Here is a 144,179-nt window from a genome sequence, read left to right as displayed (position 1 = left end):
AGGCATTTGATACTGTACCACATAACAGCCTTATACTTGAAGTGCTAGAAACTGGAACTTGGAGACAATATATATACAGTACAGACCAAAAGTTTGGACACACCTTCTCATTTAAAGATTTTTCTGTATTTTCATGACTATGAAAATTGTGCATTCACACTGAAGGCATCAAAACTATGAATTAACACATGTGGAATTATATACTTAACAAAAAAGTGTGAAACAACTGAAAATATGTCTTATATTCTAGGTTCTTCAAAGCAGCCACCTTTTGCTTTGATGACTGCTTTACACACTCTTGGCATTCTCTTGATGAGCTTCAAGTGGTAGTCACCGGAAATGGTTTTCACTTCACAGGTGTGCCCTGTCAGGTTTAATAAGTGGGATTTCTTGCCTTATAAATGGGGTTGGGACCATCAGTTGTGTTGTGCAGAAGTCAGGTGGATACACAGCTGATAGTCCTACTGAATAGACTGTTAGAATTTGTATTATGGCAAGAAAAAATCAGCTAAGTAAAGAAAAACGAGTGGCCATCATTACTTTAAGAAATGAAGGTCAGTCAGTCTGAATAATTGGGAAAACTTTGAAAGTGTCCCCAAGTGCAGTTGCAAAAACCATCAAGCGCTACAAAGAAACAGGCTAACATGAGGACCGCCCCAGGAAAGGAAGACCAAGAGTCACCTCTGCTTCTGAGGATAAGTTTATCCGAGTCACCAGCCTCAGAAATCGCATGTTAACAGCAGCTCAGATTAGAGACCAGGTCAATGCCACACAGAGTTCTAGCAGCAGACACATCTCTTCAACAACTGTTAAGAGGAGACTTTGTGCAGCAGGCCTTCATGGTAAAATAGCTGCTAGGAAACCACTGCTAAGGACAGGCAACCAGCAGAAGAGACTTGTTTGGGCTAAATAACACAAGGAATGGACATTAGACCAGTGGAAATCTGTGATTAGGTCTGATAAGTCCAAATTTGAGATCTTTGGTTCCAACCACCGTGTCTTTGTGCGACACAGAAAAGGTGAACGGATGGACTCTACATGCCTGGTTCCCACCGTGAAGCATGAAGGAGGAGGTGTGATGGTGTGGGGGTGCTTTGCTGGTGACACTGTTGGGGATTTATTCAAAATTGAAGGCATAATGAACCAGCGTGGCTACCACAGCATCTTGCAGCGGCATTCTATTCCATCCGGTTTGCGTTTAGTTGGACCATCATTTATTTTTCAACAGGACAATGACCCCAAACACACCTCCAGGCTGTGTAATGGCTATTTGACCAAGAAGGAGAGTGATGCGGTGCTACGCTAGATGACCTGGCCTCCACAGTCACCAGACCTGAACCCAATCGAGATGGTTTGGGGTGAGCTGGACCGCAGAGTGAAGGCAAAAGGGCCAACAAGTGCTAAGCATCTCTGGGAACTCTTTCAAGATTGTTGGAAGACCATTTCCGGTGACTACCACTTGAAGCTCATCAAGAGAATGCCAAGAGTGTGGAAAGCAGTCATCAAAGCAAAAGATGGCTACTTTGAAGAACCTAGAATATAAGACATATTTTCAGTTGTTTCACACTTTTTTGCTAAGTATATAATTCCACATGTGTTAATCCATAGTTTAGATGCCTTCAGTGTGAATGTACAATTTTCATAGTCATGAAAATACAGAAAAATCTTTAAATGAGTAGGTGTGTCCAAACTTTTGGTCTGTACTGTATATGGGTAAAAAACTTGTTAACTCCTTAATGACCGGAGCATTTTCCGTTTTTGCATTTTCGTTTTTTGCTCCCCTTCTTCCCAGTGCCATAACTTTTTTTATTTTTGTGTCAATATGGCCATGTGAGGGCTTATTTTTTGCGGGACAAGTTGTACTTTTGAACGACATCGCTGTTTTTACCATATCTTGTACTGGAAAACGGGAAAAAATTCAAAGTGCTGTGAAATTGCAAAAAAAGTGCAATTCCACAGTTGTTTGTTTTTTTGTTTTTTTACCACATTCACTGAATGCTAAAACTGACCTGCCATTCTTATTCTCCAGGTCATTACGAGTTCGTAGACACCAAACACGTATAGGTTCTTTATTTAAGTAGTGAAAAAAAAATCCAAAGTTTGCTAAAAAAAAAAAAATGGCGCCATTTTTCGAGACCCGTGGCATCTCCATTTTTTGCGGTCTGGGTCCAGATGAGGGCTTATTTTTTGCGCGCCGAGCTGACGTTTTTATTGATACCATTTTGGGGTAGATCTGATGTTTTGATCGCCTGTTATTGCATTTTATTGCAATGTTGCGGCGACCAAAAAACGTAATTCTGGCATTTAGAATTTTTTTCTCGTTACGCCGTTTACTGATCGAATTAATTAATTTTTTATATTGATAGATTGGGCGATTTTCAATGCAGTGATACCAAATATGTGTATGTGGGGTTTTTTTTAATTGTTTTATTTTGAATGGGGCGAAAGGGGGGTGATTTAAACATTTATTTTTTTTTTTATATTTTTAAAAACATTTTTTTTTTTACTTTTTGCATGCTTCAATAGTCTCCATGGGAGACTAGAAGCAGCACTTGCCTGATCGGCTCCTCTACATACAGGCGATGAGCAGATTTGCTCACTTGCTATGAGCGCCGTCCACTGGGCGGCGCTCATAGCAGTCTGGACATGACAACCACAGGGGTCTGCTGCAGACCGCGGGTTGTCATGCCAACCCATCGGTGACCCGTGATCATGTGAGTGCCGGAGCCCGCGCTGAACTAGGGGTCACCACATGGTGCGTACTATTACGTACCACGTCATAAAGGGGTTAAAGGAGAAGAAATTACAAGAGGTTGTAAATTATACATTCTGGTTACAAATAAGCTGAGTAGCAGCACTTCATGTCAGCCAGCAGCTGCAAAAGCAAACAAGATTTTAGGGTGTATATAAAGAGAGAGAAAATCCTGTGATCCCAATGAATTGTTACCCCTTTATATATCACTGGTGAGGCCACATCTAGAATTTAGGATCCAGTTTTGGGCTCCACATTTTAAGAAGGCTATTTGGAAATTACAATCAATTCAACTAGATTATTACAAGGGATGGAGGCCTCTCCTATAATGAGAGGTTAGAAAATTTGGCCTTGTTTAGCCTAGAAAAAAGACGCCTCAGAGGGGATGTCATTTACATGTATAAATATATGTGTGGTCAGTACAAAGGTCTAGACCATGACTTATTCCTTCCAAAGACCATACTAAGGACCAGGGGACATTACTACATGTGGAGAAAAGGTGATTCCGACATTCTCTGTTACCACCCCGACTATGGCTGTGTATTTGTTCAATAGCGTAAACCAGGGCCGGACTAGGATTAAAATACAGCCTTGGCGCACAAACCTCACCAGCCACATACAATATTGCTTAAAGGGAATCTGTCACCCCCTGGGAGATATCAGACCTCTACTATGGGCATACAGGGTACATAAATGTAAATCTATACATACCTGTATGGCCCATAGTAGAGGTTTGATTGCAGAGAAAAGCGCTTTAATCAATTCTATTTTGTACAGGCTTGGCGACCGGGGGACGCCAAGCAATCCCCACCTTTGTGCTTATTATTACCCCAAATCCTCGCCTAGATGCTTAATTATCATATTCCCCCCTCCCCTGCACGTCACAGGGCCCTGTGATGTGCTCTGTGCTCCCTGACTCCCCTGCAGTGCACAGGCAGACGGGGCCGGTATGAAGCAAAGTGCGCTCTATGTGAGCATGCCCGGGAAGTCAGTGACCACAGTCCCTGTGACCTGCAGGGGAGGGGGGGAATATGATAATTAAGCATATAGACGGGGATTTGGGACCATTTTAGGACTAGTGTTGAGCAAACGTGCTTGGATAACATGTTACTGGAGCATGCTCGGTCTTATCTGAATATCTTCAGCGTCCTCTGCTAATATGTTTGTCTCCCTGCGGCTGCATGTTTACAGACACAACAGGGGATTGAGTCATTGAGCTGAAATCTCGATTTGCACATGTGTTGCGGCGCTATTTTCTTGAAGATTGGCCATAGATCTGTAAAGAAACACAAGAAGAAGATACCCGTAAAGAAACAAAAGAAGAACCAGCAGATGATTATTCAGCAACCACAGATCAGATTCCTAAACATCAGGTATCAGATTAATCAGCATCACAGCACCATTATGGCCTTGACCTTACTTTATAGTGCTAAATCCTGTTTAAGGATAGCACATGCCTCTTTTGACGTCTGTTTTTTTTTTGCAGACTGACGGTTTGCAAAAAGTCACAGAATCAAGATTTGTCTGATTTGTACACCAAACTCACATTTCCGTGAATAGGTCTGTAATTTAAATAAATCACATCAATACTAGACAGCTAGAATTTTTTTATTGGAGGGCCCTATGAATTTGGAGGTCCATTGAGGGGCAGTAATAAAATAGTATTGTTGGAGCCTATAACCATCCTTGCGTCCCTTTCACATGCCCAATATTATTCTATGTATTCTCTGTTGTCTAACGGGTAGAATATGTTCCGTTATATAGACTATGGACAGGTTTACATCTTTATTTTTTGTGGACGATCGATCTGCAAATGAAAACTGAGACAGGTCCGATTTTCATCTTATTTGTAGATAAAGATCACCTATTGGAGTCAATGAGTCCATTAAGAAAATGGTCAGAACCAACCATGTTGCTAGTACTGCCTGTTTTCCAGTGTCTAAAAATAGGGCAGGCTAGGCTAGGAAACCTTTAGCTTTTTACTTTGCATATGAGAAAAAACATGCCACACTGAAGAGAAAAACTGACACACTGACCAAAATCAGATGAAAATTAGATTAAGACCTGACATGTCAACAGACGTTAGGCCCTAATCAGATGACAGTGACTTTCATGTAAGCAAAAGAATGTCAGATTTTGGTCAGTGTTTACCAAGAGTTTCATCAAATTTTCTCGTAGGCAAAATAAATACACATATTGAAAAGCTTATCGTATGATAACAGTGTTTAAAACAGACAGCACACGGATGACAATGGGTGTTGTCAGTGATTTCATGCACCCATAGACTTGATTGGAGAAATTTGAGCCATAACTAGGATAAAAAACGGACTCCACACAGTCCTCAAAAAAATAGGACATGTGAACCGCCACACAGATTATATTGGGTATGTGTTCTATCCGTGAGAAATATGGATAGGAAACAAACTCCATACTGGTTGTCAATTTTCTGCATGGAAAATTCATAATCTTATCTGTTTGGTTAGTGTTATAGTACGGTGCTGGAAATCTGCAGCAACTATGGAAAGCATGCATTTATCTAACTAATGCACATTTCTTATTGAAATTATTAGAATCCTGATTTCACACAGACTTTGGTGTAGAATCCATGCTAGAACTGCATGAAAATAGAATGAACATACCTGGCAAATTATTTAGACAATGTCAGCACAATATACACTGCTCAGCATAAATGAGTACACCCCCTTTGAAAAGTAAGATTTTAATCAATCCGTCACTGAACAATGTCCAAAATTTTGACAAGAATGAGTTTCACAGAAAAATGTTTAATTTCTAACACGAAACTAAGGTTAATAATATAACTCTCATTACAAAATCTTGATATGTGCTCAAATTAGTTGATGCAAAAATGAATACATCCCACATCAAAAACTACTACATCTAGTATTTTGTATGACTCCCCTGATTTTTAAAGGACAGCGCCAAGTCTTCTAGCCCTGGAATAAACAAGTTGGTGACATATTGCAACATCTAGCTTTTTCCATTCTTCAAGAATGACCTCTTTTAGTGCCTGGATGAGGCATGAAGAGTGATGCTTAACCTGTCGCTTCAGAATTCCCCATAGGTGTTCAACTGGGTTCAGATCAGGAGACATATTTGGCAACTGAATCACTCACACCCTGTTCTTCACAAATGCAGCAGTGGCCTTAGGTGCGTATCTTGGATCATTGTTTTGTTGGAAAAGTGCACATCTACCAAGGGCACAGAGTGATGGTAGCATCTTCGCTTTCAATATAGAGCAGTACATCTGTGAAGTCATGATACCATCAAGGAAATGTAGTTTCCTGATACCCACAGCACTCTTGCAACCCCATATAAGGACACTGCAACCACCATGTTTCACTGTAGGCAGCATGCATTTTTCTTTGTAAGCCTCACTTTTGTGATGCCATACAGTTTTGAAGCCACAATTTCCAAGAACACTTACTTTGGTCTCATCACTCCAGAGAATAGAGTCCCTGCCGTCTTCATATTTTTCAGCATGGGCCCTGGTAACTTGGAAGTGGACTTTTTGTGCCTTGGCTTTAGGAGAGGCTTCCTTTGTGGATGACACCCATGCATGCCATTCCTCTGCAGTGTACGCTGTATTGTGTCATGGGAAACACTCACCCTGGTTTGGCTTTCTACTTCTTTAACTGCATTGACCTCCATATCATTCATTCTCTATGGGACTGCTCTGTACTCCAATACATCACAAGTATTTTGTTGCACCACCTCTGGCTTTAATAACAGCTTGCAGTCTCTGAGGCATGGACTTAATGAGTGACAAACAGTATTCTTCATCAATCTGGCTCCAACTTTCTCTGTTTGCTGTTGCCAGATCAGTTTTGCAGGTTGGAGCCTTGTCATGGACCATTTTCTTCAACTTCCACCAAAGATTTTCAATTGGATTGAGATCCGGACTATTTGCAGGCCATGACATTGCCCTTATGTGTCTTCTTTCAAGAAATGTTTTCACAGTTTTTGCTCTATGGCAGGATGCATTATCATCTTGAAAAATTATGTCATCATCCCCAAACATCCTTTCAATTGATGGGATAAGAAAACTGTCCAAAATATCAATGTAAACTTGGGCATTTATTGAAGATGTAATGACAGCTATCTCCCCAGTGCCTTTACCTGACATGCAGCCCCATATCATCAATGACTGTGGAAAATTGCATGTTCTCTTCATGCAGTCATCTTTATAAATCTCATTGGAACGGCACCAAACAAAAGTTCCAGCATCATCACCTTGCCCAATGCAGATTCGCGATTCATCACTGAATATGACTTTCATCCAGTCATCCACAGTCCACGATTGCTTTTCCTTAGCCCATTGTAACCTTGTTTTTTTCTGTTTAGGTGTTAATGATGGCTTATGTTTAGCTTTTCTGTATGTAAATCCCATTTCCTTTAGGCGGTTTCTTACAGTTCGGTCACAGACATTGACTCCAGTTTCCTCACATTCGTTCCTCATTTGTTTTGTTGTGCATTTTCTGTTTTGGAGACATATTGCTTTAAGTTTCCGGTCTTGACGCTTTGATGTCTTCCTTGGTCTAGCAGTATATTTGCCTTTAACAACCTTCCCATGTTATTTGTATTTGGACCAGATTTTAGACACAGCTGACTGTGAACAACCAACATCTTTTGCAACATTGCATGATGATTTACCTTCTTTTAAGAGTTTGATAATCCTCTCCTTTGTTTCAATTGACATCTCTCGTGTTGGAGCCATGATTCATGTCAGTCCACTTGATGCAACAGCTCTCCTTTTTAGATGCAGACTAACAAGCAGATCTAATTTGATGTAGGTGTTAGTTTTGGAAATGAAAATTTACAGGGTGATTCCATAATTTTTTCCTCAGAATTGAATGATTCCATAATTTTTTCCCTCTGCTTGGTCTGTAAAAAATTACCTTTACTGAGTACCACATTTTTAATCTTGATTTCTTTTAGTGTTTCTTAAAGCCCTAAAGTTGCCATTTGAAATGACTTTAGTTTTGTGCCATGTCCGTGATCTGCTTTTTTTTCCCAACAACATTAAACAACTGAATGAACATCCTCCGAACCCGGTGATTCCATAAATTTTATCCAGGGGTTGTATGAATGGTAACAAAAGAGCCCAGGATAACTTCTAAAGAGATTAAAGGTGAATGTCAAGCTCAAGGAACATCAGTGTGAGATCGCACCATTCGTCGTTGTTTGATCCAAAGTGGATTTCATGGGAGACAACCAAGGAGAATACCATTGTTGAAAAAAAATCATAAAAGAGCCAGACTGGAATTTGCCAAACTACATGTTGACAAACCACATGTCAGGGTGTCTTGAATCTGTGCAGAGTACAATGAAATCTCAACACTATCAAGGGATTCTAGAGAGAAATGTGCTGCCCAGTGTCAGAAAGCTTGGTCTCAGTCGCAGGTCATGGGTCTTGCAACAGGATAATGACCCAAAACACACAGTTAAAAGCACCCAAGAATGGCTAAGAGGAAAAAATTGGACTATTCTGAAGTGGCCTTCTATGAGCCCTGACCTAAATTCTATTGAGCATCTTTGGAAAGAGCTGAAACATGCCGTCTGGAAAAGGCAACCTTCAAACTCGAGACAAGTGAAGCAGTTTGCTCATGAGGAGTGGGCCAAAATACCTGTCGAGAGGTGCAGAAGTCTCATTGACAGTTAGTTACAGGAATCATTTGATTGCAGTGATCGCCTCAAAAGGTTGTTCAACAAAATATTAAGTTAAGAGTACCATCATTTCTGTCCAGACCTACTTCATGAGTTTAATTTTTTTTTTAATTCTGTGGAAGCTGGGTTGAAAAGCAATTACTGACTTTCATTTGTTCATTTTCATAGATTTTTAATTTATTATTACTTTTGTCAGATTCAAGTTATTTCTGTGACCATTGTGGGTTTTTCTTTCATTAAACGAGGGGTACCAACAATTTTGACCACGTGTGTATGGGAATTATTTTCCTTGTTACATATCAAATCTGGAGATGCGCTCACTAATTAGACTTTGGTTAGGGAACCTTTAAAATATAATAATGATAATGGTCCTACCTAGTGAAAAGATTATTTTACAGTCTTCTGGAGAAAGGCATAATGCTAGTCATTCAAGGGTTAATTCTTTGGAACACTGAAAGGGAACGGCAACTGTGCTGATGTAATAAACACACACATCTATGATATGAAAGAAGATTCCGGAACCACAGGTCATTCAGCCATATAAGGCGCCGTACTTGATGTGTCTGGAGACCTGGAGCTTCATCACTCCACAATCTATAAGGGAGGAAGGGGATATCACCTAGCCAGCCAGATCAGCCATACCGCCCAGCCAGCCAGATCAGCCATACCCCCCAGCCAGATCAGCTATACCGCCCAGCCAACCAGATCAGCCATACTGCCTAGCTAGCCAGATCAGCCATACCGCCTAGCCAGCCAGATCAGCCATACCGCCTAGCCAGCCAGATCAAACTAACCCTAGCGATCAATGGGGTTACAGATGTTGCAGCCAGATCTCGCTCGCGTCCAGTACTAGCCATCTTCACCTTTATGTATAAGGCCTGGAGAGGTCGCATTAGGCTTCTCCATATGGCGCTCGCACAGGGCACCTGCTTTGACCTCCTCCATTACTGTCTGCTTTTTGATTATGTAATGTGTAACTTGTGTGATTATACGATATCACTATCATATCTATAATGGATGTATATTATGTCTCACTGTAAAGATGATACAATGTACAAATTCTGGTACAATTTGATGTTACGTATTGGCATTAACCTTCTAAGCCCAAGGGAAGGACAGTCCTCCAGCCATGGTTCCCTAGAGGTTTCCTCCACAGGGGGTTTTCCTCTCCTGAGTGCTGAAGGATGATTCTTCGTGAGTCGGAGGTTTGCCATTTTCAGTGTCTTTTTCATAGCAATTGGCTGATTCTAAATTTCAGACACTGAATAAAAAAAATATGATTTATAATAAAATTTGGTCGATTTAACATCCAATAAAAGTGTTTTGTGTGTTTCTTTCATAATCTTGGGTTGGTGGGATTTTCTTGGGAATCAGGATCCAGAATCTATGATCAAGCCATGAAGCCAGATATGGAGTCGGAGAATTTTTAACCCTGTGCTGGAAGACAGGACGGAGCAGAGATGACAAAGTGTTACTGCACAATTAGCACAAGTTCACACGCTTCCTTGCATTCAGATAATGGGGCTGATAACTATGTTGTTCTGTGCATGTGCAGTGAAGTTATTGCGGAAGGGTCGTTGCACATGCTCAAAAGGAAGGTGACTATGGGCAGCAGGACAGAAATACGTCTAAACAGCTCTCAGAGTAGAGACGCAGCCTCGACTAGCTAGGTCCATCTGCATATGCCAAGGATGGCATGAAAACTTGATTTTTGTGACAATAACAACTATTGTTTTGGTTATCATGGGTATTATCATTGGGATGTTGGATTATTGTTTTAAATGGTACTGAGGACTAGTTTGTGACATCTGACAGGTTCTCAATAATCCTCTATGTCAAGTGCAGATGTAAAGAGTGTGCTCAGCTCAGGGGACTGAGGGAAAGCATTGACAGAAGGTGCCAAGCTGCCTTATATGGCCATCATCTGCCTCTAAAAGAACCTCCCCCCACCTCCCAAAGGGCCCAAACTTCCGGATTGTGAGATCCTGGCATACAGAGCGGGATCTCAGAACCCTCTGTGGCTCTTCTTGTTGTCAAGAGCCTAGTAAAGTACAATGCAGGCCTGGGGTACTGCAAAATGCAATTTTTCACAGCGGAGAACGCTAAAAGGGGTTATAGAATCCCACTCTGGGGGCACTCAGGAGCACTTTTGTAAGTAGGTGATGTTTAGCAACTAAAAACAAATCACCAGTCTTGGGCTGCCGTATCATTTGTTGAATAAAAAGGCCAGCCCTAGATTAGCGGAAGGTTTTCTTTCAGGGTACATGTCCACAATCAGTAATACTCGTGTATTGGACACGGTCTATTTTCACTGCATCCAAAACGCTGCTATTCCTTATCATGGGCACATAGCCTAAGAGGTTGCAATTTCAAAGTATTAAAATGTTTTTAAAATATTCCAAAAATGGAAGAAAAAAAAAGGTTTAAATCACGCCCGCTTTCCTCAATACAGAAATATGTATAGATTTCATTTGCTGCACCGACACTCAAAGACCTAACAGAAACATCACATGTTCTACTAAATGGCACCAATAAAAACTACAGCTTACCATGCAAAAACAAGGAAAAATAAAGTCATGGAGAATTGTGACACCAGTCTTTTTTTATTACAAAATTTTTGTTTTTTTCTTCCCCATTTTTCTGGTATCGCTGTAACCGTACTGGTCATGCAACCACGTCATTATTACAATGAAAACCAATTAGACAAAACCCCAAAACAATGGCGCAATTGGGGTTTTTTTCACTACACTTGGATTTTTTTTCCATTTTTCACTCTTATTATATGGTAAAGCAAACGGCGTCATTCAAAACCACAACTTGTCCTGCAAAAATACCAGCGCTCATACGCAGCGTGGCCAACTTGATTTTACATTTTTTCTGGATAACTTCATAAAAAAAATCACCGACAAACAACAATCTTCAAAAAAAAATCATGGACAAAAACTTTTTTTTTTTTTTTTTTTTACAAACAGGGAAAAAAATCTGTCCTGTTTTTACGGTCTGTCTGGGAATTTCTGGACGGTTCGCAACGTCTGCCTGCGGAATAATGAAGGAAAAGCTTGTGGCTCTGGGAAGGAAAAATGAAAACCTGCCCAGTCAGGAGGGGGTTAATAGTGGTAAGTGTGGGAGGTATGGGCTCACTGCTCCTGTTTGGGGTACTATGTGCACCTCGCACACACGCTCAGCAGTTGGAGGACGTGTCTGTGACTACTTCGGGGAGACAACTAGCCCTTGGCTACTACTTTCCTCCTGCTAGTCTGGCAGCAGCTGCGACCCCTCCGCTCTCTGCAGGACTGAACTGAGTCTGACAATCTCTTACTACACGGAACTTGCTCTCGAGCGCCAAGCCCTCGCTACAACCAATCACAGATCGTGTCTTATGCTAGTGGTGTGACGTCACGATCCACAACCCGCAGCAATTTGTCAGTGGATTACTGATTTGCTGGGCTACTTCCGGAGGCGGGATCCCGTCTCTCCATCTGCTGTGGCGTTTACTTCCGGGTTGATTTGGCGGATGTATTCGGGGTAGACTGTTGCTAGAAGCCTGACACATAGCTCTGAGGTAAGCGGCAACGAGTCAGAGCACCGCATTGACAGTCGGTTTCCTTTCTGTGGCTGCTGAACAGAGCAGGTCCACCTAACAATGTAGAATCCGGCGGAGTGTCATGTTAAAGGGGAGCTCCATACAGAGAGCTGTCAGTAACGTGTCACCTGTCTCTGATCTGTTCCCTCCCCCACCATAATGGTTGTGCAGGAAGCAGCCTCCTTACAGCCTGCACCCATAGCCTGGGTGACTGTTGTATGCTGTAAGCAGCATCCATGGGCCTGATCATACACTGACTCCATGCTCACTGATTAGTGATGCAGAGCTGTGTTTTGGGTGGGGGATGTCTGAAATATGGTTAATAGGACTGACCAGCTTGGGGGAAATCTTTTTTTTTCTTCTTTAATTGATATATTTAGGGATAAAATTGGGTTTCGATACTTTTATTGCCTTCTGTGGACTCTGTGTTACCTGTCTGTTACTGGCTGCACAAAGGGTTAACTGAGCATCCATCACCCATGAGCGCACACTGACAGGAGGGTTTGTGACACTTGTCTCTCTTCATCTGAGCTCCTCTCAGCTGATTTAGGACCACAGACGACATCCAATGTGAAGGGAAGCGAAATGACGCAGACCTTCTAATGAAACGCAATTGCTAAAATAAATTTTGCTCCAAAATACCTGCATTTATGTAAGAAAAAAATAAAACTCATCTCCTAAGGTGGGAAACCCCTTGTACAATAAGAGTATATTAATAGGATGCACCACTGCTTTTTCTTATATCGATGACTTATCCCAAGGAATGGCTGTGAATATCAAATCGATGGGAATCTAGCACCCACTTCTCATCTTTTCTCAGTGGTGGCCAGAACAGACGGCTCTGTCAACTGTGTAGTGGCCCCCGACTTGCTACGTCACATTCAGTCCAGTCTATATTTTATGAAGAGGCCATCAATATATCCTGACCAGAAAACCCCTCCAAAGAAGGAATCTGCCCCAAGGTTTTTGCTCCCCCACATGATATAGGAGCAAAGATTATGATTCCAGCGATGTGTCAATTACTGAGCTGCTTGCTGCAGATTTGATAAATTCGCTGTTGTATCAGCTATACACCTAGCAGTTCTTTGAATGCTGAGCTCTGTATAATGCCACCCACACCACTGACCACTTTATGTGTACATTGCGCATAGGCAGAAAGTTGGGCGGCGTTATACAGAACACCTGAATATGGAGGACTACAAGGCTGCAGGTTTACTAGTCCTCTAGTGAGAATTGTCTCATGATAAAAAAATTTATTTTTTCAAACTACATACAGCAGTGCAGTAAGGGACACATCGCTGGAATCAGGATCTCTGCCTACATTATGCTGCGCATAGATTAGGTGGCAAAAATCTGGTGACAGGTTCCTTTTAACCACTTCATGATTTTGCAATTTTCCGTTTTTGCTCTTTCGTTTTTTCCTCCCCTTATTCCAAGAGCAATAACTTTTTTTTATTTTTCCGTCCCCATAGCCATATGAGGGCTTTTTTTTTTGCGGGATGAATTGCACTTTTGAATGACTCCATTCATTTTATCATGTGATAAACTGGAAAGCAGGGAATAAATTCCAAGTGCGTTGAAATTGCAAAAAAAGTGCAATTCCACTATTATTTCTTGGATTTTTGTTTACCATATTCAGTATATGGTAAAACTGACCTGGCAATTTTATTTTCCAAGTCAGTATGAGTTCGCATATACCAAATATAAATATATTTTTTATAAATATAAAAAACTGGCACTTATGTCACCATTTTCTGAGACCCGTAGCGTCTCCATTTTTCAGGATCTGGGGCCGGGTGAGGGCTTACTTTTTGCACCCTGAGCTGACGTTTTTATTAATACCATTTTGGGGTAGATACGATGTTTTGATCGCCCGTTATTGCATTTTATTGCAGTGTTGTGACGACCAAAAAAATATAATTCTGACGTTTTGATTTTTTTTTTATCGTTACGCCGTTTACCGATCAGATTAATTTACTTTATATTTTGATAGATCTGACATTGCTGAACACAGCGTTAGCCAATGTGTATTTTTTATTTTTATTTTTTTAATGGGGGGAAAAGGAGGGTAAGTTGAACTTTTGTTGTTTTTTTTTTTTTTTTATAAATTTCATATTTTTAAAAACTTTTTGTTCCTCACCTTTTTACTGACTTTAATAGTCCCCATAGGAGACTTGTGTCCGATTGCCTGTGCTTGAGCACTGCTATGTATAGCAAAGATCACAATCTCCTATGAATGCGGACCACAGGCCAGGGTTTACAAGAGGATCGTAATGACAGGCATGGGGGGTCTTCTGACCCCTGGCCGTCGTGACAACCCATCGGCTCCCCGTGATCACGTGACAGGCACCAATGGGCAGGATGTATGACGTGCTTCCTGCCTGCGCGTTAAATTCTGTTGTCAGTGATTGACAGCGGGATTTAACTGATTACCAGCTGCAGACAGAGCACCGCTCCACTCACGGCTGTTAAAGGCACATGATGACTGATTAAATCAGTCGTCATGTGCGAGTAAAGATGTGTGCTTGGCAGGAACACAACCTTTGACATAAATACTTCAAAGGTCGTGAAGGGGTTAAGGAAGTAAATAGAGAAAAAATAGCTAAAGGAAATGCCTTTATAAATAAATCCCTAAATACCTTTTTAATTGAGAAATCATGATTTTTTTTTATCTAGGGAAGTAATATCTATAGTGCATCAAAATGTCTTGCTACACTGACAAACTTGTCCTAATGGACAGCAGTGTTTGCAGCCTCTTCTTGCCGCAGCACTCCTGGTATCTCCAGCCTTAGGCTAAGTGCCCATGATGCAGAAATGCTTCTTATTTTTTCTGCTTCTCCCTGGCAGGAAAAACGCATGCGGATTTTCCATGCGGTTTTCCTGCCAGGTAGAAGCGTTTGTCAAGCGTTTTTGCATGCATTTCTGCATGCGGGTTATCAAGCGCTTTTCCAAGCGATTTTAGCATCACTTGGAAAAGTGCTTGACAACTTGGTCACACTATATAAATCCATGCAACCGGCATAGATTTATATACTGTGATCAAGTAATAGTTTAATAAAAGAAAAAAAATAAAGATTATACTTAGCTTCCGATGGCCCCCAGTATTTTCTCCGCTCCGTCTGGTCTCTTGTATGGGTCGTAGCGGTGTGAAAGGACCTGCAATGACATCACTGAGTCATGTGACAGGTCACGTGACCGCCGACGTCAGCGGTCGCGTGACTTGTCACATGACTAAATTACATCATGGCAGAGCCTCACACCACCGCGACCCATACAACAGACCGGACGCATCGCTGAGGAGACCGGGGGCCATCGGAAGGCAAGTATAATCTTTATTTTTTATTTTAAATTCTTTTTTTTAACAGGTGATATGGTCTCCTCTTCTCCAGACCTGGGTACCATCCGCACATAGGATCGCATAATATCCGTGTGTGCAAATGTGCTGACACGGATATTAAGCGTTTCAATGCAAGTCAATGGCAATTACGCTGCGTGTCCGCAAAATTAATGGACATGCTGCCTATTTTTCCGCAATGATAATCCGCAGTGGAAATTTCCGCAGCATGTGCACAGCACATGCGGGTTATCATTGGGAACCATGGGGCACGTATTACCAAGCGTTTTCGCTGCGGAAATTCCACTGCAGAAACGCTTGAAAAACGCATAGTGGGCACGCAGCCAAAAGGGTATGTGTACACAGCATTTCTTTCAGGAAGATTCTGCCTGGAAACTGCCTGAAAAAGTGCTACAAACATGGCACAAAAAATTAAGCTATTGAACAGCAATGTAAAAACTGTGTATCCGCAAAAATACGGACTTGTCTCCGTGTAGAGCACATGGTCTGTGAATAAACACTGAGGTGTGCACAAACCCATTCATTTGAATGAGTCTGCGTATTTCAGTGTCTCTGGTACGTGTGGAAATGGTCACCACTCGTAAGGGAGATACTGACATGTGAAAGATTCCTAAAGATGACCCATCACCAGTTTGAGCCTGTTAAACTGTCGTTACATGTCTCACACTGAGAAACCTGCTGTAAGATATTGTGGGGGGTGGGCTCTTTTTTTTCTCACTATGTTACTGTGTGTTTATGATTGGTCAATGTTATGCAGGAGAGGAAGTACACGCCTCCAGAAAAAAATCTCTGGTAACGCTCAGTTGAGTTTATCATAAATTATATTCTACACTTTACAAGCTAATATCTCTGAAATAGATATAATAAATTCAGCTTTGTTATACTCATCTCTGCAGCCCCTATGTCATGTTGTTGCTAGTTTAACATGTTCAAACTGATGAAAGGTCCTTTTTAAGGCCCATACCAGGCTGGTCATTAAGGGTCAGCTCTCATACTGAGCAGCTAGCACAGGACTGTTGGTACATTTCTGTGGGAGTTACAGAAACAACGTAGCTTAGCCGCTGTCCGCTATTTCTGTTTCCTCACCTCCAATAGTCATAGTCTAGACAGATTTATTATGAAAGGCGTAGATGAGAATAACTCCTTAAATGATGCTCTCCAAACAGCTGTACAATTAGCCAGGAAGCATAGGTTCCTATGTATGCTGAGCCGATATGAACTAAAGCTGTCCAGCAGAAGTTCTTGTAGAAACCTAAATCACAGGCACTCCCTACCTACCACCAGCAGTCTGTGTCCTAATGCTCTAATTCATGAAGGTTAAGGCCGCTACACATATTAGAGAAAAGTTTGTTGAAGCCATTGCTATCAGAGGCGTTCCGACTCCCTAAAGGATCCGGTATGTCCAATTTCGGACTGATAATCCATTTGTTCCCTACGTGATAAGCCACTGCCAGAAGAGCCTGTAGCGACTCTCATGGAGAACAATGGGCTAAGCTGAGCACTCCTGTGTATGGAGGAGTCTGGAGAGAGAGCTGTTAACTGAACGGTTGGCCGAACCATCGTTCGCCCGACAGCTGTCTATAGTTTATGGGCTCTTTATTGACAAATCCTCTTCCCCAAATGTTATGGTGATATGGCTCTCAATCCTAGTGCATTATTTACACTGCATCCATCAAGAGTCCTATTATTCTGTTGCAGATTTCTGCTGCACCATTACTGCCATGTACGAATTTGGGAAATGCTTCAAAATGCCTTTCAATGCAACTTTTGATGTGTAAAAGCATAACACATACACAGTGGTGAGCAAAACGTGGACTCAAGAAACCATTTACAACACATGTTGCATCATAGTGGATTTTTTTGCTTGGGTAGTAAATACTACTGCCCCTAACTCTTTCTGAGAACTTTACTCCTGAATTTCAGCCTGTTTTCTGGTCCTCAGCCTTACTATGTGACATGAACCTGACTTCCTGGATCACACAGCATCTCCTGTGAGGACCAGAAGTCCGTTACTATATGCATTTCTATGACACTTGTTTGGGGCTCCTACGTCTGCATAGAGACAGACTTTTATTTGTACTTTTACATTATATATATTTAGTAGTGCAGCAGAAAACTGCAATAGAATAACATGACCCACTCAGTGCAGAGTAAACACTGTAGTCAGTGTGTATGCATTTGTAGGATACCCGCACAAGGCTCTCGCAGGATGCATAGAGCGACTGACTTCTCATCCATACTGATGGAGCTGTATGATCTGAGACGTCAGAGAGGGTCAGGTGGTTCAGCTGAGGATTGAAAGGGCTCTGAAATCATGGCGAAAAGTAAGCATTAAAATTAACAAGGGCAGTATTACTTATTTTGTTCATTACGTTCAGACAAGAAGAAAATTCCAGACTGCTTCTTTAACGGGAATTTGTCTTCAGAAAATGTCTTATTTTAAATTAGGTTTTTGTTAAATGCAGTAATTCTTGATATTTTTTTTTTTTTTCATATATCTATTAAAAGCATAGTGGTCCCCCATTCATCAAAGTATTTTGAACAGAAATCTGGCGTAAAACACTTTGATAAGTTGCAAAACATTTTTTTGCAACTTAATGTTGCGCAAAAATGTTGTAACTTTGGGTGTTTTCACACCAGTTTCACCCAGCTGTTCCACCATGGGCACAGGTGGGACGTGAAAGGAATGGTGGTGTGACCAGTGCTGGTCTTGGTGAATTGGGGACAAAGTCTATTCAAATAAAACTGTACATTTTGCATGGTGATCTTTCAAGCATTATTTCTTTTCTACAGGTCATGGACTCCCGCTTTAGCCGAGGAAAGTCTACTATTTTAGAGCGTTCACTTGCTAGACCAAAGACAGAGGTGAGCCTTAGTGCATTTGCACTTCTGTTCTCTGAAATAGTCCAGTACTGCCAAAATCGTGTTTATTCTGTTTCTGAGCTCCAAGCGAAACTGTCTGAACTTGGCCAGCAAGTTGGATGTCGCATCCTTGATCCGCTAGTGATGAGAGAGAAGAATGGAAAACGAGAGACCAAAGTTATTAGTGCACTCCTTTTCATAAAAGTTGTCGCGTGGAAAGCTCTATTTGGTAAAGAAGCAGACAAGCTAGAGCAAGCAAATGATGACGACAAAACTTACTACATTATCGAAAAGGATCCTCTCATCAATTCGTACATTTCTGTACCAAAGGAGAACAGTACTCTAAACTGTGCATCTTTCACCGCTGGCATTGTAGAGTCACTGTTGACTTGCAGTGGATTTCCAGCCAAAGTAACTGCGCATTGGCACAAAGGAACCACTCTCATGATTAAATTTGATGAGTCTGTGATTGCACGGGATAAAGCACTGGATGGACGCTAGATATCAATGGCATTCTCAGATTTCTTTTGTGTAAATGTTTTGTTTCAGTTCATCCTCCATTTATTTGTAATGTTTTCCATCAGTATGACACCTACATTGTGTAACTTATTGTATAGATTAAGTTGCAAGATCTCTAATCCTTTCACTGTTTGCATTTATTAAATGTGACTATTTAAACATGTTTATAATCTGGAATTTATGTAGTCATCAATACTGAAATAAAAAAAAATCACTTCTCTACACTGTATCTGATTTTCTACTACCCATAAATAAGTTATAATGTAGTAATATATATATCTCCATACATACATTGAGGAAAATAAGTATTTGATACACTGCCAATTTTGCAAGTTTTCCAGCCTACAAAGACTGGAGAGATCTGTGATTTTTATCATAGGTACCCTTCACATGTGAGAGACAGAATCTAAAAAAAAAAAAACCGAAAATCACATTGTGTGATTTTTTTTTTTTTTTTAATAATTAATTTGCATTTTATTGCGTTGAACAAGTATTTGATCACCTACCAACCAACAAGAATTCTCTCACAGACCTGTTAGTTTTTCTTTAAGAAGCCCTCCTAATCTGCACTCATTACCTGTATTAATTGCACCTGTTTTAACCCGTTACCTGTATAAAACACACCTGTCCACACACTCAATCAATCACACTCCAACCTCTCCACCATATAATACCTACAAAGCACAGATTTAGAGTCACAAAAAGATCCAATTATAATTTTAGAAAAAAAAACATGATTTTTATTAAGCATTAATCATATAAACATGATAAAAGACTGTTCATTTGAACAACAGAGAAAGAGAGAAAAATTCCTCATAAAGTTAGAACAAGGTCCAGATATAGGCTCACACATAGTGCAATGCAAAACACATATAAACAGAGAAGAGGGGGCAGAAACGGATCACATATCCGTGTATGCCTAACGCAAATCATGAGTCACAGGTGTGCATGAAGGATATAAGTCATGCACATATTATGCTATGGTCAGTCTATATTGTCAGGCAAATTTTTATCATACTAAAAATAATTAATAATTAACCCCATGACTCTGAAGATCATGTGCCCAAGTCTCTATTCTGACCTTAATACGTATACATGATTGTGTAATTGCAATAGTAGCAAATCATAATGTAAGCACGTCAGTATAATAGTTACCTGCCTTGTGTGTTTGCACCGCTTGGTAAAATGCCCCTACGTACGTTTCGGTGCTCACAGCACCTTCTTCAAGGGAAATAACGCTGCCATCCCCAGTGTTTTCCTGTCCCTATGGGATGAAGAGGTCACCTAGGGTGGCTGCGGCCAGCGAGCAGGGCCCTATTAAATTTACCTGTGCCGAGCTGCAGGGAGCGATCGCCTCCGGCCTTCCTTCCCTGGCAGCTCCCGTTCCCTCTGGAGCGGGACCTCCTCACTCGCCTGCTCCTACGGGTAAAGCTGAGTGGGGTTGGGGCTGGGGGTCTCCTGTAGCTCCCCAGCCCAGAGTCTCCTCTGTCCTCCATGGCAGCGTTCTGGCGCACATGCAGGATGCGGCGGAAGTCGGGTATTCGGCCTGCGGGACGTCACTTCCGGTTGCGTTCCACCGTGGAACGCATGGGACCGCGGCAGGAAATTCAAATTGGAAACCGCTGTTTTTGCACAGGAATGGAGGATCTTTCACCTGATAGGTGGAAATTTGGCGCTGGATCTTGGTCTCTTCTATAAAAGACCCAGATGTGAAGACACCATTAAGGTAGGACAGAATATTCTGCTGCTATGGAGGGCAGGGGTGGATTAAGAGTAGCCAGGGCCCTGGGCAGTTTAGAAGGCTTGGGCCCCCCAGATACCGGATGTATCACGTGACATGTCACATGATCCCATTTGATAGATCAAGTGATAGGTCATGTTAGTAACACACGCAAACTTTTCTCTTATGTACAGCGCCATACCTAACAGAGCAGGGGTGAGAGACCGTGACTGTTCTGGAGGCCGAACCAATAGGCTGAAATGAATTCTGCTCAATATTACCATAGTATCTATAATCTACTTACCTTGTAATGTCTTCACATCCTGTTCCATCCAGATGTGTCCGGATCCCAGAATTCCAAGCGGTGGAAGTTTGTCGACCGCCATTTTGGGACACCCAAGTGATGGGTGTCTCAATATGGAAACCTCTTGTACGGCACCACCAGCGGAACACCGTCGCAGCACACACACTGTATACACCGTATGCACAACACACACACACACTGTATACGCCGTGCAAGAGGCTGCGTACGGTACCACCAGCGGAATACCGTCGCGTTCACGCCGCCTCCGGGATCAGCTGAATGATTCGCTGACCGCCGCCATCTTTGTACAGGAGGAACACATGCGCAATTTTAATGTCACCGCCGCTATCTGCCTGCACAAAGATGGCGACGGTCTGATTTACTGCGCGGGGAGCCAGCTCAAACGAGAGAACACATGAGGGGGAAGAAGACAGCACAGGGGTGGAGAGAGAGAGCAGACAAGGGGGAGAGCACATGGGGTACACAGGTCAAAGAAGAGATCACATGAGAGGAGAAGACAGCAGATAGGGGAGAGAGAAAGCGCAAGGGGGAGAGGGACAGCACATGAGGGGAGAACACAGCACAGGAAGGAGAGAGAGAGCAGACAAGAAGGATAGTACATGGGGTAGACAGGTCAAAGGAGAGAGCACAGACGGGAGAAGTCAGCACATGGGGGGGGGGGGGGAGAGTGGATAGGTGGGTGAGCACATGGGGGGAGAGATTCTCAACGCTGCAAAGCCTGCCCCCTCATGATATTACCGCCCTCCCAATGCCATAGCATCGGGCCTCCATCTAGTAAAAAATTATTATTCATAATTGTATGACTTAATATTGAGCAGAATTAAGTATCCTGACATCCCCCTATATACAATATGAGCCCCCTCAATCAACAACCGAAGTGATCAACCTATGGGGCCCTTATACATGTAAGCCCTAACTTAAAAAAAAACTTGAAAAATTCTCTCTTTATTTAGTTTAAAAAACCCAAAACATACAGACATAAATACACACACATAGCACAGAAAAAGTGATCTAAAAAAAGAGCAGAAATGTGGGGAGTTGGGGACTAGTTTTGCCCTTCACAATTCCCTTCTTGACAGCGGAGGTTGGCACCCTAAGTTTACACGGTATGGCGCCCCCACTCCTCATAGACTGCCCCTCTGTAGCCCGACTACTACTCTAACTGACCAGGCATTCTCAATAGGTGATCAGATAATATTTAATAAATATTTATAAAATATAGATACTAGTAACCCTTCAGATTAAATGGCCAGTTAGTGACAGTGTAATTAAGTCACAAAACATCCATATACCTCATAGACACGTGAGGTATATAGCCCCTACATACAGTATGAGCCCCCACACAGCCCCATACATACTGGTTGAGCCTCCACAAAGCTCCCTATGTACAGTATGAGTTCCCAGATAGCTACCTAGATTCAGTATGAGAACTCATTTAACTACCTATATACAGTATAAGCCCCACATAGCTCCCTGCACAGCTCCAGCATGCATCCCCACACAAGTAACATCACCCCCTTCTCCACACAGGCACTCAGCATGCAGCCCTACATGAGTGACATTATCCCCTTCACTATGCAGCCCCATGTGAGTAGCATCACTCCCTTCACAACACATCCCACAGCCCCACGCAGCCACAATGCATGCAGCCTCACAAGAGTGACATTACCCATTTTCCCTTGCAGCCGCCATCCAGCATCAACCACCGTTCCCCGCACAGCTCCACAGCCCCCTTCTCCACAATGCCCCTCATCATCATCATCCCCCCTCCTCACAACCCTCATCATCATCCCCCCTCCTCACAGCCCCCATCATCCTCATCATCCCCTCTCTTCACAGCCCCCATCATCATCACCATTTCCCCCCTCCTCACAGCCCCCATCATTTCCCCCCTCCTCACAGCCCCCATCATCATTCCCCCCATCATCATCATTCCCCCCCTCCTCACAGCCCCCATCATCATCATCCCCCCCTCTCCACACAGCCCCCATCATCATCATCCCCCCCTCTCCACACAGACCCTCATCATCACCCTCTTCTCTATACAGCCCATCATCACCTTCTCCATGCAGCCTCACGCATATAACATAAGCCCTTTTCCTGTGAAAGCCCCCCCATAAGCAGCCTTATACAAGTAGCAGTGCCTTTTTCCCATGCAACCCTCCATCATGCAGTCCCCATACAATACCATCATCCACACTTCTTTGCACCCAAAATTCATCCTCATCCCTCTCACACTGAGTCCTGTGTCCTCATTCCCACCTGCACACAGCTCCATCATGCAGCCACAGCTCCAGCTCCACGCTGCCTCCTGCTATTGGGTCGTCACTGGATTGAAAGAAGCCCCGCCCCTTCCGGTGACATCATCCCCTCAAAAAATCAACTCCACTCTAGACGCTACCGAGCTGCAGCTGTCGGTGCACAAAGGATTATATGAGGGCAGTCTGGGTATGGGACCCCCGGAGCCTTGGGGCCCCGGGCTGTAGCCCAGATTGCCCTCATTATAATCCACCTATGATGGAGGGTGTTATTTCAAAGCCTGCGTCTGCAGAGCCCAGCGCTAACCCGGCCCCAGTAAGTACTTAGGGGCAAGGTTGTTTCCCACTCTCTTTTGAGCAGGATCCCAAATTGTATTTTAAAATCTCTCCTTTCTAATTTTAGACAAGGATCTTGCACTGAGAGTGGGAGAAAGCGCTACCATTTGCAAATGTGACATTTGTAGGAAAAAGCTTGCTTCAGGGCATAAGAAACCCCTATGCCAGAAATGCACTAACAGCATTGTGAAGGAGGAACAGCCTTCCCTTATGGAAGAAGTCAGGGGAATGGTTTGGCAGGAAATACAATCTTCCCTAGCCTCCTTCTCGCAGTCATTTTTGCAAGCCAGAGCTGAGGGTCCATCTCCACCGAAAAGGAGAAAGTATACGGTTAGGGATACCTCTGATTCAGAAGAATTGGGATCCATGGAGGAACCTGAGGAAGGGGTTCTAAGTGAAGAACATGAGGAGGATAAGAAGTATTACTTTTCTGCCGAAAATATGGAAGAATTGTTATTGCAGGTGAAAGACACTATGCAGGTGGAAGAAAAGACGACCCGTACAGTTCAGGACGAGATGTTTGGGGGTCTGAAATCCAAGAAGAAGTTAGTGTTCCCGGTGCATGACAACATTCGGAGTCTGATAATGGATGAATGGGAGTCACCTGAAAAAAGACTTAGTGATACCGGAGAAATGAAGGATAGATTCCCTCTGGATGAAAATACGGCTAAACTATGGACGGAAATTCCGAAAGTGGATGTACAAGTGGCAAGGGTAGCGAAGAAAACAACCCTTCCCTTTGAAGACTCGTCCCAGCTGAAGGAAGTTGGACAGTCTGCTAAGGAAGACATGGGAAACATCAGCGGCTTCACTGAAGACTAATATCGCTTCAACTTGTGTAGCACGTTCCATGTTCCTCTGGCTACAACAACTAGAGGGACATCTCTGGAAAGGTACTCCTTGGGAGGACCTCCTTGCATCTCTTCCTTTGCTACAGAAGGCCACTGGATTCCTAGCTGATGCTTTAGCCGAGTCTGTCAAGATTGCGGCAAGATCGGCAGCCTTCTCTAATTCCACAAGAAGAGCTCTATGGTTGAAGATGCGGAGTGGGGACAACCCATCAAAGTCTAAGCTTTGTTCCATCCCGTTTAAAGGAGAGTATATGTTTGGAGCAGTCTTGGACGAGCTGTTGGAGAAAGCATCCGACAAGAGGTCTCTGCCAGAGCCGAAGATTTCAAGGAACTTCAGGAAGAGACAATTTCTCCCCCCTCAGCAGCAACAGCAGCAAGCATTTCAGTATAGAGGCAAGGGTAAAACCGGTCGCTGGAGTTACCCAAAAGGGGGAAGAGGAAAGAATATCTTTCAAAGTTCAAGGCAAGATGGACAATGACACCAAGAAGGTAGGAGGCAGGATTGCAAGCTTCCTTCCACAATGGCAGCTAATATCTTCGGACAGAAAGATCCTGGACATGGTTGCGGTAGGAGCCGAAATAGACTTTGCTACCTACCCTCCAAGAAGGGTAGAAGTAACGTCCTTACCTTCTGCAAGATTACAAAAGATCCTAATGACAGGTCTTCAGAATCTTCAAACTCGGGAGTTATATCACCAATGCCTCGCATGGAACAAGGAGAAGGTCATTATTCTCGAGTGTTTCTGTTGAAAAAGGTTTCAGGTTCCTACAGGATAACCCTCAATCTAAAACATCTCAACCAATATGTGAAATACAGAAGGTTCAAGATGGAGTCTATAAGGTCCACGATTCCATTGATTGGGAAAGGATTTGTTATGGCAACAATAGACCTGTAAGAGGCATACTACCATGTGCCAATTCACCCGGCCTACAGGAAATTCCTCAGATTTGCCGTAAGTCAGAACCAAAAGGTACTCCATTTTCAATTCAATGTACTCTGCTTTGGAATTTCGTCGGCACCCCGTTTATTTACAAAGATCATGGCAGAGATGGTAGCTTGTCTAAGAAGGCAGAATATCAGCATCGTCCCCTATTAAGACGATTTTTTAGTGATGGCTCCCTCAGTTTCAAGTTTGGAAAGAGACCTTCAGATGACCCTCCAGATTATGGAATCATTGGGATGGCTGATAAATTACAAGAAGTCAGATCTGATTCCCTCCACCAGGAAGACTTTCTTGGGAATTCTCCTGGACTCTCAGCAGCAAGCCTCTTTTCTGCCAAAAGAGAAACACAAATTCAGTTAAGGTCGAAAGTTTATGCACTGAAGAACCGGAGCGGAGTTTCAATAAGATTCGCCATGTCCGTCCTCGGGACCATGACCTCATCTATTCAAGTGGTACCTTGGGCTCAAGCGCACTCAAGGGTCCTTCAAAACTACATCCTTTCCCGTTGGGACAGATCTCACCAGCAGGATTCATCTGCCAGAGAAGGAGAAAGCATCATTAAGGTGGTGGCTCTGTCCAGGAAATCTGGAGAAAGGTTCAACCTAGATTCAACTTCTTATCGGTCAAAACAAACGCAAGCAAAAGGGGATGGGGAGCAGCAGTCTCCCACGTGGCCTTTCAAGGAGTCTGGTCACAAGAAATCTGACATGGCCAGAATCTTGGACTTCCTGCAGAACGGTCTGTCTAAAGGATTGAGACCAAGCATACTTAAGGTCCAATTCTCGGCTTTAAGCTCCTATTTTGATACTGATTTGGCCCAGAACAGATGAATTAGGAGATTCATGACAGCTGCTTCTTGGATAAATCCAACAAGAGCTAAAATAGTTCCACCTTGGGATCTCAACACAGTTCTTAGAGGCCAAGCTATTCATCCTTTCGAGCCAATAGCCGAAGCACACATAAACAAATTGTCTTGGAAAGCGGCATTACTTATAGTTCTGACTACAGCCAGGAGAGTGGGTGAAATCCAAGCCCTGTCCATCAGAGAACCTTATTGTCGTATTTTGTAGGACAGGATCATCCTCCAGTTGGAACCTTCTTTTCTTCCCAAGGTGTCGTCTGATTTTCATATGTCTCAGCCCATAATTCTCCCGTCCTTCTGTCAAAATCCATCAAATAGCAAGGAAGAAGAATTCCACGCATTGAACGTAAGAAGGACTATAATCCACTACTTGAGTCAGACTGAAACTTGGAGGAAGGATCAGAACTTATTTGTTCAATATGGAGGCCCCAATAAAGGGAATACGTTAGCAAATTGGATTAAAAAAGCAATTTGTGAAACATACATAGTTCAAGATTTGCCTCCTCTGGAATCCTTGAAAGCTCATTCTACTAGAGCTACGTCGGTCTCTTGGGCTGAAAAGGCTAGTGCATCCATCGAACAGATTTGCAGGGCAGCTACGTGGTCGTCTGTCCATACCTATGCTAAACATTATAGATTAGATGTAATGTCAAATAAAGCTTTAGCATTTGGAAGGAAAGTCCTTCAGGCTGTTGTCCATCCCTAAGATTCATTCTTTGGTATTACTCCAGGTGTGCTATCGTGGAGGGGATTGGAGAAAATAGAATTAGAAAGGGCGGGAATTACCCGTGCTGTCGTGGAGGGTCTTAGAAACCGAATTACCGGTAAGTCTAATTCTATTATTCAGTAGCTTGGGAAATATATATCAGCGCTTTTACAGTTACATAGAGCAATAAACAAAACAATAAAATCTGCATGCAAATCTGTACAATACAAGAACTCCTACCCACTAGGCCACCAAACCAGTTGGCTGGACTTAAAAAGGGGAATGCATTCCCCCACCAGGAGTCTTTGTTTGCACTGTGTTGTTTTAACCAATTGTCTCTAAGTTCACTTGGTTTATTTATATTTGCTTTGATCTGAAGATTACCATTTGCATGTATAAGCCTGATGAAGGAACTATATCAGCTCAGAAATGCCTAGCATTTTAATAAATAAATATTTTTTTACGTTACTAATTTCCAATTTTTGAATCCTTGGCAGCGCTATTTTGAGCCCCCAGTTTTGTCTTAATTCTTTGCTTCTAATCATCTGGATAATGGTCTGGATTCAGCGTGCGGAGCTGCAGCCACTGGAGAGCCGTTTCTGTCATTCCCAGAGTTTTGCCTGGAGCCGCATAACTCATCCAGGTGAGTAACGTTACTCACTGTGATTTGTCCAACGCTGTTGACGTGCACAAGCAGCGCTTTCCTTTTTCTTCTATTTTCAACGCTTTAGAAATAGCGTTATAACCTTTTTCAGACTGAAAGATTTCAATTACTTTGCTTCTCATTTGTTCCTGAATTTCTTTGGATCACAGCATGATGTCTATCTTTTGAGGATCTTTTGGTTTACTTCACTTTGTCAGGTAGGTCCTATTTAAGTGATTTCTTGATGGCGTGGCAGTAATCAGGCCTGTATGTGGCTAGGAAAATTGAACTCAGCTTCCCTAAGGTGTGATAAACCACAGTTAATTTATGCTTTAACCCTTTCGCGCCAGAGCCTGTTTTCGCCTTCGTGACCAGGCCAATTTTTTCAATTCTGACCAGTGTCACTTTGAGGTAATAACTATGGAACGCTTCAACAGATCCCCCTGATTCTGAGATTGTTTTTTCGTGACATATTGTACTTCATGATAGTGGTAAAATTTCTTCGATATGACTTGTGTTCATTTGTGAAAAAATCGGGAATTTGGTGAAAATTTTGAAAACTTCACACAACTTTGAATTTTCATGCCCTTAAATCAGAGAGATATGTCACACAAAATAGTTAATAAATAACATTTCCCACATGTCTTACTTTACATCAGCACAATTTTGGAACCAAAATGTTTTTTCGTTAGGAAGTCATAAAGGTTAAAAGTTGACCAGCGATTTCTAATTTTTCCAACAAAATTTACAAAACCATTTTTTTATGGACCACATCACACTTGAAGTGACTTTGAGGGGCCTTTATGACAGAAAATACCCAAAAGTGACACCACTCTAAAAACTGCACCCCTCAAGGTGCTCAAAACCACATTCAATAAGTTTATTAACCCTTCAGGTGCTTCACAGGAATTTTTGGAATGTGGAAGAAAAAAATGAACATTTAACTTTTTTCACACAAATGTTACTTTAGACCCCAATTTTTTTATTTTCACAAGGGTAGGAAGAGAAAATGGACGCCAAAAACTGTTATGCAATTTCTCCTGATTACGCCTCTACCCCATATGTGGGGAAATACACTGTTTGGGCGGATGGCAGGGTCCAGAAGGGAAGGAGCACTGTGTGACTTTTTGAACGCAAAATTGTCTGGAATCAAGAGCTGACGCCGTGTCGCGTTTGGGGAGCCCCTGATGTGCCTAAACAGGAAACCCCCCCACAATTGACCCCATTTTGGAAACTAGCCCCCTCAAGGATTTTATCAAGGGGTATAGTGAACATTTTGAACCCAGATTTACAACACAGAATTTGATAACATTAGGTCATCATATTGAATAAGTTGTCATTAGTCTTGAGTGCAAGTGCTCACTTCTTGAGTTTGCATTGGGTACTCGGGTATGCACCATGTATTGCGGGTGCTCGAGTGGTATGCTCGAGGCCCCGCTTGTTTCACGGTTGTTAGACACACAAAATGTGCATGTCAAGCAATCCCCGCAAGGTCCCATTTTCAGGCACGTGACATTTTTTGATCGCTTTCTATTCCGATTTTTGGGAGGCAGAATAAACAAAAAACAACAATTCAGGAATTTTTTTTGAGGGTTTTTTTTTTTATGCCGTTCCATGTTCAGGTCAGTACGTTTACAGCCGTACCACATTATCGTTTTTTTTATGTTTTGGCGCTTTTACACAATAAAAACTATTTTCTAGAAAAAATAATATCGCTTTATTCTGAGAGCTATAACTTTTTTATTTTTCAGCTGATGGAGCTGTATGGCTTGTTTTTTGTGGGACAAGATGACGTTTTCTTCGGTACCATTTTTATATACATTTGTCTTTTTGATCGCATTTTATTTCATTTTTTGTTTGGCGTATGATGATAAAGCATCATTTTTTGCTCCATTTTTTTATTTTTTTTGTGACGTGCATAGAAGGGGTTAATTGGTGTGACAGTTTTATACATCCGGTTGTTCTGGACGCAGCTATAACAAATATGTGTACTTTTTTTGTTTTTGCATAAATATACGGATTTATTGGTTTAATTTTTTTTATTTAATTACTTTGATTTATTTTTTTTTAATAGTTTGAAAACATTTTTAAACTTTTATTTTTCTGATCACTGGTCTCATGCAATGCAATAGAAATGTATTGCATTGCACGAGATCTGACAGTTTTACACTGTCTGATGTCCTGCTAGACTCAGCTGCTGGCTGAGCCTAGCCGGCCACTGTACATGGCTGACCGGGAGGTCATCAAGTGATCTCCGGCTGCTATGACAACGGCAGATCTCAGCATGGGGGCGCCGGAGAGTGGATGACCCCCTCTCCTCCCACTATCTTCTAAATGCTGCGATCACTATGGATCACGGCATCTAGAGGATAGCAAAGAGTTAACATCATTGGATCAGGTCCCGATGATGTTACCTGTCAAAGCTGTCGCTCTGTACCGCAGTCACCGCGCTTGCAGGACCTTGGGGGTCCTTAGCGCTGCTAGACCGCAGACCGTTTATAAGCATCTGCGCTGCACAGAGCCCAGAGAGCGCTGACGTTTATATACAGTGGGTGGTTGGGAAGCAGTTAAGGGAGAAGGGTGGTTCACACAGGGCCCTGTAGGTTTGGATTTCTTTTCCCTAAATAATAAAGACCTTCATTTGCAAACTGCATTTTCTGTTATCTTTGTCTAATATTTACATTTGTTTTGTGATCTGAAAGATTTAAGTGTGACAAACATGCAAAAGAATAAGAAATCAGGAAAGGGGCAAACACTTTTTCACACCACTGTATGTAAGCAAATGTAACAATCGGTGGCCAATGGTCTTATTTTATAACATTGATGTATCTGCCTACAATGCATTTGTTTTATGGCGAAACCCAGATTGGAACGCCAATAAACTATATAAACGAAGACTCTTTCTGGAAGAATTAGGAAAGTCACTTGTTGTGCCATCTATTTTAGGAAGAAACATAAAACCTCAAAGTGAAGGAGCAGCAGCCATAGTAAACCGTATCCAGCAGCATGCTCCACAACGCAAAGCTGCGGCCTCCACCAGCACTCGAAAAAGTCTAAAAAGGAAAAAATGCAGCATTTGTCCATCTTCATGTGATAAAACAAATATTACATGTTCTAGTGGTAGTAAATATTTATGCAAAGCAAAGTTTTGATTTTCATTTATTTTTGACCAACCATGTTCACATACCGTTAAATGATGCAACTGGTATTCAAATAATACATTTAGAGTAGATAAATGTCGAAATTAGCAGACTTTAATAGGAACAGTACAAGTGTATAGCCAAATACAAACAGAACAGCAGGGTTAAACAAGCCAAAACACTGATGCAGGGGTCGCTGATACACACTAGAACTAATACTGCGGTGTCTGAACAAGTGTATTCTTGCAGCTTCATTACACAACACAACTCAGCACATAATGACATTAAGAAGATCCTCAATAAACATTGGACAATATTAAAAAGACACATTTTTGAGAAAACAACTCATTCCCCACCCGAGAGTCATATTTAGGAGGTAACAAAATCTAAAATCGATCACAGTCCAATTGCATCATATGTAATGATTAAGGACAGCAGTCTGAAACGCGTTTGCTTGTAATCCAGTTGGTTACAGACTTTTTTATTTTTTTTCTACAATAAAGAGTGATTTTATGAAGATTTGGATGCTGGAATTTTTCCTATTTCTACATTTGGCAGCACTGCGAGTTTACCCTGCATTGATCTTCATTACGTTGGTGAGCTGACCTCACTCTCTATTTTTGTATACCGTGTGGAATATTCCACACCGTTTATCTACCTTCTGATCTTTAGTTTTGACCCATAATCTTTTTTTCCAAAACCAAAAATGTGCTTTCTCTGGCTGTATGAAGCCAAAGCTGTCAATCAAATAAGGGGAGAGTGTGGAGATTGAGGGAAAACAAGCAGGTGCGCAGGTGTATATAAATGATTTTCCCTGCGAGGCTTAGTTTGAACGGTCATTCTGTGCTGACAGAGTCCTTTTAAAAGATCTGGTGAGCTCAGGCATATGGCAGACCCAAAGGCAATTGTTAAGCCTCCGATTGCCTTCGCAACCCATTGGCATACCGCGATCAGACTGCAGGGGTGGCGATGGGTTGACAGATGGAGCGCTCGTCCCCTGTCAAACTCTTCATGTGCCACCTTAACCATTGACAGAGACATATGTAAGGGGTTAAAGTTCTGGAATCGGTGAGAAAACTGATCATAGCAGTTACAGCAAAAGCCTGGCTGTCATTATCTGCAGCTGAAATGAGCACTACAGAAGCTATACTGTGCGATCAGCATGACATACATATCCGTATAGAGATGGAGCACTAAATGACATGTGCTTGTGATGGATAAGTACGTCAAATAGCATTAAGGGGTTAAACGGCCAGGATAACTGCCAGCTTCAGTCTCAGAAGTTGAAACTGGAAGGCTGTGCAGTCAAGCAAGTTGTTGCTGTTGATTTTGTAGGTGGATTTTCAGCACATGAGAGATCAACCTTACAAAATTGTACGTCATGATGCTAGAACCAGAACCCTAATATAATTTCTATTTTTATCATAGGTCAGGTAGTGGTTAAAGAGGTCTTCCACCTAAATTTTCATTAGATCTTTATAGCTGTGAAAACTAAAAATAAGTGTGGGTCGAGTGTTGTCACATTCTCTACTTGCTGACCAGTGCCAATTCAGTGTTCAGATGAAGATCGGAGAATGTAAATGACTCATAACTGTACTGGAACTGAGCCGACTTTAAGGAATGATGAAACACAGCAGTGCTTCCAACCTGCATTAGTAATCAGATTATTTAACAAGTGGAAGCCCCTCTAAGTACACTGCTTACATATTTCTTTTTTTCTGAGCAACAATAATGTAATGACCTGCGAAATCTGCCTTGTCCTCTAGGGAATCTTCCTTCTTCATAGACACTTGAAATTTTTCAATAGCATATCCAGCACCAGTAATAGCCTCTCTGAGAAATTCCTCATTAAGAGTTAGGCCTGAGAACCTCACCTCTCCGACCATGTAGTAAGAATTTCCTAGATCACCTGTGAGAACTAAGTATCCACCCGGTTTTAATAATGTTGTCATGTTTTTAAGACCAGTGACATATGATTCAAAATCTTTACATGCTCCCTCCAGACATAGGCAACTCAGAACACAATCGACTTGGGGAATAGTAACCGGATCTAAGGGATTAGCATTGAAGACATCACACTTTAAGACTTGTTTTATAGCTTTTCTTAGTCGTTCTTCCTTTGCTTGGCAAGTTATTCTGTAACAGAAGAAAAATTGTTACGTAAAAATGTTACCCATTGGTTTATCTAGAATTTAGAAACTTAGGTTACGATTCTTCAAAGTGTCAATGCCAGAAAACTTTTGTCACTTTCACACCACTATGAACAAACTTCGGCAAAATGAGTGGAGCTGGAGAGGAGGAGAGATGGAGTATGGCTACCGCCAGCCATCGAATTCAGTAAAAAAGCTGGTTTGATGTATTACATCAGAAATGCTGCTCCAGTCTCAGATTGGAGTAGAATTTCTGGCTAGGTGCACAGAGATTGATGCCATTGAGAAGATGCGTGGAATACTCCAGTAAGCCCTTCATTAAATCTAGCGTGCACAACACCAGTCTAAGAAGAATCGACCTGAAAAAGACATTGTATGCATGTACCACATATTAGGCACTGTTCAATCAAAAGGCAAAAAAACTCTTCCAAAACCGCTTCAAAATCACTTTAGGAAAAGAAAAAAAAACAAAACAGGAGCGTTTCCTGAAGCGGTTTCTACTTATAAGGCTGTGTGCCAACGATGAGTTTTTGGTGAGTTTTTTACACTGCGTTCTTTGCTGGAACTGTAAGATGCTGCCTGTTTTGCGCAGCAAAAAGGGATGGGTTTTATAGAAACCTCCTGCCCATCATGCTTTTTTGTACTCGGTGTAAGTGAGGTGTGTGTTTCAAATCTGTAACATGTCAATTTCTGTTGCGGGTACGCTGAGTTTTATGAGCAGATTGTCCCCGTAGAACTGCATTAGATGTGGAATATCCACAGGTAAAAACGCATATGCGTTTTTAGAGCATTTTCATTGCACAAACAGTAAAAACGCATGTAAACTACACTTGTTTTTTTGTCACAGCCAAACACCTGGAAGAATTAAAAACAAAGCAGCTTTAATTAAATCATGGCATACCAAAAATAGACATAAACCACAGCGTCAAAAATGTGATAAAAATGCATGTAAAAACAAGACCTCAAAAATGTTATGAAAAAACGCAAACAACTTAATTTACATAATAGGTGTAGAAATGTTGCAGAAATTTTGCAACAACAATAATTCACCAAAAGTTCATCGAGGAAATGTAGCCTAAGGTCACGTTCACACGTTGAGTATTTGGTGAGTTTTTTACCTCAGTATTGTAAGCCAAAACCAGGAGTGGGTGATAAATACAGAAGTGGTGACGTGTTTCTATTATACTTTTCCTCTGACTGTTCTACTGACTGTTTGGCTTACAATTATAGATGGAAAATACTGACCAAATACTGAACATGTGAATGTAGCCTAAACTCTCTAACCCTCCTCAAAACTTGGAGTTTCCACTCTGTCGTATGCACATAGCTAATTTCTCCTCTAAATGCTCTACAAAAAGACTATAGCCTTTTGGTATGTGCAGATATCTATTCCAGGTCGATTCCACATGGGAAAACACCTGAAAAACTTATCACACAATGCTCCATAGAGAATTATAAATATTATTAAAATGATCAATACCTCAAAGCTTTCTGCAATCTTCCTTACCCTTGACGCCGAAAAGGCTTTTGACAGACTGAACTGGAACTATTTAAATTCAACACTCCTTAACCCCTTAAGCCCTGAAGGTGGTTTGCACGTTAATGACCGGGCCAATTTTTACAATTCTGACCACTGTCAATTTATAAGGTAATTACTCTGGAACGCTTCAACGGATCCCCCTGATTCTGAGAATGTTTTTTCGTGACATATTGAACTTCATGATTGTGGTAAAATTTCTTCGATATCACTTGCGTTTATTTGTGAAAAAAACGGAAATTTGGCGAAAATTTTGCAATTTTCAAAATTTTCATTTTTATGCCCTTAAATCAGAGAGATATGTCACACAAAATAGTTAATAAATAACATTTCCCACATGTCTACTTTACATCAGCACAATTTTGGAACCAAAAAAAAAAATGAAAAAGTGTTTTTTTTTTCATTTTTACAAATCAATTTGTGAAGCACCTGGGGTTCCAAGTGCTCACTATGCATCTAGATAGGTGCCTTGGGGGGTCTAGTTTCCAAAATGGGGTCACTTGTGGGGGAGCTCCAATGTTTGGGCACGCAGGGACTCTCCAAATGCAACATGATATCCGCTAACAAATTGTCGGTTCACGTTGTTAGCGGACACCATGTTGCGTTTGGAAAGCCCCTGTGTGCCCAAACATTGGAGCTCCCCCACAAGTGACCCCATTTTGGAAACTAGACCCCCCAAGGCACCTATCTAGATGCATAGTGAGCACTTGGAACCCCCTAGGTGCTTCACAAATTGATTCGTAAAAATGAAAAAGTGTTTTTTTTTTCATTTTTACGAATCAATTTGTGAAGCACCTGGGGTTCCAAGTGCTCACTATGCATCTAGATAGGTGCCTTGGGGGGTCTAGTTTCCAAAATGGGGTCACTTGTGGGGGAGCTCCAATGTTTGTGCACGCAGGGGCTCTCTAAACGCAACATGGCGTCCGCTAACAATTTGAGACGATTTTCCATTCAATTTGTTAGCGGACACCATGTCGCGTTTGGAGAGCCCGTGATGTGCCTAAACAGTGGAGCTCCCCCACAAGTGACCCCATTTTGGAAACTATACCCCCCAAGGATTTTATTAAGGTGTATAGTGAACATTTTGAACCCAGAGGTACGACACAGAATTTGTTTACATTAGGTCATCATATTGAATAAGTTGTCATTAGTCTTGAGCGCAAGTGCTCACTACTTGAGTTTGCATCGGGTACTCAGGTATGCACCATGTACAGCGTGTGCTCGAGTGACATGCTCGAGTCCCTGCTCCGCATGTTTCACGGTTATTAGACACCCAAAAAAAAACATGCGGGGATCGCTCGTGCATGGCAGGCAATCCCCCGTAAAGTTTTTTTGGCCGCGAAGCATATGGGGCAGAGACTCGAGCATGTCACTCAAATACCCACGATACTCAATGCATACCAGAGCACCCGATGCAAACTCACGTAGCGAGCACTTGCGCTCAACACTAGTCGCCATATCGTCATCTTTTTTTCTTACTTTTGAAAAAAATCCCAACCCCATCACAACCGTAACCCTAACCCCAACCCCAGCCCTAACCGTAGCACAACCCTAGCCCTAGCACAACCCTAGCCCCAAACTCAACCCTAACCCTAGCACAACCCTAACCCGAGAGTTTATTTTTTACGCCGTTCCTCGTGCGGTATAAGTGATTAGACGACTTTATTCTTCGGGTCGGTGTGATTACAGCAATACCAGAATCATATGGGGTTTTTATGACTGACAGCTGTCACACACTAAAAGACGCATTTTTTGTAAAATCTAGTTTTTGCATCTCCATATTTTGAGAGCTATAATTTTTCCAGATTTTGGCAGACAGTCATGTCATGGCTCGTTTTTTGCGAGATGACTTGACGTTGTTATTGGTGCCATTTTCAGGCACGTGACATTTTTTGATCGCTTTCTATTCCGATTTTTGGGAGGCCGAATAAACAAAAACCAACATTTCAGGAATTGTTTTTTTTGTTTTTTTTTATTCTGTTCCGCGTGTGGTAAAATTGATAAGGCAGCTTTATTCTTCGGGTCAGTACGTTTACAGTGGTACCACATTTATATCGTTTTTCTATGTTTTGCACTTTTACATAATAAAAGCAATTTTATAGAAAAAAATATTTTTTAGCATCGCTTTATTCTGAGAGCTATAACTTTTTTATTTTTCGGATGATGGAGCTGTATGGCGGCTTGTTTTTTGCGGGACGAGATGACGTTTTCAGCGGTACCATTTTTATTTATATTTGTCTTTTTGAACGCGTGTTATTCCATTTTTTGTTTGGCGGTATGGTGATAAAGCATTGTTTTTTGCTTCGTTTTTTTTTTTTTTTTACCATGTTCACTGAAGGGGTTAACTAGTGGGACAGTTTTATAGGTCAGGTTGTTCCGGACGTGGCGATACCAAATATGTGTACTTTTTATTGTTTTTTTTGTTTTTTTTTAATAATCATATTTATTGATGGGTACATTATATTTTTATTTTTGGTGGATTATTTTTTTTATTTTTTTTTATATTTTTGCAATTTATTTATTTTTTTTCACTTTCTGGAAGCTTATATAGTTTATTACTTTGTCCCACTCTGGGACTTTTACTTTTTTTTCTCTGATCGCCTGCATGGCACAGGAATGCAGCACCATCCCTGTGCCATGCAGGCTGTCAGCGCCGGACAGGGAGAAGATTGTTTGGAGATGCACTGCGCATGTCCAAACAATCTTCCTGCTGTCTGGTGACCCGGATGTTGTCATGACGACATCGGGTCGTCATGGCAACACCCGGGAAGCCTTTGCAGACAGCGCTGGAAGCCGGAAGAGGAGGTGAGTATCTGCGATCACCTCCCCTTGTCCCCGCAATGCTGCGATCGACTTCGATCGCAGCATCGCGGGGGTTAATGTGCTGGGAGCGGTGCAGGACCGCTCCCTGCACATAGTATCGGGTGTCAGCTGTGACAATCAGCTGACACCCGGCAGCGATCGGGTCTGGGTCTGGCTCTTAAGTCCCAGGGCACAGACGCGTATTAGTACGTCAGATGTTGTTAAGGGGTTAAATTCGGCTTTAACGATCAATCACTTCTATTAATCTCAGCTCTCTACTCAAATCCTAGCGCTAGTATCTATGTAAACAATCATTTTTCAAAACGATTTACATTATCCAACGGCACCAGACAAGGGTGTCCTTTATCCCCTCTCCTTTTTGCTCTCGCAATGGAGCCTTTAGCTCAAACAATAAGGGATAATCCGAAAATCTCTGGAATCTCGATTCCTTCGCAACATTACAAAATCAGCCGATTTGCAGATGACCTTTTATTGACCCTCTTTGATCCTGTTAATTCTATTTGCGAACTCACCAAAATACTTAACGCATTCTCAAAAATTTCGTATTTTAAGATCAATGAAAGGAAATCTAAAATTCCGCATTTTAATCTCAATGACTATTCCATTGATAAAGTTAAAAACCTTTCTTCATTTTCCTGGGTAGAAAGAAATCTCCCCTACTTAGGTATTTCAGTCACCAAAAATATTAGTTCTATGATTTCCCTCAACATTGAAAATTTAAGTACCGTATATTCCGGCGTATAAGACGACCTGGTGTATAAGACGACCCCCCTACTTTCCTGTTAAAATATAGAGTTTAGGGTATATTCACCGTATAAGACTACCCCTTTTCCAACGCATACCAAACACCGGTAAAAATTAAAAAAAAACAGATTTGAATTTAACATGGTCCTTTTTTAATTTAAATTCTTATGACATGCAGGTATATAGCAGGAAAACTGTCACTCATAAACATATTAAAATAGGGGGGACCCCACGTCATTTTTTGGGGGGGTCCCCCATTCTAATAGCTAGTAAAGGCTAGGTATTCAGCTGGGGGCTGATATTAGTAGCCTGGGAAGCTCCGTGGGTATTACCCCCTTCCCAGACTTCAAACATCTGCCCCAGCCGTCTGCTTAACCTCCGCTAGAGACTATAATGATGGTGGATCCCACGCCAATTTTCTTTTTAAAAAATCCTTTATTTTAACACTAAATGACAATTGAGGGGTTAATAAAGATGCAGTCCCTAAATTATTATTAATTTTGTAATTAATTTTTCCCAAAAATGTTGACGTGGGCTTCGCCATATTTTTGTGTCCAGCCAGGTACAGCAGGCAGGAACGGGCTGCCCCCAACCACCAGCTGCCTATTTGTACCTGGCCGGACACAACAATATAGGGAAGCCCTTTTTTTTTAAATTATTTCATGAAATAATTAAAAAAAAAAAGACGTGGGGCTTCGCCCTATTTTTGTGTCCAGCCAGGTACAACTAGGCAGCTGGGGGCTGGAATCTGCAGCGCAGGGAGGCCCAAGCTTTCTGCCCCCCCCCCCCCCCCCCCCCCCCCCCGCTGCAAATTGCAGTCCGCAGCCACCCCGGAAAATGGCGCGTTCATAGAAGCGCCATCTTCTGGCGCTGTACCCAACTCATCCAGGGCCCTGGTGCGGTGGCTCACTGGGTAATAAAGGGGTTAAGGCCAGCTTGGCATTATCAGCTGGCCCTAAGCCCGAAATTCATGGGGTCACGCCAATATTAGACATGACCGCCATGAATTTCTAGTAAAGTATTTAAAAAAAACACAACACCCAGAATAAAGTCCTTTAATTGAAATAAACACACAATTCTTTATTGTTCTAAATTAAACCATACTTACCATCACACCCATTCCAGCTGAAGCCAACGATCTCCTGCAATAAAAGTAAAATAATAAAGCAACCTCATCCTTACCTCTCCATGGTTCCCAGGACCTGTCCAGCTCTGCTACATTCACATGACAGGCTGCACCGCAGCAGAACGCTGCCGTTCAGCTTGCCATGCGGCAGACACTGAGAAGAGCAGGCATGCTTGTGCTCCTCAGTGTCTGACTGTGACGGCATCCAGATGAGCCGAGATCATGTCCAATGAACTCGGCTCACCTCATGCACGTCACTGACAGCGTGGGAAAATTCTCCTGCTCCCCGCATGCGCAGTAGAAGTTTCCCACGCTGTCAGTGACGGACGTCCAGGAGGTGAGCTGAGTTCATTGTCGGCTCATCTGGATGCCGTCACAGCCTGACACTGAGGAGCGCAAGCATGCCTGCGCTTCTCAGTGTCTGCGGGATGACAGGCTGGATGGCAGCGTTCTGCTGCGGTCCAGCCTGTCATCTCGATGTAGCAGAGCTGAAGCTGTCCTGGGAACCATGGAAAGGTAAGGATGAGGTTGCTTTATTATTTTACTTTTATTGCAGGAGATCGTTGGCTTCAGCTGGAATGGGCATGATGGTAAGTATGGTTTAATTTAGAACAATAAAGAATTGTGTGTTTATTTCAATTAAAGGACTTTATTCTGGGTGTTTGTGTTTTTTTTAACTTTGACTATGGGGTTAGTAATGGGGGTGTCTTATAGACGCCTCTCCATTACTAACCTGGGCTTCATGTCAGGTGGCATTATAAGCTGACATCAACCCCAGCCCTATTACCCCCTGCCACCGCACCAGGGCAGCGTGGAAGAGCGAGGCTAAGTGCCAGAATTGGCGCATCCTATGAATGCGCCATTTCTGGGGCGGCTGACGGCTGGTGTTTCTAGCCTGGGAGGGGGCCAATATTCATAGCTCCCTTCCTGGGCTATTAATATCAGCCCCCAGCTGTCTGCCTAGCCTTTGCTAGCTATTAAATTAGGGGGGACCCCACGTCATTTTTTTTGGGGGGTCCCCCATTTTAATAGCTAGTAAAGGCTATGTATTCAGCTGGGGGCTGATATTAGTAGCCTGGGAAGCTCCGTGGGTATTACCCCCTTCCCAGGCTTCAAACATCTGCCCCAGCCGTCTGCTTAACCTCCGCTAGAGACTAAAATTAAGGGGAACCCCACGCCAATTTTTTTTAAAATAAATCCGTTATTTTAACACTAGATGACAAGTACAGTAACCAGCACTGTCACTGTACTTCATATATATGTGACTGACATGTTTCTATCTATCTAATCTATGTGTGATGCTCTATCTTTCTGTTATAAATTGTCGGGTACAGATGCTGAATTGCCGGCCGGCTTTTTTAAAGAGACGGTGCACGAAAACACTATTATTTGTTTTAATAAATCCTTTACACTAAATGACAAGTACAGTAAGCAATACTGTCACTGTACTTCATATATATGTGACTGACATGTTTCTATCTATCTAATCTATGTGTGATGCTCTATTCTTTCTATTCTAAATTGTCGGGTGCCGGCTTATGCCGCTGCTGAATTGCCGGCTTTTCATATATTGTCACAGAAGCGATGCGAACTTCCCAGCTCCGGACACAGCGCAGCGCTTCTGTGACAAGTGAAAGCTGTCGGCACAGAAGCCCTGCGCTGTGTCCGGAGCTGGGAATACGCAGCGATGTGTCAGTTTCAGCACAGAAGCGCTGACTGTCTGGACCTACCGCCGCCGTATTTTAACTCCCTCCACCTTATATTAACTCCGACATGGCAGGGATACGGCCACGGCAGCTTATTAACACCCCCAGAGTATCCCCGCATGTCAATTTCTGAAAGTTCAAAAGCATTACCGGCGTATAAGACGACCCCAGACTAGACAGAAGATTTTTCAGTCTTCAAAAGTCGTCTTATACGCCGGAATATACGGTAATACTATATCTAAAGATCTACTTGCCCTGGGCAAATTATTTTTGATCATTCTAGTGTGATAGTTTTTGTCTAATACATACAGGCTGACTTTAGTAAAGCATGTGCATGATTTGTACCTTTCATGCACACCTGTGATTCTGGATACGTGTCAGGTATATACGGATCAGTGATCCGTTTCTGTCCCTTCTCCTCCCTGTTTTCACATGGTTTGCACTGCACTGATTGTGAGCCTATATCTGGACCTCGTCCTAACTTCATGAGGAACTTTTCTCCTGTTCTGTTGCGCAAATGAACACAGTCCTTTTATCATGTTTGTATAATGAATGTTTAATAAAATCATGGTTATTTCTAAATATTGTAATTGTTTGGATCTTTTTATGACTCCAAATTTGTGCTTTGTAGGTATTATATTATGGGTCTTGATCTATAATGAAACTGGTTGCCCTGATCTTTTTTTAGTTCTGGTTATTGATATTGTATAACTATATTTTGTCATTACACCTTCCCTATGTCATATTTGTTTGCTTTATTGTGTCCTCCCTTATTTCCCTTCCCCTTTTTTTTCCCCGTAGTTCCCCCCTACCTTATTCCCATCCTTCCCTCATCTTCACCTTTGTAGCGTCGGCGTCCCTGCCTCCTGCTAGGCAGGGACGCTGTTCCCCTCACCTCTCCGCTCCGTGCCCGGCGTCTTCCTCCCGCCCTGCTGGCAGCGCGCGCTGCTTCTCGGCCACGGTGCTTAGGGCGCGCGCTCCCCCTCTCTTAAAGGGGCCGCGCGCGCCGTCCTAAGGAGTCCCCGGCCAATGGCCGGAGGACTTCACCATATATAAGGCACCTCCTCCAAAATGGAGGTGCCCGAGCAATGTTGTTGCAAAGCCTTCACTCTGCTTCAGCCCTCAGGTCCCGTTACCAGTTACCTGCCAGTCACCTGCCAGATTCCTGCCTGTTACCTGCCAGTCACCTGTCAGATTCCTGCTTGATACCTGCCTGATATCCGTTTACCTGCTTGCAAGCCTGCGGTCCGACGGTCTGCCTTCCGACACCTGTCAGTCTGTCTATGGACCAGCCTGCCTGCTCACCTGGGAGCGCTCATCTGCTACCTGTCTGCTAGCCTACCTGGAGGCTCTGCCGTCACTTGCCGTGACCACCTGCCTGTCCAGAGACTCTTGCCTGCTCACCTGGGAGCGCTCACCTGCTACCTGTCTGCTAGCCTACCTGGAGGCTCTGCCGTCACTTGCCGTGACCACCTGCCCGTCCAGAGACTCTTGCCCGCTCACCTGGGAGCGCTCACCTGCTACCTGCCTGCTAGCCTACCTGGAGGCTCTGCCATCACTTGCCGTGACTACCTGCCTGTCCAAAGACTCTCGCCCGCTCACCTGGGAGCGCTCACCAGCCACCTGCCTGCTGTCCTTCTACCCAGAGACTGTCCCTGTCACTTGCCGTGAGTACCCGTCCTTCTACCCAGAGACTGTCCCTGTCACTTGCCGTGACTACCTGCCCTTCTACCCAGAGACTGTCCCTGTCACTTGCCGTGACTACCTGCCCTTCTACCCAGAGACTGTCCCTGTCACTTGCCGTGACTACCTGCCCGTCTTCCCTGGGAGCCACCCGCTTCCTTACAAGGACCGCCCCCTTGTATAGTTGCTCAGAGGTTCCACCTCCCAGACCGTTACAACCTTGTTTTACATTTCCCCCTCCCCATATTATAAAAATTATCAATAAAAATTATTGGAAAGACACAATGCTCCATAGAATGAATAGATACATTTTTATAGAAAATGATTTCCTATTCATCTGTTCAGTTTTTTTAATGTCTTTTAACGCTTCAGGTTTCAACAGTTGCCAAGTGGTTAAAAGAAGTGACGTGTCCATTCTTCTGGTATTTTCCGCTCTGAAGATACTCTGTACTTTACAATATGAGTCAATGGGAAAGCCCAGAAGGCACCTCGGTATCTTTTTGAGCTTTTTTTGTTTAAACACCACTAGCAGTTTCTATAGAGTGAAAATAAAAACTATCGGAAAATGATAGTAAAAAAGACTCCTGAAAAATCATGAGAAAACCTTCCAAAAAATCGTCAGCTGCCAAAATCACCGATCATATGCTCAAAAAACAACTGACCAATCAAGACAAAAGACACTTCGGGGGGAAAAAAATGCCAGTTTCTTGAAGTGTCTTCTACTTGAAAAGCTCAGCGTGTTCTCCTGAGTTTAAAAGACATAATGTGAACAAATCTTTAATGAAAAGGATATTTTAGCCACTTCGCACCAGAGCCTGTTTTTGCCTTCGTGACCGAGCCAATTTTTTCAATTCTGACCACTGTCACTTTATGAGGTAATTACTCTGGAACGCTTCAACAGATTCCCCTGATTCTGAGATTGTTTTTTCGTGACATATTGTACTTCATGATAGTGGTAAAATTTCTTTGATATCACTTGCGTTTATTTGTGAAAAAATTGGAAATTTGGCGAAAATTTTGAAAATTTAGCAATTTTCAAACTTTGAATTTTCATGCCCTTAAATCAGAGAGATATGTCACACAAAAGTTAATAAATAACATTTCCCACATGTCTACTTTACATCAGCACAATTTTGGAACCAAATTTTTTTTTGTTAGGAAGCTATAAGGGTTAAAAGTTGACCAGCGATTTCTCATTTTTACAACAAAATTTACAAAAACATTTTTTTAGGGACCACATCTTATTTGAAGTGACTTTGAGGGGCCTTTATGACAGAAAATACACAAAAGTGATACCATTCTAAAAACTTCACCCCTCAAGGTGCTCAAAACCACATTCAAGAAGCTTATTAACCCTTCAGGTGCTTCACAGGAATTTTTGGAATGTGGAAGAAAACAATGAACATTTAACTTTTTTTCACAAAACTGCTACTTTAACCACAAATTTTTAATTTTCACAAGGGCAGCCAGAAAAAATGGACCCCAAAATGTGTTGTGCAATTTCTCCTGAGCACGCTGATACCCCATATGTGGTGCAAAGCCACTGTTTGGGCGCACGGCATGGCTTGGAAGGTAAGGAGCGCCATTTGACTTTTGGAATGGAAATTTGACTGGAATCGATAGCGGACACCATGTTGCATTTGGAGAGCCCCTGAGGTGCCTAAACAGTGGAAACCCCCAACAAGTGACCCCATTTTGGAAACTAGACCTCTCAAGGAACTTATCTAGATGTGTGGTGAGCACCTTGAACCCCCAGGGGCTTCACAGAATTTTATAATGTTGAAGTGTGAAAATAAAAAAACACATTTTTAACACAAAACTGCTACTTTAGCCTCAAATTTGTAATTTTCACAAGGGCAGTCAGAAAAAATGGACCCCAAAATGTGTTGTGCAATTTCTCCTGAGCACGCTGATACCCCATATGTGGTGCAAAGCCACTGTTTGGGCGCACGGCATGGCTTGGAAGGTAAGGAGCGCCATTTGACTTTTGGAATGGAAATTTGACTGGAATCGATAGCGGACGCCATGTTGCATTTGGAGAGCCCCTGAGGTGCCTAAACAGTGGAAACCCCCAACAAGTGAACCCATTTTGGAAACTAGACCTCTCAAGGAACTTATCTAGATGTGTGGTGAGCACCTTGAACCCCCAGGGGCTTCACAGAATTTTATAATGTTGAAGTGTGAAAATAAAAAAACACATTTTGAACACAAAACTGCTACTTTAGCCTCAAATTTTTAATTTTCACAAGGGCAGCCAGAAAAAATGGACCCCAAAATGTGTTGTGCAATTTCTCCTGAGCACGCTGATACCCCATATGTGGTGCAAAACCACTGTTTGGGCGCACGGCATGGCTCGGAAGGTAAGGAGCGCCATTTGACTTTTGGAATGGAAATTTGGCTGGAATCGATAGCAGACGCCATGTTGCATTTGGAGAGCCCCTGAGGTGCCTAAACAGAGGAAACCCCCAACAAGTGACCCCATTTTGGAAATGACACCCCTCTAGGAATTCATCTATGGGTTTAGTGACAATTTTAACACAATGGATGATTTCCAGAAACAAGCACGCAATGGAAGGTATAGATTCTGGAGAACCCCCCCTGGAAATTAAGTGAGCTCTACTCGAATGTGTCATTCACTAAATGAACCAAATGTTTGAATGACAAATTGGGATACATTTTTACAGTTTAAAAACGTGGTTCTGTGTGGAAGATTTTAAAGCAGTCAGTGACGCATAAGGCTGGCAATGATGGGCATTGTGGGCAATAGTAGCGGGTATCACGCCTCATTCCTCTCTTAGTACATACACAACATCTTTTCTGGGGGTTCCTTCTTGTTTCCGTTGCTGGAATAAGTGCAATAAAATGTCGCTCAGTGAGTCTTTTCACATCCTCAGATTCTAATGGATGAGCGGGGCTAACACTTTGAAAGACAAGATTTTCAATTACCTTTTCTTGATAATCAAGAAAAGGATCTGAATTTCCTGCTTTTTTGTACAACACAAAAGAATTGTATGTGGCCACCTGAAACAAATAAATAACCAACTTTTTATACCAGGTATAGGACTTTCTTGATACCTGGTATGGCTGTAGAACCTGGTCTGCAAGGTCCACACCCCCCATGTGTTTGTTGTAGTCAATGACTGACACAGTTTTTTGCTTCGGAGTGGTGGATCCTAGTTCTACAATGGCCCTTGTGGCATCTGTGTGGATCGAGCTGAGGACAAAAATATCCCTCTTATCCCTATATTTCAGGGCAAGCAGCTCTCCGTTGCGTACAGCCCCTGACTGCCCCTTTTGGAACTTTTGGTTGACCAATGGCTGTGGAAACCCCTGACGGTTTTTACGAATGGTCCCACAAGCCCCGATGTTGTGTTCAACCAGACTTTTAAATAGGGGTATGCTGGTGTAATAATTGTCCACATATAGATTGTAGCCTTTTTGAAAAAATGGACTTATCAGCTCCCAAACAATTTTTCCAGATGTCCCCAGATAAGTAGGGCATCCTGGTGGGTTTAGTTGGCTATCTTTCCCCTCGTATATGCGAAAAGCGGATGTGTATCCAGTTGAACTTTCGCACATTTTATAGATCTTTATTCCAAACCTTGCCCTTTTAGATGGGATAAATTGCTTGAGGTGCAGTCTTCCTTTGAATTTTACAAGGGACTCATCTATAGAAATATTTTGTGTTGGGGTGTAGAGCCTTAAGAATTTTTCTGACAAATTTTCAATGATGGGTCTAATTTTATATAACCTGTCATGTTTTGGGGCATTTCTGGGCAGGCATTGACTATTGTCGTTAAAATGCCAAAACCGCATGAGCATTTCATAACTGGTCCTAGGCAGAACGACTGAAAACATAGGGGTGGCTTGAACAGGGTGGTTGGACCAGTAGGATCGAATGCTCGGTTTTTTAACAAGCCCCATGGCAAATGTAAGTCCTAAAAATTTTTTTATTTCCGGGACATTAGTTGGTGTCCATAAATTTGCCCTAGCATAGTAAGATCGGGGATTCTGGCTTATGAATTGGGATGCATATAAATTTGTTTGCACGACAATATGCTCTAGCAAGCTGTCTGTAAAAAAACAAATTAAAAAAATGAATTGGTCCAAAATCTTCCACCTCCACATTTATACCAGGAGTGGCGTTGAAATCAGGGCTGAATGGAGCAGCCGAATCCGAAGCCTCCCACCTGGGAAATGCTAGATCATGTGGCAAAGCCCCTTGTACACTGGCGTGCGCCAATTCACTAGTAGTAGGGACAGCGCTTGTACTGGGCAGTGTTCCCTGATTTGGAGATGTTTCTCCAGTAGCGCTATTTGCCCCTATTGCTGTACTGGTCCTTGGGCTTGAGGATGGACCAGAATCACTGCTCATTTCTGAGCTCTCAGTGTCACCGCTACTAAAGCCCTCAAAATCCATATCTCCATCTGAGATTGCACTGTCATCACTATCAGAACACAGCAGGGCATACACCTCTTCTGCAGTATAAGTCTGACGGGCCATTGTATTTTTATATTTTTTGACTGGACTGAACGGACCGGACTGAACGGACGGGACCGGACTGGACTGACTGACTGATCTGACAGGACTGACTGACTGATCTGACAGGACTGACTGATCTGACAGGCCTGACTGATCTGACAGGCCTGACTGATCTGACAGGACTGACTGACTGACTGATCTGACAGGACTGACTGACTGACTGATCTGACAGGACTGACTGACAGGACTGACTGATCTGACAGGACTGACTGACTGGACAGACTGATCTGACAGGACTGACTGACTGGACAGACTGATCTGACAGGACTGACTGACAGGACAGACTGATCTGACAGGACAGACTGATCTGACAGGACAGACTGATCTGACAGGACTGACTGATCTGACAGGACTGACTGATCTGACAGGACTGACTGATCTGACAGGACTGACTGATCTGACAGGACTGACTGATCTGACAGGACTGACTGATCTGACAGGACTGACTGACTGACTGATCTGACAGGACTGACTGACTGACTGATCTGACAGGACTGACTGACTGATCTGACAGGACTGACTGACTGACTAACAGGACTGACTGATCTGACAGGACTGACTGACTGATCTGACAGGACTGACTGACTGACTGACAGGACTGACTGATCTGACAGGACTGACTGATCTGACAGGACTGACTGACTGATCTGACAGGACTAACTGATCTGAAAGGACTGACTGATCTGACAGGACTGACTGACAGGACTGACTGATCTGACAGGACTGACTGATCTGACAGGACTGACTGATCTGACAGGACTGACTGATCTGACAGGACTGACTGACTGACAGGACTGACTGATCTTCCAGGACTGACTGATCTGACAGGACTGACTGATCTGACAGGACTGACTGATCTGACAGGACTGACTGATCTGACAGGACTGACTGACTGATCTGACAGGACTGACTGACTGATCTGACAGGACTGACTGACTGACTGATCTGACAGGACTTACTGATCTGACAGGACTGACTGATCTGACAGGACTGACTGATCTGACAGGACTGACTGATCTGACAGGACTGACTGATCTGACAGGACTGACTGATCTGACAGGACTTACTGATCTGACAGGACTTACTGATCTGACAGGACTGACTGATCTGACAGGACTGACTGACTGATCTGACAGGACTGACTAACACTAACTCTTTCTTTTTTATTTTATTTTATTCACTTTTACAGTGGCAAGGCTGGCAGCTCTTGTCACACTGTTTCTCCTCTGCTCTCTCACTGAGATCGGAGGAGAAACAGTGTTTTATCAGCCAGATCGCCCGGGAAAGTTTGTTGCTTAAACAAACTTCCCTGGTGATCTCTCTGATTGGCTGGTGTGACGCTGACATCATCGAGACCTGAGCCAATCAGGTCTCGATGATGTCAGAGGGCACAGCACCGGGATCCCCGCCGCTGCTGAGGTATGTGGGGGGTCCCGATCGCCGACCACCGGCTGTCACTATCTTTTAAATGCCGCGATCGATATGGATCGCGGCATCTAGAAGATAGGAACAGGTTAACATCATGGGGACCTGATCCAATCAGGTCCCCATGATGCCACATGTGAGAGCTATCGCTCTGAACCGGTACCGCAGCGATAGCAGGACCCTGGGGGTCCTGAGCGCTGCGGGACCACCCACCGTTTTTAAACGTCGGCGCTGCACAGAGCCCAGCAAGCGCCGATGTTTATGTACAGTGGGTGGTCGGGAACCGGTTAAGCATTGTTTGAGCAAGTTTTCAAGTGTTTTTTTGGAGAAGACCATTTTCAGCACTGAATAGGCTGCCTTTACCAGCATATTTGTCTGCTTACATTTTCCTTTAGAAACTTATATTCTTATTTCTGAGGGTTTGATCATCCTCAGCGAAGGTCGTTTTGAAAATATATGGTTTTTCATGGTATTTTTTCCCTACCTGTCACCTTCCAGCTGGCATATATGTTTCACCGTTGGGCTCCAGTCAAATGCTTCAGGCTGATTCTTAAGCCATAAATTAAATTCCTCCCTGTTTTTGTCCGCAAAATCGGAGACAACGATGTTTTTGAAGGCTTCACAAGCTGATAAAAGCTGGTATATGCAGGGCCCCGTTCCAATGTCAATCAGCGTTTCACCCTTCACTTTACCTTGTATGAGAGAAAAAAACAAACATAACAAAGTTTGTTAATCTGTAGCTTAATATTTTACAACTTTCTCATACCCTTAAACATTTGCATCACCATTCACGGGATTGTGTCATCAAAAGATAAGTTATTGTTTAAATCAGGGTTTTATGATGAATGTATTTTCAAAAAGATTTTTACTTTTTTTAATGTTGCATATTATTATTACTATTAATATTTCTTTTTTAGAGTACCATTGATTCCATGATGCTGTACATGAGAAGGGGTTACATTCTACAGGATAATGGGGAAGGAGATAGTAGGATAGGGGATTGCGGCAGCTTCAGTGGTGGTGAGGTGGGTTATTGCAGACTGTAAGATCTGTTGAAAAGATGCGTTTTCAGGTTCCATATGAAAATTCAGAATGTGCTAGATAATCAGACATGTTGGGGCACAGAATTCCAGAGGATGGGGGATATTCGGAGACGTTTTGGAGGCGATTGGGTGAGGAAAGTATAAGTGTGGAGGAGAGATGGAGGTCCTGAAAGGACCAGAGATGACGTGTTGGAAGATATTGGGAGATTAGTAGTTAGTATACGGATGAGACAGATTATGGACGGCTTTGTAGGTCAATGTTAGTAGTTTGAACTGGATATGTTGGGGAATTGGGAGCCAATGAAGAAATGAGAGTATTTGCAGAGAGAAATGAAGGAGTAGTGAGAAGAGAGGTGGATTAGTCGGGCAGCAGAGTGAAAGACAGACTGTAGAGGTGTGAAAGTATTAGCAGGGAGGCCACAGAGGAGGATATTGCAATAGTCAAGACAAGAGATGATGAGGGTATGCACTAACATTTTAGTAGGTTCAGAGGTGAGGAAAGGATAGATTCTGGAAATATTTTTTAGTTAGAGGCGACAGGAGGTGGTAAGACCTTGGATGTGCAGTTTGAAGGACAGGGCAGAGTCAAGGGTTACTCCAAGGCAGCGGACGTCTGGTACAGGGGAAAGCATGATGTCATTTATTGCGATAGATAGATCAGGTAGAGGAGTTGGGTGAGATTGAGGAAAGATGATGAGTTAAGTTTTGTCTACATTGAGCTTTAGGAAGTGTGATGAGAAAGAGGATATGGCTAATAGACACTCTGGGATTCTGGACAGCCGAGTTGAAGTCCAGGCCAGAGAGGTAGATCTGAGTGCCATCAGCGTATAGATGGTACTGGAAGAAATGGGACTTTAGGAGTTGTCCCAGGCCAAAGAAATAAATGGAGAAGAGTTAGGGGTCCCAGGACAGAGCCTTAAGGAATACCAACAGAGAGAGGGTGGGATGAGGAGGTAGTATAGGAGTGGGAGACGCCAATGTGCAGTTAGAAAGATATGAGGAGATTCAGGAGAAGGAAAGGTCTTTCATCACAAAGGAAGAGAGGATTTGTAGTAGAAGGGCGTGGTCGACTGTGTCAAAGGCAGAAGACAGGTCTAGAAAGAGGAGTATAAAGAATAGTTTGTTAGCTTTGGCAGCAAGTCATTAATAACTTTGGTTACGGTAGTTTCGGTGAAGTGGTGGAGACAGAAGCCAGATTGTAGGTTGTTATAGAGTGAGTTAGATGAAAGGTGGGAGGAAAGTTCAGCATGGAAATGTTGCTCGAGGAGTTTGGAGGCAAATGGGAGCAGAGATATGGGACAATAGCTGGTCGTAGATGATCATGGCATGTTTGAAAGCAGAATGGAGAGTACCATAACTTAACAATAGGTTGTGACGATGAGGTTTGTGAAGTATTCGTATTTAGCAGAGGTGAGCGCCGACTTGAATGTGAAAGTTGCTAGTTTGAATGCAGTGAAGTAATCTTGTGTGTTTTCTTCTAGCGCCGCTCCGCAACCCTGGACTTCTGCTGAAGCTTTCAAGTGAGGTTGTTGTGCCAGGGTTGTCTATTAGTTCATCACACTCTACCATGCACGAGTCAATAGCTGATGCCAGTGTGGCGTTGTAGAAAATGGTGGCACTGTCTGTGTCGTGGAGTGTAGATATGGAGTACAGTGGTAGAATAGAGTCAGAGAATGTCTAAATGTGTGAGGTTTCTGTGAGGGGTATGCTAGTTGATGGACATGGAGGGCAGGTGAGGAGGACAGGGATGAAAAAGTGAGTAGATGGTGGTCAGATAGAGGGCGATGTGAGGTTAGATAAGGAGCAGAGGCGGATGAAGATAAGGTCTAATGTATGTTCTTCTGTGGGGGTGACTTCGGAGGACCACTGAGTAAGACCAAAGGATAAAGTGAGTGACAGGAGTTTGGATGCTGCCGACTGGGTGTCAGTCGGGATGTTGGAATCACCTATGATGATGGTGTGAATGTCGGCAGAGAGAAAGTGTAGAAGCCAGGTGCAGAAGTGGTCAATAAAGGCAGTGGCCGGGCCAAAGGGTCGTTATATGAAGGCCTCTTGTAGAGGGAGTGTAGATATGCATAGAGTGCACTTCAAAAGAGGGGAGGAAAAGGGAGGATAGAGGTGGCATTGGGTTGAAGGTGCAGTTGTTGGAAAGGAAAAGAGCTGCTCCTCCACCATGTCTATTGCCAGGGTGAGGAGTGTGGATGAAATGAAGGCCACCATAAGGCTGTGTGCCCACGATGCGTTTTTTAAGCATTTCCGCAGCGGCAAAAACGCTGCAGAAACGCTTAAAAAACGCATGATAGAAGGCCTGCCATGTCCCCCAATGATAATCCGCATGTGCTATGCACATGCTGCAGAAATTTCCGCTGCGGATTATCGTTGCGAAAAAAAATGCAGCACTACCAATTATTTTGCGGAAGTGCTGCATTTTCGCCGCCATTGACTTGCATTAGAACGCGCCAATTCCGCAAGACTGCATCTGTACTTGCATAATTGGCACGTTCTAATGTGCGGATGGTACCCGGATGTGGAGGACAGGAGACTCTCCTCCACACCCAGGTACCCTAAAAGCTGTAAAAAAAGAATAAAATAAAAAATAAAGATTATATTCACCTTCCGACGGCCCCTGGACTCCTTCCCTGTGCTTGCCTACAGATCGCGCAGGACTGAAGGACCTGTGGTGACTTCACAGTCATGTGACGGCAGGTCTTTCAGTACAGCGTACCACGATCTGCCGGCAGCCAGCACAGGAGCGCAGCAAGACACCGGGGGCCATCAGAAGATAAGTATAGGTTTGTTTTTTGACATTCTCTCGGGTCACACTATATAGATCCATGCTGTTTGCATGGATTTATATAGTGTGACTGAGTTGTCAAGCACTTTCCAAGTGATGCTAAAATCGCTTGGAAAGTGCTTGACACCCGCATTCCGAAATGCAAGCTTCACTTCCGCATGTCCCTGGCAGGAAAACGCATGTACAATCCGCATGCGTTTTTTTCTGCCAGGGAGATGCAGAAACGCTCAGGAAAAAATTCGGAGCATTTCTGCATCGTGGGCACATAGCCTTACTGTGCAGCAAGTGAGGATGTGTCGCATGGTGTCAGTCATGCTTCAGTGAGGCCAGGGAGGATATATTGCAAAAGGTAGAGGTTGTGAATGACGTGGAGCTTATGGCACATGGAACAGGCGTTCCAAAGCGCTCCGGATAAAGGGCGCAGCAGAGTGGGGGGTCAAGGAAATGGGTTTTATGGTGGACAGATTGCGGTAGTTTCTAGTAGGTGGGGAGTGATAGGAGGGAGAATCAGTGGGGGGCATAGGCTGTGGAGGTCCAGCCGATACCCACAGGTCCAGGATTGCGAGATATATCGCCAACAGTGAGGAGAAGTAAAGAGAGGGAGAAGGAGAGTGGCTGGCTTGTGGAGGGATGTGAGGTAGAGGAGCAGTTATGCAGATGAGGTCAGGTGGGGAGGTAAAAGGGAATGTAAGATAATTATTTGGAGAGTGCTGGGGTTTGGGAATAGCAAAAGAGAGTAGTGATTAGTGCCATAAAAGGCAGTGTAAATGTGAACACAGCTCTTAGGTGAGGTAATACTTGTTAGCACACCTTTCATGTTTCCCTCTGATTTTCACTTTGCTTCTCTTCATAAATATATAGGATATATAACCTGATTCCTAACTGTGCTGGTAGCCCACATGGTCTTGAGCAAGAAAGAGTAAAGTAGAATCTATTAGCAAGAGATTGACCCCCTTCCCTCACCCCCTCAAAGAGCATATATGGGCATACAAGTTTTTAAAAGCTAAATCTATCAACACCTTTATATCTTTTATCTACTGCTGTATTCCTGAGAAATCAGCATTTTAATAATTTGCAAATGGGGCATTATGTGCTCTGGGCATGATCGTGCACTTACCAAGGTTCTGCCTCATGAGGTTGTTTCCCTACCTAGCACCAACTTCTTTAACTTGACTGATAGCTCACTGTCTGTGTAATGTCAGATGCCAGGCAATGAGACAGTGAGTTAGCAATAAAACTAAAGTGGTGGGTGGAGAAACAACATCAGGAGGCAAAAGCTCCAAAAATTCTCTGTCACGCCCATAGCACTTAACAATGAACTATATTTTCAACAAATTTTGCAGAAATTAATAGTACAGGCTATTATAATAAACTTTGTTTTGTATCTTGTCAGGGATCACCCCCAGGGATGACAATGGGGAGATAACGCAATATCTCACCGTGCTGTCACGCTGTCAGTATTTCGTACGGAATCGCGAGCACACGATCCAGACTACTCACTCTTTGGGCATAGGCGAGCACGCAGAAAGCATATTGCATCACACCTCCGAATTCCAGCTCCAGGAATATGTGTGTACATTCCATACGGTTGCTGCCGGCTGCACGATAGCCCGATTATTAATATTATTCGCTGCCAGCATCGGCCGCGTTTGAAATATAATACAGGCCTAGCCGGACGCCTGCATTTTGGTAGTGTATATGGCTTCGAGGGAGGGAATGATTACTGGACAAAAGAAACAGAACTATTCAATTTTATATTTAATCCAAAAGGGAGGCAGTGTTTAGGAAAAATATATACAAGGATGTTACAAAGGAGACATTAAAATACATAAGCAGTTACATAAAATAAACAGGATAAAAGAAGACAACTTACTCTATAAAGATCACTGCGACGATTCAATATAGGTGGAGGGGAGACGCTCCGTTTAAACTGTTATTGAACAGGGTCCTCCGCTATGATAGACATATACTCCCGGGCAAAGAACACGGCTTCAGCCTCAACAAACTATTTTATGCTGAAGGGAGATACCCACCTGTGATGACATCACAGGGGCTGGGCTCCACCCTGTATTAAAAACCTGTTTTTTTGTGATAACTCATCGTTCGTTGATCCCAGAAGCCCAAAAGTGATATCATATTTTCTATTATGATTGTACCTTCGTGACAACACATCGCATAGTTGCAGTCTGCTATCCTGGTGTTTTTGCGCTACAGCTCCCTGATTGTGCTTACAGCCATGGAAAACTATGGATATATTCCTGGGATGATTCTGCCCCTAAACATATGGGTCCCATCAGAATTATGGAACATACAATATTTCATATTTCGTTTCGGAGTTGAAGTGTCTGGAGATTTTCTTTGTGAAGCTCGAGAAGCAAGTTTTCGCAGTTACACACAAATTAGTGCAATCCTGCCACTGATTACCCCCTGTGTCTGCCAGGGACAAGATGCTCGCATCTTAACGAAGTTATGACACTTGGCTGCCATTTGTTTGTGTAAGCTATTTTGGCAGTGGGTGATAACTTACAGGGAGACACTGTAGATTGTCATCTCTGCACTGTCAGCTCTCAAAAGATGGATAAAGGAGGAGGTGAAGAGGGGTTTTGGAGGAATGGTCAATATCCATGACAGATTTTCAATATTTCTCAATACTTCCCTGACATATCTTATCAGAGAATTCAGGTTCCTTCTCAACTTCTCAGAGTTTTCTTACTATCTTACTATCCCCCCTGCCTCTTAAATTGCCACCCACGCTGAAGTCTATCTTGCTCAGTGGAGATGGACAGGAGTTGTCCTTTATGGAGAGGGGGAAAGAAGTGAGGATCAGGGAAGGGAACAGACAGTCATATATAAAAACATTGTGTAGAGCTCTATAGCAAGTGTTTTATGTGATGCCAGAGGTGATTCAGATAAAGACAGCTCAGCTCTGCTCTATAATATCCTCCATATTGTGGTAACTTGTCTCTGTGAGTTAAAAAGTAAAAGAAGAGCTGGCATTCCCCTCTCTGTGCTGTCTATGGGAGAAATCACTGCAATTTATCTCCTCTCCCCAGCTACCAGTGAATTGAAAATTATATATAGCGCATGGAGTGGGGAAAATTGGTGAGAATACAGGATATAAGTCACATAATGGTCAGAAATAGTGTTATTCATCATGTACACACAAGACAGCTTATTCTAAATAGTTACATTCACATTAGAGATATGACTGTCCCCCAATAGGTAAACCTTGTCGCTGTGGGATGGATTTTACGCTTTTTTAATCACAACAATATCAACTAAGTACCCTATATTATTTGCCTGTACTATTACTGTTTACTTATTTACTTAGTGTAGGCTATTTGCTCATTTTGTTTTTATCCTAGGTTATGAACGTTAATGGCCACAGTGTGAATGTTCACCTACACGTTGCACTTATACCAACATGTGCTCCAGCTCATTTCTTTGGTTTTGCCTTTTTTTGTACTTTGTACATACAGGGTGGGCCAGCCTCCCTCCCTTTTTGGGCTGTGCATTTAGTATATATAGTTTTCAAAGGGCAGGTTTTTAAACAGTCAGGCCTCGGTCCTGCTATGCCCCCTCTATTGAGGCCTGTTGGCATATTACATTAGAGATAGGACCATCCTGATTTGTATCTGAAAAGTCCATATAAGAAGAAAAAAGAAAAGGAAGGAGAAAAAAGAAAAGACAGAGGGGAGAGGGGGAGGGGAGAGATCCTTATGCCTGTGTGACTAATTATGAACCCAATCGCAAGCATCTGTTGAATTTTATTAGAACGGTATGAAAATCAGTTGACTCCTGGAACAGAATTCATCCGCTCCAAACCCTTCTAATTTTATCATTGGTTCCATTACATTCTGCAGACAGTTCTTCCATTCTACATAGACTCTCCATTTCCTTATACCAATCTAGTATGTTAGAGGGATTTTTAACTTTCCAAAACCGTGGAATTACCGTCCATGCCGCTGTTAAGCAAAATCGAAGTAAATCCTTCTTTTGTACTGAGGAAGGGAGGATTGACAGAAGGGCTATTTGAGGAGACCCTAATACTCTGTTTCCTGTGATAAATTGGCAATTGTCAAATACCTTCTCCCAAAATGGTTTAATTTTAGAACCCTCTCACCATATATGCATCATAGAACCCACTTCATTTTCACATCTCCAACATGTTTCCAAAATTGTAGGGAACATTAGATGTAGTTTAGATGGGTAGTGATACCATCGTGTAAGTATATTTTAGTTCTTTTCTTGTGCAGTCCCAGCATTAGTGAGATTATGTGTGAAGAGGAACCCTTTTGCCCACTCAAGAGGGGATAAACTAACCTCCAAATCTCTCTCCCATGCTCGCTGAAATGCCAGTTTCTCCATTCCCTCCTCTCTGCCCAATCCCTCATGTATCATAGAGATAGCATGAGTCAGACCACTTTCCTGAAGGAACATGTTTTCAAAGAAGGTGTAGTTTGAGAATTAATATACGTTAAGGTTGTGTGCTACTAGAAAGGATCGCATTTGCAAATATTCAAACCACTTTATTTTAACATTTGGGAATTTTGTTTGTAAAGATACAAAAGTAGGTATCATGCAATTTTCCAAAATCTGAAACAATCGGGTATCCTCCACAGCCCTCCGACCAAGGAAAGATCTGCGCAAATATCTGGGTAGGAAGGAAGGGTTTTAAAATGATGTGTGTGGACTAATAGTTCTACCTGGAAACACCTTTTTCCTCAGAGAATGCCATGTTTTAAGTGTTTCCCTAGTTAGATTGCTTTTGGCCAAGGTCACTGAGTCTTCTTGGCACCATTGTAGATGTCGTAAAGGGACTTCTGAGCCCTCCTGTTCCACCCCTACCCATTGTTTAGAGTCTGCATTAAAGTGGCAATCTAAAATACTCATCAAGGTAGAAGCCTGAAAGTACCTATAGAAATTCGGAAAGCCGGCTGCTCCTAATGATTTGTGACAAGAGAGAACCCGTATGTTTATGCGGGATTTAATCTTACCCCAAATGAATTTGATTAAAGCTGACCTTAGTTTACGAAAGAAGCTGTAACATACCTGGCGGCGTCCTTGCATAGTGGTCCATCTCCCACTGTGCAAGAGCGCGCACTTGATCTCCAGTCCAGAATGTCTCTCTGGCTTCCCTCCATGCTGTCTGTTTGCCTCTGTGTCTGCTGCTTAAGGGCGGCGCCCGATCACTTCCTGCTTTTTGTACCTGCTGCAGGCACACCCCTTGTGCGTCCTCAGCCTATTGCTGTCTGTCACCTGGTATTTAAAACAGCTGCTCCAATTAACCCATGCCTGAGCACCTTGCCCTGTCAGTTGGCTTTTGTCTCTGACATGCCAGGTCCTGTCTATGTTACCTGTCTTGTAGTATCTGTTTCCATGTCTGTACTGTGTCCTATCTGTGTACCTTAACCTGCAGTCTGTACTCGTTCCTTGCCTGTTCGTTCCGCCTTCCTGGAGGCTGTATTTCCAGGCCAGTCTGAACACGCTCCTTGCCTGTTCGTCCCGCCTCTCTGGGGGCCGTATTCCCAGACCCGCTCCTGTATCCCGCTGCAGTGTCGGTCTCCTCCGTACACTCAGTTCCAGTCTGAACTCTCTCCTATCTTTTACCTGTTTTTTCTCTATGTCCGTTCCTTTCCTTTTTCTGCAGAGTCTGTACTCGTACCTAACTCCTGCTTGTTGTCACTGTACTTCCGTTTGTGAGTTTGTGGTCCACTCGCTACTTCTCTGCAAGTACCCTGTGGGTATCTGGTTCTGCCTTTCCCTTCTAGTCTGTTCTGTGTGAACAGAGCCTTGTCCACCGCGTCTGCGGTTTTCGCTTTGCTCAGCTCTGTCCACCGCGTCTGCGGTTTTCGCTTTGCTCAGCTCTGTCCACCGCGTCTGCGGATTTCGCTTTGCTCAGCTCTGTCCACCGCGTCTGCGGTTTTCGCTTTGCTCAGCTCTGTCCACCGCGTCTGCGGATTTCGCTTTGCTCAGCTCTGTCTACCGCGTCTGCGGTTTCGAATTTGTCTCCCAGTCTGTACTGGACCCTACCCAGCCTGTGCTCTAGTCTGCCTGTTCCTGTATTCCCCGGTGTGGGTCAACAGCCGTGTCCGGAGTCTGACCTGGAGTAGACCCTGGTTCCTCTGCTCGGTTCCTCCCTGGTGCACTGGCGTCGTATGCCGTCGTGCGACCTTGGTCGGATCGGGCAGATACTTAGTTACGCCCCTCCAGGCACTCTCTGGTTCATGGCACAGTGGAATCACTACATAAACACGCACACGCCAGTCAGTCCGGGCGTGTGCATTACAGAAGCTATGAGGTGGAGAGATCGGAACTGTTTGAAAAATGTACAAAAAACGAGGTAATAAATCCATTTTGATGGCATTCATTCTTCTAAACCAATATAGCTTCAATTTAGCATATTTCAATAGATCTCCATATGTTCTGTGCAATAAAACTTGATTGTTGAGCTCAAATAATTTATTAGGGTCCTAGGAAATATGAACCCCTAAATATTTCAATGATTCTCTCTGCCATTTAAATGGGAATTTAGTCATAACATGTGAGATTTCAGTCTGTGGAAGAGATATATTCAAGGCCTCTGTTTTAAAGTAATTGACTTCAAAATTACTAACTGCTCCAAACCTATCAAATTCTTTTAGGATCCCTGGAAATGTTCTTTGTGGTTGGGATATGTAAAGAAGCCAATCGTCTGCATACAGAGCTGCTTTATAAGACTTAGATCCCACTTTGTATCCATGAATATTACTATTTTTCTGAGGGCATTGACCAAATGCTCCATTACCACTACATATAACAATGGAGACAAGGGGCACCCTTGTCTGGTTCCATTGTTAATTGCAAATAGGGCAGAAAGAGAATTGTTTACTCTTATGGGTATGCTGATGGGTTTTTATACAAGGCCATTATTTTCTGTAGGTAACAAGGGCCCAAGCATATCTGTTTCAAGGCTTCCTCCATAAACCCCCAGTGAGCTCTATCGAAAGCTTTCTCTGCATCTATAGATAGAAGACCTAATGAAGTGGAGCCACTTCTTGCTTTGGAGATAATGAGTAGTGTCTTAATGGTACTGTCCCAAGACTCTCATACTTTGATGAAGCCTACCTGATCATTGTTGACTATAGAGGGGAGTAAAGGAGCTAACCTATCAGCCAGTATTTTTGAAAATAGTTTAATATCTATATTTAATAAAGAGATTGGCCTAAAGTTAGCAATTATTGAGGGATCTTTGCCTAGCTTGGGAAGTACGCTGATGTGTGCCTCTAGAGTTTGGGGGACAAATCCAGTGTTTCCATCAATTGCATTAAATGTTTTAGCCATTATTGGAGAGAGTTGCTCTCTAAACTGTTTGTAAAATGCCGGCGTAAAGCCGTCTAGGCCCGGGCATTTACCTGACGGGGAGGCCCGTATCGCCGAGTCAATTTCATCTATGGATATCACCTCTTCCAGAGCTTCCACCACTGAACTGCTCAACATGGGTAGAGGCGTTTCCTGGATGTATTCTTTAATCTTATTGGATCGGTCTAAGGGGGACATGTCTGCAAATTGATTCTTAATATTATATAAGTTCTCATAGTAAGACCAAAAAATATCTACAGTTTTTTGGGGATTATGTTCATCCCTGCCCTCTTTCCCCTTAACATTTGGGATAAATATAGCTGTCATACGTGGGTGAAGCAATCTGGCCAATGGTCTCCTGCATTTATCTGAAAAATCGTAGAAGAAACATTTTGATTTTTCCCTGGATTGCAAATATTTTGTACCTAAAATTTCTTTTAATTCGTCTCTTTTCTTTGTCAAATCAACAAGAGTGTAGGCAGAGAGGTTTTGTTTATGCAAAATTTCAAGGGAGTGAATTTGATTTAATAATTCTTCTATTTTCCGAGCCCTCTTTCTTTAACCTTGAGCCATGGTTTATCAGGATCCCTCTCATGACACATTTCAAAGTAACGGGATTGAGGTTTGATTAGAAGCATGAATTTGAATGAAAGAGTCAATAGACTCCCTTAACTCTGATTCACACATAATATCTTTGATAAGGTTATAATTAAGTCTCCAAGTCCAAGAGTGTTGGGCTAGGGATGGAAGAGATATTGTCAGAAAAACCAGAGCGTGGTCCGACCACAAAATATCTCCGATTGTGATCTCGGGTTGCCAGGACAAAGCGTGATAGCTCAAAAGAAAGACGTGTATGCGACTATATGAATTATGTAGATGCGAAAAATACGTGTAATCCTTACCTTGAGTGTTCCTTATCTGCCAAACATAACTCAGTCGGAGGGCGTGGAGGGTCCTTTTGAAAGATCAAAGCTGTCTCACCGGGACTGTTCCCCTACCCGAAGAGGTATCTACTTTTGGGTTCATGGTAAAATTAAAGTCACCTCCTGCAATCACTGTACCTTCTGAGAAATTACACAATGCCGTTAAGAATGCGCAGCATTCAATATTCTGACCGTTATTAGGCAGATACCAATTAGCAATTGTGTATATTGAATCTACAATTTTTATCTTGAGAAATATGTATCTGCCTTGTGTATCAATAAGTGTGTCCATTATGGAGAATGCTAATGATTTATGGATTGCGATGGAAACCCCTTTGGATTTTGCTTCAGGATTTGTATTATGAAACCAGTTGTTATAATAGCTATCTTTTATCTTAGGCACCTGATCAGATTTAAAATGTGTCTCTTGTAACATGAGGATATGAACCCTTTGTTTGTGCATAGAGTACAGAATCTGAGAACGTTTCTGAGGAACATTGAGGCCTCGATCATTTAGAGAACAGAATTTGACTGTTAATTTTGAGGACCAGGGATTAGGTCTGAGGGAGGATTAGTGAAAGAGAGAAAAGAAAAAAAAGAGGGGGGGGGGATTTAAGAGAAACACAGTTTCTCTATCTGAATAATGATAACTCCTTCGCCTCGGAGGAAAAAAAAATATAGGAAAGGAGGGAAACAACGCAAAAAGAGAGAAGAAGAAATCAGTTGGGAGCTTTCCCCAACCACAAAGAAAGTCCTCAAAGAGGAGGACTACTAGGGAAAAATAGCAAATTCCACACTCGTCTAGCGGAATGTAGATGCCCTTAGTGGAAACGCGCTTTCTATGGAGCGTAGCTTCCCCTCAGGCTCAATCCACAGACCCATAATGACTTAGTATTCGTTTTTCATAATAGTACATTTATTATCTTCCAAAACTTGAATGCCCAACTCATATATAACAATATCTAAGCATGTGTGCTTATATCAACTTTGTATAGGATTCCCCAACTGCTAAGCAGTAATCCGTATCAAAGAGAACAATGAGTGAGAATAGTGAAGCTAGTCAATCCGGAGGTGATGCTCATCTTTCTTCCATATTGCGACCTCCATTTCTCATGCCAAAATTGTGTGTCTTCCTATTTTGAGGGCTAGGTGCATCATTCCTTCCAAGGCTTCTAGGAAGACCCGGCCACTCTAATGGAAGCACTTGGACAGATGGAATTCCCAGTCCATTAGTGAACGTTGATAAATCTCCCAGACTTCGCAAAACATGTTCAGTTCCAGATTGTCTCACTTGAAGTGTAAAAGGAAAGCCCCAGTAATAAAGGATTTTATGTTGTCTCAGTATGTCGAGCAGGGGCTTCAGAGCACATTTCTTCTGAAGTGTGCGCCAGGACAGGTCATGCATAATCTGAATAACTTGTTCATTGAAGATGATAGGTTCCAATGTGCAGGCTTTAGCAAGAATGTTCTCTTTCACTTTATATCTGTGTATCTGGCATATGACATCTCTAGGTCTGTTTGTATCAGCAGACTTGGGACCCAGGGATATGTGAGCCCTGTCAAATTCTATCCCTGAGTCGCGTGGTAAATTTAATATAGAATTAAAGATACAGCGTAAAGATTCCTTCAGCTTATTCTGTTCCACGGACTCTGGGAGGCCTCTAATTTTGATATGATTGCATCTCCCTCTATTTTCTATATCATCCACCAGATCAGACAGGTATTCCAATTTCTGAGAGAGAGCTGCAGCCGTCTGTTCTTGTGTGTGTAATCTCTGAGAGATGGCCTCTGTATGGCTTTCATTATTAGGCTGTGTGCCCACGATGCATTTTCTAAGCGTTTCCGCAGCGACAAAAATGCTTCAGAAACGCTTAAAAAACGTATGGTAGAAGGCCTGCCATGTTCCCCAATGATAATCCGCATGTGTTGTGCACATGCTGCGGAAATTTCCGCTGCGGATTATCATTGTGGAAAAAAACGCAGCACTACCAATTATTTTGCGGAAGTGCTACATTTTCGCAGCCATTGACTTGCATTAGATCGCATGGATTACTCATCACTGTATATGTAGATGCACATTCCATGCGTTCTAATGTGCGGATGGTACCAAGGTCTAAAGAAGGGGAGACTCTCCTCCGGACCCAGGTACCATAGAAAATTGTAAAAAAAAAAAAGAATAAAATAAAAAATAAATGTTATATTTACCTTCTGGCGGTCCCCCGCTGCACTCGTCCTTTCATGCCGGCAGATCGCGATGGACTGAAGGACCTGCGCTGACGTCATAGTCATGTGACGGGTCACGCGACGCTGACGTCGGCAGGTCCTTCAGTGTACCGCTGCCGGCAAGGGAGAATGGAGTGAAGCAAGACTCCGGGGGCCATCAGAAGGTAAGTATATATTTATTTTTTTATTTTTTGACATTCTTTCGGGTCACACTATATAAATCCATGCTGGTTGCATGGATTTATATAGTGTGACCAAGTTGTCAAGCACTTTCCAAGTGATGCTAAAATCGCTTGGAAAGCGCTTGTCAACCCGCATGCGGAAATGCATGTGAAGAACGCTTCACTTCCGCATGTCCCTGGCAGGAAAACGCATGTACAACCCGCATGTACAATCCGCATGCGTTTTTTCTGCCAGGGAGATGCAGAAACGCTCAGGAAAAAATCCTGAGCATTTCTGCATTGTGGGCACATAGCCTTAGCCACCCTTTCAGACAGCTGCTGAAGTTCCCCTCTAATAGCAGCAGTCTCAGCACTATAGGATGCTTCCAGCTTAGAGATATAGATCTCCATATCTTCTTTTGTGGGAATAGCTCATATCTGAGCCTTAAGATCCTCCTATACAATCTGTGCCTGAATAGATACATTGCCTGCCAGGCCCTCTGAGTGTCAGGAATGCCATATGATAAATCTCTCACCCTGTGCAAGTGTAGCACCCCGAGGACTCGGCTGCTACAGGAGTGTTGCACCTCGAACCAGAGGTGTGATATTCCACTCCCGGGTAAGGATGGAGTGTGGAGCGGGGCTCAGTTAGCTGCATACAATACACTCACCCCATTTCCGGGGGACAGATCAACGGTACTCCCACCAGATAGATGTGCAGGTACGACAGCGTCTGTCCCTGGCTGGAGTGGGGAGGGGGGAGGAATATCCCAGTGGTGTAGGAGCAGACAGGGGAGGGACTCTGGGCATAGGTAGGAGCCCATTGGGTGCTGGTCACCTGGGCTCGGGTGTCAGAAGGGAGTATAAAAGGTGGGCACCATCTTAGATCAGGGTTGTTGTGGAGTCGAGTTCAGTTCAGGCAGGAGGAGAAGAGGAGAGGAGCTCAGCCAGAGAGGGCTGACAGGGAGCTGTGGCTCAGTCCGGGCACAGCTCCAGAACCAGGCCTGAAGTGGAAGCCTGAAGCCGAGAGAGAGAGAAGTAAGAGGGAGAAGGAACAGAAACACCAGGAAAGGCCCAGAGACGCAAGAGAGGAGGGAACCCTAAGATCCCACGAGATAACTGGTGAAGGGTTGGCAGAGCAGGGTACCGGAACCCGAATTGGTGGAGGCGACTAATCCTCAGCCAAAACCGGAGGTCGTGGTCAAGTCTTGGCGCGACCCCTCACCATATCCACCAGGAAGGCATACCATATAGGGTCAGGGAAACCGGGAAAGGTTTCGCCACCAGAAGGCCCGAGGGAGCTGGACAAAGGTGGGTCCTTGGTGGGGACGGCCAGAGAAAGGAAAGAGAGGGAAGCCCTGAACCACACTCCGGAATTGCCTGGGAGTTGACCGAGTCCCTCCCCTGGTGAACGCAGCACGGCTCGGGTGGTCACTCTTGGCCGAAGTGACCGGAGCAACAACTGTGAGTAAAGCTTTGGAAACTGCACTTCAAGCCTCTGTGTTTCATCGCCGCACCTGCACCATCAGTACTGGGACACCCACACCATCACTCCCATCATCATCTCCACAATAGCTGCCCTGAGGCAATACTCCTCCCGTGGGGAGTCATCCCACTCGCAGCTGCACAAATAACATCAGCCTCAGCGGTCTGCAGTGCAGCGGCGGTCCCCACTGACCGCAATCCACGGGTGGCGTAGTCGAACTCTATAACATCTTATCCTAAGTTCTGCCACTTGGTTTGACACCCTGGGCACGGACCGGGTCACCGCCACGAGGACTACTACCCCTATCAGATCCGGCTCCGGGTATTCCCCGCATGCGCAACGCTGCCCAACATGGCCCAGGGGGCGCGTCACAAGCAGCTGCTCACTGCTTGTGAATAAAAAGCATGAGATGTCTTCTTCTGCCCCTGGTTATCATCTTTAGAGGCCTGTATCATATAAGTCCCAACAGTATTATTTATGCAACTCACAGTCCCTGATGTAGCTAATGCTGCTCCTTCATCCTCCATCTTCTTTCCAGTCAGAGAGCTTGCTAGCTCTGGTGTGAGGCCCGTAGAACTCCTCAGATATCGGGAAATACCAGTCGCAGGCACCACTGAAGGACGTCTATTAGCTTGGCCAGAGCTGGGACACTTCTGAGCTGACATTTAGGGATAAATAGTGTTTCTTAATTGGGTCTGCAGACATCACCCAGGCAGGAGCTGAACTGCTCCACGTCCTCACTCCTCCATAGCCACGCCACGCCCCACAGATTCTTTTTAATCTGTTCTTCAGAGTGAATGGTGTGTTCAGGAGATAGGGAGAGGTGAAAAAAAGTTTAGACATTTCTTATATTTGCTTGTACTATTGGTTTATACAAAGTTTGTTGAAAGTACAGTTCCCATTTAAATAACTGATACAAATCCTGTGGAATTTTAATAAAAGAAAAAAAAACTCCCCCCACTTTTCATACTTCTGTACATTTGGCTAAGACAAGCATGGATCTGTTTTCAGGAAGGATATAGGTGAAAGCCGCTCACAGACAGTTCTGGAACAGCTGATCTCGCTTAACAAATTTCTATGGCAATCTTAAGGTTACAAAACGATCCAATTTGAGTATAATAACGTATAATACTTGTCAATGATGTCAAGCAATATAGAACATTTGAATGAATGATCATCTCACCAAACAGTATATTTGTAGCCATCCCTCCTATGAACATTCAAGTTCAGTTTAGCATAGACCATCAATATTTCATTACCTGGGAAACAACAACCATGATCTTACCCACCTGAATTAAATGTTTCCGCCAGTTGCTTGAGTACAAATTGTAAATATTCATCTCCCATAGACCCTGCGCCCAGATGGAAATACGAATCTAGATATGCCCTTGGGTTGAATAATTCCTGGTATTCTTTTTTCCCTGTGAAATCAGACATATTTTCTTCTCTGTAGATTCTTCCTGAAGTAAGTGCACTGTATGACTGCTGGAAATGTCCTCAGTGCACCAATGGTCTTCTTTGTGAATAGCCAGTAAACAACTTGTTCTGCCAGGGGAATGCTGGTGGGGCGCCAAATCAAACTATCTCAAAGTCCTAGTTAAAAAGTTGCCCAGACCGTTCACTGTTCACTTGGAAAACAATATTCCAGGCATAATACGAGGGTGGGACATGAAACATATCTCCTTTCAACTTTTTAATTTCAATCACTATATATACTGTATACAGAATTGTGGAAATGTTTTTGGCAGCTGTGGAAAAATTGCTGCAGTGTAAGAATGCTTTCAGAGGTGTTAAATGTTTATTTTTTATCAATTAAAAAAGTGCAAAGTGAATGAAAAGAAAACTCTAAATCAAGTCAATATTTAGTGTGAACAATCTTTGCCTTCAAAACAGCATCAAAGCATCAATTCTTCTAGGTACACTTGTACACAGGTGGTGAAGGAACTCAGCAGCAAGGTTGTTCCAACATCTTGGAGAACTAACCTCAGATCTTCTGTGGATGTAGGCTTGTACAAACCCCTCTGTCTCTTCATGTAATCCCACGCAGACTCAATGATGTTGAGACTAGGGCTCTGTGAAGGTCAACTTCTAGTTCTTTTTTATGCTGAGGATAGTTCTTAATGACACTTACTGAATGTTTGGGGTCTTTGTCCTGCTGCAGAATAAATTTGGAACCAATCAGATGCCCAGGGGATGGCTGGCAAATTTTAGCCTGGGGGAGAAGCACACAACAGTAGTTCATGAGTCACAGCCCATCAGTATCATATTTACCACTGGCTGCTTGATAAATTAGAGGTAAAAAGGCTTCAGAAAGATGAAAATTGGTTGTGTTATTGGGATCGTCCACATGTATGCAATAGCAGATAACTATTGCTCTCTGTAACAGTGCAATCCGCTAGGTGTTGCAGTGGTCAGTAATATGAGATCATATAACCTTATCACTAGTTATCTTAGCCCGGAGAGGTACATCAGCATCCCAAAATAGAATTTTTTTATAAAATTCACCATACAGGGAACTCAACACATCAAACAGACTCTATCAGTCACATCATCACCAAAGATATGATGCCATCTTTGGTGAAGAAGAAAAAATTCTATTCACCTCAATTGTAAAAAAAACAAAACAAGTCCTTCTAAAGCAGAATATAATTGACATACAATTGCATCTTTTTAAAATTGCAGCATTAATCTAACCTAGAACTACCTTACACTGGTCATTAAGGTAGGCTGGCCACACTTTCATGTACAAAATGGTAATAGATTGTCCTGTGTAAATAAGAGATTTGCTGCCAAAAATGATGTGTTGATGAGAACGATGATTTTAAGCAACCTTAAAAATTATTTTATTTCACCCAACGTATGAGTGTTTTGTTCCGCCTGCAGGGTTATTGGGAAACAAACATGTTCCTAGGAACCCTCATTCATGATAATCGGTCACCACTGTAAATGGACTATATTTAAAGAAAGTCTGTCACCCTCAAAACTCTCACACCTCCTCTTAGCTTGATTGACAGAATGTGTTTGAGCAGAGTTGATTCCCTAACCCTGCGCGTCCAACACTGCAGGAGCCCAGCTAGTGCGCACACTGTGTCAGTGCAGGCGGGTTTTCATCCCCCCTCTCCTGTCTGCAGTCCAAACTCACTACACACAAGGATCCCACAGTAGCGGTCAGCTGATGGAGACATAAGCGGGGGATGAGAGCGTGCGCAGGGCTAGTAATTAAATTCAAGTAGCACTTGCTCTGGGCAAGAGAACATTGTCAGTCGAGCTAAGGGGAGGTGCGTTGCAAGGTATTTTAGGCAGTGTTAGTACACCAAGTCCTTGGCCACACCAAGGGTGCACCAAGGAGCCCTCATTTGCATATAAAATAAAATCCTTTTCACCTCTTTTAGTTTTTACAGAAAAATCTATAGTGCTGGTTTTATTAAGTCTCCTATAGGAATGTATAAATAGCGTTTTAATATTTTTTGAAGCGCAGTTAAGCATAGTACACTGTACTTTTCTGCACAAAAAAAACATGTACTCTGTACTACGGCTCGTGTACACGACCATTTATGTTGGACAAGTGCTATCCGTGGTTTTTGACAGATAACACTCGTACCCATGTTGTTTTATGGGGCTATGGACATGTTTTGCACAATTCTTTCTTTGGACTAAGAGGTCTGAGGAAAAAAGTCAGTGACATGTCCAATTTTGATCCGAGTGTCGGATCAAACTTGGCAATGCAAGCCTATGGATCTGTGGACTGACTAACCGAATGGAAAAGATGAAGAAATTTTTTTTTCACCTCTGAGAAAAACTATTGCCACTCTGATCATACTCTGATAAAAGTCTGATCAGAATAATCAAACCATTTTTCTCGGATGGAGAGACAGAGGTCGCGTGCTCCTACCCGAAACATGGTCACACAGAAGTATAATTGTACTATACATGTTGTACTGTATAGTTGTACTGCACGTGTTGCCATCCAGTACCACCTTGACATGTATAGTGTCTATTTACCTAATCTGAAACATTTCATTCTTTCTGCATTGGAATATCTTTTAAGTCATAACTTTTTATATGTTTTATTTAATTTTTTTTCTCCAGATATTAGGCGCCCCGATGGGCTCCAAATTTTCCCCATTTCTTGCTATCCTATATATGACATGGTGGTAGGAGTCTTTTATTTTTCTGATAGGAATCCGTTTTTTGACAATATAATGTGGTTTCGCAATTATGAAACGATCTTTTGATTGTTTGGGATGGTGATACCTCCAATATTCAAAACTTCAAGTCATATCTCAATTCAAATGATCACAACTTGCGGTTCACGGTCAATAGTCCCTCAAGCCAAGTCCCCTTCTTGGATGTACTACTGTCAGGCAATTTTTCCACACACAAAGTGGAGACAACAGTTTTTAAAAAGGACATTTCTGGAAATACCATCTTACTGTCTTCCAGTTCCTACCTACACCATATAATACATCAGGGGAGTTGCTAGGGTCCTAAAAGATCAGGGGCCAAAGCCCCAAAGTACATGTTTCCCCATACAACCTAGATGCAAGAGGATCTATACATATATAATTACAATATACCACTGTTGCTAACCTAAAATACACTATACAAAGACCAGTATTACCAAAATTACTACTATACAAGGCAAAAATAATACTGCTACACAATGTCCTCTACCATTACCACTACACACTACACAGTGAGTATATAATATTATAATATGATCATTGCCTCTACATAGCACACACTGTACAAGACCAATAATACAGCCATACACGTAGCCCTGCATGACTGTAATGCATTAAGATGTTACGAAATTAGTGAAAAAAAACGCTATTGAAAAGACTGATATTACCACCGTATGGTGACCATATAGTGGTAGATACCGGTCCTGACAACCATATTACAGTGATTACAGTAGAGATATATACACTTGAAGCCAGAAGTTTACATACACTATATAGAAAGACACATATGCATGTTTTTCTCAATATCTGACATGAAATCAGAATAAACCTTTCCCATTTTAGGTCAATTAGGATTACCATGATGTTTAATATTTGCCAAATACCAGAATAATGAGAGAGAATGTTTTAAGGCATTTCTATTACTTACTGCAAAGTCAAAAGTTTACATACATTTCATTAGTATTTGGTTCCATTGCCCTTAAATTGAATGACTTGGGTCAAACGTTTGGGATATCCTTCCACAAGCTTCTCACAATAGTTGGTTGGAATTTGGGCCCATTCCTCCTGACAAAACTGGTGTAACTGATCCAGGTTTGTAAGTCGTCTTGCTCACACCTGCCTTTTCAGCTTTGCCCATGGATTTTCAATAGGATTGAGATCAGGGCTTTGTGATGACCACTCCAAAACATTGACTTTGTTATCCTTAAGCCACTTTGTTACCATTTTGGCAGTATGCTTCAGAAGACCCATTTCCTCCCAAGCTTTAACTTCCTGGCTGATGTCTTGAGATGTTGCTTCATTATTGCTACATAATCTTCTTTTCTCATGGTGCCATCTATTTTGTGAAGTGCTCAAGTCCCTCCAAAAAACCCCACAACATGATGCTGCCACCCCCGTGTTTCACAGTTGGGATGGTGTTTTTAGACTGCCAAGCTTCTCACTTTTTCCCCCCAAATGTAACAATGGTCATTATGCCCAAAAGGTTCAATTTTAGTTTCATCAAACCACAGAACATGTCTCCAAAAATTAAAGGGGTATTCCCATCTCCAAGATCCTATCCCAATATGTAGTAGGTGTAATAATAATAATATTAGCAGATACCTCCAATTACAAATGTAGTATAGTATTTTTGATTCGCTATGCGACTTACGTCATGTGCAGTCAATACAGGACCTTAGGTATCCATGGTTACGACCACTAGCAGCTAGCTGTCACTTTATCAGTGGACGTAACCATGGATACCTAAGGTCCTGCAATGCCTGCACATGAGGAGAGATAGTGAATCAAAAATACTATACTACATTTCTAATTGTAGGTATTTGCTAATATTATTACGCCTACTACATATTGGGATAGGATCTTGGAGATGGGAATACCCCTTTAAAGTCTGTGTGCATTTGCAAACATGAATCTGGCTTTTTTATGTTTCTTTTGGAGTAATGGCTTCTTCCTGGCAGTGTGGCCTTTCAACCCATGTTAATACTGTACTCATTTCACTGTGGTTATTGACACAATCTTACCAGCTTCCGTCATCATCTTCACAAGGTCTTTTGCTTTTGTCCTTGGGTTGATATGCACATGTCGGACCAAAGTACGTTCATCTCAATGACACAGAACCCGTCTCCTTCCTGAGTGGTATGATGGCTGGACATGCCCATCTTGTTTGTACTTGCGTATAATTGTTTGTACAGATGAACGAGGCACCTTCAGATATCTTGAAAGTGTACACAAGGATGGGCCAGACTTGTGCAAGTCCACAATTCTCTTCCTGATATCTTGGCTGATTTCATTAGCCTTTCCCATGATGCTACACAAAGAAGCAGTGTGTTTCAGGTGCGCATTAAAATAAGTCCACATGTATGTCTCTAATTAACTTAGATGTTGCAAAAAAAAACCTTTCAGAAGCTTCAAAACACATGACATCATCACATAGGCAGTCCAGAGTTATTTAAAGGCATAGTAATCTTAGTCTATGTAAACTTTTGACTTTGCAGTAAGTAATAAAAATACCTTAAAACACACTCTCTCTCATTATTCTGACATTTGAACAATATGATAATCCTAATTGACCTAAAACGAGAAAGGTTTATTCTGATTTCATTTCAGATATTGAGAAAAACATGCATATGTGTCTTTTTATATAGTGTATGTAACCTTCTGGTTTCAACTGTACACTATAGGGACTTACAAATGTCATTCTTTCTGACTGAGTCATTTACTTTTCTCGTCTATTTGATTTGGTCCAGACCACCATAACAATTTCTTCCAGCCAGGACTCGTCTGCAGAGATTACAACATAGATACATTTGACTCCTCACATTTCCAGCACCGTCCCCATCTATTCCTAACCTGCACAGCCTCCCCATGCTGCCTTCTCTTCTGGTGTGGAACAGTAACCCCAATGTAGCATCGGCGTCTCTGCCCCCTGCCAGGCAGAGACGCCGTCCCTCTCACCGCCGCGCTCCCCGCCCGGCGTCCTCCGGCGCTCCTCTTCCTGCTGATGCCGGCGCGCGCAGCTTCCCGGGCACTGTGCTTAGGGCGCGCGCGCTCCCTCCCTCTTAAAGGGGCCGCGCGCGCCGTCCTAAGGAGTCCCCGGCCAATAGCCGGAGGTCCTCCCATATATAAGGCACCTCCTCCAAAATGGAGGTGCCCGAGCAATAGTTGTTGCACAGTGTACTTACCTCTGCTTCAGCCTTCAGGTCCCGTTGCTAGCCTGACTACTAGTCCTGCCCGCCAGCCTGACTACCAGTCCGCCAGCCTGACTACTCTCCAGCCCGACAGTCTGTCTTCCGTTCAGTCCGCCAGTCTGTCTATGGGCTCTGCCCGCCTGCTTACCTGGAAGCACTGGCCCGCTACCTACCGTGCCTACCTGGAGGCTCCTGCTTGTTACCTGCCGTGCCTACCTGGAGGCTCCTGCTTGTTACCTGCCGTGCCTATCTGGAAGCTCCTGCTTGCTACCTGCCGTGCCTACCTGGAGGCTCCTGCCTGTCACTTGCCGTGACCACCTCTCAGCCTACCTGGAGGCTCCTGCCCGTCACTTGCCGTGACCACCTGGCAGCCTACCTAGAGGCTCCTGCCTGTCACCTGCCGTGACCACCTGACAGCCTACCTAGAGGCTCCCGCCTGTCGCCTGCCATGTCTGCCAGTCCATCTACCCGGATTACTCGTCAGCCTGCCTGCTGTGCCCATCTGCAATACCGGTCGTTCCCTGCCATCTGTACCGTGGGAGTCACCTGCTCCCTTACAAGGTCGTCCCCAGAGTAGCACCTGGTCCCTCTGCTCGGACCCTCCCTGGTCACTGAGTCGATTGAGCCGCCGTACGACCTTGGTCGCTCCGAGTTGATACCTAGTTACGCCCCTCTGGGTCCCTCCTTGCACCGCAGCACAGAGGTTCCACCACCCGGATCCGTAACACCCAATACTTCAAATATTATGTCATTACTATGATTACCCTTCCACTAATTTGTGCTACAAAGATAATGTGCGAGATAGCGGGAGCATATAAAAATAATAGCGTCCCATAGAAAGTAGTAAGGACCCCACTATGCTACCTAGCAAGTAATAATGCTCGATATGCTGTTTTGAAAGTTATAACATCCGAAGTGTCCTTTCCATGCAACAAATACCCTTGAGTATTCCTTTAAGAAACAATGCCCCTCCCCAAAAGTAATAATGCCCCCTCAAAGACACAATCAAAACTAATACTGCATCCATTTAAAAGAAATAATGTCCTGAGTGGCCCCTTAAATACTGTATTATAGTCCCACAGCTCCCTACGGACTGTATGATGGTCCCCACAGCTCTCTACGCACTGTATGATGGTCCCCACAGCTCCCTACGCACTGTATGATGGTCCCCACAGTAGCTCCCTATACACTGTATGATGGTCCCCACAGCAGCTCCCTACACACTGTATGATGGTCCCCACAGCAGCTTCCTACGTACTGTATGATGGTCTGCACAGCTCCCTACATTCTGTATGATAGTCTCCACAGCTCCCCACGTGCTGTATGATAGTCCCTACAGCTCCCCACGTGCTGAATAATGGTCCCCACAGCTCCCCACGTGCTGTATGATGGTCCCCACAGCTCCCCACGCACTGTATGATGGTCCCCATGGGCTGTATGATGGTCCCCACAGCTCCCTATGCACTGTATGATGGTCCCCACAGCAGCTCCCTACCTACTGTATGATGGTCTCCACAGCAGCTCCCTACACACTGTAAGATGGTCCCCACAGCAGCTCCCTACGTACTGTATGATGGTCCCCACATCTCCCTACGCGCTGTATGATAGTCTCCGCAGCTCCCCACATGCTGTATGATGGTCCTCACAGCTCCCCACACACTGCATGATGGTCCCCACACACTGTATGATGGTCCCCACAGCTCCCCATGTGCTGTATGATGGTCCTCACAACTCACCACGTGCTGTATGATGGTCCCCACAGCTCCCATGTGCTGTATGATGGTCCCCACAGCTCCCCACGCACTGTATGATGGTCCCCATGGGCTGTATGATGGTCCCCACAGCTCCTTATGCACTGTATGATGGTCCCCACAGTAGTTCCCTACGTACTGTATGATGGTCTCCACAGCAGCTCCCTACACACTGTAAGATGGTCCCCACAGCTCCCCATGTGCTGTATGATGGTCCTCACAACTCCACACGTGCTGTATGATGGTCCCCACAGCTCCCTACGTACTGTATGATGGTCCCCACATCTCCCTACGCGCTGTATGATAGTCTCCGCAGCTCCCCACATGCTGTATGATGGTCCTCACAGCTCCCCACACACTGCATGATGGACCACACACACTGTATGATGGTCCCCACAGCTCCCCATGTGCTGTATGATGGTCCTCACAACTCCCCACGTGCTGTATGATGGTCCCCACAGCTCACAACGCACTATATGATGGTCCCCACAGCAGCTCCCTACACGCTGTATGATGGTCCCCACAGCTCCCCACATGCTGTATGATGGTCCCCACAGCTCCCCACGCACTGTATGATGGTCTCCACAGCTCCCCACGTGCTGTATGATGGTCCCCACAGCTCTCCAACGCACTGTATGATGCTCCTCACACAGTGTATGATGGTCCCTACAGCTCCCCATGCACAGTATAATGGTCCCCACAGTTCCCACTCACTGTATGATGATCCACACAGCTCCCCACGCACTGTATGATGATCCACACAGCTCCCTATGCACTGTATGATGATCCCCACAGCTCCATATGCACTGTATGATGGTCCCTACAGCTCCCTATGCACTGTATGATGGTCCCCACAGCTCCCTATACACTGTATGATTGTCCCCACAGCTCCCTATACACTGTATGATGGTCCCTACAGCTCCTTATTCACTATATCATGGTCCTCACAGCTCACTATAACTGGTATGATGGCCCCTACAACTACCTATATCCTGTATAACGGCCCCCATAGCACCATATATACAGTATGATGGCCCCTGCAGCCCAATATATACTGTATGAAGGCCTCCACACACCCTTGTACACTATATTATGACCCCCAGCTCCCTATATACTGTATGATGGCCCCCACAGTACCTTATACATTATATTATGGCACCCACTTCCCCTTATATATAGTATTGATAACCCCCATGGTTCCTTATGTATAGTATGATGGCACCCACATCCCCTTATATAAAGGTTATGAAGGAGGAGATTTATCAAACATGGTGTAAAGTGAAACTGGCTCAGTTGCCCTTAGCAACCAATCAGATTCCACTTTTCATTCCTCACAGAGTCTTTGGAAAATGAAAGGTGGAATCTGATTGGTTGCTAAGGGCAACTGAGCCTGTTTCACAGATCTAGTTTTCACAGATAGATCTCCCCCAAATCTGTTTTCTTTTCAGATAATTCAGATAACACATAACGGCAAATAATTTAAATACAGATCAAAGAAAATGGATTTTAACAGAGTATTGGAAATTTCAAAATGCTGAAACCATTAGAGCAAATTGGGTTGAAACATTTGGTACTCAAGCCCCAAAGAAACAAACCATTTACCACATTTGTGACAAATTCAATGCCGCTGGCTCAATTCTTAATTCTCCAAAAACTGGTCGACCCAAAACAGTCTGTACGGAAGATAATAAACAACTTGTTGCTGAAACATTTGTTCAGAGTCCAAAAAAGTCCACCAGAAGAGCCTCTTTGGAATTGGGAATTTCACGAGCTTCTATCATGCGAATCCTGAAATCTATTGGGTGGAAAACTTATCGTCCACGTCTAATTGATGGTTTATTGGAGGATGATCCAGACAGGCGGCTGCAATTTAGTGTTTGATAAATCTCCCCCTTCATATCCTTATTACACTTTCTGTCCACCTACTTTTGGACCACCCTGTATATAGTATGATGGCCCCCACAGCCCCTTATATATAGTATGTGCTCCCACAACCGGATAATATAAAAAAATAATAAAGATAGATCATACCTAATCCTGATTCCTGGCAACACAGCCTCCATCTCCTCTTCAATGGCGGGTCTGCAGAGCAGCGCAGTGCTATGACTTAATTTCACCACCTGCTTGAGTAAGCTCAGCAGGACCGGACTGGGGCCAAGATGCAGTCCTGGCACAAAAAAAAATCACCAACCCACATACCCACATATGAGTGTCCTCACTCAAGTCGTAGAACACGGACAGGTTGTGCCAACTTTTGCTTTACTTGTTACACCAATCACATCCAAGAATAACAAGAGGAAAAATGTTATGCTAACCTGGGAAGGTTGTGTCACACACAACTATGTACACGCATGAACAGCTGCTGCAGATTCACGGGTCTCCTGACCAGAGATAAGGAAAAAAAAGGAGCCAAAACTTGGTTTATCCACGCTGCTGATAGGTAATGAAGATACAAAATTGTGGGATAATAAAATTGTATATTTTATTTTTGTTTTTTTAGTCAACGCATTTCAAAGTCATTCCAGACTTTTTCTTCAGGACGAAAACCCTTTACCTGGACCAATGGCACTCCTTCGCTCCGATTGCTGTGTTCCCCAGCAATCTCATCACATTTTTTATGGACATAAGCGCTGCAGACTATCAGAGGACTTTGATGATCTGCAGTCTTCATAGTACGTTTTGACAGTAATAGGCTGCTCTTGTGCCATAAACAATGTCATGACATCTGCGCTGGTCCGGAAGTAAGTATGCTTGCATTATATTCAACACACTGGGGGCACAACCAATTTAAAGCTAACCTGTCACATCCCAAAATGCTATTAACCTTACAGATATGAGATTAATTTGAACTTTATTTGTCCCAGAGGCCTCCAGTTTTCAGTCATAGAGGAGCGGCCGTCGCGGCTTCGATTACCACTCAATACATAGCCCCCGGTACCGACTGACAGCTGACTCAACAGTGCATCAGTACAAAGCCGGCTGTCAGTCAGTGATGGTGCATGGTTATAGCCACCGCTCACTATGTACTGAGCGGTGACTGTAGGCACGCCTCTATGATTGAAAATTGGAGAAATTAAGGATAATGTCCTCCAGGTGGCAGGACACCTTTAGAATGCTATTAACCTGCATATGAAACCCATATTTGAAGGTTAATAGCATTTTTTTACATAACAAATTCTCTTTAAAGGGGTTGTACACTACTCAGACAACCCCTTCTGAATCCCTATGTTTTCCCCGGTACAATAATATCACCTATAGTCACCTCCAGTGCCGGCCCCATTCCAGCCATGTATCTGCACTGGATCTCCCAGGTATCACATGACATTGTTATGTCATGTAATCCCTGCGGACAATCAGCGCTGGCTTTGCTCTCCTCTCCTGCGGACAAATCAGACATCCAGAGGAAGTGAGAGCTGTTGCTGCTAGTGATGAGCGAGCATGCTCGCTACTGCTCGGTGCTTGCCCGAACATCTCACTACTCGAGATGCTCGACGCTCGCCGAGTATTTCCGGGGTTGCTCGGCGGGAGCTCGGGTCCCCTTCCTGCATGTTTGGCGCTCTTTAGAGCGACAATCAACATGCAGGGATTGCCTGCCACTCACTGTAATGCCGTAGCCATGTTGGTTGTGGCATTACAGTGATTGGCTGGCCGCACAGCGTCATCAGGTCTATATCAGACCTGGTGCCGCCATGTTCATCACAGTCACTCAGGAATTAGACAGTGTAGGGAGAGGTGCTGCTGCGTCAGGGAGAGATTTGCTTGTGTATTAGGTAGTGTAGGGAGAAAAAACGTACATTACACATATCCATCTTAACAAACAGTCCTTTTGAGGACTAACTAATCCATCTGCAGAGATATCAGGCATGCAGGGTATATAGGCAGGCAGGGTTTATAGCAGACTGCAGTGCACATAGCACAAGAGGCTCCATTCCAATTCTGCCTTCTGCTGCTGTTAGATATTTATATACAAAGGCCCAGGTCTCAGGGGCCAGGAATACTTTTCTTTGGATCTTAATCCTCATTATTTGCTTAAAAAGCAATCCAGAGAACACCGTTTTTCTGCGCCATTTGCTTGTTGGCACTGCAGAATACAGCCAGGTCCTTTCCATATTACAGCTCTAGAAATCCAGCTATTTAAAACTGTGTTTTCTCCGTCAAACGGATCACATATACGTTGTCAGAAAATACTGCCATTTCTGGCCTCCATTAAAAATTTCCTTTAGTGTGTCAGTGAAGCAATTCACAGCAGTTTGCTGTTCAAACTACTTACCTACAGGCCAGGTATTTAAAACTCTGTTTTCTCCATCACACGGATCACATATAAGTTCACTCCAAACTCAGTCATTTGTAGTGAGCGTGGGAGATACTGTCCTCCACTTAAAATGGGCAAGGCATGTGGCGAGGGACGGGCAAGGGACAAGGCCGTGGGCAAGCTGAAATTGTGCCACAACAAACACCCACATCTTCTCGCCTGACCTTCCTGACCCAATTTCTAGGGGACCGCAGCACACCACTATTGAACCCAGAGAAGTGTCAAAAGGTTGTTGGTTGGATAGCGGATAATGCTTCTAGTCACTTAGCCACCACCACCACCACCCTGTCTTCCACACGGTCAAGTCTCAGTAGCCGTGAGTCTGGACCACATATTCCTCACCCTGATCCTCCTTCCTCCCACCATGCCGAGTGCCCAGAGACAACTGATCCCACACTTGGACACTCTGAAGAGCTCTTCACTTTTCCATTAATAGATTCGGGCCTCTCGCCCGGTCCTCTTGAAGCAGGGCAAGAGGAGATCGCGTGTAGCGATACCCAAATATTTGAGCAGCCACGGTCACACGAAGGCGACGGTGGGAAAGTGTCACAAGAGGTGGACGATGATGAGACACAATTGCCAGAAAGTCAGGAGGAGGACCAGGGTGCGGAAGTGGAAGACAAGGTGGTGGATGATATAGTAACTGACCCAACCTGGCAGGAGGACATGCAGAGCGAGGACAGCAGCACACAGGGGGAGAGAGGCAGAGCACCCCAACAGGCAGGAAGAAGCAGTGTGGTGGTCGTAGACAGAAGGCAGGCAACCGTTCCCCGTAACACCAACACAAAGGAAGTTGCCAGTACAACTGTTGGTCTTCTCGAGTCTGGTTGTTTTTTAAAGACTCTGCCGATAACCCCAAAAAGGCCATTTGCACCACCTGCCAGGCCAGCATCAGCAGGAGTGGCAAAATGACCAGCCTGACCACCACCAGCATGATCAGGCACATGGCAGAAAAGCCCCCGACTTTGTGGGCCGAACCCCAGGGTCCAGGAACAGTGTCTGCAGGTGGCACCATTGCTTCTTCCGCTGTTGTGCATGCAAGCCAATCCCCTGTCCATGGTGCTTGCGAAGATGCCTCCTGCCCTGCACCTGTCGTTGCGCACTCTCAAGTAGCAGCATCAGGAAGCACATCCATGTCCTTGTCCTAGTGCAGTGTTCAGTTGTCCATACCCCAGTCCTTGGAACGCAAGCGCAAATATGCAGCCAACACCCCACAGGCCACACTACTAAATTCTCACATGTCACGACTGCTTGCGCTCGAAATGTTGCCTTTTAGGCTCGTGGAGACTGAAGCATTCCGCAACCTGATGGTGGCGGCCGTCCCTTGGTACTTGGTCCCCAGCCGCCACTATTTCTCCCGGTGTGCCGTCCCCGCATTACACAAGCACGTGTCCCAAAACATTAGCCTTGCCCTCAACAACGCAGTTACCGGGAAAGTCCACCTAACCACGGACACGTGGACAAGTGCTTGTGGGCAGGGACGGTACATCTCGCTGACAGCACACTGGGTTAACATAGTGGAAGCCGGGACCCAGTCGGGCCTTGGGACGGAACATGTCCTCCCGACGCCAAGGATTGCGGGCCCTAGGTCAATCAGGGTTGCCCCCACGATCTACAGCTCCTGCACCTCATCCTCCTCAGCCTCCTCATCCTCTTCAGCCTCCCTCTCCGAAATGACCACATCAGTCACAAGCTGGAAGCACTGCCTCGGCCAAGCGGCAACAGGCTGTGCTGAAGCTAATTTGCTTAGGTGACAAACCGCACAATGCTGAAGAGTTGTGGACAGCTCTGAAAGAGCAGGCAGATCTGTGGCTCACACCGCTGAACCTACAGCCAGGCATGGTCGTGTGTGACAATGGCCGGAACCTGGTGGCGGCTCTGAGGCGAGGCGAGCTCACACACGTACCATGCCTGGCCCATATGCTTAACCTCGTGGTTCAGCGGTTTCTCAAATCCTACCCGTAGCTGCCGAATCTGCTTGTTAAAGTACGCCGCCTGTGTGCCCATTTTAGAAAGTCAGCTACAGCTTCTGCCGCCCTTGCCGTGTTTCAGCAGTGTTTGCAGCTTCCGGCTCACAGACTGGTGTGTGATATTCCCCACACATTGGAACTCTACACTGCAGATGTTGGGAAGGATTTGTGAGCAGAAGAGGGCAGTAGTTGAGTACCAGCATCAACAAGGCCATCGGTATTCAGTTCAGACTCCACATATAAGACCTCAGGAGTGGACATAGATGTCAGACATATGTACCATCCTCCAAAACTTTGAGGACTCCACCAAGATGGTGAGCGGCGATGACGCCATAATTAGCGTCACCATCCCGCTTCTCTGTCTTCTGAAATGCTCTCTGCTCACATGCTCTCTGCTCACAATCAAAGAGGATGCATTGCAGGCGGAGCACGATGAGATGGAGCAAGGAACCATACAGGGTGATTACACACAGCCAAGCCTCATCTCATCCCAACGTGGATTGGGTGACAATGAGGAAGAGGAGGAGGAAGGACAGGAGCTGGTTTCATGCACTATAGACGGTACTACCTGCACAGCTGTCATACCGTCTGTTCAGCTTGGATGGCCAGAGGACAGAGAGGAGGAGGAAGAGAGCATGGTCAGTCATCCTCTTGGTGAGTACACGGAAGTCTTGTCTGTTAGTAGTCTGGCACGCATGGCTGAGTTTATGTTACGCTGCCTTTCCCATGACCCTCGCGCTCTCAAAATTTTGGGTAACAGTCATTACTGGTTGGTGACACTTCTAGACCCATGCTACAAGGAGAACTTTATATCTCTTATTCCTGAGGCGGACAGGTCTACAAAAATGGGGCTGTACCAGAAGGCCCTTCTTGCGGAACTATTAAAAAAATTCCCATCGGAAAACGCTGGCAACAGAGGGCACACTTCATTGGACAACCAAGGAGTATAGGCGAGAGAGACACAACTCCAATCCAGCAGAGGCAGGGGAACACTGTCAAAGTTCTGGGAGAGTTTTCTCAGACCCTCCCATCACACAGGCCCTGAGGCACGGGGTACTCTCACAAGGAATGCAAAGTTTTGGAAGATGCTGAGGGAGTACCTTGCCGACTGTACCAACGTCCTCCGTGATTCCTATGTGCCTTATAATTATTGGGTATCCAAGCTGGATACGTGGAATGAACTGGCTCTGTATGCCTTGGAGGTCCTGGCCTGCCCCAGCGTTTTATCAGAGCGGGTTTTTAGTGCCGCTGGTGGAATTATAACTGATAAGCACATCCGCCTGTCAACTGAAAATGCTGACAGGCTGACTCTTATAAAAATGAACAAGGGCTGGATTGGGCCAGACTTCTCAATACCACCGAATGATAGCAGCGTAACATAAACTCAAATCCAGTGTCTTTTCTTGGGAGGTGTATTCCCATGCACCCTTTCACACCCAGACATGGGTATACACTTCCTGATTTTGTCTATTTGCTCTTGTCCTCCACCTTCTCATCCTCCACCACCATATCACCAGGGTGACTGTGGTCCGTGATGCAACATCCACATAATTTTTTTAAAGGGTGTTTATGATGCCCGTAAAAAAAATTTTTTATACAGTATGTTCATGTATACCCCCAGGGGTAAATGTTTGTCAGCCCATACACTTAGTGCATGGGCATTACAAGTATAGGAGGCCTGCTCCTTTCTAATGGGAACATTTTTTTATGTGGTCGTCCTCCACGTCTCTTCCAAGGGGCATTGAAGTGCCTCCAAATTTTTGGCAGCCCTTGCATTCACTGCATAGGCCAACACTATGGGAGACTCTCTCCTTTCTAATGGGAATTTGTCGTTACTGTGACCCTGCTCTATGTGTCTTTAAATTCTTAGTGGGGTTTTTCCTAAAATTGGTCAGCCGTTGGACTCACTGCATACCCTATAACTGTATAGCAGACTCTCTCCTTTCTAATGGGAACATGTCGTACTTGTTACTGTGGCCCTGCTCTGTGTGTCTTTAAATTCTTAGTGGGGTTTTTCCTAAAATTGGTCAGCCGTTGGACTCACTGCATACCCTATAACTGTATAGCAGACTCTCTCCTTTCTAATGGGAATTTGTCGTTACTGTGGCCCTGCTCTATGTGTCTTTAAATTCTTAGTGGGGTTTTCCTAAAATTGGTCAGCCTTTGGACTCACTGCATACCCTAAAACTGTATAGCAGACTCTCTCCTTTCTTATGGGAATTTGTCATTACTGTGGCCCTGCTCTATGTGTCTTTAAATTCTTAGTGGGGTTTTTCCCAAATTTTGGCAGCCCTTGCAGTCACAGCATGGGCATTACCACTATAGGAGACCCGCTACTTTATAATGGGAACGTTTTTTTTACTGAGACCCTCCTCTATGTCTCTTCAAAGGGGTATTGGGTTGCGTCCAAATTTTTGGCAGCCCTTGCAGTCACTGGATACCCAATAACAGTATAGGAGACCCACTTGTTAATAATGGGAACAACAAAGCATAGCCGGCTGATGGCTCTCTAACAATAGCGAGGGCAGACTGCTGGCCTTTTAAGAATAGTAAGGGCCGTCTGATGGCCCTATAAAAATAGGCTTTATGACTTTGAGTCCCTCCATCATAAATAAAACAAGATGTGTCTGATGATGTGTCACACACCACATTGCCAGATAAGGTTGTAAAATGTTAAAATGACATTTCCCTGTGAATGCATTTGTCTTAAAAAATAGCGTAAAAAAAACAAAACAATAGGATCTTTCTTTAGTATAAAAAAACAACGTCACCAATTTAACCTCAATTTAATCACATTGTTCAGCTCCTGCACCTCCTCCTCCATCTCCGAAATGACCACATCAGTCACAAGCTGACAGCACTGCAGCACTGCCTTGGCCAAGTGGGAACAGGCTGTGCTGAAGATAACATGCTTAATGCTTAATTGACAAACCGCCCAGCGCACAGTTCCCTGTGCTGTTCACCGCTGTCTGCAAGGTCTGTGTGTGTGAGTGCAGCTCACCCTGTAGTGTGTGCTTCAGCCAAGTCTGGTTGTAGTGCACTCAGTGTGTGTCACTGCCTCATACATTGTCCTTTTTTGCCAATTCATAATTTTTCCTGATATCTCCTATTAGTGTGGTGGTTCCATCCGTATTCAGCTAAATTGGTTCCAAACACACTATATAGGAGTAGATAGAGAAATTTTTTTGGTCTTGCAGCGCTAGTGCACAGTGCTCTGCATCTGTACTGTTCACCGCTGTCTGCAAGGTCTGGTGTGTGAGTGCAGCTCACCCTGTAGTGTGTGCTTCAACCCCGTCTGGTTGTAGTGCACTCAGTGTGTGTCACTGCCTCATACATTGTCCTTTATTGCCAATTCATAATTTTTCCTGATATCTCCTATTAGTGTGGTGGTTCCATCCGTATTCAGCTAAATTGGTTCCAAACACACTATATAGGAGTAGATAGAGGAGCCTTTCTGCAGCATTGGGCCCTGCAGCCCCAGCCAGATTAGTATTAGCCTATTTTTTGCAGCCTCATCTATTGCATTGTAGGTTACCTTCCTACATTGTAATAGCTACAAAAAGTTTGTGATACTATCGTTATTACATCTTTAGGCACATCCAGTGTCTTTTTGTGACAAAAAAAAACCTAAATAAAGTTCACCAAACACTCCACTTTACAGTTGTGTAGGCCACATTAGCTCATATTAAAGTCTAGTCCACACTTTATAAAATTAGTGTTTCTTATACCTGTTAGCAGCTGTTCAGGAATAAGCACACTAAGCCCTTAGTACTTTTCTGCCTATCTTTATCAGTCTACCAAGATGAAGAAGGCAGGGAGTAAGGCATGTGGTCGTGGGCGTGGGCGTGGGCGTGGAGTTTCTGCAGGGAGAGGACGTGAGGATTCTGTGCCTGCAGGGAGAGGATGTGGGGATTCTGTGCCTGCTGTGGGTACCAGTGACTCAGCATCCCCCAGTTTTACCAGGGAACAGTCCTTTATGCGCAGCTTTGTAGGAGCTAGCCGTACCCCACTGCTGCGCGAGGACCAAATTGAAGCCGTTGTCGGATGGATGGCAGCTAACGCATCGACTTCAATTAGTTCCAGATCCTCTCAGGTCCTGAGCACTGAAGAGCACCCATCTGTCTCTTCACCACCTGCCAAATTGCCCAGGCAGTCAGAGAGCCCTGGACAGGAGCCATATCTACTTCTGTTCTCTGAATCTCTTGGCTTGGAAAGAGGGGGCCAGCCAAGCAGAATTCTAGAATTTGAAGAAGAGGTAGTATGCAGTGATGCGCAACCGTTTTGTCTCTCTGAATCTGAAGAGGCGGGTGGGCCAGTGCCTATGGTCAGCAGCACACCTCAGTACGCATCTGATGATGAGACTCAGGTGCCACTTTCTGGTGCGTACTGTGCTGTCGGGACTACCCAGGAGAAGCAGTTGTTTGAAGAGGGTGGTGTAGATGATGAGGTCCTTGACCCATCATGGCGTGAGGGACAGGAAGGTGGTGGGAGCAGCTCTGAGGAAGAGATTCCCCGAACGGCCCAAAAAGGAGGGAGAGGGAGGGGGCAGACTTGGTTGCCTGTAGCCTCCACTTCGGCACCCATTAGGAGCATGGCTCTTCCAAAATCCAAAGCGGGCGCTCCCAAGACTTGCAGTGCCTGGTCCTTTTTTGACACAGTTGCAGATGACATTTGCTTTGTCAAATGCAAGCTGTGTAATCAGAAGGTGAAAAGAGGGAAAAGTGTCAGCAACCTCAATACCACAAATATGTGGAAACATGTGCGGACCAAGCACGTGGTGGAGTTACAAAAACACACTGAAGACCTAGGCCAACCAACAGCGCCACCTACCACCTCTTCAGCTCGTGTTGTAGCCTCTTCCTCCAGCTCACACACAGCTGGTTCGGCTTCCTCACAGGATCGCCATGGAAGAATCTCTGGCACTGTTGTACAGAGACACAGTGTAATTCCACCCACAGCACCACTTTCCCAGTCATCCTCACACTCCCAGGCCAGTCTACAGCCATCGTTAGCACAGGCATGGGAGGAAAGGCGCCCATACTCGGCAAACCACCCCCGAGCACAGGCTCTGAATGCTGGCATTGCTAAACTACTGGCCCTTGAAATGCTATCATTCAGGCTGGTGGAGACTGACACATTCCGTAACTTTATGGCATTGGCAACCCCCCAAAATACAACGTGCCCAGCCGCTTTTATTTCAGCAGGCAAGCCGTCCCTGCCCTGCAACATCATGTGGAGGGAAAAATTAAACATGCGCTACAAAACGCCGTCAGTAGCAAGGTCCACCTGACCACCGATGCGTGGACCAGTAAGCATGGACAGGGACGATACCTTTCCCTCACTGCCCATTGGGTAAATGTTGTGGAGCCGGGTACAAATCTTGAGAGTGGCGCTGTACGTGTTCTGCCAACTCCAAGGATTGCAGGAATCCAGTCTGTACACATTGACTCCTCCTCATGCTCCAGTTCCTCTGAATCAGCGCTGCAGGAGCCGTCACGGTCTACCGCCACATCGACCCGTGAACGGTTACCTGTTGTGATGACCGATATGAGCACAGCCGTGGCCAAACGTCAACAGGCCGTATTAAAATTAATTTCTTTGGGGAATCGAAGCCACACAGCGCAGGAGCTCTGGAATGCCACCAAGCAGCAGAGCGACGTGTGGTTTGTGCCAGCGAATCTCCAGCCAGGCATGGTAGTGTGTGACAATGGCCGAAATCTGGTGGCAGCTCTGGGCCTAGGCAACCTCACTCACATCCCATGTCTGGCACATGTGCTCAACTTGGTCGTGCAGAGTTTTTTGAGGGACTATCCGGATCTTGATGCACTGCTTCACAAGGTCCGCATAGAGTGCGCTCACTTGCGGCGTTCCAGCAATGCAAGATCACGCATTGCAGCTCTACAGCGCCGATTACGTCTTCCGGAACATCGCATCATATGTGACCTACCCACCAGGTGGAATTCAATGTTACATATGTTGGAGAGGTTGTGTGAGCAACAGGCAGCAGTAATGGAGTACCAGCTGCAGCAGGCGCAAACAAGTCGCAGTGCGCGCCGTTCACACTTCACCACCACTGAGTGGGTCTCTATGAAGGACATTTGCCACGTTTTGCGTGCCTTCGATTATTCCACGCGGATGGCGAGTGCAGATGATGCACTAGTCAGCATGACTATCCCCCTTATCTGCCTGCTTGAAAAAACACTGCAAGCACTAAGGGACGAGGTTTTGGAAGAGGCGGAGGATGAGGAGTCACAAATGCCATCTGCTTCTCTACAGTCTGCGCAACGTGGTTCCTCACAAAGGCCTAGGCAGGGGACACTTTGTGAGGAGGATGAGGAGGAGTCAATGGATGAGGAAGACATCTGTCCAGAGGAGGGAGGTACACAATGCTCTAGTAGTCAGTATCTAGAGCGAGGGTGGGGTGATGCAGAGCAGGCAGAGATCACGCCTCAAGCAGGGGACAGCGTTTCTTGGCCAGTTTGCAGTCTGCAGCACATGGTTGATTTCATGCTGCAGTGCCTGAGAAACGACCACCGCATCGCCCACATTCTCAACACGGCTGATTATTGGGTGTCCACCCTCCTAGATCCTCGCTACCGGGACAACTTACAAAGCCTCATAACACCGTTGAACCGGGAGCGTAAAATGCGGGAGTACCAAGACGCACTGGTGCATTCCATCATGTTCTCCATTCCAACCGAGAGCAGTGCTGCTAGTGCTTTACAAAGCAGCTCAGTGCGTCGAGGCAGTGGAGGAAGCTCTGCACAAAGAGGGAGCAGAAGCAGCGCCTCAGCACAAGGCAAGACCAGTATGGCCGAAATGTGGCAAAGTTTTGTGTCCCCGCCGCCACAAATGTCTACACCATCACAGACGGCTCCAGTCAGCAGGAGGCAACGTTTCCGTCAGATGGTGACAGACTACATGTCTTGCCCTCTTAGTGTACTCCCAGACGGCTCTTCTCCCTTCAAGTTTTGGGTCTGTAAGCTGGATACATGGCCAGAGCTTAGTCAGTATGCATTGGAGGTGCTAGCTTGCCCTGCTGCTAGTGTATTATCGGAACGCGTCTTTAGTGCCGCAGGTGGTGTACTAACAGACCGTCGCATGCGACTATTCTCCGATAACGTTGACCGGCTTACTTTTCTCAAAATGAACAAGGCCTGGATCTCTCATGAATTTGCCAGTCCTCTTCCAGAATAAATAATTGGTTGGCAACAGTATCCAGGTCTCCTGTTCTGTTCATGTTTCTACCACCTGAACTGTAATCCCTGAGCTCCAACACCGCCAGTTGGTGCTCGGAAGTGCCGTCTGCACAGTCAACACTTGCTGCCGTGTTATTGGGGTTCAGTAACGTCAGCTGTTCCCCTGCTGTGTTCACGGCAATTTCTCCTGCTCTGTCCACATTCTCACTACTACAGATTTGAAAGTTTCTCCAATTACACCTCTGGCTCCTCTGTTTTCAGTATTATCCCTGAGCTCCAACACCGCCAGTTGGCGCTCGGAAGTGCCGTCTGCACAGTCAACACTTGCTGCCGTGTTATTGGGGTTCAGTAACGTCAGCTGTTCCCCTGCTGTGCGGACGGCAATTTCTCCTGCTCTGTCCACATTCTCACTACTACAGATTTGAAAGTTTCTCCAATTACACCTCTGGCTCCTCTGTTTTCAGTATTATCCCTGAGCTCCAACACTGCCAGTTGGCGCTCGGAAGTGCCGTCTGCACAGTCAACACTTGCTGCCGTGTTATTGGGGTTCAGTAACGTCAGCTGTTCCCCTGCTGTGCGGACGGCAATTTCTCCTGCTCTGTCCACATTCTCACTACTACAGATTTGAAAGTTTCTCCAATTACATCTCTGGCTCCTCTGTTTTCAGTATTATCCCTGAGCTCCAACACCGCCAGTTGGCGCTCGGAAGTGCCGTCTGCACAGTCAACACTTGCTGCCGTGTTATTGGGGTTCAGTAACGTCAGCTGTTCCCCTGCTGTGCGGACGGCAATTTCTCCTGCTCTGTCCACATTCTCACTACTACAGATTTGAAAGTTTCTCCAATTACACCTCTGTTTTCAGTATTATCCCTGAGCTCCAACACCGCCAGTTGGTGCTCGGAAGTGCCGTCTGCACAGTCAACACTTGCTGCCGTGTTATTGGGGTTCAGTAACGTCAGCTGTTCCCCTGCTGTGCGGACGGCAATTTCTCCTGCTCTGTCCACATTCTCACTACTACAGATTTGAAAGTTTCTCCAATTACACCTCTGGCTCCTCTGTTTTCAGTATTATCCCTGAGCTACAACACCGCCAGTTGGCGCTCGGAAGTGCCGTCTGCACAGTCAACACTTGCTGCAGTGTTATTGGGGTTCAGTAACGTCAGCTGAAGAAGAAGAATATGAAGAAGATGAAGAAGTAGAATATGAAGAATGTAAAAAAAAGAATAATACGAAGAAGGTGAAGAAGAAGAAGGTGAAGAAGAAGTGGATCAAAAAGATGCTGAGGATGATGAAGGAGAAAGTGTGGGAGAAGTAAAAAAGAAGGTGAAGAGCATGGAAGTAGTGAAACATAAATATCTGACAAAATATAAAAATACTTAACATAGTTAATATTTCCGTAACTCAGAACATCTTAAAAAAATAGTAATTCCTGCTATTCCATTTGATTGGGCTAAACCTCTATGCCTTTATTGTCTCCCCCACCTCCCCCAATACATTCTACATTATTCTTAGTTGTTTTCCTTCATGTAGAATTAACCTACAAGGAAAAAAAGGGTTTATTTTAATTCCGATATTTATGTCCCATTGACTTGCATTGGTTTCCGGTATCGGAATCGGCGATATCCGATACTTTTTCGGTATCGGTCCGATCCAATCCGATCCGATATTTCCCGATATCGGAAGGTATCGCTCAACACTACTCGTCACCAATTAGATGAGCTGCAGCATCTTATCCCCATTCCACTTTGGCAGAGTTGTATGAAACTATTGTGAAAATGCCAAAATTCGCAATATATTTGCACAACCTTGAGTTGTGCAAAAATTTTGTAACTTATCAAAGGGCTTTAAGCCAGATTTCTGGCTGAAAACACTTTGATGAATGGGGGCCTATGAGTCTCTATATCCAAACATCGCCATATACTGTACTATTACGTACAAATTCAGAATACTGCATAATGTATAGACATAGAAACCTATACACTTAGACACACATTAAATACAAGTACACAGCACACATGCTGTACAACACACGCTCATTACATACACATCATATAGTCACACAGACACACACATATATCATACATGTACTTAGTACACACATGCTGTATAACAAATGCTCAGCAGGTACACATCATATATATATTATATATATATATATATATATATATATATATATATATATACATAATACACACACACACACACACACACACACACACACACACGCTCCTCTGTGCTGCAGGAGAGGTTGATATCATTATTTACATGTGCAGCTCCTCAGCTTCTCCTGCTCACAGCAGCAATGTCCCGGCATCTCCCCCACTCTCTCCTTCTCTGCAGGGCTGCAGACCAGAGCAGGAGAAGATGTGACCATGGAGACTGGAGCTCCTTCTCTATCTCTCCCTGGGAGTGCACACAGGTAGACATGGCTGACCTTGCATCTTGGTTGCTGGCTCTCTCCTTCAGAGACGCAGTGCAGGAGGACAGGAGCACTGGCCAATCAGCTCTTCTATCAGTCTGATGCTCATTGGCCAGTGTTCTTCTGCATGGCAGGCCCCCCCTTTAAACTGTGTGTCAAGTTGACACCGACACAGTTCAGTGCGGCAGTCGCAGGAGATCCAGGGTTCTGGGGCCGGAGCCCGGATCTTTGTGACTCTAGCGACGTCCCTGCAATACATGCCATACCTTATCGGGAATTTATCCATTCGAGACATATCTGCTCTACTGACGATGCTTTGCACAAGGAGGGCGCCGCCATTACCAATAGATTAATAAACAGAGGCTACAATAGATTAAACGTCAAACGTGCATTGAATGACATCACTATAAAACCTAGATCAGAAATTCTGAACAGATATCGTAATTCCAAAATTTCAAATGATGTCCACTCTTCAATAACCTTTTCAACCGCCTACAGTCCCCAATTTAATGATATAAAAAATGATTCTAAAGTATTTACCTATATTTACCGCAAAATCATTGACGGAGGCTGTAGATGTGTCGTAAGAAGGGGTCTCACACTAGGTAACATGCTGTCCCCCAGTATGGTGGGAAATCTCAATTCAGCACCTACGCGGCCCACAGTCCAAGGCTTCTATAAATGCGCAGGAAATAGGTGCAGTGTTTGCAAGTTTGCATTAAATAAAACACGTTCCTTGACAACACCACAAAATACCGATTTTACCTATTTCATCAATTGTGATTCCAAATATATTGTCTATTACATAGAATGTCAGATGTGCAGATTAACGTATATACTGTAGGTTGTACCAGAAGAAAACTAAAGAAAAGGATTTTGGAACATATTGCAAACATAAACAATAACATCAACACATATTCTGGTGCATCAAAGCACTTTGTCTCAGTTCACAAGGGAGACTTCACACATTTTTTTGGTATTGAAAGAGTCACAACCACAGACGTGGTGGTAACTGGCAAAGAGAGCTTACCTTGAGAGAGTCGTATTGGATTTTGCGTTTAGACACTAAATATCCCAACGGGATGAATTTTAAAAATTATTTATTCTGTATTTACTAATAGTCCAATTTCTTTGTATTATAATTTCCCCCTTATTTCATTATATATTTTTACTTCTGTTACCTTGTGTCTTTGCCTTGTACAGCTGCGTCTTGACCTACTCAGCTTTTGCTATTGTGACTTCGCACGCTGTGGTGTAAGCCCTACCCTGGGAGATGGGGGACTCGGAGCCGGGTCCTATGTTGTCGATGGGGTGCAGCCGTGGCCCGGACCCGCTCCGTGCCCAGGGCCATCACACTAAAAAAAAGGATGGTACAGGCTTATCCGGGTTGAGTGGCTGATCTCGACTACGCCACCTGTGGCACCTGGTGAAGGCCACCAGCGCTGCTGCAGTCCGCTGAGGCATGGTGTTATCGCAGCCGTCGTTGTTGCTACTCCCCACAGGTGGAGCAGGGCCTCAGGGCAGAGGGACCGAATGGAGAGGGTTGTAGTGAAGGAGGTCTGGTGCTGCGTAGTGCGGTGTAGTGCAGAATAAAGAGTCCGGAGGCCATAGGGGTTAACTTCAGGGTTTTTACTCACGTTTTAGGCCGGGTCTCCCTCTGAACTTCTCTCAGAAAAAGGGTACGGGTGGCAGCTCCACTTCTTCCGTTACCCGGTGGGATCCTCAGGGCCTACCAGGCTTCCCTGACCAGGACGTAGAGTAGCAAGGTCAGGTGTTGGGGGCCGGTACCCCTCTTGCAGCCGGAATCCCTCTGAATAGATCAGAATAACGAGGACAGGTGGCGTATACCGCTCCGTCTGCATCCTCCCTGGGATCCTTTTGCGGTGGAGCTACACTCCTAAGCTCCGGGCCTTCTTGGTCATGGTCCTTGACCGGGTTGAGACATACTTTATCTGCAACCTGCCCCTCGACCCAAGGCTAAGGTACGAGGGCTGTGTCTCCATCCGCTGCTGGTCCACACAGGATCCACGTTCAGGGAGGGAGATCACAGTAGAAGAACAGTCAAAGAACCATGAAACCATGAAAAATGTGAATCCTCCACCCTCACCCACTAAATGGTTCCCCTATCTCTTGGTTCCCCTCTCTCCCAACTCCAGTAGAGGCAGCAGCTGGTGCATAATAGCCCCCTCTGGTGGGAGAAGTGTGGTGTTGGATGTGGAGGTTGGGTCCTGACCATCACACTGTTCTTACCTCAGAGGAGGAACACTACACTCCATTAAAGAAGTGCAGCATCCCTGTGGCGGTCGAACCCTCAGGGGCGCCACACTATTCTAATGTAATCAGCACAATCCATTGGTGATTGGTTTATTCCACCATATATACCAGTGTTCAGTGTTGTTTTAACATCCTATGACTAAGGGCAACAGAAACGCGTTCAGTTTCTTTTAACCAGTTTAAAATGATTTTTTCCTGAAAGGTTGTGCTGGATTACATTCTTCTAATTCCTACCACGGCTTTGCTCACCAGCAGGATCGGCACCCACCAGCGGTATCTCCACCTCAGCTTACCCAAGATACAGCATCAAGAGCTCTGAACCTAGCCTCCCCTCCCTCCATTGATTTAACCATATAGTGTACTGTAAATTGGGGAAAAAATCCAACTGCAGTGAAAGTACAAAAAAAAAGTGGAATTCCACAATTTTTTTATGCTTTTTTCTTTACCATTTTCACTAAATGCTAAAACTGACCTGCCAATATGATTCTCCAGCTCAGTACGAGTTCGTAGATACTAAACATGTATAGGTTCTTTTTTATTTAAAGAGGTTGTCCACTACTTTTACATTGATGGCCTCTCCTTAGGATAGGTCATCAATGTCTGAACAGCTGGGGTTCGGCACCCAGCACCCGTGCCAATCAGCCATTATCAGTGGCGACGCCCGCCGGCCGGAAGTGCTTACTTGCGTAGCTGGCCGTCTACTTTTAGAGGCCGCCACAAGGTAATGGACATCCACCTCCTATTCAACTCAATAGGAGGATGTGCTGTATCAAGCACCGGTCACTATAAGTTGACAGCCAGCTCTGTGAGTAAGTACTTCCGGCTGGTGGCCATGTGCTGGACCGCGGCCGATCTGATATTGATGACCTATCCTAAGGAGAGGCCATCAATGTAAAAGTAGTGGACAACCTCTTTAACCCATTCACCTCTGAGCCTGTTTTCACCTTCATGACCAGGGCTAATTTTACAATTCTGACCAGTGTTACTTTATGAGGTAATAACTCTGCAACGCTTCAACGGATCCCACTGATTCTGACATTGCTTTTTCGGGACATATTGTACTTTATGATAGTCATAAAATTTATTTGATATGTCTTGCGTTTATTTGTGAAAAAATTTGAAATTTGGCAAAAAAATTTAAAATTTAGCAATTTTTCAAATTTTAATTTTTAGACCCTTAAATCAGAGAGTTATATCACATAAATTAGTTAATAAACAACATTTCCCATATGTCTACTTTACATCAGCACAATTTTTGAAACATAATGTTTTTTTGCTAGGAAGTTAGAAGGGTTAAAAGTTGACCAGCGATTTCTCAGTTTTACAAGTCCTCTTTTTCTCTGAAGAGGCAATTTGCATATTAAATTTCCCAGAGGAGCATTGCATGGCGAATTAGCCTCCTTACCTTGACGTGCCAGAGCTGGTGTGTCACTCTCCATAAGGAGAAACGCTACCCCTTAGACTTCAGTCCAGAGCTTCTCACCTAGCCAAATCAGATCTCATACTTTGCACTGACGAGGGCCAACAGCCCGAAACACCGTGTCTGCAAATTGAGATTCTGATTTGGCTTTTATCCTAAGTCATATTGCACGACTCGTTAAAGGGTTGATTGTGACTTGTAGGATTGCTACTTCCAATAGGTGGCGCTATAGAGTACAAGTCCTCTTTTTTTCTGAAGAGGCAATTTGCATATCATTTTTACAACAAAATTTACAAAACCATTTTATAGGGACCACATCATATTTGAAGTGACTTTGAGGGGTCTATATGACATAAAATACCCAAAAGTGACACCATTCTAAAAACTGCACCTCTCAAGGTGCTCAAAACCACATTCAAGAAGTTTATTAATCCTTCAGGTGCTTCATAGAAACTGAAGCAATGCGGAAGGAAAAAATAAACATTTAACTTTTTTTCATAAAAATTTTACTTTAGACCCAATTTTTTTATTTTCACAAGGGTAACAGGGGAAATGGACCACACAATGGAATTTCTCCTTAGCATGCCAATACCCTATATGTGAGGGAAAACTACTGTTTGAGCGCACGGCAGGGCTCGGAAGGGACGGAGCACCATTTGACTTTTTGAATGTAAAATTTGTTGGAATCATTAGTGGACGCTATATCTCATTTGGAAAGCCCCAAGAGAGAAGAAAATTGGCATACACAAAAAATTTGGATCCTGCCCTGATTGAGAATAACTCCTTGTCTCTCTAATAACTGGTCTAGGTGATGGATTGATCCGTCTGTATCGATTATGAACTAAAAGGACTGAATTGTGGTATAATTCTTGCCACAAGTCACTCATGGATGTGCTTGGACATAGGATAATTGGACTTATGTTTGATCTGTGGCCTCAAGATGGTCGTGGTTTGCAGTTTATTATTCTGGGCTTCCCTGATAACTATATGTGAAATTTTGTGTATTTATATGTGCTGCCCTGGTCGGGCCGCTGCGGTCACGGTACTGCTGCACGGCGGTCTGAGTGCTGGTATGGTCCGACCGGGAGCGCGCCAGTCTTTATCAATTGTGGGGGTTAATAAAAAAATAATAAAAAGGGTTTGTGACGCCAGTTGGGATGTTTGGCCTGGTATGGCCAGGCACTGATGAAAATCCCTGGGAGTTAAGTGGTGATGAGCAGTGCCAGATGATTAACCCTTCCCAACCAGGGCTGGCTCCCAGGGGAGTTGGAGCAGGAATGGCGCAGCAAAAAATAATTAGCTTTTGACAGGGTAATAACCAATTTGCACCTTTTACTGGAGTTCTGCAAACAGTTCAAGAAGCTTCTATGCAATTCACATACCGGGTTTTGGTCAGGCCTGCATGGTAAGGGTTCAGATTCTCTGCTGTGAGGTTGTGTAGCCTTCCTGCTGCTAATTATACCTCTGGTAGACGATTCCTTGGATCCCCAGGGGTCCAAGATAAACAGTTACTGGATCGGTGATCCCTTCCAGCGAGCAGGCAACATGAATCCTGTCAGAACACTCACTATCTCTTGCCGCAGTGACTCCATGCAGTTGCTGAGCTCCCAGGTAAAACACTTTCCTGCTTGTTATATAAAGACCGAGCAGCTTGTACATGCAGAGAGTACACTTCTCTCCCTTGCACAAAGAACTCCATGATGCTCCTTCTTCCTCACACTACAGCTACTACTACTGAAGCACCTCCTCCCCTCTCTGAGGGATCGTGCACAACTTCCTGGTTTGGCAAAACTGCACAATGCTCCAGTAAGAGATTGAGTAACAATGTGTGTACATTATATAATAAAAACAGCAGAGAACTTACCCTCACCATAACTGGCAATACATATGAACCACATTACACATGCTGGCATTTTGTGGCGCTACAGAAATGGGCGGCACATATAGTTTTATATCTTGGAGTATTTATACCATACATCTACTCACTAATGCACTTATTTTAACTTAGCACTTCTTGAAAGTCTTTGGTTCGCCCTTGTCGGTATATATATATGATTATATGTATATACATTTCTTTTTGGGAAGGGGGATTTTTTGTGGGCGTATTTATGCCTCTCTCTGTGGAATATAAATGATTCCACAGGGGAGAGCTCTTGCTCTATTTTAAATAGCAAAAGGATTCTTACTAGGATTTACATACTCAGAGGCAAGTCAATAGATTCAATAAGACAAAACCCTAAATTCCTTATTAACAATATTCAAAAATCCATGTCACAGTGACACCCCAAAAAATTCAGTCTAATATAATTTAATGAGAGAGATACGCCTAACATGACAATCAAATGCATGATTAGAGGGGGCTTTGCATAATGGTATCAGAAAGTGCCTTCCATAGTGCAAAGTAGCAGAGTCCCATACATCAAACATAAAGTGCTATAGTGAAAGATGAATCAAGTAAATAAATATGATATACATGACCTGAATAGATGAATCACTGGCCCCGATGTACGTTTCGCTGTAGTTTCTTCCAGAGAGGGGTAGTAGTAGAGTTGAGAGTCCCATGGCTGCTTTTATATATGTATATTAACTATTTCCCGCCTGCAGGTCTGATGCCCACCCTGATACCGGAAGTCGCGTCACCACCAGACGCGTCCCAAGCTTTGCACCCGCCTCACCATCCGGCGTGTCAGGACAGGGGCGCGGCCTGGACAAGGCTCAGAACGCATCACCACGGCAACATGATCACTGCTTCCCCGCTGAGACAGCCTCCGGGCTGCGCATCCACGCCTCCCTTCCGACATGTCAGGATAGGGGCGCGGTCTGCAGTTGGCCCAGGATCTTTTGCCGTTGTTTTTGTATATCATTGGGGATTGTTTCTCACAGGGTGTGTCAGGGGCTGGGATTTCTAGGCAGTTGACAGGTTTGTCATTTTGGTTCAGGTTGTTGGGCATTACGGATGTTTCAAAAGACTTTATGGTACAACTGACGTTGAAGGGTTACAAGAGATCCTTCGGGACACAGGATAGAAGGAAACCGATCTCTTTCGGATTGTTAGGAGATATAATTAGTAGGCTAGAGTGTGTGTTTGGATGATTTTGAGAAAATTCTGTTTGGTGCAGCTTTTTCCCTTGCTTGCTTGGGAGCTTTTAGGATTAGCGAATTAATTAGCCCTACAGTGGCTTCACAGGATGGTTTGACTTACAAGGATGTGATCTGTTTGGCAGATTGGGTTATTTGGAGACTACAGCGTTCTAAGACTGATTAGACGGGAAAAGGGAGGTATGTGGTTTTGTTTAAAATATTGGGTTCGCTTTTCTGTCCAGTACAAATACGTCAGGAAGTATGTAGCTATAAGGCCTCAAGTGTCGGAAGGTTCTTTCTTTGTTCATAAGGATGGGAAGGCTCTTTCCAGATTTCAATTTGTGGCAGTGTTCCGTAAAATGCTGAAAAAGTTGGGACTCAATTATAAAGATTATGCATCACAATCGTTTAGAATAGGGGCGGCCACTGTAGCAGCTAGGTGGGGACTTAATGAGAATGTGATAAAACAAATCAGTCGCTGGGAATCAAAAATATATCAATCTTACTGTTAGGTGTCGGGTGTTTGCTGGATCTGAAATGGGTTCAGAATCATGAGTGGATTCTGTGGTCTCCCATTCAGCTCCAGCCAGGGCAGATGCTGCTCAGCATCATCGTCGGTCCCAACGCCTAACTGGTGCACGAGATGTACAGGTTGTCTCTTGGGTCTTTGTTCCTAGCAACATGAAGGATAGGTTGCGGAGGGAAACAGGGCTGCTACAGCCTAAGTCTAGGATTCTCTGCAGTGAGCATGCCCATGACATGGAGGACCATGATTGGTGGTTTGGGAGTCAGCTGATCCGGTGACCTGACACCGCCTGATTGGTCGCGGGTGACGTCACCAATAGTGCGACGGTGGGCAGGGCTTAATCTTTAAATAGCCCACCCACAAACATGGCGGCGCGCTCTGATCATTGAGCTATGTTGGTGTTGTGTGAACTCTTGGCCTTTTGGGCTCCACGTGTGCTTTAGCTTCGGTCAGGCAGGTTAGCGGGGGGATAGGCAGCCTTAGATGGAGGGAGGCAGGTAGCTTCGTCTGACAGTCTGGCTCCGACAAAGGGGTCGCCATACACCCCGAGCAGTCTGCAGACGCAGTATTCCCGAAACCGCTTGTAAGCCATGTGGAGAGATACTGCTCAGTCCGGTAGCATGCCGGCTGGGAGCTCGTATACGCCGGCGTGTATCACACACGCATCCTAGCGCCTGCTGTGTAGTCCCTGTGCTGTAAACAGGGCTACAGATACATTATTTATCGCACATCTCTCGTGCAGTTAACGGAGATAGTGCGAATCCCTATTCCTGTTCCAGTGTGCAGTAACACGGGTTCGGTTGCTTTCCCGTATTTAATAAAGTCGTTTGCAACCGTCCCCTTAACACTTACATTCGTTTGCATATGTGAATTGTTATAATTTGGTTGGCTTATTAATTTGTGCTTCTAAGGCCATGGCCCCGCTATCCGTATTTGGTCAGTGTTCAGTCAGTATTTTTTTCTCAGGAGTGGGAGTCAAAACCAGGAGTGGGTGATAAATGCAGAATTGGTGCACTTGTTTCTATTATACCCTTTCTCTGATTGTTCCTCATCTGGTTTTGGCTCCCACTCCTGAGAAAAAAAACTGACCAAATACCAAATACTGATAATGGGGCTGTGGCCTAATGTTGTAAATTGCCCCCCACCTCCCCGTCTACAGATCCAGTGATGTGCTTAATTTGGATTTTGAGTCATTATTTTGAATACTGGGGGACATTACAAGCAGACATTCAACCAAAGGGTAAGCTCTTAGGCTATGTGCCCACGATGCAGAAATGAAGCAGGCCACCGGAGAACTAAGTATAATGTTTTTTTTAAATTTTTTACGTTTTAATTATTTTTTTTACTAATGGTACCCGGGTTGGAGGAGAGTCTCCTCTTCTCCAGATCCGGGTACCATACGAGCATTGAACCGCATAGCATCCGCATGCATACATGTATGCATGCGGATGTTATGCAGTTCAATGCAAGTTCAATGGCGGTGATTTGACCGAGATTACGTACAAGAAATGGTTGTGCTGTGGATTTTTCTGCAATGATAATCCACAGCGGAAATTTCCGCAGCATGTGCACAGCACGTGCGGATTATCATTGGGAAACATGGCAGAAAACTTAACATGCGTTTTTAATGCGTTTTCATGGCGGAAATGGCGTTGCACAAATGCATTAAATCCACATCGTGGGCACACAGCCTTAGGCCTCGACAGAAATGAGGCGCAAGTTCCTTGGATCGGGATACGGGGATTGTTATGGAGTGGAGTTCTTCCGCAGTTTCACTATTATTGTAGATTGAATCAGGTCCCTGATGTGCTGGTCCTACATGTAGGGGGCAACGGTTTAGGAACCATCTAGGGACCTTATCAGGGACATCAAGTTTGATTTAACTCGTATTTGGAATTTATGTCCTGGGGTTATAATAGTATGGTCTGAAATGACAGCTCGTCTCTCTTGGCGGAATGCTCTCTAATTGGAAAGGATCAACAAGGCTAGGGGGCGCATTAATAAAACTGTGTCAAGTTTTGTTAGGAGAAAAGGAGGTTTGGTGGTGGAGGTGAGAAGGTTACGGATGACCCTGGTTAACTGGGGTTTGGGCACATCAGAGGGATGGTGACCCTTAATCAATTGGTGTGTTTAATTCCTCCTTAAATGGTTTCCGGGGAACAGTGAAAAGTTGGTATGGGCAGTACTATTACAATTTGTCAACCGCAAGTTAGAGTGGTGCGACTGGGGAGTGTTCTAGCTTGTACTGCCCAATGTTTTATGGTTGGCCATCCAGGATCTCCTCTGAAGAAAAGGGTGTTTCAAGTTCTTGTTATGTTTTTTGTATTGTAATTAATTAAGACTGCTGTGGCCAATTTCTCCATCGTCACTCAGCATCATGTTTGGTCATTCAATTAATAACATAGACAATTTTCAATACCCTAAGTCGAGATAGGGCTGGAATGGGTGCAGCTAGTGGAAGCCCGGACATGACAGTAGTTTGAAATTGTGAGGTAAGGAAAGGGTTAACTGCAGGCTTTGCACGTAGGCATGAAGAAGTGGGGAAGAATGTGGAGTAGGTTAACGTCCAGCTCATTGGGTGGGGCATTAGCTTTTATTGGGGGGATAGTTATGGAGAGGAGTAGTGTAGGGTACGTTTATATAGGAGAGTAGGAGCCAGGACCAACTACTTCTCGTCAGGATCCAGGACCAGTGAACGTCCCTCCCACCCGCCCTTATTTTGGTGTTTGTTGTTGACCAAGTCCAGTGGATTGGTGTGGGATTCTTTTGTTGTGTTTGTCTTGTCACGGCAGCTGGAGGTGATGAGGTCAGGGATGGCCTTGGTTAATTAGGGTTTGGGCACATCAGAGGGATAATGACCCTTAATCAATTGATGTGTTTAGTTTCTCCTTGAATGGTTTCCGGGGAACAGTGAAAAGTTGGAGTGGGCAGTACTATGACAATTTGTCAACCCCGAGTTGGAGCGGTGCGACTGGGGAGTGTTCTAGCTTCTACTGCCCAATGTGTTATGGTTGACCATCCAGGATCTCCTCTGAAAAAAAGGGTGTTTCAAGTTCTTGTTATGTTTTATGTATTGTAATTAATAAAGGCTGCTGTAGCCAATTTCTCCATCATCACTCAGCGTCATGTTTGGTCATTTAATTAATACCATAGACAATTTTCAATACCCTAAGTTATGACACATGTGCCAGTGTGAGACCTGGACACCCAGGACTTTGCATGGTAACTCATATGTTGTGTAATCTAAATGCACCGGATTTCTATCTGTATTGTATATAAAGGATTGATGTCATCTGTATGTGTCCTTGTGTATTATGTAACCATGTAGACAAAGCACTTTAGTTATTAATAACATATAAACTTATTCACAGAATTAATTGGGATTGTGATGTTACTGATTCTTTTTAGACTTTGCTGTGCACTATCACGTCTTGCTTGAAAAAGACTCATGGGAATGGGACCATTGGTAATGGATGATCGGAAGGCTGATTAATGTCTACTGGAGATAATCTGAGGGGTGTGATCTTTCTTGTACACTGATGTGGACTCCTGACCTGCTGTCTGACACTGCGTATAGGTGGGAACGTGAATTTTATACATATGGATGATCTGACGTGCGGTGGATTTCTGTGTTATTAAATCTGTGCCATAAATGTAAGGAAATGCAATGACTAATAATGGAAGAATTATTATCGGAATATGCTAAGATGTTAGTAACAATGTTTTAAAAAAAAAATCCGGCCTCCTCCACCCCGTAAGAGCCGGCCATCTCGCACCTTTTTCCCCAGTTCTATGACCGCACTGTCATAAGTATGAGGAAATCCAACTACCGGTAATGGTAAATTTATCATAGGCATGTGCAAGATGTTATTAAAAAAAAAAAATCCGGCCTCCTCCACCCCTTAATAGCCGGCCATCAAGCACCTTGGTATTTCATCATTGCCCAAGACAGCACCAAAAATTGGAGCTAAAATGAGCAGGAGGAAATCCTATTACCGGTCAGTGTAAAATATTTGGCACATACCCATGATTATAATGAAGCGCAGATATTATGGCGCCTATACTTACCCCCAGCTCATTGGTGGATCTGCTGGCACTGTCATTGTCAGGGTCTTCTTAATCAAATTTTTTAAGACTGCAAATCTAATTTTACACTTGCATCTGGAGGATGTGCAAGCTGTAAAGTCTTGTGTTCTCTATAGGCCAAATTTTCCCCATTTAAAAAAAAATCCGGCCTCCTGCCACCCCTTAAGTATTCTGTATGGAGCACTATATGGGGCCCATTATTCTGTATGGAGAAATACAGTACAGACCAAAAGTTTGGACACACCTTCTAATTTAAAGATTTTTCTGTATTTTCATGACTTTGAAAATTGTACATTCACACTGAAGGCATCAAAACTTTGAATTAACACATGTGGAATTATATACTTAACAAAAAAGTGTGAAACAACTGAAAATATGTCTTATATTCTCGGTTCTTCAAAGTAGCCACCTTTTGCTTTGATGACTGCTTTGCACACTTTTGGCATTCTCTTGATGAGCTTCAAGAGGTAGTCACCGGAAATGGTTTTCACTTCACAGGTGTGCCCTGTCAGGTTTAATAAGTGGAATTTCTTGCCTTATAAATGGGGTTGGGACCATCAGTTGTGTTGTGCAGAAGTCTGGTGGATACACAGCTGATAGTCCTACTGAATAGAATGTTAGAATTTGTATTATTGCAAGAAAAAAGCAGCTAAGTAAAGAAAAACGAGTGGCCATCATTACTTTAAGAAATGAAGGTCAGTCAGTCCGAAAAATTGGGAAAACTTTGAAAGTGTCCCCAAGTGCAGTTGCAAAAACCATCAAGCGCTACAAAGAAACTGGCTCACATGAGGACCGCCCCAGGAAAGGAAGACCAAGAGTCACCTCTGCTTCTGAGGATAAGTTTATCCGAGTCACCAGCCTCAGAAATGGCAGGTTAACAGCAGCTCAGATTAGAGACCAGGTCAATGCCACACAGAGTTCTAGCAGCAGACACATCTCTTCAACAACTGTTAAGAGGAGACTTTGTGCAGCAGGCCTTCATGGTAAAATAGCTGCTAGGAAACCACTGCTAAGGACAGGCAACAAGCAGAAGAGACTTGTTTGGACTAAAGAACACAAGGAATGGATATTAGACCAGTGGAAATCTGTGCTTTGGTCTGATGAGTCCAAATTTGAGATCTTTGGTTCCAACCACCTTGTCTTTGTGCAACGCAGAAAAGGTGAACGGATGGACTCTAAATGCCTGGTTCCCACCGTGAAGCATGGAGGAGGAGGTGTGATGGTGTGGGGGTGCTTTGCTGGTGACACTGTTGGGGATTTATTCAAAATTGAAGGCATACTGAACCAGCATGGCTACCACAGCATCTTGCAGCGGCATGCTATTCCATGCGGTTTGCGTTTAGTTGGACCATCATTTATTTTTCAACAGGACAATGACCCCAAACACACTTCCAGGCTGTGTAAGGGCTATTTGACCAAGAAGGGGAGTGATGGGGTGCTACGCCAGATGACCTGGCCTCCACAGTGACCAGACCTGAAACCAATCGAGATGGTTTGGGGTGAACTGGACCGCAAAGTGAAGGCAAAAGGGCCAACAAGTGCTAAGCATCTCTGGGAACTCCTTCAAGATTGTTGGAAGACCATTTCCGGTGACTACCTCTTGAAGCTCATCAAGAGAATGCCAAGAGTGTGCAAAGCAGTCATCAAAGCAAAAGGTGGCTACTTTGAAGAACCTAGAATATAAGACATATTTTCAGTTGTTTCACACTATTTTGTTAAGTATATAATTCCACATGTGTTAATTCATAGTTTTGATGCCTTCAGTGTGAATGTACAATTTTCATAGTCAAGAAAATACAGAAAAATCTTTAAATGAGAAGGTGTGTCCAAACTTTTGGTCTGTACTGTTTATGGGGTCCAGTATTCAGTATGGAACATTATATGAGGCCCATTATTCTGTATGGAGCATTATATGGGGTCCATTATTCTGTATGGAGCATTATATGGGGTCTATTATTCAGTATGGAACATTATGTGAGGCTCATTATTCAGTATGGAGCATAATATGCGACCCATTCTGTATGGAGCATTAAATGGGGTCCATTATTCAGTATGGAACATTATATGAGGCTCATTATTCTGTATGGAGCATTAAATGAGGCTCATTATTCTGTATGGAGGAATATATGGGGTCCATTATTCAGTATGAAACATTATATGAGGCCCATTATTCTGAATAGCACATTATATGGGGTCCATTATTCAGTATGGAACATTATATGAAGCCCATTATTCTGTGTGTAGCATTATATGCGGTCCATTATTCAGTATGTAACATTATATGAGGCTCATTATTCTGTATGGAGCATTATATGGGGTCCATTATTCTGTATGTAGCGTTATATGGGGCCCATTATTTTGTATGGAGCATTATGTGAGGCTCATTATACTGTATGGAAAAATATATGAGGCTTTGACCCAAAATTTACAACCCAATAAGCATATATGAGGCTGAAAAGTTCAGGTCAGGAAACCTGCGGCCGGTTGGTGAATAACTGTCTATACTCAGCCTGTGACGCATAGATGTGCTGCTCTCTCTTCCTCCAGATGTATGTGATACGTTCGGAGGCAGGTAGAATGTGGCCAGTGCTGATTGGATACAGGAATTTCATGACGTAACACTGGTACGCGATCCGAGTGTCAACACCGCTGGAACCAGAGGTGAGTATAAGTTTTATTATTTTAAAAGGGGAAAACATTTGGGTAGGTTAGGTAAAGAAGGCGCTAACGGGCTGTTCACTTCCAGTAGCTGTGAATTTTTGGACAAGGAACCACTTGGTGTCCGTAAAGGTATGTATACTGTTAGTTAGGGTATTAATTCGCGCTGACAGTAGTGAGACGGATTCGGGAGAGAGGATAAAAGTCCTTTATTGGATCATAGAATAAAAAATATTTTTTTAAAATATTCTTAAAATATACCGTAAGATACAGAGAATGTATATGTGTGACAGAGAGCGTAATTAAATAAATATATAAATAAATAGGTGGATAGAAGTTAATAATTCAAGCTCGTGCTCCTAGGATTCTTTGGAGTAGGATGATGAATACGGTAGGATAGGAGGTGCAACTGCGGAGACCTAGTAGGAGAAAGTGATAGGAGGTGTTAGGTCTGGTAGGATAGTAGTAGAATTGTAATTAGTTTTCTTTGGATTACCTGGTAGGGTGAATTGGTGTATTTCTTAACAGTAGATGGGTTGTTCTGTGGACGGCTTCCTACAGTAGTATCTAGGGTAGAGGATAGGCGGTTACGATGAAAGGAATAGTATTTGTTGAAAATTAGATTAAGTAGTGAGATACCTGCTGTTGGATTGGAAGTTAGCATGCTGCCGGGATCTGGCTGTGCAGGTGTCCTGCTTGGACTGTTGTCCTTGTAGATTAGGTTCCTTTAGAGCTGTCTGTTGGGGGACAGTGTGAACGGTGTATTAATCAATTGGTTTAGACCTCAGGTATTTTGAGGTGAAGGTCACTGAGGGTCACCTTGTCGGTGGGTTGTCCTGGGGCACCTTGGCTTGTGCTGTAGGACTAGAGGTTAATCTTGTTTTTAGATGTCCATAATTGCGGGAGGAACAGGCTAGGAGCGTGTTCAGACAGGACAGACAAGATACAGGAGCGGGTCTAGGTAATCGGCCCCCAGAAGGCAGGAGAAACAGGCTAGGAGCGTGTTCAGACAAGCCTGGAAATACAGCCTCCAGGATAGGCAGACAAGAGAACACAGAACGGGACCTGGCACCTTCAGAGTGCAAGCACACACTGAATGAAACACTATGCTCAGGCAGGGAATGATTGGAGCAGCTGAGCTATATACCAGGTGACAGACAGCAATAGGCTGAGGACGCACAAGGGGTGTGACCCACAGCAGGTACAAAAAGCAGGAAGTGATCGGGCGCCGCCCTTAAGCAGCAGAAACAGACACAAACAGACAGCATGGAGGGAAGCCAGAGAGACATTCTGGACAGGAGATCAAGTGCCCGCTCTTGCACAGTGGGAGATGGACCACTATGCAAGGACGCCGCCAGGTATGTTACAATATCCAGTTAGTCATGCTGTACAAATTATTTGATGAATAACATTTCCCATATGTCTACTTACATGTATATAATTTTTGAAACATTTTTTTTGTTAGGAAGTTAGAAGGGTGAAAAGTTTATCAGCAATTTCTAATTTTTTCAACAAAATTTACAGAACCCTTTTTTTTAAGGGACCACATCACGTTTGAACTGACTTTGAGGGTCTATAAGAGAAAATACCTAAAAGTGATAGTATTTTAAAAACTGCACCCCTGAAAGTGCTCAACACCACATTCAATAAGTTTATTAACCCTTTAGGTGCTTCACAGGAATGAAAGCAACGTGGAAGGAAAACATTAACTTTTTAATTTTTCCTACAAAAACATTCATTTTACAATATTTACAATGGTATCAGGAGAAAATAAACCATACAATTTGTTCTGCAGCTTCTCCTGAGTACTCCGATTGACTTTTGGAGTGCAAAATTGGATGGAATACATAGCAGACGCCATGTCACTTTTGCAGAGCTCCTGATGTGCCTAAACAGTGGAAACCCGTCACAAGTGACCCCATTTTGGAAACTAAACCCCTCGAGGAATTTATCTAGAGGTCTGGTGAGCACCTTGAACCCACAGGTGTTTCATAAAATTTTATAATGTGTTGTTAGAGGAACCCAGGCTCCATTTCAAAAAGAATTGTTCCCTGACAAATTCTCTCGTTGTGTTCTTTGTCCATGATCTTCTGTATCCTGGGGAGACCACCCGGTACACTGTCTACATGAACAAATCAACAGCAGGTGAAGAATTGGATTTATTTATTTTTTACGCCATTCCTCGTGCAGTATAAGTGATTAGACGACTTTATTCTTTGGGTCGGTGCGATTACAGTGATACCAGATTCATAGCTTGTTTTTATGTTTGGCTCCTGTTACACAGTAAAAGACATTTTTTTTTGCCAAAACAAGTTTTTGCATAGCCATATTTTGAGAACTATAATTTTCTATCTTTCTGCCAACAGAGTCATATGAGGGCTTGTTTTTTGCGGGACAAGTTGATTTTGTGGTACATAACATGTTTTGATAATGTTCTTTTAATTTTTGCTAGGCAGAATGAACAAAAATCAGAAAGTCAGGAATTGTTTTTTGTCTTTTTTTCATGCAGTTCTGAGTGTGGTAAAATTGATAAGGCACCTTTATTCTTTGGGTCAGTATGATTACTGCGATACCACATTTATATAGTTTTTTATGTTTTGCAGCTTTTACACAATAAAAACTATCTTATAGAAAAAAAATTTTTTTGCATCACTTTATTCTGATAGCTATAGCTTTTTTATCTTTCCACTAATGGAGCTGTATGGCATCTTGTTTTATGTGGGACAAGATGGCATTTTCAGAGATATCATTTTTTTTTACATTAGTCTTTTTAATTGTGTTTTATTCCACTTTTTGTTCGGCGGTATAATGTAAAAGCATAGACTTTTTTTTCCCTTTCTTTATGGTGTTCACTGAAGGGGTTAATTAGTGTGATAGTTATATTGCTAATTGTGTAGTAATGCTTTGTTATCTCTGCTCCGTCTTGTCTTCTAGCACAGTTTTAAAAATGCTTCGACTCCATATCTGGCTTCATGGCTCGATCATAGATGCTGGATCCTGATTCCCAAGAAAATCCCACCAACCCAAGATTGTGAAAGAAATGCACAAAACATTTTATTGGATGTTAAATCGACCAAATTTTATTACAAATCATTATTATTTTTTTTATTCAGTGTCTGAAATTTAGAATCCGCCAATTGCTATGAAAAAGACACTGAAAATGGCAAACCTCCGACTCACGAAGAATCATCCTTCAGCACTCAGGAGAGGAAAACCCCCTGTGGAGAAAACCTCTAGGGAACCATGGCTGGAGGACTGCCCTTCCCTTGGGCTTAGAAGGTTAATGCCAATACATAACAGCAAATTGTACCAGAATTTGTACATTGTATCATATTTACAGTGAGACATAATATACATCCACTATAGATATGATAGCAGTGACATCACACAGTCTCACAGGTTACATATTACATCAGTGGAAAACAGACAGTAATGGAGAATGTCAAAACAGGTGTCCTGTATAAGCGCCGTATGGAGAAACCTAATGCGACCTCTCCAGGAAGTACACATAAAGGTGAAGGCGGCTAGTACCGTACGTGAGGGAGGTTTGGCTGCAACATCTGTCACCCCATTGATCGCTAGGGCTCGTTTGATCTGGCTGACAGGGCGGTATGGCTGATCTGGCTGGTTGGGCGGTATGGCTGATCTGGCTGGCAAGGCGGTATGGTTGATCTGGCTTGCTGGACAGTTTGGCTGATCAGGCTGGGTGGGCGGTATGACTGATCTGGCTGGGCTGTTTGGCTGATCTGGCTGGGTGGGAGGTATGGCTGATCTGGCTGGCTGGGCGATAAGGCTGATCTGGCTGGCTGGGCGGTGTCCCCTTCCTCCCTTACAAATTGTGAAGTGATGAAGCTCCAGGTCTTCAGACACAAAAAGTACGGCGCCTCATACGGCTGAATGACATGTGGTTCTGGAATCTTCTTCTATATCATAGATGTGTGTGTTTATGACATCAGCACAGTTGTCATAGTTACAACATGTGTTTATTACTGGTGTTTCTTTGGCTAGAAAGTCCCTCTCAGTGTTCCAAATAATTAACCCTTGAATGACTGGCATTGTGCCTTTCTTCAGAAGCCTGTAATCTTGTCACTAGGCAGGAAAATTATCATTAAAGTTGTCCTAACCGAAGTCTAATTAGTGAGCGCATCTACAGATTTGATGTGTTACAAGCAAAATAATTCCCTTAAGCTCTACTAAATGCATAAATGCACAAGATGAGTACAGAGCAGTGGCATAGAGAATGAATGATATGGAGGTCAATGCAGTTAGATAAAGACGTAGAAAGCCAAACCAGGGTGAGTTTTTCCCATAAATGCACAGAAGATGTCATGAGATGAAAACTTTTGAGGATGAACAACAACGGATCGACTTCCTTCACAGCAGGTATCAGATTAATCAGCATCACAGTGCCATTATGGTTATTTGAAAGAATAAAAGGAATAAAAGCTGTGGCCAACCCTATCCATCAAAGAGTTATGTGTCTAATGCCTTATTGGAATGTCTTATTACTTGGAGGGAGGCAACCTGTTTATATAAAAGAGGTTGATGTTATGGTCTTGGAAGTCATGTGGGCTTCTGAGGTTTGTGTGCAAAGGTTATGTTTAAATCCCAGTCTGGCCCTGCTACCTTCTAAAGACTATTAGTAGTAGAATTGTTGTAATTATATGCTAACATGTTAATAATAATATAATAGGACAAATATTAAAAAAAAAAAAAATCCGGCCTCCTGCCGCCCCTTAATAGCCGGCCATCTCTCACCTTTTTCCCCAGTCCTATGACAGCACTGTCATAAGTATGAGGAAATCCAACTACCGGTAATGGTAAATTTATCATAGACATGTGCAAGATGTTATTTAAAAAAAAAAAAAATCCGGCCTCCTCCACCCCTTAATAGCCGGCCATCACACACCTTAGTATTTCATCATTTCCCAAGACAGCACCAAAAATTGGAGCTGCCATGAGCAGGAGGAAATCCTATTACCGGTCAGTGTAAAATGTTTGGCACATGCCTATGGATGGAATAAGGCGCTGATGTTATGGCGCTTGTACTTACCGCCAGCTCGTAGGTGGATCTGCTGGCTCCGCCATGATTGGAATAAAGCGCAGATATTATGGCGCTTAGTTTTACCGCCAGCTCATTGGTGTATCTGCTGGCTCCGTCATTTTCTTTGTCTTCTTTCGGGGTCCCTCGAAGTCTCCATGGTCACCTTCATTCTTGCAGTGTTCCAGTGATGTCCAGTCTTCTGTTTTTCAGTCTTCCGGAGGCTCAGGTGGACCGCTCGCTCTGATGACTATAGAGCTGGGGACTGGTCAAGGGTTTCCAAGTTGACAAATGAAAATCCCTCGAACAAAGCCTGGTCCTTTGTTGATATAAGTGCTGTGACCTCTGCTGCTTCTAGTTTGTCCAAATGAAATGGTTTACGACGACAGGGAGGCTCAGATGGCTATAAAAGAAAAAAGAAATTACAAAATTAAAATTAGGACATTTTATCACAGTCTCCATTTAAACAAGTTGTATTGATTAAAAACTAGTAAAAGAGTAGACACAAAGTTTATGATACTAAGAAACCATATCTGCTCATATACTTACTACAGGGACGTATGGTGGAGGCAGTTTCAGGGCTTCCACAGAGACCCAGTTGATACGCTGAAAAAACCTGTGCTTTCTGATGTTACCGTTGGCTCCTAAGCGACTGGCAGGATCTTTCTGAAGGAGCTAATAAAGATAAAGCCGAAACGATGAATGTAAGCAGGAGAGAAAATAATGACTACTATGCAGAGATTAGAAAAATCAACTTTATCTGAATTGAATTTTTGTCAAGTTTTTGAGAATCTGCTGAACCCGGTGAATTTCATAAATTTGTGATTTGGTTCTTGGGAATCACCTAAAATGATTGCAGCCATTTTACATACAGTATTACTGAAAATGGCATCAGCCAGAAAAGGCTCACAGGACCTGTGATGCAGTCGGCAAGGCTTCACCATAATGCCTTTCTGGTGTCTCATGTTATAGCACAATCAGGAGGGGCCATCATAGCCTATATGAAAGCCAAAGCAGGGAATGCAGCAGTCATTTTGTGGTGAATCTGGATAGGGAGAGCACATCACAGATCACAGCTTAGCAGTAGAGATTGAGAGAGAAAGACATAAAACGGTAAAAGACTGTACAGATAGTGTGTGATAGCACAGCAGTGAAGAACGGTTACCACAAGTTTACCCATTTATGTTGAGTACTTGGAAAAATATGGAACAAGCTGGTTAATTTGAATTTCAAAAGGTTTGCTCATCTCTACAACTATAACATTGTATAAATCATAGTACTAATGAGTGTTAAGACTACTGACCTGTTTAGTGATGTTCCTGATGCCGGAGGATTTATCATTGAGTGTTTGATGGTAGGCACACTCATCGGTAACCATTTCTTTTAAGATGACACCAAAAGAATACCAGTCAACTCCGGCGTTATACTCCTTCCCAGCCAAAATCTACATGAAGAAAACAGATAAAAAGTTGGTCAAAAAGTTCCATATCTTCAATGTAACAAAGTTTCTGATTTAAAAATTGTAAGACTTTGTAATACAGTGAGAGTGGATGATTCCTGTGGTTGTGATGTCACTTGAATATTATGATTACTTCCCCTAATGACTTAAAGGAGCCACGCTGCTCTTCTGAGCTCTAGAACCCTTTGTTGCCTGACTTGTAGCTCTTTGGGTCTCTAATGCTGGCAAAAGATATAGCACGATCATGTATTGGGGCCGGACTCACAAATTCCTGAGAGATCATCTAATGTGTATGGAGACATCCCAATTCAGGTCAAACACTTGATGTTGAATTTCAAATTTAGGCTGAATTTCAATGCCCGATCCTTTGTGTCTGGCATGGTCATACTTCCCCCTCCCCCCTCCCATTCAGAACGCATGTACAATCAGCTAAGCTAAGCATGCATGTGTATGAGGAGGTTGAGAAAAATAGCTGTCTATCTAATGTGTATGGCATGTCAGATGTGTGAATGTGTGAGATATCTATGTCAGAATGCCCCATTTACTGTAATGGGCATGTGTAGGATTATGTGTGTGATCCAGGCAGACATACAATTATAGTATGAAAAATAGAAAATCCTTCTTCTTCTCACCTCAGGAGCCATGTAGCCTTGTGTTCCAGCGTATCCAGTGGCTGTTCGGTCTCCTAGCATGTTGTCAATTGCGAGACCGAAATCTGTGATCTTAATATGGCCCGTTTCAGCCACCAAGATGTTCTCGGGCTTGAGGTCTCTGTGGATGACGCCCTTTGAGTGGAGATGTTGGATTCCACAGACAAGTTCAGCGGCATAGAATCTGACAGAAAGACAAGAAAATTAGAATGAAAGACAATAAATTAGAATGCCAAAGAACAATTAATACTGATGACAGAACTGCTCTTATACAGGTGCTTCTCACTAAATTAGAACATCATCAAAAAGTTAATTTATTTCAGTTCTTCAATACAAAAAGTGAAACTCGTATATTATATAGAGTCATTACAAACAGAGTGATCTATTTCAAGTGTTTATTTCTGGTAATGACTTTTGTGTTTTCATTGGCTGTAAGCCATAATCATCAACATTATCTCAGTAAATTAGAATACTTTATAACAACAGCTTGAAAAATGTTTTTAAAATCCAAAATGTTGGCCTACTGAAATGTATGTTCAGTAAATGCACTCAATACTTGGTCGGGGCTCCTTTTGCATCAATTACTGCATCAATGTGGCGTGGCATGGAGGCGATCAGCCTGTGGCACTGCTGAGGTGTTATGGAAACCCAGGTTGCTTTGATAGCAGCCTTCAGCTCGTCTGCATTGTTGGGTCTGGTGTCTCTCATCTTCCTCTTGACAATACCCCATAGATTCTCTATGGGGTTAAGGTCAGGCGAGTTTGTTGGCCAATCAAGCTCAGTGATACTGTTGTTTGTAAACCCAATTCCATCTCCAAAAAGCTTGTCGGCAGAGGGAAGCATGAAGTAGGCAGCATGGTGGTTCAGTGGTTAGCACTGCTGTCTTGCAGCACTGGGGTCCTGGGTTCAAATCCCACCAAGGACAACATCTGCAAGGAGTTTGTATGTTCTCCCCGTGTTTGCGTGGGTTTCCTCCGGGTTCTCCGGTGTTCTCTCACTCTCCAAAGACATACTGATAGGGAATTTAGATTGTGACCCCTGGTGGGGATAGTGATGATGATGTCTGTAAAGCACTGAGGAATTAATGGTGCTATATAAGTGAATAAAATAAATAAATATGTGCTCTAAAATTTCCTGGTAGACAGCTGCGCTGACTTTGGTCTTGATAAAACACAGTGGACCTACGCCAGCAGATGACATGGCTCCCCAAACCATCACTGATTGTGGAAACTTCACACTAGACCTGAAGCAGCTTGGATTGTGTGCCTCTCCATTCTTCCTCCAGACTCTGGGACCTTGATTTCCAAATGAAATGCAAAATTTACTTTCATCTGAAAACAACACCTTGGACCACTGAGGAACAGTCCAGGTCTTTTTCTCCTTGGCCCAGGTAAGACGCTTCTGGCGCTGTCTATTGGTCATGAGTGGCTTGACACAAGGAATGGGACACTTGTAGCCCATGTCCTGGATATGTCTGTGTGTGGTGGCTCTTGAAGCAATGACTCCAGCAGCCGTCCACTCCTTGTGAATCTCCCCCAGATTTTTGAATGGCCTTTTCTTAACAATCTTTTCAAGGCTGCGGTTATCCCGGTTGCTTGTGCACCTTTTTCTACCACACTTTTTCCTTCCACTTAACTTTCCATTAATATGCTTGGATACAGCACTCTGTGAACAGCCAGCTTCTTTAGAAATGCCCCTTTGTGGCTTATCCTCCTTGTGGAGTGTGTCAATGACTGCCTTCTGGACATCTGTCAAGTCAGCAGTCTTCCCCATGATTATGGCGCCTACTGAAACATACTAAGGGACCTTTTTAAACAATTAGGAAGCCTTTGCAGGTGTTTTTTGTTAATTATTCTAGTTTACTGAGATAATGACTTTTGTGTTTTCATTGGCTGTAAGCCATAATCATCAACATTAACAGAAATAAACACTTGAAATAGATCACTCTGTTTGTAATGACTCTATATAATATACGAGTTTCACTTTTTGTATTGAACTGAAATAAATGAACTTTTTGATGATATTCTAATTTAGTGAGAAGCACTTGTATATATTTCTAAACATGTATAGTTACATAGACCTTTACCTTGCACTGGGGATGTCAAGCTGCCCCTTCATCAGTAAGTAGCTGTAAAAGTCCCCGCAGCTCACGTATTCCAGACCAAGGAGCAAATGCAGCTGCTGTACAGAGCAGAGATATAGGTGAATTGCCAGATTGTTGCAATACCTACACATCTACTACAGAATAGGGCACAATTACTATAGGCTACATGGTAAATGCTTGTCTGATTGTCGATAAACAAACATAGAGGCATAATTATAGTAGGTGCATGTGTTGCAGTCGCACCTAGCCCTGGATCCTATGGGGGCCCAAAATATCCTTTTGGCCCATAAGAGAAGACCAGTACTATTAAAAATCTGTAGTGTTGGGTTCCTGTTGGAAATTTTTCAATGGGGTCTATAAACTTCAAGCAACACCACTATACACGTACACATATACTGTATATACTCATGCACATGTACAATATATATACAGTTATATGAAAAAGTTTGGGCACCCCTATTAATCTTAAGCTTAATGTTTTATAAAAATTGGTGTTTTTGCAACAGCTATTTCAGTTTGATATATGTAATAACTGTTGGACACAGTAATGTTTCTGCCTTGAAATGAGGTTTATTGTGCTAACAGAAAATGTGCAATCTGCATTCAAACAAAATTTGACCTGTGCATAAGTATGGGCACCCTTATCATTTTCTTGTTTTAAATACTCCTGCCTACTTTTTACTGACTTACTAAAGCACTTTTTTTGGTTTTGTAACCTCATTGAGCTTTGAACTTTATAGCCAGGTGTATGCAATCATGAGAAAAGCTACTTAAAGTGGCCACTTGCAAGTTGTTCTCCTGTTTGAATCTCCTCTGAAGAGTGGCATCATGGGCTCCTCAAAACAACTGTCAAATGATCTGAAAACAAAGATTATTCAACATAGTTGTTCAGGGGAAGGATACAAAAAGCTGTCTCAGAGATTTAACCTGTCAGTTTCCACTGTGAGGAACATAGTAAGGAAATGGAAGAACATAGGGACAGTTCTTGTTAAGGCCAGAAGTGTCAGGACAAGAAAAACATCAGAAAGGCAGAGAAGAAGAATGGTGAGATCAGTCAAGGACAATCCTCAGACCACCTCCAGAGAGCTGCAGCATCAACTTGCTGCAGATGGTGTCACTGTGCATCGGTCAACTATACAACGCACTTTGCACAAGGAGAAGCTGTATGGGAGAGTGATGCGAAAGAAGCCGTTTCTGCAAGTACGCACAAACAGAGTCGGCTGAGGTATGCAAAAGCACATTTGAAGAAGCCTATTTCTTTTTGGAAGAAGGTCCTGTGGACTGATGAAAGCAAGATTGAGTTGTTTGGTCATACAAAAAGGCGTTATGCATGGTGGCAAAAAAACACAGCATTCCAAGAAAAACACTTGCTACCCACAGTAAAATTTGGTGGAGGTTCCATCATGCTTTGGGGCTGTGTGGTCAATGCCGGCACTGGGAATCTTGTTAAAGTTGAGGGACGCATGGATTCCACTCAGTATCAGCAGATTCTTGGCAATAGTGTTCAAGAATCAGTGATAAAGTTGAAGTTACGCAGTGGATGGATCTTTCAGCAAGACAATGATCCAAAACACCGCTCCAAATCTACTCAGGCATTCATGCAGAGGAACAATTACAATGTTCTGGAATGGCCATCCCAGTCCCAGACCTGAATATCATTGAACATCTGTGGGATCATTTGAAGAGGCTGTCCATGCTCGGCGACCATCAAACTTAACTGAACTGGAATTGTTTTGTAAAGAGGAATGGTCAAAAATACCTTCATCCAGGATCCAGGAACTCATTAAAAGCTACAGGAAGCGACTAGAGGCTGTTATTTTTGCAAAAGGAGGATCTACTAAATATTAATGTCACTTTTCTGGTGAGGTGCCCATACTTATGCACCTGTCAAATTTTGTTTGAATGCAGATTGCACATTTTCTGTTAGTACAATAAACCTCATTTCAAGGCAGAAACATTACTGTATCCAACAGTTATTACATATATCAAACTGAAATAGCTGTTGCAAAAACACCAATTTTTATAAAACATTAAGCTTAAGATTAATAGGGGTGCCCAAACTTTTTCATATGACTGTATATACATCAGTCCCAGTGTATCCTATATGATGTATATACATCAGTCCCATGGTATCCCATATGATGTATATACTGTACATCGTCCCCATGGTATCCTATATGATGTATATATATCAGCCCCATGGTATCCTATGTAATGTATATACATCAGCGCCATGGTGTCCTACATGATGTATATACTGTACATCAGCCCCATGGTATGTTATATGATGTATATACATCAGCGCCATTGTATCCTATGTAATGTATTTACATCAGCGCCATGGTATCCTATGTAATGTATATACATCAGCGCCACGGTATCCTATGTAATGTATATACATCAGCCCCATGGTATCCTATATGATGTGTATACATCAGCCCCATGGTATCCTATATGATGTATATACATCAGCCCCATGGTATCCTATGTAATGTATATACATCAGCGCCATGGTATCCTATATGATGTATATAAATCAGCGCCATGGTATCCTATGTAATGTATATACATCAGCGCCACGGTATCCTATATGATGTATATACATCAGCCCCATGGTATCTTATATGATGTATATACTGTACATCAGCGCCATGGTATCCTATATGATGTATATACATCAGCCCCATGGTATCCTATGTAATGTATATACATCAGCGCCATGGTCTCCTATATGATGTATATACATCAGCGCCATGGTATCCTATCTGATGTATATACATCAGCCCCATGGTATCCTATATGATGTATATACATCAGCACCATGGTATCCTATATGATGTATATACATCAGCGCCATGGTATCCTATATGATGTACATACTGTACATCAGTGCCATGATATCCTATATGATGTATATACATCAGCCCCATGGTATCCTATATGATGTATATACATCAGCGCCATGGTATCCTATATGATGTACATACTGTACATCAGTGCCATGATATCCTATATGATGTATATACATCAGCCTCATGGTATCCTATGTAATGTATTTACATCAGCCCCATGGTATCCTATATGATGTATATACATCAGCCCCATGGTATCCTATGTAATGTATATACATCAGCACCATGGTATCCTATATGATGTATATACATCAGCGCCATGGTATCCTCCATGATGTATATACTGTACATCAGCCCCATGGTATACTATATGATGTATATACATCAGCCCCATGGTATCCTATGTAATGTATATACATCAGCCCCATGGTATCTTATATTATGTATGTACATCAGCGCCATGGTATCCTATGTAATGTATATACATCAGCCCCATGGTATCCTATATGATGTATATACATCAGCCCCATGGTATCCTATATGATGTAGAGTATATACATCAGCGCCATGGTATCCTATGTAATGAAAATATATCAGCCCCATGGTATCCTATGTAATGTATACACATCAGCCCCATGGTATCCTATATGATGTATATACATCAGCCCCATGGTATCCTATATGATGTATATACATCAGTCCCATGGTATCCTATGTAATGTATATACATCAGCCCCATGGTATCCTATATGATGTATATACATCAGCCCCATGGTATCCTATGTAATGTATATACATCAGCGCCATGGTATCCTAAATGATGTATATACTGTACATTAGCCCCATGGTATCTTATATGATGTATATACATCAGCGCCATGGTATCCTATGTAATGTATATACATCAGCGCCACGGTATCCTATGTAATGTATAAACATCAGCCCCACGGTATCTTATGTGATGTATATACTGTACATCAGCCCCATGATATCTTTTATGATGTATATACATCAGCGTCATGGTATCCTATGTAATGTATATACATCAGCCCCATGGTATCCTATATTATGTATGTACATCAGCGCCATGGTATCCTATGTAATGTATATACATCAGCCCCATGGTATCCTATATTATGTATGTACATCAGCGCCATGGTATCCTATATGATGTATATACATCGGCCCCAGTGTATCCTATGTAATGTATATACATCAGCCCCATGGTATCCTATGTAATGTATATACATCAGCCCCATGGTATCCTATGTAATGTATATACATCAGCCCCATGGTATCCTATATGATGTATATACATCGGCCCCAGTGTATCCTATGTAATGTATATACATCAGCCCCATGGTATCCTATATGATGTATATACATCGGCCCCAGTGTATCCTATGTAATGTATATACATCAGCCCCATGGTATCCTATATGATGTATATACATCAGCCCCATGGTATCCTATGTAATGTATATACTGTACATCAGCCCCATGGTATCCTATATGATGTATATACATCAGCCCCATGGTATCCTATATGATGTATATACATCAGCCCCATGGTATCCTATGTAATGTATATACATCAGCGCCATGGTATCCTATATGATGTATATAAATCAGCGCCATGGTATCCTATGTAATGTATTTACATCAGCGCCATGGTATCCTATGTAATGTATATACATCAGCGCCACGGTATCCTATGTAATGTATATACATCAGCCCCATGGTATCCTATATGATGTGTATACATCAGCCCCATGGTATCCTATATGATGTATATACATCAGCCCCATGGTATCCTATGTAATGTATATACATCAGCGCCATGGTATCCTATATGATGTATATAAATCAGCGCCATGGTATCCTATGTAATGTATTTACATCAGCGCCATGGTATCCTATCTAATGTATATACATCAGCGCCACGGTATCCTATGTAATGTATATACATCAGCCCCATGGTATCCTATATGATGTGTATACATCAGCCCCATGGTATCCTATATGATGTATATACATCAGCCCCATGGTATCCTATGTAATGTATATACATCAGCGCCATGGTATCCTATATGATGTATATAAATCAGCGCCATGGTATCCTATGTAATGTATATACATCAGCGCCACGGTATCCTATATGATGTATATACATCAGCCCCATGGTATCTTATATGATGTATATACTGTACATCAGCGCCATGGTATCCTATATGATGTATATACATCAGCCCCATGGTATCCTATGTAATGTATATACATCAGCGCCATGGTATCCTATATGATGTATATACATCAGCCCCATGGTATCCTATATGATGTATATACATCAGCGCCATGGTATCCTATATGATGTACATACTGTACATCAGTGCCATGATATCCTATATGATGTATATACATCAGCCTCATGGTATCCTATATGATGTATTTACATCAGCCCCATGGTATCCTATATGATGTATATACATCAGCCCCATGGTATCCTATGTAATGTATATACATCAGCACCATGGTATCCTATATGATGTATATACATCAGCGCCATGGTATCCTCCATGATGTATATACTGTACATCAGCCCCATGGTATACTATATGATGTATATACATCAGCCCCATGGTATCCTATGTAATGTATATACATCAGCCCCATGGTATCTTATATTATGTATGTACATCAGCGCCATGGTATCCTATGTAATGTATATACATCAGCCCCATGGTATCCTATGTAATGTATATACATCAGCCCCATGGTATACTATATGATGTATATACATCAGCCCCATGGTATCCTATATGATGTAGAGTATATACATCAGCGCCATGGTATCCTATGTAATGAAAATATATCAGCCCCATGGTATCCTATGTAATGTATATACATCAGCCCCATGGTATCCTATATGATGTATATACATCAGTCCCATGGTATCCTATGTAATGTATATACATCAGCCCCATGGTATCCTATATGATGAATATACATCAGCCCCATGGTATCCTATGTAATGTATATACATCAGCCCCATGGTATCCTATATGATGAATATACATCATCCCCATGGTATCCTATATGATGTATATACATCAGCGCCATGGTATCCTAAATGATGTATATACTGTACATCAGCCCCATGGTATCTTATATGATGTATATACATCAGCGCCATGGTATCCTATGTAATGTATATACATCAGCCCCATGGTATCCTATATTATGTATGTACATCAGCGCCATGGTATCCTATGTAATGTATATACATCAGCGCCATGGTATCCTATGTAATGTATATACATCAGCGTCATGGTATCCTATGTAATGTATATACATCAGCCCCATGGTATCCTATATTATGTATGTACATCAGCGCCATGGTATCCTATGTAATGTATATACATCAGCCCAATGGTATCCTATATTATGTATGTACATCAGCGCCATGGTATCCTATGTAATGTATATACATCAGCCCCATGGTATCCTATATGATGTATATACATCAGCCCCATGGTATCCTATGTAATGTATATACTGTACATCAGCCCCATGGTATCCTATATGATGTATATACATCAGCCCCATGGTATCCTATATGATGTATATACATCAGCCCCATGGTATCCTATATAATGTATATACATCAGCCCCATGGTATCCTATATAATGTATATACATCAGCCCCATGGTATCCTATATGATGTATATACATCAGTCCCATGGTATCCTATATGATGTTTATACATTAGCCCCATGGTATCTTATATGATGTACATACTGTACATCAGCCCCATGATATCCTATATGATGTATATACATCAGCGTCATGGTATACTATATGATGTATATACATCAGCCCCATGGAATACTATATGATGTATATACATCAGCGCCACGGTATCCGATGTAATGTATATACATCAGCCCCATGGTATCCTATAATATGTATGTACATAAGCGCCATGGTCTCCTATATTATGTATGTACATCAGCGCCATGGTATCCTATATAATGTATATACATCAGCCCCATGGTATCCTATATGATGTATACACATCAGCCCCATGGTATCCTATGTAATGTATATACATCAGCGCCATGGTATCTTATATGATGTACATACTGTACATCAGCCCCATGATATCCTATATGATGTATACACATCAGCCCCATGGTATCCTATATGATGTATATACATCAGCCCAATGGTATCCTATATGATGTATATACATCAGCCCCATGGTATCCTATATAATGTATATACATCAGCCCCATGGTATCCTATATGATGTATATACATCAGTAACATGGTATCCTATATGATGTATATACATCAGCCCCATGGTATCTTATATGATGTATATACATCAGCCCCATGGTATCCTATATGATGTATATACATCAGCCCCATGGTATCCTATATGGTGTATATACATCAGCCCCATGACATCCTATATTATGTATGTACATCAGCGCCATGGTATCCTATGTAATGTATATACATCAGCCCCATGGTATCCTATATGATGTATATACATCAGCCCCATGGTATCCTATATGATGTACAGTATATACATCAGCGCCATGGTATCCTATGTAATGTATATACATCAGCCCCATGGTATCCTATATGATGTATATACATCAGCCCCATGGTATCCTATATGATGTATATCCATCAGTCCCATGGTATCCTATATGATGTATATACATGGGCCCTAGAATATCCTATATTATGTATGTACATTGGCCCCAGTGTATCCTATATGATGTATATACATTGGCCCTAGCCTATTCTATGTAATGTATATACATTGGCCCTAGCGTATCCTATGTAATGTATATACATCAGCCCCATGGTATCCTATATGATGTATATACATCAGCCCCATGTTATCCTATGTAATGTATATACATCGGCCCCAGTATATCCTATGTAATGTATGTACATCGGCCCCAGTGTGTTCTATGTAATGTATATACATCGGCCCCAGTGTGTTCTATGTAATGTATATACATCGGCCTCAGTGTATCCTATGTAATGTATATACATCGGCCCCAGTGTGTTCTATGTAATGTATATACATCGGCCCCAGTGTATCCTATGTAATGTATATACATCAGCCCCTTGGTATCCTATATGATGAATATACATCAGCCCCATGGTATCCTATATGATGTATATACATCAGCCCCATTGTATCCTATATGATATATATACATCAGTCCCATGGTATCCTATATGATGTATATACATCAGCCCCATGGTATCCTATTTGATTTATATACATCAGTCCCATGGTATCCTATATGATGCATATACATCAGCCCCATGGTTTCCTATATGATGTATATAGATCAGCGCCACGGTATCCTATGCAATGTATATACATCAGCCCCATGGTATTGTATATATGATGTATATACATCAGCCCCATGGTATCCTATATTATGTATGTACATCAGCGCCATGGTATCCCATATGATGTATATACTGTACATCAGTCCCATGGTATCCTATGTAATGTATATACATCAGAGCCATGGTATCCTATATGATGTATATACATCAGCGTCATGGTATCCTATATGATGTATATACTGTACATCAGCGCCATGGTATCCTATATGATGTATATACTGTACATCAGCGCCATGGTATCCTATATGATGTACATACTGTATATCAGCCCCATGGTATACTATATGATGTATATACTGTACATCAGCGCCATGGTATCCTATATGATGTACATACTGTATATCAGCCCCATGGTATACTATATGATGTATATACATCAGCGCCACGGTATCCTATGTAATGTATATACGTCAGCCCCATGGTATCCTATATTATGTATGTACATCAGCGCCATGGTATCCTATGTAATGTATATACATCAGCCCCATGGTATCCTATATGATGTATATACATCAGCCCCATGGTATCCTATATGATGTACAGTATATACATCAGCGCCATGGTATCCTATGTAATGTATATACATCAGCCCCATGGTATCCTATGTAATGCATACACATCAGCCCTATAGTATCCTATATGATGTATATACATCAGTCCCATGGTATCCTATATGATGTATATACATCAGTCCCATGGTATCCTATATGATGTATATACATGAGCCCTAGAATATCCTATAATATGTATGTACATTGCCCCAGTGTATCCTATATGATGTATATACATTGGCCCTAGCGTATTCTATGTAATGTATATACAATGGCCCTAGCGTATCCTATGTAATGTATATACATCAGCCCCATGGTATCCTATATGATGTATATACATCAGCCCCATGGTATCCTATCTAATGTATATACATCAGACCCATGGTATCCTATATGATGTATATACATCAGCCCCATGGTATCCTATCTAATGTATATACATCAGACCCATGGTATCCTATATGATGTATATACATCAGCCCCATGGTATACTATGTAATGTATATACATCAGCCCCATGGTATCCTATATGATGTGTATACATCAGCCCCATGGCATCCTATGTAATGTATATACATCAGCCCTATGGTATCCTATATGATGTATATACATCAGCCCCATGGTATCCTATGTAATGTATATACATCAGCCCCAGTGTATCCTACGTAATGTATATACATCGGCCCCAGTGTGTTCTATGTAATGTATATACATCGGCCTCAGAGTATCCTACATAATGTATATACATCGGCCCCAGTGTATTCTATGTAATGTATATGCATCGGCCCCAGTGTATCCTTATAATGTATATACACCGGCCCCAGTGTATCCTATGTAATGTATATACATCAGCCCCAGCGTGTTCTATGTAATGTATATAAATCGGTCCAAGTGTATCCTATGTAATATATATACATCGACCCCACTGTATCCTATGTAATGTATATACATCGGCCCCAGTGTATCCTATGTAATGTATATATGTAGCGCCCCGAGGGTTCGGCCGCTACATGGGTATTGCACCTCAGTCCAGAGGTGTGATATTCCACTCCCGGGTAAGGATGGAGTATGGACCAGGGCTCAGTTAGCTGCATACAGCACACACACCCCATTTCCGAGGGACAGCTCAACGGTGCTCCCACTAGACATAAGTGCAGGCACGACCGACCATGTCCCTGCTGGAGTGGGGAGGGAGGGGTGGAACACCCAGTGCTGTAGGGGCAGATAGGGGGCGGTTCCTGAGCGTAGGTAGGAGCCCATTGGTTGCTGGTCACCTGGGCTCATGGTCAGAGGGAGGTATAAAAGGTGGGCACCATCTTAGATCTAGGTTCGTTCTGTGGAGAGGAGAAGACAGGGAGCAGCAGCTCAGGCTGAGTGCTGCTCCAGAGGCAGGCCTAGGGAAGAGGCCGGGGCCTGAGAGGAGAAGGAGAAGTGGGCCTGGAGAAGAGGCCGAGGAGGAGGTGAAGGGGAGCTGAGATTCTGGCTCACCTCAGCTCCAAGAGAAAGGAACAGAAACAGAAAGGAACTGCAAAGAAGGAGAGACAGAGAAACAGAAGGGCTCAGGAACAAGAAGGTGGAAGGGACCCTAAGAACCCATGAGAATCCAGGGTGCAGGGTCAGGCAGATTAAGGGTACCGGATCCCAAGTTGGTGGAGGAGAAACAACCCTCAGCCAAAGACCGGTCGTCGTGATCATCTATTGGTGCGACACCTCATCAAACCTGCTAGGAAGGCACCATATAGGACAGTGGAGGACGGGGCCCACGTTTAACTGCACAAGTCCGCGGCAGCCGGACAAAAGTGGGTCACTGGTGAGGCAGGCCAGAGAAAGGATTAAAGGGGGTCCTGTGCCATGCTCCTGAACTGCCTGGGAGTTGACCGAGCCCCTCGCCTGGTGGACGCAGCACGGCTCGGGCGGTCACTGCCGACGGAAGTGACCCGGAACAAACGAACTGTGAGTAAAGACCCTGGACTGTAACTTGTTGTCCGTGTGCTCCTTCGCTCCTCCGGCACTACCGGTACTGTGACTCTCACCACCATCACTTCCACCAGCCACTACACTGCCCTGGGGCTGCACTCTTCCCGTGGGGAGTCACACTACCCTAGCTGCACACTTCATCAGCCCCAGCGGTCTGCATGCAGCGGTGGTTCCTAATAACCGCAATCCACGGGTGGCGTAGTTGGACATTGTAGCGCCGGCGTCCCTGCCCTCTGCTAGGCAGGGACGCTGTTCCCCTCACCTCTCTGCTCCGTGCCCGGCGTCCTCCTCCCGCTCTGCTGGCAGCGCGCGCTCCTTCCCGGCCACTGTGCTTAGGGCGCGCGCGCTCTCCCTCCCTCTTAAAGGGGCCGCGCGCGCCGTCCTAAGGAGTCCCCGGCCAATGGCCGGAGGAATTCACCATATATAAGGCACCTCCTCCAAAATGGAGGTGCCCGAGCAATGTTGTTGCACTGTTCTCTACTCTGCTTCAGCCCTCAGGTCCCGTTGCCAGTTACCTGCCAGATACCTGCCAGATTCCTGCCAGCTTGCTGTCTTATTCCTGCCTGATTATCTGCTACCTGCATGCTAGTCTGAGGTCCGACGGTCTGCCTTACTACTCCTGTCAGTCTGTCTAAGGACCAGCCTGTCCGCTCACCTGGGAGCGCACTTCAGCCACCTGCCTGCTTGCCTGAGGTCCGACGGTCTGCCTTCCAACTCCTGTCAGTCTGTCTATGGACCAGCTTGCCTGCTCACCTGGGAGCACACATCTGCTACCTGCCTGCTAGCCTACCTGGAGGCTCCGCCGTCACGTGCTGTGACCACCTGCCTGTCCAGTGACTCCTGCCTGCTCACCTGGGAGCGCTCATCTGCTGCCTGTCTCCTAGCCTACCTGGAGGCTCTGCCGTCACGTGCTGTGACCACCCGCCTGTCCAGAGACTTCTGCCCGCTCACCTGGGAGCGCTCATCTGCCGCCTGTCTGTTGGTCTTCCTGGAGGCTCCGCCGTCACATGCTGTGACCACCCGTTCATCCAAAGACTCTCGCCTGCTCACCTGGGAGCTCACGTCTATCATCAGCCGCCACAGGTCGTACCAACCCTTTACCCAGAGACTGCCCCGGTCACTTGCCGTGACCATCTGCCCGTTCATCCAGAGATTGCCCCGGTCACTTGCCGTGACCATCTGCCCGTTCATCCAGAGACTGCCCCGGTCACTTGCCGTGACCATCTGCCCGTTCATTCAGAGACTGCCCCGGTCACTTGCCGTGACCATCTGCCCGTTCATCCAGAGACTGCCCCGGTCACTTGCCGTGACCTCCAGCCCGTTCACTCAGAGACTGTCCCGGTCACCTGCTGTGACTTCCTGCCCGTCTTCCCTGGTCGCCACCCGCTCCCTTACAAGGACCGCCCCCTTGTATAGTAGCTCAGAGGTTCCGCCTCCCAGACCCGTTACAGTTTGCTCGGGCCATGGAACCCGGTGGCACCCAAGCTCCCTCGCTCTCGGACCTGTGTCATGAACTGTCCCGTCAAAGGTCCCAACAGGAGTCCATCCTGGGTCACCTGCGGAATGTCAATACTCGCCTGGACACTCTGACTGCTCCACCAGCAACCTCCACCAGTGCCATGTCTCGCAATCCGGCAGCTCCGCTGCCCACTAATACCATGGTTTCCTACCCCGGACCCCGGCTTTCTGCACCTCCTCGCTTCGGAGGCGACTCCGCCCAGGCTCGGGGCTTCATAAATCAGTGCACCCTGCACTTTGAACTATTGTCCCACCAGTTTAACTCCGACCGAGCCAAAATTGCATTCATCATGTCCCATCTCACCGGGGAGGCCCTGGCCTGGCTAAATCCTCTATGGGAGAGAGGAGACCCCCTGGTGTCCAACTTGCCTGCTTTTCTCACGGCTTTCCGGAAAGTCTTCGATGAACCCGGACGGAAGACCTCATCCGCATCATCACTGCTACGCCTCCGTCAGGGAAGTCTCACCGTGGGCCAATATGCCATACGGTTCCGTACCCTTGCCTCGGAGCTGGCCTGGGATAACAACGCTCTGGTATCCGTCTTCTGGGAGGGTCTGTCCGGCCGTATTAAAGATGAACTTGCCGGTCGGGACATCCCTACCACTCTCGATGACCTAATAACTCTTGCCACCCGGATTGACCTACGGTTCCAGGAGCGTGCCAAAGAGGTCACCCGTGAGAGGAGGTTACCACGTCTAGCTCCTACTTTTCAGAAACCCGTCACTCCCTCCGTCTCTACCCAGGTACACTCTCCTGAGCCTATGCAGGTCGACCAGACCAAGATGGTCAAAACCCGTCAGGACTTACGCCGTGCCGAGGGGAGCTGCTTCTACTGTGGCAGTAAGGAGCACCGGATCCGTACCTGCCCAGAGAGGTCGGGAAACGCCTGTGTCTAGGTTCGCTCAGAGAGGTCGACCTAGACAAGAATAAATCCTCTCCATCTCTGCTGTTGTCAGTCTCAATCATCTGCGGGGAGAACCGTTATTTCGAACTAGCCCAACTTGACTCTGGAGCAGCCGGGAATCTTATTTCACAGTCCCTGGTAGAGAAATACCGCATCCCCACCAAACCTCTGGCTGTACCCTTGTCTGTTGCTGCCGTGGATGGGGGTCTCTTACCACGCCCCATCCAACTCATCACCGAATCCATTACTCTGCAGGTGGGAATGCTGCATTCTGACAGTATCTCCTTTCATGTTCTGCCTGGACTCTCCCACGCCCTCTTGCTAGGCCTACCTTGGTTCCAGAGACATGCACCCGTGCTTGACTGGCAGACCGGAGAAGTCCTTCGCTGGGGACAGGACTGCCATAAGACTTGTCTGGTTCCCGTCCATCCCGTCCGTCCTTCTCCTACCCCAGCTAATCTACCTGGACTTCCGATTCCTTATTGGTCTTATGCTGATGTCTTTAATAAAAAGGAAGCAGAGACACTACCCCCTCATAGACCATACGACTGCCCTATCGACCTGTTACTACTCCTCCCCGTGGGCGTATTTATCCATTATCCGCTGCTGAGACCCGGTCGATGTCCGAATATATTGAGGAGAATCTGGCCAGGGGATTCATCCGGAAATCTACCTCCCCGGCGGGAGCAGGCTTCTTTTTCGTCAAAAAGAAGGACGGCTCTCTCCGTCCCTGTATAGACTATAGAGGCCTTAACCAGATCACGGTGAAGAATAAGTACCCCCTTCCGCTCATTCCGGAGTTATTTGATCGTCTGAGGGGGGCTAGAATCTTCACCAAACTGGACCTCCGTGGGGCGTACAGCCTGGTTCGTATCCGTCAGGGGGATGAATGGAAGACGGCATTCAACACCCGGGACGGCCACTATGAATATCTGGTAATGCCCTTTGGTCTCTGTAACGCTCCTGCCGTCTTTCAAGAGTTGGTCAATGACATCTTCCGGGACCTTCTCTACTCCTGCGTAGTGGTGTACCTGGACGACATCTTGGTCTTCTCTCCGGATCTCCAGACTCACCGGAGGGACGTTCGTCAGGTCCTGCTCAGGCTCAGGCAGAATCACCTCTTCGCTAAATACGAGAAGTGCCTCTTTGAGCAGACCTCGGTTCCGTTTTTGGGCTACATTATTTCTCAGACCGGCCTACGAATGGATCCAGAGAAACTGTCTGCCATCGAGAAATGGCCTCGACCGGAGGGGTTGAAGGCCATTCAGCGATTCCTGGGCTTCGCTAACTACTACCGCCTCTTCATACCACACTTCTCTTCCCGAACTGCCCCAATTTCCGCTCTCACCCGTAAGGGTACTAATCCCAAAGAGTGGCCGCCCGAAGCAGAGGAGGCCTTTCTTTCCCTAAAACAGGCCTTCTCTTCCGCCCCGGTGCTGCATCGCCCGGACGGAAACAAGCAGTTCTTCCTGGAAGTTGACGCCTCCTCCTCTGGAGCCGGAGCGGTACTTACTCAAAAATCATCTTCCGGGAGAATGGTAACTTGTGGCTTCTTCTCCAAACTCTTCTCCTCTTCTGAGCGCAACTATTCCACAGGAGACCGAGAGTTATTGGCCATCAAGCTGGCGTTGGAGGAGTGGCGTTACCTACTCGAGGGGGCTCTTCACCCGGTAATAATTTACACTGACCACAAGAACTTGGCTTACCTCCAGCATGCCCAGAGACTTAACCCGCGCCAAGCCCGGTGGTCCTTGTTTTTTGCTCGCTTTGATTTTGTTCTTCATTTTCGCCCGGCTGACAAAAACGTCAAAGCAGACGCCTTGTCCCGATCCTTTCTGGTGTCCGATCTCGAGGAAGAACCTAAACATATCATCGATCCCGCCAGAGTAATGCAGGTGGCTCCCGTGAGTCTAAATCGTCTCCCTCCCGGTAAAACGTTTGTTTCAGTACCTGATCGGAAGAAGATCCTACACTGGGGCCATTCGTCTAAACTAGCTGGCCACGCCGGTCAGAAAAAGACCCTCCAGCTTATTGCCCGGCACTACTGGTGGCCTACCCTGCACAAGGACGTAATAGACTTTGTTTCTGCCTGTGTGTCCTGCGCCCGCAACAAAGTCCCGAGACACCTGCCAGCCGGTCGCCTCCTTCCACTTCCTGTGCCTGCTGCCCCCTGGCAGCATATTGCTATGGACTTCATAACTGATCTCCCCGTCTCCGCCGGTTGTACGGTCATTTGGGTGGTCGCTGATCGCTTTTCCAAGATGGCTCACTTTATTCCCCTGCCAGCCCTCCCGTCTGCACCCGAGCTGGCTAAAGACTTTATCCGCCACATCTTCCGTCTTCATGGCCTGCCCCTCCACATCGTGTCGGATCGTGGGGTACAGTTCACCTCACGTTTCTGGAGAGCCACTTGTAAACTGCTAGACGTCACCCTGGACTTCTCTTCCGCTTACCACCCACAGTCCAATGGTCAAGTGGAGCGGATCAATCAGAACCTGACCAGTTACCTCCGGCACTTCGTTAATGCCCATCATTCAGACTGGGTGGATCTCCTACCATGGGCCGAGTTCTCTTATAACAATCACGAGAGCGAATCCTCCTCCAAATCCCCGTTTTTTGTAGTCTTCGGTCAGCATCCTCGGATTCCTTTTCCTGTCTCCACCTCTGTGGACAACCCGGCTGCGGAATCTCTCGTTAGCAAATTTTCCTCCATTTGGGAGAGTACCCGATCCGCACTCCTTCAGTCGTCCGAACGGATGAAAAGACACGCTGACAAAAAACGCCTGGATCCTCCTCAATTTCGTCCTGGAGATAAAGTCTGGCTCTCATCTAAATATGTCCGACTCAAGATACCTTCTTACAAGTTAGGGCCTCGGTTCATCGGTCCTCTGGAGGTCATCAGTCAGATCAACCCGGTGGCCTATAAATTGAAACTCCCGGCCAACTTACGGATCCCTAACTCCTTCCATGTATCTCTCCTCAAACCTGTGGTACTTAACTCTTTTTCCAAGTCTACAGGTACGCCTCCTGCTCCGGTTTCTGCTGAGGACGAGTTTGAGGTAGAGAACATTCTTGCCACCAAAAGGGTAAGAGGAAAGACCTTTTTTCTAGTAGATTGGAAGGGGTTTGGTCCTGAGGAGAGAACGTGGGAGCCCCGGGAGAACATCCATGCCCCTCTTATCCTAGCTAAATTTCTGTCTGGCCTAAAAAAGGGGGGGCCTAAAGGGGGGGGTACTGTAGCGCCGGCGTCCCTGCCCTCTGCTAGGCAGGGACGCTGTTCCCCTCACCTCTCTGCTCCGTGCCCGGCGTCCTCCTCCCGCTCTGCTGGCAGCGCGCGCTCCTTCCCGGCCACTGTGCTTAGGGCGCGCGCGCGCGCTCTCCCTCCCTCTTAAAGGGGCCGCGCGCGCCATCCTAAGGAGTCCCCGGCCAATGGCCGGAGGACTTCACCATATATAAGGCACCTCCTCCAAAATGGAGGTGCCCGAGCAATGTTGTTGCACTGTTCTCTACTCTGCTTCAGCCCTCAGGTCCCGTTGCCAGTTACCTGCCAGATACCTGCCAGATTCCTGCCAGCTTGCTGTCTTATTCCTGCCTGATTATCTGCTACCTGCCTGCTAGTCTGAGGTCCGACGGTCTGCCTTACTACTCCTGTCAGTCTGTCTAAGGACCAGCCTGTCCGCTCACCTGGGAGCGCACTTCAGCCACCTGCCTGCTTGCCTGAGGTCCGACGGTCTGCCTTCCAACTCCTGTCAGTCTGTCTATGGACCAGCTTGCCTGCTCACCTGGGAGCACACATCTGCTACCTGCCTGCTAGCCTACCTGGAGGCTCCGCCGTCACGTGCTGTGACCACCTGCCTGTCCAGTGACTCCTGCCCGCTCACCTGGTAGCGCTCATCTGCTGCCTGTCTGCTAGCCTACCTGGAGGCTCTGCCGTCACGTGCTGTGACCACCCGCCTGTCCAGAGACTTCTGCCCGCTCACCTGGGAGCGCTCATCTGCCGCCTGTCTGTTGGTCTTCCTGGAGGCTCCGCCGTCACATGCTGTGACCACCCGTTCATCCAAAGACTCTCGCCTGCTCACCTGGGAGCTCACGTCTATCATCAGCCGCCACAGGTCGTACCAACCCTTTACCCAGAGACTGCCCCGGTCACTTGCCGTGACCATCTGCCCGTTCATCCAGAGACTGCCCCGGTCACTTGCCGTGACCATCTGCCCGTTCATCCAGAGACTGCCCCGGTCACTTGCCGTGACCATCTGCCCGTTCATTCAGAGACTGCCCCGGTCACTTGCCGTGACCATCTGCCCGTTCATCCAGAGACTGCCCCGGTCACTTGCCGTGACCTCCAGCCCGTTCACTCAGAGACTGTCCCGGTCACCTGCTGTGACTTCCTGCCCGTCTTCCCTGGTCGCCACCCGCTCCCTTACAAAGACCGCCCCCTTGTATAGTAGCTCAGAGGTTCCGCCTCCCAGACCCGTTACAGACATTATCAATAGCACATAACGGACTACCACTGGCCTGACCACCCTGAGCCACGGAACCGGGTTGCCACTACTGCTCCCACCGTTTCCCTAATTGCCCGGATCCGAGTGCTCCACGGCCCAGGGGGCGAGTCAGCTTTGGCGTAGTCGGCAGGATCGTGACCAACCCGCCACAAACGGGTATTGCGTGCCTGAAGAGAATTACACATGTACCTCAAAAAGAAGTTTCCCGCCGTCCGGAGTCGTTTCCCGCCATTCGGAGCCGATTCCCGCCATCAGACGCCATCTTGGACCGTTTCTCGCCGTCTTCATCCGTTTTTCCCGCCCTGGCAGAGCGGACGCCATTATGTGTGCACCAAAAGACAGCAGGAAGCCACCTCCCATCGTGGGCCAGATCCCAGAATGGCGCCAAAGAAGGGGCCCGCCCCCACCAGCCATGAATGCAGCAGTGGAGATGTCTATCAACATGGGGGGGCTGCCCCTGAAAGTGATTGTCACCAAGTTGCCCCGGGGCCGCCCCCAATGGGGGTGGGAAGAGAAGAAAACTGCGGGGCAGGGGGTGGTCTGGATCAGTCCAGACAGACCGCACCCGGGAATGGACGCCCTGAGCAGCACCAGTCTCCTGGCCCGAAGCCTGCTGCAGGCCGAACCGCTCTGCAGCCTAGCAGAAGTCCTGGCGCAGCTCCTCAGAGATCCGGAGCGTGCGCAAGCTGCACTGGAGGACCTGGAGCGGAGGATGGTCCGGGCGCAGCAAGATGCACTTACAGAGTGGAGAAAAGAACTGGCCCGGCAGGCCGAGACCCACCAGCGACAGGCCTCAGCCGCACCCCGGGATTTGCCTGCCTCTGAGGACGGCGCAAGAGGAGAGAGGACCGGAGGCGACGCCGCGGAGGGAGCCACGAGGACTAAGGCAAGTGAAGGGGACGTCACCACCCCAAGCCCAGCACCCGCAAGCCTGCCCCAGCCTCCCGTTGTAGCACCAGAAGCCCCACTCACCGCACCTGTTGCCGCGCCGCCACTGCTCCCGGCTAGGCCTCAAGCGGCGAGCGCCGCGGCCACGCCCCGCCCATCGCCACGCCCCCTGACCCCGGGCGCCGTAAAACGAGAAGCGTCATCGGCCTGGTCGCAAGGCCTGGATGACCCGGGCGCCATCGCTGAGCCTGCGCCCCTGTCCCGGACGGGACTACCACCTAGCGCGACCGAGAGACCCCTGGCCTGGTCGCAAGGCCGAGTGCCCCCGGGCGCTGCCCCCAGATCAAGTCCCTCTACCATACCACGACTGGGTGTGGACTTGATTGCCCATCATACCGGTCCGGATGGACTGCCCCTGGAGTGGCCGGCCGAAGTCATCAGCAATCAGCCATGGAAGGCCCAGCCCCCGCGCGAGCCTCTGATACCGGCTCCAGAACCCGTGGAGGTCCCCCTACCCCCACTGGAGGACATCCAATTTGCGTGGCACCCCACCGGCGAGAACTTGATGGGGTTCTCCCAAGAGACTCGGGCAGACGCGGTCCGTCGTCTGGAGGCCTGTCATCAGCAACTGGCGACCTTTGAGCGGGAGCGATGAGAGAGACGCGTCAGGGAGGAACGGCTCCAAGCCCAGAGTGCTGAACAAAAACGTAAGGCCCGCCAAGACCCCAAAGCTGCCCGTGGTCCCCGAATCACCGGGACCATAGTCAAGTTCCACATGGAGAACGGCTGGGGAATCATCAGGGGCCCAGAAACAGCAGGCGACGTCTTTGTGACCCGCAGGGACGTCGAAAGTCATCTACCTGAGGGGCATCGTGGCCGTGACCTGTACCCTGGTGATGTGGTCACCTTCACCCGCCACGTAGGTGCAAAAGGACCATATGCCCTACATGTCCACCGGCTCACCGAGGAGGAGCTACAATACCGCGGCTATGAGGAGAGCCAAGAGGACCCGGACGGGTCTGAAGAGCCATATGAGGAGGAAGAAGGAGCCTATGGAGGACACCGCTACTAGTAAGTAGCAAAGTACCTGTGTACATAGTTACCCGTCAGGACATCCGAATCGTTTTTGGGACTGTTCCCGTCTTCAAAGTGTGGTCCCCGTTGGGACAAGTATCGAACTGTTACCTGTGTGCCCCTATCCCCTAAGTAATCTGGCTGAGGACTGAGAGCAGCCGTCCCTCTTCCCCTAACAGGCTGAGGACTGTGAGCAGCCATTCCCCTATCCCCACCGGCCGGGACTGGAAACGGCCAATTCCATGTATATAGTTGTGCTATTTAAACTGCCCCCTACTGGTTTTATACAAGAACCGCAACGTCTACCTCAAAGTTAAAATGGACTGTTGCACCTTTAAAAAGGAAGAGCACCTGGTTGCTAGTTGCACCGCAGCCAAGAACCCAAGAATGTGCTTTAATTAAAAATGTTTTATATATGAAAAGTTTTTATATGCTGCTAGATATTGATGTGAATGTTTTCTATAGTGTGGAATGTCAAAAGAGTTCCGGAAGTATTGAAAAAGTTTTCTATAATGCCTAGTGAAGAGAAAAGTGTGTCCCATAAAGGGAGTTGAACCGTAATGTCTGTTTCTAAATGTAAAAAGTTATTGAAAAAGTTTTGCATGTCCTGTAATCAACTGTTTTTGCTCTTTTCCAGCCCGAGGACGTGCTGTGCTTTACCAGGGGGGAATGTAGCGCCCCGAGGGTTCGGCCGCTACAGGGGTATTGCACCTCAGTCCAGAGGTGTGATATTCCACTCCCGGGTAAGGATGGAGTATGGACCAGGGCTCAGTTAGCTGCATACAGCACACACACCCCATTTCCGAGGGACAGCTCAACGGTGCTCCCACTAGACATAAGTGCAGGCACGACCGACCATGTCCCTGCTGGAGTGGGGAGGGAGGGGTGGAACACCCAGTGCTGTAGGGGCAGATAGGGGGCGGTTCCTGAGCGTAGGTAGGAGCCCATTGGTTGCTGGTCACCTGGGCTCATGGTCAGAGGGAGGTATAAAAGGTGGGCACCATCTTAGATCTAGGTTCGTTCTGTGGAGAGGAGAAGACAGGGAGCAGCAGCTCAGGCTGAGTGCTGCTCCAGAGGCAGGCCTAGGGAAGAGGCCGGGGCCTGAGAGGAGAAGGAGAAGTGGGCCTGGAGAAGAGGCCGAGGAGGAGGTGAAGGGGAGCTGAGATTCTGGCTCACCTCAGCTCCAAGAGAAAGGAACAGAAACAGAAAGGAACTGCAAAGAAGGAGAGACAGAGAAACAGAAGGGCTCAGGAACAAGAAGGTGGAAGGGACCCTAAGATCCCACGAGAATCCAGGGTGCAGGGTCAGGCAGATTAAGGGTATCGGATCTCAAGTTGGTGGAGGAGAAACAACCCTCAGCCAAAGATCGGTCGTCGTGATCATCTATTGGTGCGACACCTCATCAAACCTGCTAGGAAGGCACCATATAGGACAGCGGAGGACGGGGCCCACGTTTAACTGCACAAGTCCGCGGCAGCCGGACAAAAGTGGGTCACTGGTGAGGCAGGCCAGAGAAAGGATTAAAGGGGGTCCTGTGCCATGCTCCTGAACTGCCTGGGAGTTGACCGAGCCCCTCGCCTGGTGGACGCAGCACGGCTCGGGCGGTCACTGCCGACGGAAGTGACCCGGAACAAACGAACAGTGAGTAAAGACCCTGGACTGTAACTTGTTGTCCGTGTGCTCCTTCGCTCCTCCGGCACTACCGGTACTGGGACTCTCACCACCATCACTTCCACCAGCCACTACACTGCCCTGGGGCCGCACTCTTCCCGTGGGGAGTCACACTACCCTAGCTGCACACTTCATCAGCCCCAGCGGTCTGCATGCAGCGGCGGTTCCTAATAACCGCAATCCACGGGTGGCGTAGTCGGACATTATCAATAGCACATAACGGACTACCACTGGCCTGACCACCCTGAGCCACGGAACCGGGTTGCCACTACTACTCCCACCGTTTCCCTAATTGCCCGGATCCGAGTGACCCACGGCCCAGGGGGCGAGTCATATACATCGACCCCAGCGTGTTCTATGTAATGTATATAAATCGGTCCAAGTGTATCCTATGTAATGTATATACATCAGCCCCAGCGTGTTCTATGTAATGTATGTAAATCGGTCCAAGTGTATCCTATGTAATGTATATACATCAGCCCCAGCGTGTTCTATGTAATGTATATAAATCGGTCCAAGTGTATCCTATGTAATGTATATACATCGACCCCACTGTATCCTATGTAATGTATATACATCGGCCCCAGTGTATTCTATGTAATGCATATAAATCGGTCCAAGTGTGTTCTATGTAATGTATATAAATCGGTCCAAGTGTATCCTATGTAATGTACATACATCGACCCCACTGTATCCTATGTAATGAATATACATCGGCCCTTGTGTATCCTATGTAATGTATATACATCAGCCCCAGTGTATCCTATATGATGTATATACATCAGCCCCATGGTATCCTATATGATGTATATACATCAGCCCCATGGTATCCTATATGATGTATATCCATCAGTCCCATGGTATCCTATATGATGTATATACATGGGCCCTAGAATATCCTATATTATGTATGTACATTGGCCCCAGTGTATCCTATATGATGTATATACATCAGCCCTAGCGTATTCTATGTAATGTATATACATTGGCCCTAGCGTATCCTATATAATGTATATACATCAGCCCCATGGTATCCTATATGATGTATATACATCAGCCCCATGGTATCCTATGTAATGTATATACATCGGCCCCAGTATATCCTGTGTAATGTATATACATCGGCCCCAGTGTGTTCTATGTAATGTATATACATCGGCCCCAGTGTGCTCTATGTTATGTATAAACATCAGCCCCATGTTATCCTATGTAATGTATATACATCAGCCCCATGGTATCCTATATGATGAATATACATCAGCCCCATGGTATCCTATATGATGTATATACATCAGCGCCACGGTATCCTATGCAATGTATATGCATCAGCCCCATGGTATCCTATATTATGTATGTACATCAGCGCCATGGTATCCTATATGATGTATATACATCAGTCCCATGGTATCCTATGTAATGTATATACATCAGAGCCATGGTATCCTATATGATGTATATACATCAGCGCCATGGTATCCTATATGATGTATGTACTGTATATCAGCCCCATGGTATACTATATGATGTATATACAACAGCGTCACGGTATCCTATGTAATGTATATACGTCAGCCCCATGGTATCCTATATTATGTATGTACATCAGCGCCATGGTATCCTATGTAATGTATATACATCAGCCCCATGGTATCCTATATGATGTATATGCATCAGCGCCATTGTATCCTATGTAATGTATATACATCAGCCCCATGGTATCCTATATGATGTATATACATCAGCCCCATGGTATCCTATATGATGTACAGTATATACATCAGCGCCATGGTATCCTATGTAATGTATATACATCAGCCCCATGGTATCCTATGTAATGTATACACATCAGCCCTATAGTATCCTATATGATGTATATACATCAGCCCCATGGTATCCTATATGATGTATATACATCAGTCCCATGGTATCCTATATGATGTATATACATCAGTCCCATGGTATCCTATATGATGTATATACATGGGCCCTAGAATATCCTATATTATGTATGTACATTGGCCCCAGTGTATCCTATATGATGTATATACATTGGCCCTAGCGTATTCTATGTAATGTATATACAATGGCCCTAGCGTATCCTATGTAATGTATATACATCAGCCCCATGGTATCCTATATGATGTATATACATCAGCCCCATGGTATCCTATCTAATGTATATACATCAGACCCATGGTATCCTATATGATGTATATACATCAGCCCCATGGTATACTATGTAATGTATATACATCAGCCCCATGGTATCCTATATGATGTGTATACATCAGCCCCATGGCATCCTATGTAATGTATATACATCAGCCCTATGGTATCCTATATGATGTATATACATCGGCCCCAGTGTGTTCTATGTAATGTATATACATCGGCCCCAGAGTATCCTACGTAATGTATATACATCGGCCCCAGTGTATTCTATGTAATGTATATGCATCGGCCCCAGTGTATCCTTATAATGTATATACACCGGCCCCAGTGTATCCTATGTAATGTATATACATCAGCCCCAGCGTGTTCTATGTAATGTATATAAATCGGTCCAAGTGTATCTTATATGATGTATATACACCGGCCCCAGTGTATCCTATGTAATGTATATACATCGGCCCCACTGTATCCTATGTAATGTATATACATCGGCCCCAGTGTGTTCTATGTAATGTATATACATCAGCCCCAGTGTATCCTATGTAATGTATATACATCGACCCCACTGTATCCTATGTAATGTATATACATCGGCCCCAGTGTATTCTATGTAATGTATATAAATCGGTCCAAGTGTATCCTATGTAATGTATATATGTAGCGCCCCGAGGGTTCGGCCGCTACAGGGGTATTGCACCTCTGCCAGAGGTGTGGTATTCCACTCCCGGGTAAGGATGGAGTGTGGACCAGGGCTCAGTTAGCTGCATACAGCACACACACCCCATTTCCGAGGGACAGCTCAACGGTGCTCCCACTAGACAGAAGTGCAGGCACGACCGACCATGTCCCTGTCTGGAGTGGGGAGGGAGGGGTGGAACACCCAGTGCTGTAGGGGCAGATAGGGGGCGGTTCCTGAGCGTAGGTAGGAGCCCATTGGTTGCTGGTCACCTGGGCTCATGGTCAGAGGGAGGTATAAAAGGTGGGCACCATCTTAGATCTAGGTTCGTTCTGTGGAGAGGAGAAAACAGGGAGCAGTTGCTCAGGCTGAGTGCTGCTCCAGAGGCAGGCCTAGGGAAGAGGCCGGGGCCTGAGAGGAGAAGGAGAAGTGGGCCTGGAGAAGAGGCCGAGGAGGAGGTGAAGGGGAGCTGAGATTCTGGCTCACCTCAGCTCCAAGAGAAAGGAACAGAAACAGAAAGGAACTGCAAAGAAAGAGAGATAGAGAAACAGAAGGGCTCAGGAACAAGAAGGTGGAAGGGACCCTAAAAACCCACGAGAATCCAGGGTGCAGGGTCAGGCAGATTAAGGGTACCGGATCCCAAGTTGGTGGAGGAGAAACAACCCTCAGCCAAAGACCGGTCGTCGTGATCATCTATTGGTGCGACACCTCATCAAACCTGCTAGGAAGGCACCATATAGGACAGCGGAGGACGGGGCCCACGTTTAACTGCACAAGTCCGCGGCAGCCGGACAAAAGTGGGTCACTGGTGAGGAAGGCCAGAGAAAGGATTAAAGGGGGTCCTGTGACATGCTCCTGAACTGCCTGGGAGTTGACCGAGCCCCTCGCCTGGTGGACGCAGCACGGCTCGGGCGGTCACTGCCGACGGAAGTGACCCGGAACAAACGAACTGTGAGTAAAGACCCTGGACTGTAACTTGTTGTCCGTGTGCTCCTTCGCTCCTCCGGCACTACCGGTACTGGGACTCTCACCACCATCACTTCCACCAGCCACTACACTGCCCTGGGGCCGCACTCTTCCCGTGGGGAGTAGTGTTGAGCGATACCTTCCGATATCAGGAAATATCGTATCGGATTGGATCGGGCCGATACCCAAAAAGTATCGGATATCGCCGATTCCGATACCGGAAACCAATGCAAGTCAATGGGACACAAATATCGGAATGAAAATAAACCCTTTCTTTCCTTGTAGGTTAATTCTACATGAAGTAAAACAACTAAGAATAATGTAGAATGACATGAAAAGCCGGCAATTCATCAGCGGCATTCACCGGTACCCGACAATTTACAACAGACAGAATAGAGCTTCACACATAGATTAGATAGATAGAAACATGTCAGTCACATATATATGAAGTACAGTGACAGTGTTGCTTACTGTACTTGTCATTTAGTGTAAAGGATTTATTTAAAAAAATATTAGTGTTTTCATGCACCGTCTCTTTAAAAAAGCCGGCCGGCAATTCAGCATCTGTACCCGACAATTTAGAATAGAAAGAATAGAGAATCACACATAGATTAGATAGATAGAAACATGTCAGTCACATATATATGAAGTACAGTGACAGTGTTGATTACTGTACTTGTCATTTAGTGTTAAAATAAAGGATCTATTTTAAAAAAAATTGGCGTGGGGTTCCCCTTAATTTTAGGCTCTAGCGGAGGTTAAGCAGACAGCTGGGGCAAATGTTTGAAGCCTGGGAAGGGGGTAATACCCACGGAGCTTCCCAGGCTACTAATATCAGCCCCTAGCTGAATACCTAGCCTTTACTAGCTATTAAAATGGGGGAACCCCCCCAAAAAAATAACGTGGGGTCCCCCCTAATTTAATAGCTAGCAAAGGCTAGGCAGACAGCTGGGGGCTGATTTTAATAGCCCAGGAAGGGTGCCATGAATATTGGCCCCCTCCCAGGCCAGAAACACCAGCCGTCAGCCGCCCCAGAAATGGCGCATCCATAGGATGCGCCAATTCTGGCACTTAGCCTCGCTCTTCCCACTGCCCTGTAGCAGTGGCAGTGGGGTAATAGGGCTGGGGTTGATGTCAGCTTATAATGCCAGCTGACATCAAGCCCAGGTTAGTAATGGAGAGGTGTCTATAAGACACCCCCGTTACTAACCCCATAGTCAAAGTTAAAGAAAAACACAAACACCCAGAATAAAGTCCTTTAATTGAAATAAACACACAATTCTTTATTGTTCTAAATTAAACCATACTTACAGTCACGCCAGGGGCGGAACTACCGCCCGTGCAGCCCGTTCATTGAACGGGGGCCCCGAGGGAGAGGGGGCCCCTCCAGCCTCCAGCAGGGCCGCCATTAGGGCATGACAGCCCTGACTCCAGTATGGGGCCCAGCCGGTAGGGGCCCCCTCGGAGCCCCATTGGGGGCCCCCCTCTTGTGCGTCTCTCTCCTCATGGGGCCCCCAGCCCCATGCTAAGAGCCGGGTCCGGGACATCTCAGCGCTGCGCTGCTGCAGCAGCGCCTTCATGATTCCCCTGACTTCCAGTCATGTGACGGCGCCGTCACATGGCCGGAAGTCGGGAGAACCTGGTGTCAGCGATTTGGACGAGCGCCAGGATTCTGCAGGGATCGCATGGGGGTAAGTATAACAAGTTTTATTTTTTTTAAATACAATTAACTAGGAGTGGGGGGAGATGAGAGATGCACATGTGGGGGGGGGGGTGAGAGATGCACATGTGGGGGGGGAGATGAGAGATGCACATGTGGGGGGGGAGCTGAGAGATGCACATGTGGGGGGGGAGATGAGAGATGCACATGTGGGGGGGGGAGATGAGAGATGCACATGTGGGGGGGGGAGACGAGAGATGCACATGTGGGGGGGGGGATGAGAGATGCACATGTGGGGGGGAGATGAGAGATGCACATGTGGGGGGGAGATGAGAGATGCACATGGGGGGGAGATGAGAGATGCACATGGGGGGAGATGAGAGATGCACATGGGGGGGGATGAGAGATGCACATGGGGGGAGATGAGAGATGCACATGGTGGGGAGATGAGAGATGCACATGGGGGGGGAGATGAGAGATGCACATGGGGGGGAGATGAGAGATGCACATGGGGGGGAGATGAGAGATGCACATGGGGGGGGAGATGAGAGATGCACATGGGGGGGAGATGAGAGATGCACATGGGGGGGAGATGAGAGATGCACATGGGGGGGGAGATGAGAGATGCACATGGGGGGGAGATGAGAGATGCACATGGGGGGGATGAGAGATGCACATGTGGGGGGGGAGATGAGAGATGCACATGTGGGGGGGGATGAGAGATGCACATGTGGGGGGGGAGATGAGAGATGCACATGTGGGGCGGGAGATGAGAGATGCACATGTGGGGGGGTGAGAGGTGCACATGTGGGGGAGGGGGAGAGATGCACATGTGGGGGAGGGGGATGAGAGATGTGCACATGGGGGGAGATGAGAGCTGCACATGGGGGGGTTTGAGAGCTGCACATGGGGGAATTGGGAGAAAATGAGCTGCACATGGGGGAATTGGGAGTAGGGGGATAATGAGCTGCACATAATGAATGTGGGGTGGGGGAGAGTAAATGAAGATTGGGTGGGGAGAGCACGGACATAATATAATGAATTGGGGCAGGGGGTGCATGTAAATAATGAATGCGGGGAGCAGGAAGTATAGAGTAGGGGGCGTTGCGGATGCAGGAGTGTAACTGGTAACAAATTGGCGGAAAGAGTAGAGGTTCTAATTAAATTATATATTAAGTGCCTATTTACAGTTAATGGGGGCACCGTGGTGGATTACAATTTATATTTGGAATGGTAGGTTGCATAATAACTAACCATATATTGATGGTGGATGCACGTCTGTATTCAGCTGCGTAATGTAGACGTTGGGGAATGTGCTCTAGATAACTGTGTTATTTTATGCAGAGACGAGTCCTGGCTGGAAGATGTGATGGCGGTCTGTGCTGGATGAAGGAGAAAAGCGTAGCTGAAGGACTTCACCTAGAGACGTCACCAGTGAGTCAGTGTATTACATGTACACTTACACTATATACTATGTACCGGGCTCCTGTGTATAATGTCACTGGTGATCACTGTATTACCTGTACACTATATACAGAGCTCCTGTGTATAATGTTACTGGTGATCACTGTATTACCTGTACACTGACACTATATACAGAGCTCCTGTGTATAATGTCACTGGTGATCACTAGATTACCTGGACACTTACATTATACATACCATGTATAGAGCTCCCATGTATAATGACACTTGTGGTAATATTAGTAATGTGGTGGTAATATTAGTAATGTGGTGGTAATATGTGGTCTGGTCATGGTGTGGCAGTTTTTCTCCCTTCTGTGTGGCATTATTCGGTCACTATGTTGTGGTAATATGTGGTCTGGTCATGGTGTGGCGTTATTCCCTGTATGTGGTATTATTGGTAATTTTTTAAAAAAATGTATATGACACATTCCCTTAAAGAAAACTAAATAAAACTATATCTAAAAGGAGTATTGGATATTTTAAGAAAATTTTAATAGGTTAGAGTAGGGCCCGGCCAGAAGAGTCTACCTTATCGTGGTGGCGACTTTAAAAATCTTTTGGCCAAAACAAAAGCTGCTGGCTATGCATGTGGCGCCATCACATGGCCGAACGTCAAGAGAACCTGGTGGCAGCGACGTGGACGAGCGCCAGGATTCTGCAGGGATCGCATTGGGGTAAGTATAACAAGTTTTATTTTTTTTAAATACAATTAATTAACTAGGAGTGTGGGGAATCAGAGATGCACGGGGGGGATGAGAGATGCACAGGGGGATGAGAGATGCACAGGGGGATGAGAGATACACAGGGGGATGAGAGATACACATGGGGGGTGAGAGATGCACATGGGGGGGATGAGAGATGCATAGGGGGATGAGAGATGCACAGGGGGGGATGAGAGATGCACAGGGGGGGATGAGAGATGCACAGGGGGGGATGAGAGATGCACATGGGGGGGATGAGAGATGCACATGGGGGGGATGAGAGATGCACATGGGGGGGATGAGAGATGCACATGGGGGGGATGAGAGATGCACATGGGGGGATGAGAGATGCACATGGGCGGGATGAGAGATGCATGGGGGGGATGAGAGATGCATGGGGGGGTGAGAGATGCACGGGGGGGTGAGAGATGCACGGGGGGGTGAGAGATGCACGGGGGGGGATGAGAGATGCACGAGGGGGGATGAGAGATGCACGGGGGGTGAGCTGCACATGGGGGGATGAGAGATGCACAGGGGGGGATGAGAGATGCACGGGGGGGATGAGAGATGTACGGGGGGGTGAGCTGCACATGGGGGGGTGAGAGATGCACAGGGGGGGTTATGTTTACATAACTTTGTTGCCTTATGAAGGGCAGGGGGGGGGCCCCCAAAAATTTCTTGCACAGGGGCCCACTACAGTCTGTGTCCGCCCCTGAGTCACGCCCATTCCAGCTGAAGCCAACGATCTCCTGCAATAAAAGAAAAATAATAAAGCAACCTCATCCTTACCTTTCCATGGTTCCCACGACGGCTCCAGCTATGCTACATCGAGATGACAGGCTGGACCGCAGCAGAACGCTGCCATCCAGCCTGTCATCCCGCAGACACTGAGAAGCGCAGGCTTGCTTGTGCTCCTCAGTGTCTGGCTGTGACGGCATAAAGATGAGCCGAGGTCATGTCCAATGAACTCAGCTCACCTCATGCACGTCACTGACAGCGTGGGAAAATTCTCACGCTGAAGCGCTGAGTGCAGGAGAATTTTCCCACGCTGTCAGAGACGTGCATGAGGTGAGCTCATGTCCAATGAACTCAGCTCACCTCATGCACGTCACTGACAGCGTGGGAAAATTCTCCTGCACTCAGCGCTTCAGCGTGAGAATTCTCCCACGCTGTCAGTGACGTGCATGAGGTGAGGTCATGTCCAATGAACTCAGCTCACCTCATGCACGTCACTGACAGCGTGGGAAAATTCTCCTGCACTCAGCGCTTCAGCGTGAGAATTCTCCCACGCTGTCAGTGACGTGCATGAGGTGAGGTCATGTCCAATGAACTCAGCTCACCTCATGCACGTCACTGACAGCGTGGGAAAATTCTCACGCTGAAGCGCTGAGTGCAGGAGAATTTTACCACGCTGTCAGTGACGTGCATGAGGTGAGCTGAGTTCATTGGACATGACCTCGGCTCATCTTTATGCCGTCACAGCCAGACACTGAGGAGTGCAAGTATGCCTGCGCTTCTCAGTGTCTGCGGGATGACAGGCTGAATGGCTGCGTTCTGCTGCAGTCCAGCCTGTCATCTCGATGTAGCAGAGCTGAAGCTGTCGTGGGAACCATGGAAAGGTAAGGATGAGGTTGCTTTATTATTTTACTTTTATTGCAGGAGATCGTTGGCTTCAGCTGGAATGGGCGTGATGGTAAGTATAGTTTAATTTAGAACAATAAAGAATTGTGTGTTTATTTCAATTAAAGGACTTTATTCTGGGTGTTGTGTTTTTTTAAATACTTTACTAGAAATTCATGGTGGTCATGTCTAATATTGGCGTGACCCCATGAATTTCGGGCTTAGGGCCAGCTGATAATGCCAAGCTGGCCTTAACCCCTTTATTACCCAGTGAGCCACCGCACCAGGGCCCTGGATGAGTTGGGTACAGCGCCAGAAGATGGCGCTTTTATGAACGCGCCATTTTCTGGGGCGGCTGCGGACTGCAATTTGCAGCGGGTGGGGCCCAGAAAGCTTGGGCCTCCCAGGGCTGCGGATTCCAGCTCCCAGCTGCCTAGTTGTACCTGGCTGGGCACAAAAATAGGGCGAAGTCCCACGCATTTTTTTTTAAAATTATTTCATGAAATTCATGGAATAATTAAGAAAAAAAGGGCTTCCCTATATTGTTGTGTCCAACCAGGTACAAATAGGCAGCTGGTGGTTGGGGGCAGCCCGTTCCTGCCTGCTGTACCTGGCTGGACACAAATATAGTGCGAAGCCCCACGTCAATTTTTTTTTAATTATTTCATGAAATAATTTTTTTAAAAAAGGGCTTCCCTATATTGTTGTGTCCGGCCAGGTACAAATAGGCAGCTGGTGGTTGGGGGCAGCCCGTTCCTGCCTGCTGTACCTGGCTGGACACAAATATAGGGCGAAGCCCCACATCAATTTTTTTTAAAATAAATCCTTTATTTTAACACTAAATGACATTTGAGGAGTTAATAAAGATGCAGTCCCTAAATTATTATTTATTTTTTAATTAATTTTTCCCAAAACTTTTGACGTGGGCTTCGCCATATTTTTGTATGCCAGCCAGGTACAGCATCCAGC

The 144,179-nt window shown here is 44.8% G+C and overlaps 2 protein-coding genes and 1 long non-coding RNA gene across 5 annotated transcripts; 2 read left to right on the top strand and 1 right to left on the bottom strand.

Annotated features, from left to right (window-relative positions):
- Positions 1 to 11,846: 11,846 nt before the first annotated feature.
- Positions 11,847 to 18,978, top strand: TRAPPC5 (trafficking protein particle complex subunit 5). Its single transcript, XM_073681225.1, has 2 exons — positions 11,847 to 11,999; positions 18,169 to 18,978. The coding sequence occupies exon 2, from the start codon at positions 18,172 to 18,174 to the stop codon at positions 18,736 to 18,738; it is 567 nt and encodes a 188-aa protein (XP_073537326.1). The 5' UTR covers positions 11,847 to 11,999; positions 18,169 to 18,171; the 3' UTR covers positions 18,739 to 18,978.
- A 7,702-nt stretch (positions 18,979 to 26,680) lies between these two features.
- Positions 26,681 to 100,169, top strand: LOC141272949 (uncharacterized). Of its 2 annotated transcripts, none has more exons than XR_012322043.1 (4): positions 26,681 to 26,876; positions 27,256 to 27,401; positions 27,572 to 27,619; positions 99,980 to 100,169. It is a non-coding gene; the product is annotated as an uncharacterized lncRNA (long non-coding RNA). The 2 variants fall into 2 exon arrangements; XR_012322042.1 differs by lacking the exon at positions 99,980 to 100,169 and adding an exon at positions 30,348 to 31,058.
- Positions 30,634 to 89,410, bottom strand: LOC141272948 (nicotinamide N-methyltransferase-like). Of its 2 annotated transcripts, XM_073684174.1 has the most exons (4): positions 89,286 to 89,410; positions 65,539 to 66,461; positions 48,763 to 48,970; positions 30,634 to 32,677 (listed from the first exon to the last, which is right to left on the bottom strand). In XM_073684174.1, exons 2-4 carry the CDS (start codon positions 65,684 to 65,686, stop codon positions 32,242 to 32,244), a joined length of 792 nt encoding a protein of 263 aa, XP_073540275.1. In that variant the 5' UTR covers positions 65,687 to 66,461; positions 89,286 to 89,410; the 3' UTR covers positions 30,634 to 32,241. The 2 variants fall into 2 exon arrangements, with proteins under 2 accessions (XP_073540275.1, XP_073540276.1); XM_073684175.1 differs by lacking the exons at positions 65,539 to 66,461; positions 89,286 to 89,410 and adding an exon at positions 57,168 to 57,210.
- Positions 100,170 to 144,179: the final 44,010 nt, after the last annotated feature.

Source organism: Phyllobates terribilis, unplaced genomic scaffold (genome assembly GCF_046119375.1).
Source record: "Phyllobates terribilis strain yellow unplaced genomic scaffold, ASM4611937v1 Scaffold_5__5_contigs__length_657084704, whole genome shotgun sequence".
Lineage (NCBI taxonomy): Eukaryota > Metazoa > Chordata > Amphibia > Anura > Dendrobatidae > Phyllobates > Phyllobates terribilis.
This window is presented reverse-complemented; position numbering and strand designations above follow the sequence as displayed.

Excerpts from the sequence above, each read along its gene's own strand:
- TRAPPC5 (XM_073681225.1), top strand. The coding sequence starts at position 18,172 with ATGGACTCCCGCTTTAGCCGAGGAAAGTCTACTATTTTAGAGCGTTCA.
- LOC141272948 (XM_073684174.1), bottom strand. The coding sequence starts at position 65,686 with ATGTCTGATTTCACAGGGAAAAAAGAATACCAGGAATTATTCAACCCA. Across the intron at positions 48,971-65,538 it reads GGCGGAAACATTTAATTCAG|GTAAAGTGAAGGGTGAAACG; the intron begins GTGGGTAAGATC and ends CTCTCATACAAG. Across the intron at positions 32,678-48,762 it reads TGCCAGCTGGAAGGTGACAG|AATAACTTGCCAAGCAAAGG; the intron begins GTAGGGAAAAAA and ends CTTCTGTTACAG.